At 36.6% G+C, this 104,121-nt stretch overlaps 6 protein-coding genes across 20 annotated transcripts; 5 read left to right on the top strand and 1 right to left on the bottom strand.

Moving 5' to 3' along the window:
- The first annotated feature begins 1,143 nt into the window (after nucleotides 1-1,143).
- Nucleotides 1,144-43,946, top strand: LOC113054631 (seizure 6-like protein). 2 transcript variants are annotated; one of them, XM_026220296.1, is made up of 17 exons: nucleotides 1,148-1,467; nucleotides 24,242-24,658; nucleotides 29,679-29,818; nucleotides 31,747-31,942; nucleotides 32,423-32,608; nucleotides 34,940-35,111; nucleotides 35,190-35,359; nucleotides 36,217-36,411; nucleotides 38,045-38,183; nucleotides 38,414-38,610; nucleotides 40,945-41,139; nucleotides 41,258-41,449; nucleotides 41,550-41,744; nucleotides 42,373-42,408; nucleotides 42,610-42,724; nucleotides 43,009-43,114; nucleotides 43,266-43,946. In XM_026220296.1, the coding sequence occupies exons 1-17, from the start codon at nucleotides 1,386-1,388 to the stop codon at nucleotides 43,293-43,295; spliced, it is 2,763 nt and encodes a 920-aa protein (XP_026076081.1). In that variant the 5' UTR covers nucleotides 1,148-1,385; the 3' UTR covers nucleotides 43,296-43,946. The 2 variants fall into 2 exon arrangements, with proteins under 2 accessions (XP_026076082.1, XP_026076081.1); XM_026220297.1 differs by lacking the exon at nucleotides 42,373-42,408 and having other exon boundaries at nucleotides 1,144-1,467.
- A 564-nt stretch (nucleotides 43,947-44,510) lies between these two features.
- On the top strand, nucleotides 44,511-48,813 carry LOC113054632 (protein-tyrosine sulfotransferase 2). Of its 2 annotated transcripts, XM_026220300.1 has the most exons (6): nucleotides 44,514-44,812; nucleotides 45,230-45,658; nucleotides 46,244-46,561; nucleotides 46,968-47,166; nucleotides 47,278-47,328; nucleotides 48,274-48,813. In XM_026220300.1, the coding sequence occupies exons 2-6, from the start codon at nucleotides 45,342-45,344 to the stop codon at nucleotides 48,310-48,312; spliced, it is 924 nt and encodes a 307-aa protein (XP_026076085.1). In that variant the 5' UTR covers nucleotides 44,514-44,812; nucleotides 45,230-45,341; the 3' UTR covers nucleotides 48,313-48,813. The 2 variants fall into 2 exon arrangements, with proteins under 2 accessions (XP_026076083.1, XP_026076085.1); XM_026220298.1 differs by having other exon boundaries at nucleotides 44,511-45,658.
- Nucleotides 48,814-49,153: 340 nt separating this feature from the next.
- On the top strand, nucleotides 49,154-51,224 carry LOC113054642 (polyubiquitin-B-like). Its single transcript, XM_026220331.1, has 2 exons — nucleotides 49,154-49,285; nucleotides 49,971-51,224. The coding sequence occupies exon 2, from the start codon at nucleotides 49,978-49,980 to the stop codon at nucleotides 51,121-51,123; it is 1,146 nt and encodes a 381-aa protein (XP_026076116.1). The 5' UTR covers nucleotides 49,154-49,285; nucleotides 49,971-49,977; the 3' UTR covers nucleotides 51,124-51,224.
- A 2,076-nt stretch (nucleotides 51,225-53,300) lies between these two features.
- On the top strand, nucleotides 53,301-83,970 carry LOC113054637 (scavenger receptor class B member 1-like). 7 transcript variants are annotated; one of them, XM_026220313.1, is made up of 14 exons: nucleotides 53,303-53,971; nucleotides 54,890-55,050; nucleotides 56,486-56,627; nucleotides 56,714-56,917; nucleotides 57,026-57,121; nucleotides 57,988-58,103; nucleotides 58,216-58,382; nucleotides 58,617-58,735; nucleotides 63,960-64,033; nucleotides 64,164-64,215; nucleotides 65,092-65,238; nucleotides 65,978-66,016; nucleotides 67,128-67,198; nucleotides 68,155-68,281. In XM_026220313.1, exons 1-14 carry the CDS (start codon nucleotides 53,852-53,854, stop codon nucleotides 68,156-68,158), a joined length of 1,512 nt encoding a protein of 503 aa, XP_026076098.1. In that variant the 5' UTR covers nucleotides 53,303-53,851; the 3' UTR covers nucleotides 68,159-68,281. The 7 variants fall into 7 exon arrangements, 6 of the variants coding, with proteins under 6 accessions (XP_026076102.1, XP_026076101.1, XP_026076098.1 ...); XR_003277410.1 differs by lacking the exons at nucleotides 65,978-66,016; nucleotides 67,128-67,198 and adding exons at nucleotides 74,032-74,083; nucleotides 83,845-83,970 and having other exon boundaries at nucleotides 53,304-53,971; nucleotides 68,152-69,632; XM_026220312.1 differs by having other exon boundaries at nucleotides 53,304-53,971; nucleotides 68,152-68,266.
- Nucleotides 72,550-82,491, bottom strand: LOC113054641 (substance-P receptor). Of its 7 annotated transcripts, none has more exons than XR_003277413.1 (7): nucleotides 81,916-82,491; nucleotides 80,891-81,085; nucleotides 79,029-79,179; nucleotides 78,577-78,773; nucleotides 77,034-78,497; nucleotides 76,537-76,590; nucleotides 72,551-74,115 (listed from the first exon to the last, which is right to left on the bottom strand). XR_003277413.1 is itself a non-coding variant. In XM_026220329.1 (6 exons), the coding sequence occupies exons 1-6, from the start codon at nucleotides 82,320-82,322 to the stop codon at nucleotides 77,418-77,420; spliced, it is 1,239 nt and encodes a 412-aa protein (XP_026076114.1). In that variant the 5' UTR covers nucleotides 82,323-82,491; the 3' UTR covers nucleotides 74,604-77,417. The 7 variants fall into 7 exon arrangements, 2 of the variants coding, with proteins under 2 accessions (XP_026076114.1, XP_026076113.1); XR_003277415.1 differs by having other exon boundaries at nucleotides 76,537-76,599; XR_003277411.1 differs by having other exon boundaries at nucleotides 72,550-74,115; nucleotides 76,537-78,497.
- Nucleotides 83,971-92,267: 8,297 nt separating the features above from the next.
- On the top strand, nucleotides 92,268-93,906 carry LOC113054672 (electrogenic sodium bicarbonate cotransporter 4-like). Its single transcript, XM_026220368.1, has 5 exons — nucleotides 92,268-92,596; nucleotides 92,698-92,797; nucleotides 92,886-93,040; nucleotides 93,142-93,266; nucleotides 93,342-93,906. Exons 1-4 carry the CDS (start codon nucleotides 92,592-92,594, stop codon nucleotides 93,239-93,241), a joined length of 360 nt encoding a protein of 119 aa, XP_026076153.1. The 5' UTR covers nucleotides 92,268-92,591; the 3' UTR covers nucleotides 93,242-93,266; nucleotides 93,342-93,906.
- The last annotated feature ends 10,215 nt before the right edge of the window (nucleotides 93,907-104,121 follow it).

The raw sequence follows: 104,121 nt of genomic DNA on the forward strand, positions 1-104,121 counted from the left end.
AGCAGCTGAGTTTTAACTACAGCAAACACTGGTTTCAGTGCTGGGCAATGAGCCATACATGTGTCGTGCCTCATTAGTCTGTAAAGGTGAATGGCCTAGCCAACCCTGAGCTGAAGATTGATAAATGAAGATATACAGGTTTAGACATCCAAAATGCTCATTCCTTTTCATATCCAAACAACACTGGATCCCATTGACTTTCATTGTACTGAAAGAAAAGAAAATTTCAAAATATCTTATTGAAGACCATTCTTTTGTTCCACAGAAGATAGTCCATAATTCATTATAAAGCTTTCTCAAAATCCATGTCTACAGAAATCGTTTCATTTGTAAACGGCACTTGATCTGTGCATACTTCTCTCCTGATTCATATGAGGTGTTTCACTGGAAAAAAACTATATTAAGGATAGAGAATGGTTTGAAGTAAAAAGTCTCTTAATTTTTGGGTGAACAATCCCTTTGAGCAAATTTCTCCTGATGAATGTTTTAATTTCTTTTGTCACCCAGCTAACAAGAATTTGAAAATAATGCTTTCAGAAGGATTACTTTCTTCTCATGGCACTGGATAAAAAAAAAAATGTAATAAAAAATGCATCAAAGCATCAGATATCTCAAAGCGGGCTGGAGTTCTTTATGTGGTTTCTGTCCAGCTCTTCTCACATAGCCGGGCATATCTGTTTGAAACAGAGTCTGCTCTGGTCACGGCACTTCACACTCGAGGTCGATCTCATTTCTTAGTGCAGGCCAGCGGCCTTTTAGCCAGAAATTAGAGATGTGGGATAAACGATAACACTGTTACTGGATTATGAATTCCCTTGACCGGTGAAGTCATGCATGATATCATAAGGGCTGCACTGTGGATTGATATGGGAAAAACATTTGGTAATGTAAGTTAGAGACCAGCCTCTCCGCTGGGAGTTTTAAATTGCCTTTATGGTAAAATGAAGACTGGGGTTAGTTGTCACACCATTCTCAGAAATGAGTTCTTTGTGTATGTCATAACATTTATGATTGGTTAAAAAAAGTAACAGTAACAAATAAGAATTCATTATATCCCTGAATTCAGATTTTAAACTGTAGAAGCATATTCTGCACACAGCATCAGCAACTTTTATACACACAAACCAGAGAGAGAGAGAGAAGAAAGAAAGAGGAGGGGTGAGTGAAGGAGAAGACATACTGCAGAGTACAGCAGAGGAGAGATGAAGAGAGCTGGAGACGGAGACTAAACCGACACCACAGAGCTGTGAACACACTGGAGCTCATGCACACACGCCGCCTGTGAGTTCAGCTCCACGTCTCTGACACTAAGCAGCTCTGCTGTGGACTTCAACGCTGCATCTGTGATTATTCTGGGCTGGACCCACTTTGGACTGTGTCTTAACATGCTGGGAGTTCAAAGTGATGCTCTGCTGGTTGGCTTGATGGTTTGGATGGGGATCTTATGGGGAGAGATCACAACTCAAGGTAATGTTGATTACTGCACTGATTCATTCAGATGCCCTTGAGTCTTTGATGCACCGACACTGCTGTTTATCAGAAAGAGCCCTGGAAACTTTACCACATACACCTCACTTTTATCACGATTACGCACAGCCTATTTGGTAAAGACTCGTTGCAACACAAGTATTTGAGTTCAGTCACCATGTTGTGACGTGAGGTTTGCGGACAAGATTGCGTGAGAAATACATGCCTGTTTTGATCAGTTTGGCTCGTGCATGCGCCGCCAGAATTGTTTTCAAAACAAAAGTGGGGCAGAAATAACGAAGAAGCATGCTTATGTGTGAATCTGCTGCGTAAAAACGCGTGTCGACAAAGAGTATCGCTGCGGGATTCCAACTGACTGTGATTTTATAATGGATCACATGTATATATGTAATACATAGACATCGTGCTTAACGTTGTAAATCACAATCAGGACTCTTTGGACTTGTGCTTTAACTGAAATGAAAGTGCATGGAATTAAATGAAAATGCATTGGTCTGTTGTCAGCTTTTGTATGTATGTGTGTTTGTGTTTGTCCATTCATAAACAGGCGTCCTTTGAGAGTTTCTGTGCGCAAGATTGATAAAAAATAATAATAATAACAACAGCAATTTAAATCTTTTATATATAACTCATGTACTCGCATCAGAAACAAGCGCAGTTTGATTTCAGTAAGTGTCACCTCCCCGAAGCAGGAGCACTCACCCTCCCTGACCTGGTGTAATAAAGGCAATGCTGTTGCATTATTCATGCAGATGCGTGAACGAGAAGTCAAATGACGGTGTTGGTTCATCCTCTGTTTTTCCTCCCCGAGCAGTTCTTTAATCACTTGCGGTTTAAATTTAGCTCAGTTCCACGCGCGTGGGCAACTCCTCTTTAATCGGGACATGCGCGAGTGCATGTGGCTCCTTAACACGATTCTGTCCTCTAGTAAAAACAAAAATTGTTTATTTTTTCCGACAGTGGCTTGTGATGATCTGAAATGAAAAGGAAAAGGCACCTCTCAGCGTTTGGATTATTTTGACCCAGTGTAAATTCCAGCTCCATTTGACGTTTCCAGATTCTAGGTTAAAGGAACAGAATTGTCCTACACAAGCAACTAAACAATATAGCCTGTATGTTTTTTGCTTTTATAAAATAAACTACGTATTAAAATCAAGTCACGTATGCGTGTTAAACATTGCTTCAAAAATAATTAGCCTACTAAAATAATAGGTTCGCGCATAAATTAGAATGTCTTTAATGCTACAAGCTGTTCTTTGTGTTTTATTATTAGTCGCAATTATTATATCATCAAACCAGATTATCATTGGTCAAACGTCTGTTGATGGTCGCAGACACTGAAATGCTACTACAACTTTATTTATTTATTTATTTATTTATTATTTAGCGTAATTTTAAGTTAATTTTTTACTTAAGGTTTTGATATCTGAGTCTATTTTGTAATTATTCTCTCTATATTCACCGATTTGACGCATTAAGGTTGTTCGTGCACCTGTTAACGTCGTAGGCGGGCTTTATTCCATTGACCGCGTGATCAGCCAATCACAGCCAAGCTGAGAAACCAGGTACATTTCGCGTTTTACCGCTTGTATTAACGCCTTGTTTAACGATGTAATTAACGAACGAAAATTAACTCATGAAATTAGAAACTATAAATATAGTCGTGAGAAGTGTTATTTAAGAAAAGCGAGTGTCATATCTTGTGTTAAATTACTTATTTTATTTTTGACTAGTACAGGAAGGCCTAGCAAGCTTAAATTACTGTCTGCGTGAGTGTATCTTTAACGACATAATGTGAGTGTGGTTTGCTACAAACAATACTATTTTACATGTAGTTTACATTCCTCTTGGTATCATGGGAAAGTTTCCACTTCCTGCTTTACATGACCATTACAAGAGATAATTGCACATGCACGAATTAGTAATCGACTACTCTCATGTTAATTCATTTAATATTTTAATAATATTCATGTAATATATAATATTCATGTAATAGCCTGTATTATGTCTCGGGGATATTAACCCATATAATAATAAGTCTTGTGGGTATATATAGTGTTTTTCCTTCTTTTGTAGACTTAAACATTTTAATGTTGTTCTCCATTCCGTTTAGATTGACATCTCGAACCATGCATTATTCTGGTGTCTGCTCAGAATAGGATGTATAATATAAACACAATGGCAATTTATGGCAAAAAAGCATTTGTTTTGCAACTGTACAGCTATTGAAATTCTAGATTTCCACATTAGCTCCCGAGTCGAAGTGGCATTTGTTTAATTTACAGTAGTTGAAGATATGAGTTGGACTGAATGGAGCATAAGAGCATTACTGTAAATACAATTCCAGTACATTGTTTGTGTTTATAGATGATAAGTTGAAACTTTCTAGAAACATCTAAAGTGATTAAATGCTTAATATAGAACTGAATTTGTACTGAACCCAGCACTTTCAATAACTAGAAGGGTTAGATTACAAAAGTTATAATATACCTCATGTTAATTTTGGATCACGTCCCATAATAATTGGGTTCTCATTGTTTTGGCGCACACTGTGCTGTTAAAGGGATGTCACTTTGCACTATTTAGTGTTCTTTCATTATAGAAGAACTGTGCTGGTGGCTCTCTTCCATGCCATTAGAATGAATGGGACCTAGAGCTTTCATGCTTTCAAGCACCATAAGAGCAGTCATAGGACTCATGCTCCTCTTCCGCAGAAGAAAGAGAGTCATACGAGTTTAGAATGAGTAAATGAATGCGATTTCTCATTTGAAACCAGAGAACTATGGCCTGCAAAGTTTTAAGCAAATTCACAGTAGCTCTCCAAAAAATCGAATAGACAATTGTGGCGGTGCTGTCAGTGTTATTTTCACAGGGCCAGAGCTCTCTAGGTGACAGACTGTCTGTTCTGCACCTTCTGAAACTCATTCATCTAGTATTTGTCCTTCTCTTCCCATCACATCTCTTCCCGTCTTTCACCACAGTTCTACATAGTTTCTGACACACAAAGCCAAATCAGAATAGAAAGGGCAAGAATGTCCCGCAGGAAATGTCTGGAAACAAGTGTGTGAGATGTGCTCTCAGAAGACTACAGGCTCAAATGTGTGGATTTATGGAGACCTGTGGATTGGGTAATTACAAAACCAGTGTCTTTTGACCCATTAACATGTAAATAACTCTTAAAAATAAAGGTTCCAGAAAGGGGATTTCACAGTGATGTCATAGTAGAACCATTTAGGTTCCCCAAAGAACCTTTCTTATGAGAACCCTTTTCCAGATGGAAAACTTTTGTGCAATGGAACCAGAATAACATATGCCAAAAAAAGAAACTTTAATTTGAATGAATGGTTAATTATATCTTGTTATGTTTTTGTTTATCAAGCCTCATTACCATGATTTTTTCTTGCATTGTACACAAGTGATGAATTAAAAGTGAATATTTGTGTAAATATCAGCCAGTGGCATAAAATACCAGCAGTGCAGATGGTAAAAATTAAATCAGTATTTTAAATGAATATTTTAATGTGACTCAAGATGGCACAATACGATTTATTAATACTTCATTTGTCTGATACATTGTTTAAAATGTAATTTAATATTATGAAATAATTAAATTAATATATTCCAAATAGATATTACTTTATACATTCTTTTGAAATTGGGGTCTTACCTTTGTCATTTATTATAAAATATTTGTAATTTTTGTAAATTTTTGTATATTTGTAAATATTTTTTTTAATTCAAACTTAATTTTTCTAAATAAATTGATTTGAAAAGATGAAAAAATGAAAAAGGCATCCGCTTCATAGAATGACTCATTTGACTGTACCTGTGTGGGTTTGTTGATTCAGGATACGACGGGCTTCTGTCTGGTTCTGAATCCATCACCAGGTGTTTGTTTTGCTAATATCATATTTCCCTTATCGGGAATGAAAACAAACGCTGATGTAGATCCATTGAACGCTGGCATGTTTCGTAAAATATAAGCATTAGGTAATATCTCTAGCATAATTTGTTGGCTGGCATTAGGGTATTATTTCAATTAAGCATGTGGTGTGTTAAAAATGCATCAGAACATGGTGTTGTGTGCAATATCACTGCCATTTTAAAAGCTCTGACAGTAGGGCAGTTTGTGTAACATCTGCTATCCTATAGCTATATACCGTGGGCTGGTGGCCTGTGTGTGTACAGTGGATCTTGGAAAGTGCTTTCTGTTGTAGTTTCCTCCGAATGAGAGGTTTTCATCTAATGCCCTGGAGGTTTGCTGATGGGAGGGCGACTGACAGCTTCTCTTCAGACTCAGCAGCTCAGCACCTCTTCATATATTCACATAGTCACTGGGAAGTGGTGAGACTTTCTCGAGTTTTCTTTGAGCAGTGGTGTCCTACAGCATCAGAAAGACAAGAATCGCAGCTGAGAGGAAAGGATTGATGGGAAAGCTTAAAGTAGATGAGATGTGGACAACCTAAAGTTTGTAGTAATCATTTTAGGAGACGCTTTATGAAATGCCAGCTAATTAAATCAACTGAAGTGCTGGTAAAGACATTTTATTTAATTACAAAAGTTTACCATTTTAAATTAATGCTGTTCTTTTAAACTTTCTATTTAATAAATAATCTGAAAAAAAGAGATTATGCAGCACAATGTTTTCAACATTAATAATAATAATATGAAATGCAAAAATAATAAATAAAATGCAATTTAAATGTTAAAATATATTCCAAGAGAAATTAGATCAGATAAATGCAGTCTTGGTGAGCATCAGAGAATTAACATTTATTATTCTAATGCAACACATTATTTTAACACAAACTATTTGAATACTTATATTAATTAATGTATTATTTTCACATTTATATGGAACTCATTCTTTTAGCTGTCTTGGAACAGTGTGTTATTACAAGTTTAAGGATTTAATATTTATCTCCCTCAACTTCAGCTGAGATATTATGTGGTAGCTTCCAAAACAATGTTACATTTGTCATTTATCTTAGTCTTTGACAAATAACTTACAGATGAAAAAAAAATTGAATTTTGTACAGACAAACGCTGCTCTATTCTAGTTTCAGGTTCAACCCCCCTGGAGCAATCTGTGTTTTGCTGAAGGCAAAAATGTGGACGCATTTCTACTTGCTGGGCTCTACCCATCAACCTATCGGTCAGCAGTTCTGAGCCTTTGGCATTTACACTCACTTATCAGGTTGGCAGTATTTACAAAAAGGTGGCAGAACCTGTCAAACGAACAGACAAATTAAGTGCCTTTTTAAGATTTCCTGATGGAAACAGTTTAGTGTAAACATCCTGACACACGAGTTTCACAGCTGAGCATCTGTTGCCTTGGGGTGTTAATGAAATGATCAGGCAGTGTTAATCAGCCCTGACTGATTGCATTGGTTGAGTGAATCCGACAAAACTGATGAATGGCCTAAAGGATCGGCTCATCTTGACCATGCCCTGAAAAGAGAATATATTAGTGCATGTTTTGTGTTTAGTGCATTAAATGCACTAAAAAAATTAACTCTAGCATGCAGAACACTCATAAAAGAATATGAGAAGGAAAGTATATGTGCATGATTTTGATTAGGTAAAGTTAACATGAAATTGATTTTGTAATAAATAAAAGGATTCAATGCAAATGCAGTGCAGAACATCATTCACATTGGGTTGCAACCATTTCACATGTTTTTATTGTAATTTTTTAATCAGAACAGATTTGTGATTACATCATTTGCTCACCAATGGATGCTCTGCAGTGAATGGGTGCCGTCAGAATGAGAGTCCAAACAGCTGTTAAAAACAACACAATAATCCACAGCACTCCAGTCCACCAGTTAATGTCTTGTGAAGTGAAAGGCTGCATGTTTGTAAGAAACAAAACTATCCTTAAGTCATTTTAAATTGTGGCAAAATTCAAGTCCACAATAACACTTCCTTAAATCTCTAATGATGGCGCTTTTGGTTTCACAAGATGTTAACTGATGGACTGGAGTGGTGTGTATTTTTTGTGGACTATTGTGATGTTTTTTATCAGCTGTTTCGACACTAATTCTGACGGCACCCATTCACTGCAGAGGCTCCATTGCTGAGAGAGTGATGTAATGCTACATTTCTCCAATTGTTGTGTCTTAATTTTGGTTTCCCTGATTTCATGTTCTCTGCTGTTAAAAGAAAAGGCAATAAACTTACATTTACTGTAATTGAATTGTGCAATAACTTTAAAACTGGAGAATAAGGCTCATCGAGTATCTAATTATTTACTGTTGCCAACAGAAGTCTTTTAAAGAAATTAAAAAGCAGGATATAGTTGAGGAATAGAACACAACCCCACATAATCAACGTGGCTACAGCTGTAATGAAGCACGTGAATGAGCGATTCAGAACGTCAGCGCTGAACTTTGAAGATGCTTCATGATGAATCTGTGGCTCTGAATATGACGGTGTCACTTCAGCCAGATGGAACAGTTGGTACAAAGTATGCACCATCTGTCAGGCGCATGACACCTCAATTTCCGCGGAGCATTTTACATGCTTAATATTTCAGCTTCCCTTTTCTTCAAAGCGGTGGCTGACAGGTAGCATGTTTTGAAACGTCCCAACCTGTTTTTCTGATTTGAGAGCTGCTTGCAAGCGACTGCCTTCACCTGAGCCCGGGCGCATTTAGCACATCGAGACGAGGCGAGAAATGCAGTCAAAGCATTGCCATCAGCTCCCCCGTCACCACAGTGACATTTGAGAGCGAGTGTTTGCCTTAACGTTTTAGCTCGATGTTTTACACACCGGCTTCAGCTGTCGGGTTTGTTCATCCTGTGCTCGTCAGCCTCTAATGCAGACGGACAGTCCCAGCAGGTGGAGAGAGTCGATTCAGTGCTGAAACTTCATTTTTGTACTATTATGGAAATGACTTTTTGGGGGCATGAAGACAGCTTTAGAAAGAGCCTCTGAAATAATGTAATTTCAGATGTTTAGAACCGATTCATTTCTGAATATGATAAGGTCTCATGCCTGCTGCTTTTTAGATGGAATTAGATGGAGCTTTAATTCCCCTAAAACATACTGTGGTGGTACCATGGTGCTTTTCATACATACCAGTGTACTTGCTAATTATTAATATGGCATGGTATTTATATTCATAAAACCATGTTATTGCCATTTTCCCTTAAAGTATAAGGAACTATGGTATAGTGATGGTATCAGGTGAAAATATCATGGTATTTACATTGTACTGCAAGGTATTTCATGGTGCTTTCATGTCTAAAAAGAGTATTACCCAAAAACATACCATGGTATTTTAGAAGTGTAAGATGTTACTGCCATGTTACTTTGGAAATGTTTAATGGTATACTTGGAAGTTATGGTAAATGTTTTAAAGTACCGTAGTATTAGCATCTGATATAGTCTCTGTGCCATGGCACCACAAGTTCTTAACAGCATTTTTTCTAAGGCCATAACCATAAAATTGTCAAAATTGGTGTATACAAAGATAATGGTACTGCAATGGATCCATATCAAAAGCATGGCATGGTAAATATTCATAAACCATTGTATTTTTACTTTAAAAGTGGTATAATGATGGTAACAGGTGAAAATACAATGAATGTGCCACAATATATAGACTATGGTATTTAAAGTATTTACAAGGTACTCCTAAGAATAACATGGAAAATGTATTATCTGGTATAATATTGTGATTCTTGATACTCATCATTTCATGATCCAAAATACTTAAAAGAATACAGCGATATTTCCATGATAAACATTTTTATTTTTTTTTAAGTATGGCAATTACATGGTGCTTTATTGTTGGTGTGTGATGTAAAGCTTCCCGAGGGCTGTGTTAAAATGGGTGGCCGGGTGTTTCCTGCCTGTTTTAGTCTCGGCTGCGGTCGGATCCAGGCCTTTTGAGCGTGTGAATGAGCGATCGGTTGGAGGGTTCTTGGCAGGGCTGCACACTTAGTGCCTCTCTGTGGGCAACAGTCATTGAAACACCACTCACACTCCAGACTGCATCCCGTTCATGCATGGAGAACAAGATGGAGGAGTCAAGGCACGGAGAAGAGGGAAAAAAAGAAAAAAAAACTCCCTTTTTTCCCCATCTTGCATCCATCAAGCTTATGAAACCTCCTCACTGTCACAAGATCTGTGTGTTGATGGCAAGCACTTTGATTTTTAGACGTACGGCAGGTTTCCTCTGGGTAGCATAAAGCATAAATAAATCAACAAATAAATGTTTTAAAGGACAGCTGCATTAATTGTAAATGGAGAGGGCTTTTAAGATAGGTTGTCATGGTGATAGGAATATCAACACAGGAAATCTTTAGGGAAAACAAGAGTGGAATTCAGATCAATTCAATTCTGTTTTATTAGTAGAGCACTTTTTCTATTCAATTTGGTCCAAAGTAGCTTTACAAAGAAAAGTACGCAGTGTGAATTAGCCAAATGTGACAATGCCATGGAAAAAAACTCTTAGAGATATTCAGATTAGATGGGAAAGAAATCTCAAAGGCCGGGTTGGCTTTGGCTTGGCATACTAATTACCATTTATGAGAGTAAGTAGTATGCATACCATTACTGTTTTTAATGTGTATATGTTAAAATGCAATTTATTCCTTTGATGCAAAGCTGTATTTTCAGCATAATTATTCCAGTCTTCTGTGTCACATGATCCTTCAGAAATCATTTTAATGTGCTTGATTTACTGTCCAAAAAAAAAAAAAGAAAAGAAAAAGAAACCCATTTCTTATAATCATCAGTGTTGAAAACATTTGTGCTGCTTCATATTTTTCGTGGAAGCCTTAATATCAGGATTGTTTGATGAATAGAAAGTTTAAAAGAGCAGCATTTTTTTTAGATATATAAATATTTGTAACATTTTAAATGCATTTACTCTTTTGATCAACTTAATAAGTCCTTGCATTAATTTCTTAAAATCTTACTTACCCCAAAATGTTTGAGCAGTAGGTCTAGTTTACTGCAAAGAAGTGGTAGTATGATAGTCCGCTGAACATAGTCTTTTGTGAGGAATCTGTGTGTTTTTGTAGACTAATACTCAGAGAGAGATTGTTCTATCGCTCTTCTTGATCTTTTTGATCCCTGTCTACACTTTGTAAGTTAAATGAAGGCAGGACAGGTAGAATGGAGAGGATTCGTCCCTTTGATGTATTGTCACCCTTTGTTCTCCAGAGAAGTGGTTAATCACACTCGTTGTATTATAAAAAATGATATTCGTTTCACCTTACCTTTGAGGAACACAGTGTCCCAAAATAACATAAATAAAACCAAAGCAAATGTCAGAATGTTGAGGGAGGAGTGCTGAGATTAAAGGCAGAGGACAGAGAGAAGGATGGAGGGATACATGTGTGAGAGAAGGATGGAGGGAGATACATGTGTGAGAGGAGAGAGAGGAGTAGGACAGCTGCCTGTGCAGACGACGCACACCTGTGCAGCTGCTCAGAGACGCTTGAATGACGAGCTTGCAGAAGATGCCATCTGCCTCGCCATCCTGGAGGGAATCCAATAGATTCAGGGCCCTAGAACATCCAAGAATGGATGGGATCCCTGTAAAGGCACCATGGAGACGATGAGATGGTTTTCTGTTCTGATGAAGGGGTGGAATTTTTCAATGTTAAAATAATTTCACCTGTCCTAGTTTAATATGCTGAAACAATTTGTAAGAAAAATCCTTAGAAATAATGAAGAATGTCCTGTTAGAAAAATATTATGTTTATGGACATTTCCCAGTGCAGTGTGTAAAACAAAATATGGGTAAATCACCAGTTGAAAATGTGCTAATATAAGCACAGTACTTTGGCCTGTATTTTTACACACTTTTCTTAGAGTGTAAATTGTGGTAAATCACAAAACCTACCTAAATGTAGCCCCCCACATTTGACCTCTAGTATGAAACAGGGTTTTTGAACCGTCGCTTGAATTTAGAATGCTTTTTGAGTTCCAATTTCTGAAATTAAAGTGTATTTGAATTGAGGTTGCAAACAGAATGCAGAATTGCAATTTGAATTAATTATAATTCAAATAATTTTAAGATTTTCTAAGAAATTCATATAGCTGTAATTTAAATGTAAAAAAAAAAAATGTCATCACTAATGTTGGCTTGACAAGCCTTTTTCAAACATTTTCAAAAAAGAAAAATCCCTGAAGAAAGATAGATTGATAGATAGATAGCTTCAAATCTGAATTTTACATTACAATGTAAAATAAATAAAAAATAGCTATACTTATTATTATTGAAGATTATTGCAATATGTTTTAAAAGAAAATACCATTTCAGATTTTCTTCTTCAGAATAACGTGTTAATTTAATTAAACTTTCAGGGTTTTTTTGTGATTGTTCATGAAATTTGTAAAGAAAAAAAAAAGTAGTATAAATTGAAACATACTGTTTTCCTGCTTCAGATTTATAAAATTTAACATTTTATTTTTTTTGATATGCCATTTAACTCAGAATGTTATATCTGAATAGGAAAGATGTTTACACAATGTTTAAAACTACACACTTTACCTCTAAGTCATTTAAAATAAGCTTATTAAATGTCTAGATTTGACCATGTTGACACTAAGTCTTTCAGCCATCTTATTACAGACGCAAGTTGATTTATGCAGAAAAGCTTTAAATGCTGGATGAACTTGCCATCTGTACTGGTTTAGGATTGACAGCTCTTATTTTCCACGTCGATGGACGACTGAGTCAATAGAGCTGTGCAGTCACCAGGCGTTAGTCCAAGACTCTTGATGTAATTTGTGCATGTTTACAGACTCGCAGCAGATGATAAGGATGTTGGTGGTTTATTATTGTGTCCGTGGTGCATTGGACAGCATTTTAGAGAGAGATGATATGTCATGTGGCTTGTCCCAATGCAATTGATGGCTGCTCCAGTTTAGCGTTGGATCTGGAGGGCTCGACTGACCCAATGGGGGCATGTTGCAACTGTCCCGAGACATCGACCCAGTGTCTGCACTGCTCTCATTGGCTTCCACTTGAAAAATAATCATTATTTCTGGTTCTTGCTCTTCTTTGTCTCTTTTCCTGTGATGTGACTTTCCAGTAATAGCTGCTGTAACTGGCATCGAGCTCAGGACCGAGCGCCACAGCTAATGAGGCAGGTGTTCAAATTAGTGAGCCGGGCCAGCAATCCCGTGGGAAAATGGCTGCCGTCATGAAGATGTGGGGAATGAGAATTTAGATTAATTAATGCTGGAATGTGAGCTAGAGTCAATAGTTCAGATATAATTAATATGCAGCCCTGCTAAGGTATTATTTGGAAAAACATTATGTTGTAGTGGTTGCCAAGGCATGACTATAAGGTGTGCTTATTGGTTCTAGCAAGGTGCTGTATGGTGGGTGATTGGTAGGGTGTCAATACCTGGACAATTTTCAATCTGGTTTCCGACCGCATCACAGCACGGAGACAGCACTCATTAAGATAATAACTCTCAAATGGTTCAGGTCATACTTAGAAGGGAGAGGTTATTATGTGAGTATAGGAGAGCATAAGTCTAAGTGGACGTCCATGACATGCGGAGTCCCACAAGGCTCAATCCTTGCACCGCTCTTGTTTAGCCTGTATATGCTCCCACTTAGTCAAATAATGAGAAAGAACCAAATTGCCTTTCACAGCTATGCTGATGATACCCAGATTTATCTAGCCTTATCTCCAAATGACTACAGCCTCATTGACTCCCTCTGCCAATGTATTGATGAAATTAACAGTTGGATGTCCCACAACTTTCTTCAGTTAAACAAGGAGACAACTGAAGTCACTGCATTTGGAAACAAATATGAAGTTTTCAAGAGGAATGCATACCTTGACTCTAGGGGTCAAACAACTACAAATCAAGTCAGGAATCTTCAATGGTTCTGGAGACAGGCCTTAGTTTCAGTAGTCATGTCAAAGCAGTAACTAAATCAGCATACTATCATTTAAAAAACATTGCAAGAATTAGATGTTTTGTTTCCAGCCAAGACTTGGAGAAACTAGTTCATGCCTTTATCACCAGCAGGGTGGACTATTGTAATGGGCTCCTCACCGGCCTTCCCAAAAAGACCATTAGACATCTGCAGCTCATCCAAGAACACTGCTGCCAGGATTCTGACTAGAACCAGAATATCTGAGCATATCACACCAGTCCTCGGGTCCTTACACTGGCTTCCAGTTATATTCAGGATTGATTTTAAAGTACTTTTACTTGTCTATAAATCACTCAATGACCTAGGACCGAAATACATTGCAGATATGTTCACTGAATATTAACCTAACAGACCACTCAGATCATTAGGATAGAGTCAGTTAGAAATACCAAGCGTTCACACAAAACAAGGGGAGTTTACTTTTGTAATTATGCCGCCCTCCCAGCTGGAATCAGCTTCCAGAAGAGATCAGATGTGCTAAAACATTAGCCACTTTTAAATCTAGACTAAAAACTCATCTGTTTAGCAGTGCAATTATTGAATGAACTCTGTGCAATGTCCGAACTGATTGCACTGTATTTTACGTATTCACTGTATTTTATGTAACTGTTTTAAATTGATTTTAAATAAGTAACTTTTTGGGGGGTTTTTTTAGGTTTTTTTATGATTATTTTACTTTCTTTGATGTAAAGCACTTTGAATTACCATTGTGTACGAAATGTGCTATATAAATAAACTTGCCTTGCCTTGCCTTGTATGTCCTCTAAATGTTACATTTCAGGAGCTAAATGCTCCCTTGTTATTTTTTTTTTTTTGCCTTGAGCACAATTATAATTTCTGAAATCAATATATTGTGCAACCTTAGTAACATTTCTTTAGCAAGCGCTGACAGTCTTTAAAATAGGTCTGCAGCGTCAGATATTGATGGTGAGTGGTAGTAGAGCAGGAATCTTTACTGTACTGCAGACCTCCCACAATGCTCAGCATGGCTCAGAGAGCAACCGTTTCAGCTAGAAGTTTGATGATTGTGATCACTGTGTGGTTCCGTTTATGTTAAACACTAATGTTTCTTTGCCCTGGGGTTTATAATTCTCACAGACAACAATTTAGCTAATTTCTCCAAATACGTGTGATGTTTTGTAGTCATTATAAACGATGTAGCCTTCACACGCAGTGCTTTTCCACAGCGACTGGATATGATTGGATGGGAATGCGTCCCCAGAAATGTACTGTTACAGTAATTGTCTGTTTGTCAGCTGTAAAGCGTCTCGGGAATGTCACCGGCAGTGGAAAGAGGAAGGGCATAAAAGCAGACAAATGTGGAGATTGAAAAGTCAAGGTTAGTTATATGTTTCTCTATTCAGCCATGCGTTCAATCCTTTACAAGCGTGCAATTCTTCCCCGCATCCATACAGCCAATGGCGGTGGCCTTTATCTGCTCTGCCCAGAAACACACAGTCTTGTTTAGTCTCTCTCTGTCTCTCTTTCTCTCTCACCCATCCTCACCCCCCGTCCTCTTTATTTCATGCAATCCCTCCTTTCACAACCACTCTGTTACTCTTTTTCTCTATGGTGGGATCATTGACACCTTTAATGAGTCAGCACACAGTCATAGCACTAAACGGTGATAATGGGATGCTGTGTCAACGGGGGAGATGTGGAGGTGTGTGGGAAGCTTTGCGAGAGCATGTTTATCAGTTCGGTCAAACTAACTTGTTTGGAGCTAATTTTAAAGCCCTTTCTTATACTATGACCGCCCACTTTCTTGGGTTCCGGACATTTTTTTTCTCTTTATTTTCTCCATAGGGATTTTAAATAAAGACCTCAAAGCAAACCAGCCTGTTCCCCGACGAAGCACAATGTTACAAACTTTGACTTGCATAAACAATGTTAATTGTGGCAGGCACTTTGCAGGCATTATTCACATCATATTCATTGCTTTGAATAGAAAGATTTCTTTTAAATATGCTTAGGTTTAACTGCTAGTGGTTATTTATTTACAGTGTCACATGATCCTTCAGAAATCATTCTAATGTGCTGATTAGCTTCTGAAGAAACATATATATATATAAGGTACATTCATGCATTTAGCAGACACTTTTATCCAAAGCAACTTACAGTGCATTCATGCTGAGATTTTTCTACCTAACTTGTGTTCCTGGGAAACGAACACACAAGCTTTTTGCGCTCCTAACGCAATGCGATTTATTATAAAAAGTAATAAATTATATTTAACATTATAACATAATGAGTAGAAAGTTCAAAAGAACAGCATTAATCTGAAATCGAAAGCTTTTGTAACATTATGAATGTCATGTTTGATCTATTAAATGCTTTTTTGCTTAATAAAATGTTAGCTAATTAAAAAAAAAAAAAATTATATAAAAAATACTGACCCCAAACCTTTGAATGTTAACATGTTTCATCATTTTGAAATATGTTTTTATATATACATATATAAAATAAAATGGAATATATATATATATATATATAATTTTTTTTTTTTTTTTTTTTTTGCAAAATACTATAATATAGAAGTAGCTTTGTAGATATGAACTCTATTGCTGAAGTTTCCATGGTAACAGCGACTTCTTTGGTGGATCATTGTAAATTCTTTAATCAAGCATGATTTTAAAAAGTTTAAAAAAAAAATTAAATTTAGGCTTCCATAAGAGTTTAACCTCAGAACTATAGGCCTGTCTTTAACGATTATACTAAAAAGCTCAGTTTTTATATAAAGAAAATTAGTAGGATTTTTACTTCTGGAGCTCTGCTGGCTTTGAGCAGCATCCTGATAAAGACCTAACTGTCTGGTGGAGGGAAATAAACTCTGCTTTATCAACAGCACAGAACGCTTGGTAACTCTCTCCCGGTTGTTGCAGCAACAGTGTCTAACTGAAAATCCTCCAACTGCTCTCAAGGCTGCAATTATGACAACTGAATGCCTCTATTTTGATTTTGGCATAATCACTCCGAACTGCTTTTGGATTTGATCCAGACACACAAAGGGAGGCAGGATAGGAACCATCAAGCATTTGTACACAGTTGACAGGATCTCGGGGTTCTTTCTGATCCAGATTGGTCGGGATCTTCCTCTTGTCAAGCGCTGCTGGTGAATAGTCCATTGTGCCGCATGATTGGCCCTTTTTACCTCTGTTTGAATGTCAAAGGAAGCTGCTGAGGGGAATTATATTCCTGGATTTCGACAGACGAAAGGTCTGGAATAGGGCTCGTTACAGACACGGGGAGCTTCAGCTTGAGGGGCATTGGATGTTTTTAACCATGCTGTCATATTTCACAAAAACCTTTTCGATTATTAATATTGATGCACATGTGTTGCACAAGTTACTGTGCATTTGCTTTCTTATGATAGGAACCCTTTAAAAAGAACAGTGGAGGTACCATGTTATTTATATATTTATTATGGTACTGTGTGAAAAGACTATGTACCATGTCCATAGCATAGAGAAATCCCTTGGTATTTTGATAAATACTGTTATTTTATATTTATGTTTGATGTACTATATATAGTACAATAGTTTGTTTTAGTAACTCTGTGCTTTAGCAACTTAAATTTTTAGTCATTTTACTTTAAACTCATTTGTTTAAACTAATTTAGTTGCCAAAACGTGTGTGTGTGTGTAAAAATGTCTAATTTTTATTCGATTTTCTGTTTTATTTATGTTTTATTTATATAATTCAAATTTAAAAGTAGTGTATAATGTCTAATTACAAAAATATAATGTAAATGGTAAACAGTATTTTGATTATATTTATTTGATTATTATAGACATTTACCTTGATATTTTGATGGTACTTCAAAGAATACTACAGTTTTACCATCTAAGGTAAACTAAGGTATTACCGTGATTGTATGAAAGTAATGCTATGGTACCTTTTGTAAGGGATACAGCAATTAAAAACAATTTTTAGACATCCAGGATAGTTTAAAGTACAGTATAGTATGTTATTTTTCTTTACATGAATGAACTGCCGTTTGTTTTTATATATATATACTCTTTGAATACAGGATTCACTTGTGGTATGTAGCTATAATTCTGAAACCAATTTCAAGAAACCAGAAAACAGCAGCTAGAACCGCCCTTCAGAAGTTCAGACTGGTTTGAGACATTAATATTTCTCTCATGGTTGAGCTGCCACCGTTTTTTGGCATTTTTCTCAGCGCTGGCCATTTATTGGATTGCATTTCTTCTGTTAGCGCCGTCACTGTCAGGAAAACTGTCTGAGTCATAATCCGACAGAAGAAGCAGTGTGCGGGGTGACGGAAAGAAGCCCAGTCAAGAAAACAAGATAAAGAAAAGACAAGCAGCAGGAGAGAGACCAAGAGAGAGAGAGAGAGAGAAACGGAGGTTTAAGTTGAAGACAGCTAGAGGAGGATTCATTTCTCAATCAGCAGCAGTGTTGGACTCTATGCTCTTAGTAATTGCTGTGCTGTTTTGGGCTGCTGAGTTGGAAAGCACTATATTGTAGACAGATTGGAAATTAATCCTAATAAACGTTCCGCTAAAATTAACACCATTACATTAAAATACATTTAAAACAGTGTAGTATTTAAAGGGGGGGTGAAATTTTTTACACTGTTAAAGAGTTGGATTCCCATGCTAAACATGGACAAAGTTTCAAAAATTAAGTTGTACGTTTGAAGGAGTATTTCTGTTCCAAAAATACTCCTTCCTGTTTGTCACAAGTTTCGGAAAGTTTTTTTCAAGTATGGCTCAGTGTGACGTTAGATGGAGCGGAATTTCCTTATATGGGTCCTGAGGCACTTCTGCCGGAAGAGCGCGCGCTCCCGTATAGCAGAGCACTGAGAGCACAACAGACTTCACTGATCAGAGCGAGAGCATCGTGAAAAGTCACAAAAGAAGTGTGTTTTTGGTTGCCAGGGCAAGACAACCCTGCACAGATTACCAAAGAAAAAACAACATTAAGGGACCAGTGGATGGAGTTTATTTTTACAGAGCATCAACGGAGTTGTGCTAGTGTTTGTGTTTGTTCCCTGCATTTCTAAAATGCTTGTTTTACAAACAAAGCCCAGTTTCACGACGGATTTGCACATCGTTTACTTCTTAAGGATGATGCAGTCCCAACGAAAAAGGGTCACGATTGTGTGTTGGAACCGCAGGCGGTGAGTAAAACTGCTTAAAATATCTCTGCCTCCTTGGTAGTGCGTCCCCCTCCCGGAGACCAGGGTTCGAGCCCCGCTCGGAGCGAGTCGTTGCTGCTGCTGCTCTCGTTCAGTTTCAGCCTTCACAGCTGTCACAGCTTTCAAACGCTCTCAACACAAAAGCCTACTCGCACTCGTGATTCTTTAGCTCCGCCCACACGTCACGCCTCCAGGCGCTCGTGTTTTTCCGGGAAAAATTGTTAAAGACTATATTTCTCTTATGAATATAATAAAACTAAATACTTTTTGGAGTTATGAAGGATGCAGTACTACTCTATAGTTACTCAAGATTAACAGGATATTGAGTGAAAACGAGCATTTCACCCCCCCCTTTAAGCAGCGTGCAGATCCTCATTTATGTCAGACTTTGGCGACAGCAGCGCCTAAAATAACAGGAAAACATATCGATTTTATGACATAATTTGTCGTTATAACGAGAAAAGATGACGTTTTAACAAGAAAAGATGACGTTTTAGCGAGAACATATGTCGTTATTACAAGAAAAGATGTCGTTTTAACGAGAAAAGAGGACGTTAAACCGACATAACATCTCGTTATTACACTCTTAGAAGAAAAGGTTTTTTCAATCAAAAGAACCCTTTAGGGTTCTTTGTAACCAGGAAAAAGGTTCTATATGGAACCTTTTAGGGGTTCATTCATGATTATTTCTTTTGTCCTTTCCGGATTAAATATATCATATAATTGACAAACATCAAGACCCTAAAATGTAAAATTGAAATTCACAAAAAAATCATTCAGTCATTTATTTATATTAACAAAAATAATTACTATTACTGAAAGAATGCTACTGTAATTTCAAATATTCAAGGCTTTAAATGTACAAATCAACATCAAAACACCAACCATTTAAAAAATCTCATAAATAATGAAAATAGTTTCACCTACTGTACATCTACATATTACAAAATAAGTCCATTATAAAATTACATTAATCTCTCCATAATAAAAATTGCAATTATACAGATTCACCTAAATTCCCATCAGGGTTAGAACAACATCAAGTACCTCAAAACTACAAATCCATAATAATATAACTCACAATGGAAATATACAGATATAGAAGTACTTCAAATCTACAAATTCATATTAATATCACTCATAAAGAATGTGAATACATACTGTAGATTAAAATTCAGATCAACATTTCAGAACATCAAGTACTTCAAATCTACAAATTTACATTTAATATCACTCATAAAGAATTGTAATTACAGATTAAAATTCAGATCAGTATTTCAGAATAACATCAATCGCCTCATATTTACAAATTTACATTAGCACTATTCACGAAATATCTAAGTATTATGATAATTGATTATACATTTTGAGCACTGGGACAGACAGTTTTTTTTTTTGGCTTCTGGAGAGTCATTTGTATTAAATTTTGTTATCACATTCACAGAGCTACATGCAATCAAGTGATCGTGGCTGTCAATTCTTTAAAACTATGGCATCTCAAATATCTGCTCATCACAATGAACGTCATACAGTTTGGAACTCAAGTTCAGATAATTTTCTGAACCTACATTACATTACATTACATTACATTACATTACATTAAACTTTAATTGTAATTTAACTGACTGGAAGTACCTGTGAATCAAAGTATTTTAATGCACACCTTTCAGCCAATCAGAATCAAATATTCAGACAAACCATGGTATAAATAGATTTATTACAGTAACCATTCAATAAACCAAGCAACTAATGGTGGTGTTAAGGAAAAAAAGAACATACTTTTTCTGTTTGTGTCAATTTGGGAGTTCGGAGCGGCTTCACAAATCATTGGAGTCAGTTTGAAAGTTCAAAGCGGGTTCGCGAATCATTTGAGTCAGTTTGGGGATTACGAATAATTTGAATCAGTTCGGGAGAACGTAGCGGGATCGCGAATCATTTGAGTCAGTTTGGGGATCGCGAATCATTTGGGTCAGTTCGGGAGTTCGTAGTGGATTCGCGAATCATTTGAGTCAGTTCGGGAGTTCAAAGCGGGTTCGCGAATCATTTGAGTCAGTTTGGGAATCACGAATCATTTGAATCAGTTCGGGAGTACGTAGCGGGATCGCGAATCATTTGAGTCAGTTTGGGGATCGCGAATCATTTGAGTCAGTTCGGGACTTCGTAGTGGATTCGCGAATCATTTGAGTCAGTTCGGGAGTTCAAAGCGGGTTCGCGAATCATTTGAGTCAGTTTGGGAATCACGGATCATTTGAAGCTGTTCGGGAGTTCGTAGCGGGTTCGCGAATCATTTGAGTCAGTTCGGGAGTTCAAAGCGGGTTCGCGAATCATTTGAGTCAGTTTGGGGATCGCGAATCATTTGAATCAGTTCGGGAGTTCGTAGCGGGTTCGCGAATCATTTGAATCAGTTTGGGAGTTCGTATCAGGTTCGCGAATCATTGGAGTCATTTGGGAGTTCGTAGCGGGTTCGTGAATCATTTGAGTTAGTTCGGGGGTTACAAATCGGGTTCGCGAATCATTTGAGTCAGTTTGGGGATCGCGAATCATTTGAATCAGTTCTGGAGTTCGTAGCGGGATAGCGAATCATTTGCGGGATCGCAATCAGACAGAAGAAAGGCAGGTTCAGTGTTGACAAGCTCTTTATGTGTCCGCTTGGTGAAAAAGTTTAACATTTGACATAGCAGTTTAAAAAAAGTTTGATTAAAATATTCTCTCTGTGTTTCTGTGAAGAATGGTTTCCTCTCCTAACCAACTCCAGCCTCTATTAAGTGTTTAGTGGCACTGGAGTTTCAGAGTCAGATGGTGCTGGCTTCATCTGACCCACTTGCTATAAATAAAAGTTAAACAGCATAGAACAACAATTCAACACGGCGAAAAAGATCCAGTGAACAACAGCGCAAAATTCCTATAGCTACTCTTTGTCCCTGCCTATACATTAAATGATTGACAGAGATAACACAGCGCTCCCGCTTTCTGTTGTACCTAGTCATTGTATACGAATACAAATCTCTGTAATACTTCAGTCGTTTCTTCTAGACACTGATTAGATAAGAAGATCAACTGGAAGCTTTGCTGAACTTGAGATTGTTCTTCTAAGTAAAAGATCCTGGTAATCTCCTCGAGAGTTTCACGAGAGATCTCAAACTGCTCTCAAATATGAAAGACTGCCATCAAAAGTAAAATATGACACTCTTCTCATTAGGTATTCCTAAAATCAAATGATCTGATTCTAGCTCTGTACTCTTACTGTATGTCAATAACGCTCTCATTTGTGTCTTTCTACTTAGGAATTTTAGAAAAAACATCTGAGATGTTTGTTTCCTAAATTAAACATATCAGAGAATTCCTGAGCAGTGAAATGTGAATTTTCTGTTGAAGCTCTGTTTTAAATATAAGTGTTATATATCTAGTAGTCAACAATCATCTTGTTTGAATCTCTAATGCTGAGTAATAAATTCAGGATTGCTTATACTGAACAGAAGTGCATGTATACCATACAGGGATCAAATTAACTTTCACTAGAGGACAAAGTGGGTGCTTTCCCCTTGTTTTCACATTCATTACATGTTTTATTGCTCAGACAACGTCCCTGGACAACACTCTATCACTCGCAGAGGGTAATAGCTTTTACCGCCGGTGTAATTTAATTGATCAGGCACTTCCTCTTTTTTCACCTCGAGTAATGGCTGCTGTGGTGAAAAAGCCAACAGAGATCAAAAGTTGTATGCATGTAAATTAGTTTGCTATGAAAAGATATTTAGCATTGGGTATTATATAAAACTGTAAATTTCAATTTTTTTTATAATAACTATCATAATAGTTAAAATACCAATAGTATTAAATATTTCTTAATTTTATGTGGGTTTATTTATTTATTCAAAAATGTATAATTTTCTGTAAAAAATAAAAAGGTGTGTGTCTTTACAGTGTGGTTTCACACTTCAGGACACTTACTTTTGGATCCTTTGGACTTACATTTACACAAAGCATAAGCATGACAGTTTGATGACACTTTAACTGTCTAAATGGCTCATTGACATTTTTTGTCAGAAAATGAGAGGTTGCAGTGTTTCAGAGGGTTTGAGCATGAGTTCAGGTGGTGGGTTAGTGAGGAGGCGGTAGCTCCATGTATTAGCTCACGTATAGGAGACGGTGTGTCGGTGCATTTCTTACCAAGACGTTTCTCCTACATGCTTCATTTGCGATCCAGTCAATCCTCACGGTTAAGGACTGTCTGCAAACCTGAATCAGTGGCAGAGAGTTATTATAACTGGCAGTCCTGGCAGTGGTCCACTCACCTTCACAGACCCACAATAGTGCTGTGCAAACTAGATTCCCCCCGAGCTGGAACTCCCACCCTTTTAACATCGACCCTTCGTCAGTGATGCAGCTGACATCTGCTCTGAATGAATACAGCAGTGAAAGCTTGTTTGACCGCGCTTTACCACAGCCTTATCACTAATCATGCATATTATCACTTATGTGTTTGGCAACATGCCTTTCCAAACGGAAATGTTATAGCGGAGAGATTGATTTTCACAGCTTATGAGAATTTAACTCATTTTCATTCAATGCTTCAGTGCTTCAAAAAAAAAAAAAAAATCTGAAGGGTTAACTATATGTAATTATGAAATTATAGTGTAGTTTTATAATTTCCAACTGCTTTTATTATTATATTGTTTTTATTATTTTGTAGCAATTAAATGGAGTATAATACATTAAATTAAAGTATATTAAATATATTTTTCTTAATAAAAAAAAAATGAAATGCACACAAAATATTGTATTTTTTGTGTGGTGAAGTCAGTGAAAGTTATGAAAATGACAAGTGTGACACCATGTCTTAAATGTACACTGAACCAGTGTTATTTTTCTAGTTTTTATATATTATTATTGCTTTATTAATATTTTAAAGTGATGTGTATTTTTATATTTTCAGTATTTTTTGTAATTTTGTATTGTGCTTTTTTTATTTGCTTTGTTGTTGTTTTTTATAATATTATTATTTAGGTTTAATTTATATTTATTTCAGTTTTTTATGTTTTTTTTTCAGCTTCAGATTTACTTTATTTCCTGTTAGTAATTTCAGTGTTTACACTTTAAACAAAAATGAGAAAGGTTGCGTGGTGAATAACTAATAGTTTCAACTTGGCATATAGTATGAACATATTATTTTAGCTTTATTTCAGTTAACATTTATTTTTATAATTGTTTACTATTTTTAGATTTTGTCATTAAATTTGTTGTTTGCAATGAATCATTGAGCCAGTACATAGGAAATTGGCATTGAAAACCATCCATACTGAGCAGACAATATCATTTTTAATTCAGAGCTGTCATGTTTGATTTCGGCTCGAAATTTCATATTTCAACAACAGGGGATAAAGAGGTTCAAATTATGTACTGTATGTACTGTACACAGTAAGAAAGCTATAAAAATTGTGTGGATAGCAACTCAGATTATCTGATCTTGGATAAATTTTATGAGAAATGTTTAACTTTATACTGAGATCTTTAACTTCTGTTTGCAGTCTTTTTCTCAAATCTCAGAAACAGAAATGCAAAGTTTCTATTTTCTCTGCATTGCTTTCTAGGACAAACTAGATATTGGTTAACTTATCAGAACTTGTTTATGCCCGCTTAATTGTTCTCAAACTCTCTATTTCCTCCAGATGAGTCTGGTTTGACCCCTCCACCAAGCCTTGCACCAGTGATGCAGGTACCAGTCCCTAAAGAAGCCCCCGGAGGAGTTGCATCCATGGGGCAGGACTTCTTAGAGTCAGATCTGTCTCCTAAGGATCCTCTTCTGGCCCAGAAGGGTGTGATTCTTCCCAGTGGTTTGCCCATTTTGGGGAAGGAGCTTGGGACCGAAGCAGAGGACCGGTCCCCTGACCAGCCCTTCTTGAAGAAGATGCTCCCTGCACACAGTGCCACTGGCCACCCCACTTTACCTCCAGCCTACGACCTCCCCACCGAACCCCCGGAGGCCGTCGCAACACCGAGCTGGGATACCGATGCTCCGACCCCAAACCCCAAACCTTTGGGCACCACTGTGAATGCTGAAACTGAGTCTGGTGTTTTCACCTCAGGTAAGAAAACTAGTGGATGTCCCTCATGCTGCTGTGCATTTACACAGAGTTGACTCTGTTTAACTTTGTTGTTTTGTTTGTTGTTTTGTTGTTGTCTCGCAAGCTCTCATGGAAATTGAACGAGTGCTTTGTCAATGAAAATCATTGGCTAGACTGGTTTCCATTCACTTTTAATGAATTTTTTCTGATATTGTGTAATGCCAATTGGAAACCCAAAGATGTGAATAAAATATCCATAATGCGCATAAAAAAGCTTGCATGGCCACTTTGGATGGATAATTTTCAGTATGAAGATATGCACATTAAAAAAACACTAGTTGAAAAAAATAAAGATAAAATAGAAACATTAAAACACAAAACCAAATAAAAATGAAAAAGGCATATAACCACATATTACTCAAATTCAAAATGAAAACTAAAAATAGAAAAACTAATATTTTTTATATGAAATATTAAAAAGTTATATTAAAAGGTTCATTGAAAATGTTAATAAATATTATAATAGTATACAAAGAATACTAAATTATTAATAATACAAAAAAACATTGCTTTGATAATTGGCTACTATCCAATATCTCTTGTGATGACTGACAAACATAACGTTCATCAGAGCATTTTGTCTTGAATGCAGTGGCTATTTTATTTTCACTAACTCTGCCCACCATTGCTCAGATATTTGCTTTTTATTACTAATAATAGCATACAATATGACACTTCATGTTAGTAGCATCTGTCACGGTTAACATAAGTGTAAACCAGGGGCGGTGTTAGGGGTGGGCTAAGGGGGCTGGAGCCCCGAATGTTTTTATTACCACCATGCCATCAATGAGTTTTCATGGCCAATAAAGTAATTTATATTATAATTTAAATAAATAAATAAATATCTCTCGACTCAAGTCCACAGTGTCTGTAAATTTACCCAAGTAAGTACACGTTGTCATTCACATCCGACGAAAACCGCCCACTGAGTCTAGTGCTTCTGACTGACATGTAAACTGGCCAACCATCGAAGAGCGTCTGTACGATCCAGCCAATGAAGTGAGATCTTTTGGAGGCAGGCGGTTTGTTGGCATGTAGTATTTTACTAGATCAATTTATTTGAAAATTAAAATGGATATTTCAAAATTAATCTTCTTCTTCTTCAAAAAAGAAGAACACTTGAACGCCAAGATACAACAGCTTCAGGTATCTCTAACTTTTAATCATAGTATTAGATTTCTTTTTCGGTTTTAAATTGTGTCTGATTTAACGTTACATTTTGAACATCTAAAAGTTAACGGTTGCGCAGCACAGTCTTTAGAGGACACACACACACACACACACACACACACACTTTTTCTGAATGAATCATCAGTTTCAAGCGAATCCATTGATTAAATGGCTGACAGACTCACTCATTACGGCAGTGGCATGCCGCCACCTAGTGGCAAAGTACCAATCTAATTTTTTTCATAATTTCATATTTCTGTATTCCAAATTTTATATTTGATACATTAGCCTCATAAGAGTATTTATGCAATTTGTAAGTGATGTGTAAGGGCTCCTTTAAAAATATAAGTGTAAAGAGCCCTGCGTTTATAATTATACTTGGCTTTAAGTGTACATAAACACAGAGATAAATTCCTTTGACCAGATATCTTTGTAGAGTAAGAGTGTGTCAGTGCACTGCTTAATGTTTGCTTCTTATCCCTGTTCTACCAGGACGAGTGTAGCCAGTCAGGCTTGATTGGAAAATAAAATAAAACAGAGACAGAGACAAAAAAAAGTAGAGACACAACATCAGCATATGTGTCGGGATACAAGGGATAAACTTTAAATAAAATGTTTTACATTTGTTTTTTTGTTTTTATTGTTTTTGTATATTTTAAACAAGGTAAATCTTTCTGATTTATTAAAATAAAAAGTCACATACATGGATTTTTCTGGGCTAAGCCCCGGATCTCCACTCACCCTAGATTCAACCCTGCTTATGACAACAAACTGTTAAAAGAAAGGGATCATTGGGGTTCTATATAGAACCACAGGGTTCTTTACTCAACTCCAAAGAACCTTTTATGCTAAAAAGGTTCTATAAGGACAAGAAAGAACCCTTTTGGCACAAAGGGTTCATATCTTGAATTTTGTGATCATTCACATGCATTCATAAATGCATTTGAATACACCGAATAATGCAGTGAAAGAACGCGCTCAAAATGCACACGTGCACTAGTATGACTTCATCATGTACCTTTACATTAGCCTAGATGCGTGCACTTTTTAGGCAAGATTTGTTTTCGAATATAATTGATACTGTTAAAAGGCACATCATTAAAACAAAAAATACGAGTTCACATTTCACACCTAAACAAGCGTGAAAATCGTAATTATAACTAGCTACTAAATTATTTAAAAATGCCTATCCATATACAGCTATGATTCGCCAACCCCAAACTGACTCAAATGGTTCGCGATCCCGCTCCTGACCTACTCCCAAACTGGATTCAGATGATTTAAATGATTCGCGATCCGCTACGAACTCCCGAACTAATTCAAATGATTCGCGATCCCCAAATTGACTCAAATGATTCGCGATCCCGCTCCGAACTCCCGAAATGACTCAAATGATTCGCGATCCCGCTACGAACTCCCGAACTGACTCAAATGATTCGCTATCCCCAAATTGACTCAAATGATTCGCGATCCCGCTACGAACTCCCGAACTAATTCAAATGATTCGCGATCCCCAAATTGACTCAAATGATTCTCGATCCCGCTCCGAACTCCCGAAATGACTCAAATGATTCGCGATCCCGCTACGAACTCCCGAACTGACTCAAATGATTCGCGAACCCGCTACGAACTCCCGAACTGACTCAAATGATTCGAGATCCCGCTACGAACTCCCGAATTGACCCCACGTCAAAACCAGAGATGTATAACGTACTAGAGAACCATACTTGAGTAAAAGTACAAGTGCTCTATCAAAAAAGTGACTTGAGTAGAAGTAGAAGTGCTCTTTAAGCACCACACTTAAGTAGAAGTACTAAAGTATTCAAAAAATTTTGTACTTAAGTATTGCAAGTAGTCTATTTTAAAATTTACTACTCAAGTACTGAAAGTAAAAGTAGAAGTATTGTGTTATGTAGCTATTAAAGAAAGTAGTCAAAAGTTTGAACATATTGTTTTTACTAGCCTATTTCAAATGATTAACCTAAAGGACAATAACAATTCCTTTGACTGTAACTTCTTGTAAACAAAAAACGGTTACTAGGGTTAGTTAGCCCAATTTGCAAAATGATGTCATTAATAACTTACCCTCATGTTGTTTCAAACCCATAAGACATCAGAAGGTCATTTAGAATTTTTTGAAGCATCGAAAATACATTTTGGTCCAAAAATAGCAAAAACTACGACTTTATTCAGCATTGTCTTCTCTTCCGTGTCTGTTGTAAGACAGTTAAAAACAAAGCAGTTTGTGATATCTGGTTCGCGAACGAATCATTCGATGTAACCGGATCTTTTTGAAACAGTCCACCAAATCGAACTGAATCGTTTTAAACAGTTCGCGTCTCCAATACGCATTAATCCACAGATGAATTAAGCTGTTAACTTGTTTAATGTGTCTGACACTCCCTCTGAGTTAAAACAAACCAATATCCCGGAGTAATTCATTGACTCAAACAGTACACTGACTGAACTGCTGTGAAGAGAGAACTGAAGATGAACACCGAGCCGAGCCAGATAATGACTCGTTCACGAGTCAAGAACCGTTTCTGTCAGACGCGTCCGATTCGTGAACCGAGGAGCTGATGATACTGCGCATGTGTGATTTAGCGTGAAGCAAACCGACACACAGAGCGTCTGAACAGAACTGATTCTTTTGGTGATTGATTCTGAACTGATTCTGTGTTAATGTTATGAGCCCAAGTGCAGTCAACGCCAATGACGCCATTGCATCGAGCGCAAAAGAATCGGTGAACTGTTTTCTTCAACTGGTTTATTGAATCGAACTGTCAGAAAGAACTAACGTTACTGGTCATCCGATAACCGATGCAACCGGTTATTGACTCGTGAACGAGTCATTATCTGGCTCGGCTCGGTGTTCATCTCTCTCTTCACAGCAGTTCAGTCAGCACGCGCAGTCTCGCTTGATTCGCTCAATCATGTGCCAGCTTCATCAAATCTGCCATCTACAGTTCTGGCAGTGGTTTGTAATGGAATGATTCGTAACATTTTTATAATTGTAACGAGTAACGATGCAGCACATAAAAAAATATGTGAGTAAAAGTATTAAACTCAGCGAAAATATGTACCGAAGTAAAAGTGGAAGTAGGAGAAAAAAATAATACTCTAGTAAAGTACAGATACCGCCTTTTAGTACTTAAGTACAGTAGTGAAGTAGTTCTACTAAGTTACTATACATCTCTGGTCAAAACAGTGCCACAAAGAGAGACGTGCAGAAAAGTGAAAAATGGTATGGCAAGCTCAAACTAGACTGACACGCAAAATAAAAGCGTTGCAAATAAAGTAATTGATATGACCATGGAAATAATATGTAGCTATTGCAAAATCATTGCTTTTGCGCTGTTTCATTTGTTTTGCAATTCTTAATTTAGGTTTGCAAAAAGCAAATGTATTTTCCTCAATACTAATAAATTGTTTTAAATTTGTTTTTGTTTTTATTGTTTTTGTATATTTTAAACAAGGTAAATCTTTCTGATTTATTAAAATAAAAAGTCACAATATACATACATGGATTTTTCTGGGCTAAGCCCCGGATCTCCACTCACCCTAGAACCACCCCTGGTGTAAACTAAATATTTATTGTGCATTATTCATGCAAAACTGGAACTAACCAGTATAAACTATCCTGAACCAGTGTGAAAACTGGAGCTACTCTGAGCTAGCATTCTTGCACAGCTACAACAACATGATATAGATGTTTCTCCTCGCTGTTGTTTTCCATCTCGAATCCCCTCTGGAGACATTCTCAATCAAACGGTTGGGTTTTTAATGTCATCTGTCTGGAATTTTCCTCCAGCTGTAACAAACTGCAGGGTCAATTTCACCGACCCAGAGGGCTACATCGATTCTTCAGACGACCCTCCCCTCCCTGAAGGAGTGTTCCTGCAGTGCACTTACACAGTGACCGTCTACATGGGCTACGGTGTGGAGCTACAGGTACCTTTAAATATAAGCTGTAAATATTGCTTCCATTAATCATATATTTCCTGCAGCACCAAATGATATGACAAACTACGCTGGATATTCTTGACTGAATGGGCACCTGTTAATGCATGGATCTCTTTAAATGACATGTTAATAGACTGTGTAATCCAACAAATAAGCAGCTGCAGAACACCGACCACAGCATGTGGCCCCGAGGGAGTTATCTGGAAATGCAATCTGCTGCCTAACAAGCTTTTTTTCCTCCAGTGCCTAGCACATTTTCTCGACACCCTCGGATACAGGTGACTGAGCTTAACAACCCTGCGTCCGGTCAAACATGCCCTCTAGTGGAACGTGGTGTATTTGCTCGGATCTAATTACTGGAGTTGAGCACTTAAGGCCTGTGCGGCGGCAGTGTGTTCCCAGAGAGCCCGCATACAGCCGACTGTAATCCCATGACCACGTCCCCTGTCCCTCTGTGGATGATTCACGCCTGTGACATAATCTCTAATTACCGCTTTAATCCAAACCAGAGTCCTGCTGTATCTATGTATGTGTGTTGAATATTCTGTCTCAAGGGATTAAAACACTTCTTATTAATTTGCTGTGTTTACACACACTGTCCTCATGGGATCGGATGAGATACAGATAATCCATGCTGGCTGTGATATGCTTTAAACATGAATCCTTTTTACTTTCTTACTGCACATTCCGGATGTTATTCCATACAATTTATTGCTGCACGTTATTTCAAAGAAAATGAAAAATGTTCTTGTTATCCTCCATCAAAATCAAGATTTGAATATGAATATTTAAGTAATGTAATGCCAAAGTCACATTTAAATAAACCATATGAAATATATATGTGTAAATTAGTTTGAAAAATCACTATGCAAGCCTCTAATCAAGTGTCTAAATTGATATTAATGACCATTTGGACACTATTATTTATACACCTCTTTTTATTTTAAAGTGTATAAATAGTGTATAAATAAATGTATAAAAGAACATTTACACCAATGAACATTTCATTTTTATTTATTATTAGGTATTCAGTATTTCATGTAATATCACATAAATATATGTGTGTGTGTGTGTGTGTGTATATATATATATATATATATATATATATATATATATATATATATATATATATATATATATATATATATATATATTAAATGAAATATTGCATATATAAGTATAATAAATATAATAGTCAAATGTGTTTATATTAATTATTAATATATAATTGAATGTATGATAGTTATACACATGTACATATTAAATATGAACACTAATTAGGTTTTTATTATATTAATGTGTTATATATTATGATGTATACAGTATTTCAATTAATATCAGTATATATACAATTTATTATTATATGAAATATTGGGTATAATAATTAAATATATACTAATTAATAAAAAATGTATAATGCACACACACACGCATATATATATATATATATATATATATATATATATATATATATATATATATTACACACTTGTTAAACCTTGCAACAATGCTTAGCAATGAAAAACACAATTATTAGAGACTAAAGAGGTATAGAAGTAACATAAAATAACTGTAAATGTCTTAGACATGACTTGTCAGATGAAGGGGACAATTTTTATATATATAATATTTTTTACAAATTGTTAAGTTATATTGTTATACATATATTGTTTTAATGAGTGAAGTCGAGGCGCATGTAACTGTCTCTGTATTTTGAGTTACACATGCATGAAGGTACCATAAGATAACTATCAGAGACCATCATGGCACCATGTACTTTTTTGTAAAGTTGTGTTCTCAAATGATAAGAATGTTGCTGTGAATGCTGTACTGTCCTTGCCAGACATACTTCATGCTGTGCTGTGTGTTTCTTACCAGTGGTTCCTGCTAACGTGATTGGCATCCCTTCGTTGTAGGTCAAAAGTGTCAACCTGTCAGAAGGCGAGCAGCTGTCAATCAGAGGGGTAGATGAAGCCGGGGCCCTGCTGGTTCTGGCCAATCAGACGCTTCTGGTGGAAGGTCAGGTGATCCGCAGCCCGACCAACACGCTGTCTGTGTTCTACCGCTCGTCTCCAGAGGGAGGATTCGGCACGTTTCAGCTGCATTACCAAAGTGAGTCTTTTTCAAGACGAGCCACTTATGCATTCAACAGCATCTTTGGTACGTGCCTCTTTCTGTGGTTTTATACAGATAATTACTCTTTTACATAAAACTCTGATGTTTATGTAAAATTATATTAATGAGTCCCACAGGTGCTTGTGTAAATCCTAAAAACGCTTCTCATCCGGAAGTCTCATTTCTTGTAGTGCTCTTGTTGAACTTCTTAGTCGCCGGCCAGACTTTGTCTCCAAACTTTTAATTGAAAGAGTCTCCATTTGGCCGTGTCCATTAACCTGCTAATGTATTTCACGAGGCTTTATTGTGCCGTCTTGTGTGCAATTTGTCTCATTCTGCATCCTCGAGTGGCATTAGCATACATTTTCTTCATAAATGATTAAAGGAATAGTTCACCCCCAGAAATCGATCATTATTTACCCCGATGTCATAAAAGGAGAGTTTTTGAAGGATAATCATGCACTCTTTATTGTCCAGTTTTTCGCCTGAGTTGTGCCCTGCCTCGACGGCCTCATTTTGGGGAGGTGTCGGTAAAAGATCTGCATCCTGGAGGCACGGCCCATTTCCAGTGTCACATGGGATACCACCTGCAGGGGGACGCCACGCTCACGTGTCTCAATGCCTCGCTGCCCGTGTGGAGCCAACATGAGCCAAGCTGCAGAGGTGAGACACTGAGATTAGTAGAGGAACAAGTGCGTAAATGTTCATATAAATAGAGGACATTTGGAAAAACTCCTAACCCTCAGATTAAACATTTATTTTATACGTATATATGTGACACTGAAGACATGATGCTAAAAGTTCAGCTTTGCATCACAGAAATAAATTACATTTCAAAATACAGTGGGTATAAAAAAAGAATCAGACCTTTATTTTTATTTTTATTTTTTTACCCTATTTTGAAATGAAGATTGTTGTATTTACTCAGTGTAACTTCCAAGACAAAGATAAAACCAATTTTTCTGACATGCTGGTGTTATATCTTTCACTTGGATGTTATAAGATGCACTAATGTGTATATATATGGTACTAATAGAAATAGGTTATTTAAAAGTGTTCCTGTAGCTCAACTGGTAGAGCACTGCGTTAGCAAGCAAGCAAGCGCAAGGTTGGGGGTTCGATTCCCCGGGAACACGATATGTAAAAATTGATAGCCTGAATGCACTGTAAGTCACTTTGGATAAAAGCGTCTGCTAAATGCATTAATTTAATTTTTAAATTTAAATTTAAAAAGAATGTTACTATAACACACGCATATACATATACATACAGTCAGGTCCATAAATATTGGGACATCGACACAATTCTAATCTTTTTGGCTCTATACACCACCACAAAGGATTTGAAATGAAACGAACAAGATGTGCTTTAACTGCAGACTTTCAGCTTTAATTTGAGGGTATTTATATCCAAATCAGGTGAACGGTGTAGGAATTACAACAGTTTGTATATGTACATCCCACTTTTTAAGGGACCAAAAGTAATTTGACAGATTAACAATCATAAATCAAACTTTCATTTTTTAATACTTGGTTGCAAATCCTTTGCAGTCAATTACAGCCTGAAGTCTGGAGATCAATTAGACATCAGCGTACGCTGGGTTTCATCCCCGGTGATGCTCTGCCAGGCCTCTACTGCAACTGTCTTCAGTTCCTGCTTGTTCTTGGGGCATTTTCCCTTCAGTTTTGTCTTCAGCAAGTGAAATGCATGCTCAAACGGATTTAGGTCAGGTGATTGACTTGGCCATTGCATAACATTCCACTTCTTTCCCTTAAAAATCTCTTTGGTTGCTTTCCAAACACCAAACTACCCAAAAGACCATGGAAAACAACTGTGGTGGATGATCGAAGAATTCTTTCCCTGGTGAAGAAAACCCCCTTCACAACAGTTGGCCAGATCAAGAACACTCTCCAAGAGGTAGGTGTATGTGTGTGTCAAAGTCATCAATCAAGAGAAGACTTCACCATGTGAATACAGAGGGTTCACCACAAGATGTAAACCATTGGTGAGTCTCTAAAACAGGAAGGCCAGATTAGAGTTTGCCAAATAACATCTAAATAAGCCTTCACAGTTCTGGAACAACATCCTATGGACAGATGAGACAAAGATCAACTTGTACCAGAGTGATGGAAAGAGAAGAGCATGGAGAAGGAAAGGAACTGCTCATGATCACCTCATCAGTGAAGCATGGTGGTGGTAGTGTCATGGCGTGGGCATGTATGGCTGCCAATGGAACTGGTTATCTTGTATTTATTGATGATGTGGCTGCTGACAAAAGCATTAGGATGAATTCTTAAGTGTTTCGGGCAATATTATCTGCTCATATTCAGCCAAATGCTTCAGAAATCATTGGTCAGCGCTTCACAGTGCAGATGGACAATGACCCGAAGCATACTGCGAAAGCAACCAAAGAGATTTTTAAGGGAAAGAAGTGGAATGTTATGCAATGGCCAAGTCAATCACCTGACCTAAATCCGTTTGAGCATGCATTTCACTTGCTGAAGACAAAACTGAAGGGAAAATGCCCCAAGAACAAGCAGGAACTGAAGACAGTTGCAGTAGAGGCCTGGCAGAGCATCACCGGGGATGAAACCCAGCGTACGCTGATGTCTAATTGATCTCCAGACTTCAGGCTGTAATTGACTGCAAAGGATTTGCAACCAAGTATTAAAAAATGAAAGTTTGATTTATGATTGTTAATCTGTCCCATTACTTTTGGTCCCTTAAAAAGTGGGATGTGCATATACAAACTGTTGTAATTCCTACACCGTTCACCTGATTTGGATATAAATACCCTCAAATTAAAGCTGAAAGTCTGCAGTTAAAGCACATCTTGTTCGTTTCATTTCAAATCCTTTGTGGTGGTGTATAGAGCCAAAAAGATTAGAATTGTGTCGATGTCCCAATATTTATGGACCTGACTGTATTTCCTTTTATTACTTTATTTATTTTAAAAAGAGTCATAAACACATTTTCCATTATTCCATCATCAAGCTTTGTGTGGAGGGGTTGTAAAAAATGCCGCAGTGGGCCGTGTACTGTCCCCCTCACCCCATCCGGGCCCTAACAGCACGCTGGACCGCAGCTGCTCTTGGTCCCTGGAGGCTCCTAACGGTCTGAGGCTGCACCTGCATTTGGAGAGAATGGTGTTGGGTCCGACAGACAGGTAATAGTGTGTGTCATCTAAATCAATGCATGATTTTTGTATGTATATAAGAGACTCAAGCTCTGTCCTATGAATCAGGCTGGTCTTATGGAGCGGCCTCGATGCAGGGTCAGTGGTCCTGTTTGATTCCGGGCGTGGCGGCCCTATCCCGTTTGAGGGAGTGATCAGCGAAGGTCCGGCTGTTCGGGTCCAGTTTATAACAGACCAGCCTAATAGTCACAACACTGGATTCAACATACGTTATGAGGGTAGGTCACATGCATCTCTGTACCACCAAACATTGTTGAGCAAATACATCCAGCTGAGTGTAAATGAATCTAGACATTAAACCATCTGATGCATGAATTATTAAATCAGGAAGGTAAGGGAAATAAAATACAGATTATTCATTGTTTAGATTTATAAATCAATAGAAAAATATTTCAAAATATAATAACTTAATATAAACATTAAGCTTCTCTCTCCACAGAATTATGTATTTTGATGTGATAGTAAAAATACCTCGGTTTATAAAATATTTAAATACGTATAAAATTAATTTTTTTCTCCTATATTTCCAACAAAAGAAATAGCATGTGTATATTGTGTATGTGTATAGTATGCTATAATAAACAATGTTTCCGTATTTTATGTGTCGCCACTTTCATTAGCCGTTTTGATATTATGTTGTCATAAATAGAGTAAATAAATAAATACAAAAAAAGAAGACAGTGATACTGAATGATGTGTGTGTTGTGTTTATTTTTATTTATTTATTTATTTATTTATTTATTTCAAATTATTGGGAATCAACTTAAAAAGTGTGCTAACGTGTCTGACTGGTATGGAAATTGTCCAGTTGTTGTATTGTGTTAATAAATAAATGTGTCTTAAAATAAATGTGTTTTTTTAATTATTATTATTATTATTATTATTATTATTATTATTATTATTATGCAAAACATGTTTCTTTAAGTACATTTTGTTTGATATTTTATCTGTATATATTATTTCTAATATTTTTATTTGGCCATGCAATAGCATTTGTACATTTTTAAGTGTAACTAATCTAGCTGGAGTGTTTGTTATTCTAGCTAACAGAGCTTGTTCTGTTGTTCACGTTTAGCATTTGAGAAGGGCCACTGCTATGAGCCGTACATCCAGAATGGAAACTTCAGCACGACAGACACGACTTACGGCGTGGGGACGGTGGTGCAGTTCACCTGTGACCCCGGGCACTCGCTGGAGCAGGGGCCGCCCGTCATTGAGTGCATCAACACGCGAGACCCCTACTGGAACGACACAGAGCCCCTCTGCAAAGGTAGAGTCATGACAGATGATCACAACTTTACTCTACATGCTGCATAATACACATCACTGCCAGACAACATCTGTCCTTTGCTAAATGTCATGGGATGGCAGATTTGTTGCTAATTAGAACATTTTCTCTAATTATGCTATGTTAATTGCATAGAATGTTAATGGTATGTTAATATTCAAAAACGGCCTTTGATCTAAGTGCATTTTAGAATTTCATCTTTTTTGCTTTGAGGCTGATGAATATTCTCATATGTCGGCCTGATCATCAGTAGTCGTGACTTTTAGTTGTTGCCCTATATTTAACCGTGTTGTAATTCATCTTTAGCTGGGATGAACAAGGTTTTCTGTGACTGACATCAGGTCGTAACACTAACAGCAGAACGTAACACTGGTCAACCCCTCTTGGTGTGTTACACATGCTTGTTATCGCTTGGGTGTCACATGCAATTAATTAACGCAGCATATTGGAGACAACCAAATGCACAGAGGACAAATCAGAGATGATAGAGGACATGTCTTATTGTAATTCTAAAAAATAAAAATAAATTAAAAATTTATTATATATTAAATTTTCTCTAATATTCTCTAATTTTGCTCTCCACTGTCTAATATATATATATATATATATATATATATATATATATATATATATATATATATATATATATATATATATATATATATATATATATACAGTACAGACCAAAAGTTTGGAAACATTACTATTTTTAATGTTTTTGAAAGAAGTTTCTTCTGCTCATCAAGCCTGCATTTATTTGATCAAAAATACAGAAAAAAATGTAATATTGTGATATATTATTATTACAAATGGTGCGTTAATACGATTATTACAAATAGTAATGTTTCCAAACTTTTGGTCTGTACTGTGTGTGTGTGTGTGTGTGTGTGTGTGTGTGTGTGTGTGTGTGTGTATATATATATATATATATATATATATATATATATATATATATATATATATATATATATATATATATATATATATATATATATATATATATATATATATATATTTATATATATATATATACACACATACATACATAGCGGAGGGCAATATTAGAGAACAACCTACAATTTCCTACATTTCAAGGTCAATGCTTGTTTTATATATATATATATATTTATATATATATATATACACACATACATACATAGCGGAGGGCAATATTAGAGAACAACCTACAATTTCCTACATTTCAAGGTCACTGCTTGTTTTATATATATATATATATATTTATATATATATATATACACACATACATACATAGCGGAGGGCAATATTAGAGAACAACCTACAATTTCCTACATTTCAAGGTCACTGCTTGTTTTATATATATATATATATTTATATATATATATATACACACATACATACATAGCGGAGGGCAATATTAGAGAACAACCTACAATTTCCTACATTTCAAGGTCACTGCTTGTTTTATATATATATATATATATATATATATATATATATATATATATATATATATATATATATATATATATATAAATACAGACTTCTGACATTTTATTCACTGAATCATGAGGCAGACAGCAATGTGACAGAGAAATCAATGCGACCCATGTCTGTCTGTGTGTCCTCTCTGCAGCTCTCTGTGGCGGTGACCTGTCCGGCCCCAGCGGCGTTATCCTGTCCCCAAACTGGCCCGAATGGTACGGGGAGGGTGAGGACTGCAGCTGGAGGATTCACGTCGGCGAGGACAAACGCGTCTTGCTGGACGTGCAGCTGTAAGTCCTTCTGGAACATTCTGTTCTGAAAACAACAGCAAAGTCTGCTGGTTTGGCTGATTTGCTGGCTGACGTGTCAAACTGCTGCTGCTTGAATCGAACCAAGCCCACAGACCTGCTGGATGCGATGACTCACCAAACCGCCTGAATGACTCGCACATTTTCTCATTTCCTCCCACACAAACCCCTCATCTCTCGCCCACTGTCTCTCTCTCTCTCTCTCTCATTAGCTTGAATCTGAGCGACAGTGATATGCTAACCATTTTGGATGGAGATGAGGTCACAACACGTATACTGGGGCAGTTTGTTGGGGGAACCAACCCTTTTAAGATGTCCTCCTCGACCCCTGACCTCACCATCACCTTCCACTCAGACCCAGCCGGTCTGGTCTTTGGGAAAGGAGAGGGTTTCATCATCAACTACATGGGTAAGGACACTCAAGCTAATTGCAACATAGTTAAAATGCATAAATTAGACTTAGTCTCATGCTAATTGCTCTCAAACATGGCAAGAGTGTTTTCAAAACCTGATTGTCTGGAACTGAAGAGTTTTTTTTGCATAATAAGCAAGATATCTTTGTGAATACTTAATTACTTCATTTTAACCTGTCCATAAACGTCATGTATAACAACAAACATTGATTGGTCACTTTGATATATTTTCTTCTGGGTAGTACTTGAGGAAATTGCACTGTGGATCAGGCCAGTGTTATTTATACACTATTATAGTAGAATCTATTCAGTTTGAATAAGCTTTTATTTTCATTTTTAATTTTAGTTTATGTTTTAGTAATTTTGATATGTGCTTTTGTAATTTTTATTCATTGTATTATATATTTCTATGTCTTTTCTTTTTTTTTTTTTTATTTTAACTTAGAAAACTGGAAATTTTTAAATGGCAAATAATTGAAATAAAACCTTTGAATATTGAATTTTGCATCTTCTATTAATATTTTATTTCCGATAATTTTACTACTTTAACATAAAAGAAGTTTAGAAATGTTGCCATGGCAAAGAACGGACCTAAAATACATTTAAGTTGAAGTACTAAAATTACTAAAACTGAATGTAAAAATAAATATTATAAAAATTTTTATATTTTTAAATTTTTCATTTAATATTTGTATTTTAATATTTATTTCAGATTTCATTTGAGTTATTTAGTACTCCAGCTTAAATTTAGCTAAAGAAACATTTCTAATATTCGTTAAGTTTAATTTTTTCTATTTAATTTTTTTCATTTAATATTTAAATCTTATTTTATTTCCGATTTATTTGAGTTAATAAAAACGTACAAAATTTTGGTTAACAATAAAAAAAAAAGGCAGTCACAGTGTATAGACAAATTTAATTTCCATACTAAAGAAAAGCTTTATGCACAAACATTCAGTCTTGTATGAGTATCACGTACACACACAGATAATCTCAATGCAACTCTTTCTTCTCAAATTACTTTAACCGATCCATTTGAACCGATGTTCTCAAATGGACAGCATGTATTTCAGTCAAGTGTTGTTGTTTTTTTGCACAGATGCAACTATTTTCAGCTCTTGAAATCTCCCACCATCCTCTTCTCCTCCTCCTCTCCTGGCTGCCCTCATTCATTCACATTTAGTTTTGTCTCTATCCTCTCCCATAGGATATACACACAGCACATTAGCTTGCAATCTCCAGTAATGGCTTGAACTCACAAGACAGAGATACTCTTTTTATGTAATATAATGGTAGAGGATAAAGTTCCCAGCTGAATAAAGGTCACAGATACACTGTGAATTCACAATGGCAGTTGATTTGCACATGAACTGAGCGCATGTGGAATCTAAAGAAACCCACATTAGTGCTGCGCTTACATCGTACATGAACATCCAGCTTTGTTAGGAATAGCTAATAAATTGGAAAACAGTTCTGAATGCCTTATAAATAAAAAATTCATCTACTCAGGCCTTTTAAATTTATTTACACATTTTTGACAACTACAAGATCTGAAATCTTATGAATAAAGAACTAAAACTAAAAGAGCTGTGACCTAGCAGTTAGCGTGCATACTCCTCCACACTGAGCCGACACATTTGTGCAGGCAAAGCAAGATCAATTTGATGTTTTGATTCCTGAAAGGCCAAAAGTAATATAAAACTAGGTTTTACATTTCCTAAAAATGAGTGAGTGGTGCTTGCTCATGCATAAGTCGCCTCCATAATGCTAGGGTTTTGTGGATGGTTACTAGGTAGTTGCTTACTGGCCTAGGTCAATAAAATCCACCCTAGTGTGAGATTCTGGTCTCTATGAGTCACATCTCTCCTTTATTGTGAGTAAATAGGATTTTCATTATCTGCTAGGCAAAAATTGTCCATTCACTGTAATAACACCTTTTAAATCAGATGTCACGTGTATATGGTACATGCATTTATGTACTGATTTATTTTTATATTGTTTTTACATTTTATTTTTATTTTTTTATTTATTTTTTGGCATAATTTCTTTGAAATATTTATTTTTAGGGAGATCAATTTATTTGCATTTATTGTATTATTTTATCATAGTTATTTATTATTTTATTTTGGGTGGATGAGGGGATGGAAGGGGATTGGTGACCATGTTTTTGGCTATCCTGTCAATATATATATGAATGGGGAAGGAGTGGTGACATAATTTTTTGCAATACTACTGTATTTTTATCCTGTTAATTTCATTCAAAAAAATGTCCAGACAGACTTTCTGTGTGATGAGTAGAAGAGTTTAAATAATTTCACTTCTTTTTTCAGAGGTGTCACACAATGACTCATGTCCAGACCTACCTGAGATCCAGAACGGCTGGAAGACCACTTCTCATGCGGCGCTTGTGCGTGGAGCCCGTATCACATATCAGTGTGACCCAGGGTACGACCTGGTGGGCAGTGAAACCCTGACCTGTCAGGTGGACCTGAGCTGGAACACGCAGCCTCCGTTCTGCGAGAAGAGTGAGTCAAGCACAGTTGGGTGTCTTTGCTAATTGGAATCTAAAAGAACTTTCACTTTCAGCGGATTCAAATGTCATCCTTTTCTGCTGTGTCTCCTTTTCTTGCTTCCCTTCATTAGTTATGTACTGCACAGACCCTGGACACGTGGAGCACTCCACACGCACACTGTCTGATCCCAAACTCTTGGTCGGCACCACTATCCAGTATAGCTGCATTCCCAGATACATCCTGCAGGGCGGCGCCACACTCACTTGCTATGGTCGAGAACCCGGCACCCCTGTTTGGACGTCTCGCTTGCCTCATTGCGTTTGTGAGTTCCCATAAAATGTTTTGTCCAAAATGTTTTGTATTTTATGTTTTAGTCCTATTTAATCCCTCAATCATTCCTGGTTTATTTCCCTGTATATTAGCGGAGGAGTCAGTGTCCTGTGAGAATCCTGGCCTTCCTGACAATGGCTACCAGATATTGTCTAAAAGGCTTTACCTACCGGGAGAGTCTCTAACCTTCATGTGCTACCAAGGCTATGAGCTTATTGGTGAGATGGCTATCAAGTGCATTCTGGGAAATCCCTCTTTTTGGAGCGGTCCATTACCTCTTTGCAGAGGTAAGAATCATATATGGTATTTACAAAAAATGCAGTATCCATATATAATATGTATGTATATAAATGTATAGGGTTAACCCTTTATACCAAGATTTATTTATTTATTTTCTAATAATAATAATAATAATAATCTATATTATTATTATTACTTTGTTACTGTTATTTTACTTCCCAAAAATTACAAACTTAGCTACATAACAGATATTTTCTTTTCAAATGCATTTTCAAACGTATTTATTGAATATTCAAACAATATCTTCATATATTTAAAATACAAATATTGTCTTAGAATAGTCATTATATTTTTTTTATGCAGCTGAATAACAGATGTTTAATTTTCAAAGGTATTTAATTAATATTCAAAAAATATATATTTAAAAAAATTAATATATTCTAAGAATACTTAGAATATTCATTAAATGTATGTTATGCAGCTTCATTAGGGTAGTAATGAATTGAAACAAAGTGCAGATGTTGGGATTACATTTTGTGATCACCATTACTTATATTATTATATATATACACACACAAGTAATATATGTCTAATGTTATTATTTAATTAGATTTTAATATTATTTATTAAATGCTGATGTATTAAATATATTTATTTTGACCCAATATATTTCAGCCAATCATGAATGCTCTAGCAGTCATGCACTAGAGGGTAAGTTTTATTTTTTAAATGTACTAGTTTAAGCAAAGGTTAAGTTTGTTTAGTTCTACTGTAAGTGTCTACCTTTAATATCAGAAGCAGAAAAGGATCATTGTTATATGAGAGATTATATATTTATAATGTTTGATAGATGTAGTGTGTAAAGCAAGGGGAAATTAATTATTAGCATATATCATCTTGTATCTTGTCTAGTTGCTGAAGCCACGGCAGATTCTTCTTTTGATGGGGGAAGTATGGCTCTAGCGCTATTTATACTGGTGCTGCTAGTGTCTGTTTTACTGGGAGGAGCCTACATCTATGTCACAAGGTGAGCAATACAGAAAGTGAAAAGTATAAATCTAATGTGTGCACAGCTCTGGGCACTTACACATGTTTTGTTTCTGATTTAATAGATTGCTCAAAGCTACTTATATTAATAAAATGGTGCTCAGTGCCACCACTTGTTGTGAAATGAGATTGGTTTCTTTATAAAGCATGTAATGGCTTGAAGCGCAATGATATGTGTAGGTGGGAAAACACCATGACTGATGGCTGATGCGAGAGAACGTGCTGCATTTGAAGCCCTGTGAAACACCCTTCTCTGTTCCTCAGGTGCCGTTATCATTCAAACTTGAGACTTCCTCTGATGTATCCGCATCCCTACAGCCAGATAACCGTGGAAACAGAGTTTGACAACCCTCTCTACGAGACTGGAGGGGTGAGAATCTCCCAGAACACCTCAATGCCACATAACAAGGCCCTTGAAATCACACTTTAGTGACACTGTAGCAGCTACACGTGTTTATTTGATGATCACACACTGGAAGATCCTCCGTAATGCCTGTATTTCTCATGTTTATGTTGTACAGGACACAAGAGAATATGAGGTGTCCATATGAAGAGTCCCACAGACACGTCCCGTACTGCTCCAGTGCTTACAGGAAGTGATGTAAATAGATCCTGTCAACTCCACTCTCCCCACCTCCCCAACCTACAGAGGACAGAGAGGGGCGTGAAGGGAACGGGGCTGTGAAACAGGAAGTACCAGTGCAGAGATCGTTTGGCCAGTAGACGTTACTGTGGTTTTACGACATTTGTGCTCACAGCCAGAGGTTCTCATTCTGCCATTCACAAACACGCATGTGTGTGTGATATTACAAGCGCGTGAAAAACAACACGTAAAGAGTTTGCACAGTGTTCTTTCGCCTCAATACCGTGACTTGCAGGACAGGTTAACCCTGGCGTTCGTAACCCCTTTGCTCCGATACAAAGGGGTGGTGGTGGCGCTGTCCCGTGTCTGTCTGTGCCCCGTCCTGCCTGCTGTCATTTTTAAGTCTTTGTACTTAGAGCAGTTTGTAGTGCAGGTTTTAAAGTAGTATTTTTTCCTGCAAGTGATGTCCTACTGCAGCAGAGAGCAGATGATGTATTTATTTTGAAGTATATGTGAAATGTTCTCTGCTGCATTATGAATACTTCATTTTGGAGATCGAGGAAAAAAAATGTAACTGATTTCTCTAAAGAAATGTGAAAAATAAAAATCTTTTCTAACACTGATGTGTCCTGATTTATTTGAAAAGAGATCTGACAGATGTGGAGCCCCGAAGGAAAATAAATAAAGCAACATATAACTTTTACAATTCATACAATTATTTTTTTATTAAATTCAGTCCTGAATTTACTTTTGTATTACTTTCCCCCCTTAATTTATTCTGTTTTGTTCCCTTTTTTAAAATATTTTTTAGTAATACACTTTTTTTTTCTCACAATTGTGAGTCTGTATGACAATTTAGACTTTTTCCCCCCATAATCCTGGGTTTATTTCTCACAATTCTGACTTTTTCTCAATTCAGAATTAAATTAAACTCCCAGTTGTGAGTTTATAGTAGTAGCTCATAATTAGTGTATTAACCTTAGACATAAATTCACAATTTTGAGACGTCTGAATTGTGAGATATTTATTTTGTGCTGCAAACCAAAAAAAAAAAAAAAAAAAAAAATCAAAATTGCTAGTTTATGTGAGTTTATATCTCATAATTCTGACTTCTATGGAGGTGGAAACACCAGAGTCACAGCGAAAGTTTCGCATGTTATCTCGTTTCTCAGTCCACCCATTTCCTTTGACTGTTTTATCTTCTTTTGAAAACAATACGGTGTTAAATGGGTGCATTACTATCCAATTTGCACTTTCTTATACACGTTACCAAAGAATCGTTCAGCAAAACCTGATCACATTCAAGATTCAGAGACTCAGGAAAAACAAAAGCCACTGGTTGTGGCTGTCCGGAAAGATCTGATCTGATAGTCTGAATGTTTTTAAACTACCTTCACTTCCTCTTTGTGCTTTCCGTACCATTTGACTTCACCGCGGAGCACTGAGTCTGGAGATAACGCAACGTTCAGTGTTTGCCGCGTGAAGGTCAGTTAATCGGCTCCTTAATGAGTTGTGTTCAATGCAACACTTTTCAAATCACATTATCAGTGCAATATATATTTTTCTGCTTCTACCTGTAGCCTGTATTTCCTGTCCATGTCATGCATGTGGCATAAACCACTTTCACTTTTTTAATATGCAAAAGAACGCTATTTTTAAAGAATGTTATGTAATTCAAAGATAATATCTGATGAATCAAAAAGCTTTGTAAGACACTCATGGCTTCTGCAACCAGTTTTCTTGTAGTTATCAACGAAACATTTGAGGAAGGAGTCAACAGAGGAAGTGCAGTCATTTCTGTGTTTAAAAGTAACCATTTTTCTGTCTTGGCGTGATGCGGCTGTCAGTTAAACGGTCAGTTGTACTCCTGCTAACCGTCTTCGGAACTTATACGCTTACTAGGACTCTATATGAGGTGCTAACATGCCCTGGAGTGGTTCCCAGAACTCATGTGGTGTCTATAGGGGTTCGAAACTTGAACCAGACACTGTACCGGTATAACAAGAACACACCGATGGTGTTTGTGGGAGGGGTTCCACGATCAGGGACCACCTTGATGCGTGCCATGCTAGATGCCCACCCTGACATCCGCTGCGGGGAGGAGACGCGGGTGATCCCCAGGATGCTGTCTCTGCGGCAGGGCTGGGGGAGGCAGACGGGGGAGCGCTGGGCTCTGGAGGAAGAGGGAGTCAGTCAAGAGATGCTGGATGCTGCGACCAGAGCGTTCCTGCTGGAGATCATCGCACGGCACGGGGATCCTGCACCACTGCTGTGCAATAAAGACCCCTTTACACTGAAGAGTGCCCTTTATCTATCATACATTTTCCCCAAGTAAGATATCTCCTTTTTAGAGGTGCATTCAGGGATTTCATTAATTATTATTTTTTTTTGTTTTGTTCGTAAAAGGTTTTACACAAAGACATTTGTAGTCCTAATAAATATATTTACACCTATTGAAAATGGGTTCCATCGTGAGGGCCAACATGTCTTAATAGAAAAATGTAAAAATCTAGCTGCTGATACAGTCTAGAAGTGTTGTTTTTATTTGATTCAATCTTATTTGAATGTTTTACACAAAGACATTTGTAAATCTTCAGTATAATATGTATAGGCTACGGATATTTATTTCACATGGAGTTTCTTGAGCAGCAAACCAGCATATTAAAAATTATTTCTGAAGGTTCATGTGACATTGAAGACGGGAGTAATGATGCTGAAATTTCAGCTGTGCATCAATGGAATAATTTTCACATAGATTTAATAGTGCATTGCTCTTTAACTGGAAAAACGTCTAAAACAAAGGCAATATTTTGTACTGTATAAAGCAATGCCAGCAAAATCTTTCTTATTTCTAGCCTTTTTCATGACATTGCAGTCTTTCTGTCTCACTCCTCATGCCATCATCTGTCCTTACAGCTCTAAATTCCTGCTAATGCTCAGAGACGGCCGGGCGTCTGTGCACTCTATGATCTCCAGACGAGTGACTATTGGTGGCTTCAACCTGTCTAGTTACAGGGACTGTCTAACTAAATGGAGCAATGCAGTCGAAGTCATGTTCTCCCAGTGTATGGCAGTAGGCCGGAGTCGCTGTATGACCGTCCGCTATGAGGATCTGGTGCTGCAGCCACGAGCCACTATGCAGCGTGTCCTGAACTTTCTGAAATCACCGTGGCATGAAGGTGTGCTTCACCATGAGGAGGCCATCGGGCAGCCTGGAGGAGTATCACTGTCTCGGTAGGGTGAAATTACATTTAAAGGGGTAGTTCAGCCAAAAATGAAATTTCTGTCATCATTTACACACCCTCTACTTGTTCAAAAGCTTTATGGGTTTCTTTCTTCTGTTGAACATATTTTGATATTTTGAAGAATCTTGGTAGCCAGACTGCTGATGGTACCCATTGACTTCCATAGTATTTCCTTCAATACTATGGAAGTCAATGGTTACCATTAACTGTTTGGTTCTTCAAAATATCTTCTTTTGGGACCAAAGCTGAAATAAATGTATATTGTTTTGGGACAACTTGAGAGTGAATAAATGATGAGAGTATTTTAATTTCTGGGTGAACTATACCTTTAATGATTTAGGTGCCGGCCTTCCACTGTTCCTCTGATGATCCTCGCTTTCCACTTTGTTTTAAAGAAGTGAACGCTCCACGGATCAGGTGATCAAACCAGTTAACCTGGAAGCCCTCACACGCTGGGTAGGCCACATCCCAGCAGACGTCCAGCAGGACATGGAGAACATCGCACCAATGCTGAGCAGGCTGGGCTACAACCCCAAAGCCAATCCGCCAGACTATGGTCCACCAGATCCGGAAGTGATCAACAATACAGAAAGGGTATATTTGAACACAGAATATGACATACATTTAATTTTATTCAGTGAAACTCAAGAGATCAGAGTTGCTAGTTATTCAGTAATAATTTCTAGGTTTCCATGTCTTTCCTAGGTACTGAGAGGAGATTTTAAAACTCCCACGAGACTGAAAAGATTGGTACAAGTGAGTGCATGCTTTTACGTTTTTAAAGCCTAGTGTATGCTATTTGATACAGATATTTCTAAGGTCCCTAAGTTATCAACACAATCAAACTTCAGGTTGTGGTACCCAAGTGTCTTAGCTGTGAAATAGTAAACATAAGTATAATTTTCTATTGTTAGTAATATTTCAAGAGAGTGACAATGCAGTGGTCAGCTATATTGTTACACTCTAAGACATCAAAGATATGTCTCAATACACCATGTTAAAATGAAAATGTGTCAAATGGTGTTTCAACTTTATTTTGAATTACAGTATCTATTGCATTTGTAGTGTTTGAGGCTTGAAGGAAATGTACAAGTTGAACAGAAAATGTACTGTTAGTTTTCTTTTTGGCCTTGTAAGTATTAGCAACTGCAACAAATTAAATACTGTAACAAGTACGATACTCAACAAAAAGCGAATATGCACATTTATAAAAAAATATTTTGTCTACATTTCCAATAAACTGTTCATTTAAAACAAACAAATGATTTCACTATTTTAACTATTATTTCATATGACAGGCTTTACAGGGTTAAACATACTTTTTGACAAAAATGTGAAAGTCTGTTTGAAAGAAAGACAGTACAAGCACAAGCACATATTTCAAGTTAAACAATAGATGAATCAGTGATTCAACAAAAGATTTAATATTATTTTGTCAGATTTGGTAGTCAGATATTAGTAGACCATGTTAACATGAACTAGGGAAATCAAATGTCATTGCAATAATGTCAAACGTTGGTTTTAGAAATTTATTTATTTGCAGATTCCACTTTATTTGGTGTCTAGTCATCTAATGAAATGACACTATATGTCCCAATACATTTGTAAGAATATATAGGCACACTATGATTATAGGTTGCATTATGTCACTTTGTTTTTAATAAACTATATTATTTTTTAAATAATTTCTTGTTTTGACAGGGATCTCCAAAGATGGTTTCTAAAGAAGGTAGAAACTGAACAGAGTCATTGGTTGCAGTATGTGCTCGAGTTCAGCTTTGGATAACTTCACCACCATTTTGTGACATACAGATACAGAGAAACCTGAGAAGGAAATGAGGAGCATCGTTATGCTATAGCTGTGGTTACTGGGGTCTGATTTCGATGTTGCCAGAATCCATTAGAATAATAATGTGATTAAAACTTATTGTGTACCCAAATGTTGTTATGCAATAGACTGATGTCAAAGAAACACGTCTCAGGAAGGACATTAAACCCTGGACAGAGATCAACATTTTTACTTCCTGATGCTCTCAGAAGAGTATTGTTTGCTTTGTTTATCGAACAAAGCTTGCCATAATTCAGTTACACTGGACTTCCTGAACAATGCAGTTTTTTTGTCTTGTTTTGGGAAATGAGAAGTGTGATGTAGCGCTTGGTTTCGAACTGAATGTTGTTGCTATGTGCCTGCAATGCATTTCCTTGACCTAACTATTAAATTGAGCCATTCTTCTTTTCCTAGTGCCAAAATCCATTATTTTCCCTCAGTGCTTCCAAAAAAAGCATTATTTCAATAAAATATTCTTTAAAAAATCGAGCGATGTTTTATTTTGAATCCTATTTGTGACATTATTTTGATCTCGAAACATTCAGAGCCAACACTGTGCACTGCATCATATCACTACGCCTGTCCCCAACCCCCACGAGCACACCAAATAAACATATATATCTGTTTTACGTCCAAAAAAACTAATTTATAAAATGCGTTTTTGTATAACTTAAACATAACGGATATGTTGATGCTTCCCACAAAATCAAGTTTTCAAATCGAATGTCAGCAATTGTTTAAATAGTGCGTCGGGTGTAGCGGCGGAAGGATACAGCGCGTTCTGTATAAATAGTCGGACCTTTTGTTTTGAGCCGTTAGGTTGCTTCCGTGACAAGACGACAAAGACGCACGCATTTCGCACTCTTCCAGAAAGAACATTTGTTTGTAAGTATGAAGTTAAATGTACACAGACGACGCCAGATATGTCGCTACTTAAAAACAACAGTATTTTATTTGATTTGAAGCGCTGGTGGAGTCATATAAACGTGTATTGTTGAGTGGGCTAATGCGTTAGCTTTTTATGCTATCCGGCCTGGTTGTTTCAGATGACTGTTTTTGCTTTTTTTTTGTGATTTTATGTGGATTAATATGAAAATATTATACTTTATATAATTATACATCGAATTGTTTTATGTACGTTTTGTAGTCATCGCGAATTTGGCGTCGAATTATACCGCGAAACAGTGCGGTGAGGGCGGGCAATCTCAATTCATCTGCGTATTTTCTTTGAACAACATCTGTTAGCAGTCGACACGTTCTTGAACATTTACCTGATCGAAATATGACTCATTAATAGTTAATTATCAATGTTTTTGTTACATTGTTGTTTTCTGGCCATTTTCTATGGCAAAATTCGCCATTTTGTTTTCAATCGTCCGCTGTAGTTACGCCCTGCTCTTAGCTTTGTCAGCAGAAGTGATGGCGTTTGCTCACAAACCTTTTGTTTCGCTTTCTTTTGAGGTAGTTTCTAGAGAATTCTTAGGCTTGTCTATTAATGAAACCGTACTCTTCATTATTTCGCAAAGCAGCACATACATTGATGTTAATTAGACTGAATATCTCTTTCTAGCGTAAAGATGCAGATTTTTGTGAAGACGCTGACTGGCAAGACCATCACCCTCGAGGTTGAGCCCAGCGACACCATTGAGAATGTGAAAGCTAAAATCCAAGATAAGGAAGGCATTCCTCCTGACCAGCAGCGTCTGATCTTTGCTGGCAAGCAGCTGGAAGATGGACGCACGCTGTCCGACTACAACATTCAGAAGGAATCCACCCTCCATCTTGTCCTGCGTCTGAGAGGTGGTATGCAGATTTTCGTCAAGACACTTACTGGCAAGACCATCACCCTCGAGGTGGAACCAAGCGACACCATTGAGAACGTGAAGGCCAAGATCCAGGACAAGGAAGGCATTCCTCCTGACCAGCAGCGTCTGATCTTCGCTGGCAAGCAGTTGGAAGATGGACGCACACTGTCCGACTACAACATCCAGAAGGAGTCCACCCTCCACCTGGTGCTCCGTCTGAGAGGTGGTATGCAGATCTTTGTGAAGACCTTGACTGGTAAAACCATCACCCTCGAGGTTGAGCCCAGTGACACCATTGAGAACGTGAAGGCCAAGATCCAGGACAAGGAAGGCATTCCTCCTGACCAGCAGCGTCTGATCTTCGCTGGCAAGCAGCTGGAAGATGGACGCACGCTGTCCGACTACAACATCCAGAAGGAGTCCACCCTCCACCTGGTGCTCCGTCTGAGAGGTGGTATGCAAATCTTTGTGAAGACGCTGACTGGCAAGACCATCACCCTCGAGGTTGAGCCCAGTGACACCATTGAGAATGTCAAAGCTAAAATCCAAGACAAGGAAGGCATTCCTCCTGACCAGCAGCGTCTGATTTTTGCCGGCAAACAGCTGGAAGATGGGCGCACACTGTCCGACTACAACATCCAGAAGGAGTCCACCCTCCACCTGGTGCTCCGTCTGAGAGGTGGTATGCAGATCTTTGTGAAGACCTTGACTGGTAAAACCATCACCCTCGAGGTTGAGCCCAGTGACACCATTGAGAACGTGAAGGCCAAGATCCAGGACAAGGAAGGCATTCCTCCTGACCAGCAGCGTCTGATCTTCGCTGGAAAGCAGCTGGAAGATGGACGCACGCTGTCCGACTACAACATCCAGAAGGAGTCCACCCTCCATCTCGTCCTGCGTCTTCGTGGGGGCAATTAATATGCTCATGATGTTTACTATATAGGTCTTGAAAGTTATCAGACCAATTCCAGTATCATTTGTTTCATCTTAATCCTTCAATAAAGTTCTGGCATTCCTGATTCTCTTGTTTTGTCATCTCTGAAATCATTCACACACTTGTCACTTTTAAATTTACAATATGGAGTTCAAATCTGTTTTGTATGTAAAAAAAAAAAAAAAAAAAAAAAAAACCTCACTGGTTTGAAAGTCAAATGATCTAAACATTGATCCAAGTGGATTGATTTCATGCTCTTTCTAGTACGGTAGTCTACATTGGAAGTGGGTCAAAACCTTTCCAAGTTTTGGTAAAACAAAATACCCGTTTTTGTCTTGGATTTTTTTTTTTTTTTTTTTTTTCAGTTCAAATGTGGACTTCTATTTAATTATCTAATTTGCTAGAAGGTGCATTTCATGCTGGTAATATTGCACTGGGATAAAGAATCGTGTAGAATGGGTAAGTAACACCTTTTAAACGTGAAATTAAAGTTTAAAAACTTCAATCTTTAAAACTTGAACTAGTGTTTCTGTGTTGGATTGCAGTTAAGCCTCTAGATGTCGCTAAAGGTTTGTGAAAAGCCATGAGACCTTGATGCTCTTATTTTTGGAGTGGCTCTCATGTATGTTCTGGCCGTCAACATCCTTTATCTGACCCTCAAGTCATTCTGCTCTAATGGGTAATGATTAAATAACTGGTAAATGCCTCTACCTTGACAATTGAAATTTTCTGTTGCAGATGGCCTAGAAGTAATATGCTGCTAGAGAGCAACTCTTAAATCGTTGAACTGTTGTTTGTTCACCTGTTCGAGAAACTGAGAATTGTGAGAATCAGTCGAGCCAGGTCTAATGAAAATACTTACCTGGTCTTCTGAAAAAGATTGCTGTATTAGAAGATAAACAATCCAAGAGCTAAAAGACAACAACAACAAAAAAACATTAAGCTGTTGATATTGGTCTGTTCAATGAGAAATATGTTGAAGATAATGAATAGGAACTGTAAATGTTTCAAATGTGAGATCCATCTGATTTTGTGCTGGGATTAATGGAACTTTTAATTTAAATTTATATATCATAGTGTGACTGGGATTAAATTGTTTCTAAATTTAAAATGGCCAGCAGTTAATTACATTTAGACACTAGTTTCCTGCTGCGTTACAGAGTCATGTGTTTTCAGAATGAAATAATGGCTTTAATGCAGATACATTTCTATACACCGGTAAATATCATTCATAATTAATGGCTTATGTTTGTCATGAAGTTAAAGGCCCAAAAAGTTGACAAGCAAATTAGCTTGTTTCTTTCATTAGGTTTATAGTCTGGATTTTGAATAAAATTAATATCCATTAGTATCCTCTTTAAAAAGCTCTTTTGATATCGTTTTGCATCCACCCTGACTGGCATTTCATATTTAAAGGTTTTGCCTTCTTGTACACACTGGAGGAAGGATTCATTGATGTAAGATTTGCTCAGGCACTCCAAGAGTTTCCTCATATAAGCAACTCAAACATGAGACTCTTATTGTTCCTATTGCTTTGGTAAAAAAAAATTAATTAAACAGTCCGATACTTTATACTTTTTTCCTTGTTAATTTATTTTTCCTTAATTAATCCTTTACTTTTTTTTTAAAGTAATCCCTGGCAGATTATCTCTCGGAACTGTTTGTCTCTTTACATTTCACAAAGAAAAATAGCTGTCACTGCAGGCTCTAGATAAGCCATTGTGCTACATTCATATGAGTTATCAGTGGCAAATACTTGTCCAATAAAGATACAATAACTCTTATCATGTTCTTCCAGGAGCTCTGTTTCATCATTTGCCATGGCGCTTTAAACATAATATACCATGTTTTTAATAACCGTTTAACAGTACAGTACATAAACAGTGAAAAAACAGTAAATGTATAAAAATGTTTTCGCAAGCTTTTGCTTCAGAACTATTTTATTTTGGACATCAAGCTTCTTTATATAAAAGAAAATATTACTGAAATATAATTAGGCTGCATTTACTGCATAAACCCAACACTATGCAAATGTAACATGGATAGGACAATATTCTAAATGCATATAAATAACAAAATAATAAATTACAGGTTTACAAAAATTTAATACATTATTTGATTCGATGCGCGGCATTTGACATTAAAAACATGCGAATGTGATGCCTTTCCTTTTCTCTTTTAGTTAAAAAAGCTCTTCATTGTATTATTCTAATAGTGCACAAATATATGCCTAGTTGTATTTAGTTTTAATTAATTTAGACCTTTCTCAAATCTGTCTATTAGAAGTCCGTTTTGGGGACAATGTATGTACATACTTTGCTTTTAAACTGTGCCAAAAAAAAATAAAGTAGATTCGATTTCCTAAATAGTTTCTTATCTTCACTGTGGATGTGGAAGGCGTGTGTAACTACATTACCCAGAAGTCTCTGGTTTAAAGGTGGCGCTTTGAGCATCGTAAACGTGATAATCAATCAGCAAGAGCGCTGTAAAACCTGCAGGATTAGAGAGGCGGACTTTAACATCACTCACCAGCTCTAATGTACATGATCATAAAGTCAGCAGAGCATTAATAACTCTAGGCCAGAGTTTTATGGCTTTATCTTGTATAAGTGATAGTTTGTTCGTTTGCTCGCTTTGTGCTGTCCAGAGGAAATCACTTCAGTTTCTCAAAGCCCCGCGTTTGTTTGTGAAGAGAAAAGTGTGGAAATAAGGATGGCGGTGTCTAAATCTACATTATCAATCGTTTTTATAGTTCTGGGGGGGTTGGCGGTTTTATTCGGGACTGTTTTGGTGTTTGTCGGACCAATTATAATAGACGATCAAATAGTCAAGGTAAGTCATACATCTGACAGGTGCACAAAACACTATGATTAACTATTTTTACATTTTAAAATAACATAGTCACAAAAACGTGCGCTCTAGTGTGTTAAACTGAGCTCGATATGACTTTTGTCTTGTGCATAAAAAAAAACACAAATAGGAACGACCATTAAGTTATCTAACTTAATTACTAAATTAGCCTGTATTAATAATAGACAGCAATAGATAATAATAATGGTTAGTGGTTTAATGGTTAATAATGGTCAAATGTGTGCGTAATCACACTGAGAATGACAGCTTTGTTTCATTCTTTCTCTGTCAGGTTTGTTTTATTTTTAGTTTATGTATTGTTTAAAATTTTAGAATTATTGTTTTGTAAATTCTGTTTCAGGGATGTAGTATTGTATTTGACCTTTGTCACTTTCAACTCATACCGTTTTTATTATAGCCTATATTTATGTATCCCAGTTTCAAATATTAAGAACTGTTTTCACTTTATAGCTAGGTAATAATCAGAAATGTTTCTTGAGCCACAAATCAGCACATTATAACGATTTCTGAAGGCTCATATGACACTGACGTCTGTAGTAATCACAGGAATAAATTGCATTTTAAAATATATTAACCTAGAAAATTGTTCTTTTTTATTTTTTTCTAATTATATTTCACAATATTACTGCTTTTACTGTTACTTGATTAAATGCAGTCTTGATAAGCATTTCTAAAAACGGTTTCTAAAACTTCTAAATTCAAGAATAGCTTTGAATAACTTTTATTTTTTTAATTTATTTTTTGTAATACTCCATGTTGTCCCTCAAAAAGCCATACATCTGCATTCAGTAATTAAATATAAAGGTTTTAAGCTAAGCTATTTTAAATGCAGCGTTTCACACTCGGGCCACTAACCATCTTCACATCACATCTTCTCAGAATATAGAGATTAACCCGAACAGCGGACTCTCCTACACTATGTGGAAGGACATCCCAGTCCCCTTCTTTATGTCTGTATATTTCTTTCATATTGTCAATCCTAATGAAACCCTAAATGGAGAAAAGCCCATGGTGGAACAGAGGGGACCATATGTTTACAGGTAAGAATTGTTCCCTTTTTTTGTAAAACTGCTTTAGACAGAATGTATTTTTTAAGTTCAATACGAATAACTTGATCAGACTTCTCTGGACATCTAATGTTTGTGGCTGTTGAAGCCCTATGAAACTGAATGTGCATGTGGTCAGTTGTTCAGGCTGGATTACCATTAAGTCTTCCCTGAAAGGCTGAAAAAATATGTAAAAAATTTATTTTTCTTTATTCTCTAATCAGAATCTTTCCAATGTTTATTATTATTTGCGTATCTTTTAAATTATAAGAATTCAGAATTATGTCAATATAATGGCGTATAAATATATGCAAAAAAATAAAGTTTTACAAAAGAAAATAAAGTTTTGCAAACTAAAATTAAAGTATTAAGGAAAATAAATGTGCTTTTTGCAAACAAAAATAAATGACAATGACAGTCATTTATTAATTTATGCCAGGAGTAATGTAAAAGAAAAACAAAGTCGAGATCGATATGAAACTTTAGTCATTGATCTTTTTAATGATGCAAGTTATAGTTTATGAAGTAAACCGCATTAATTTACATTAAAACTATCGCAAGCTCAAACTAGATTGACATGCAAAATAAAAGCAGCGTTGCAAATAAATGAATATATATGACCATGGAATACTTAAAAAAAAAAAAATACATTATATTTTTTTGCAAAACAATTTTTTTCTCCCAATACTTTTTCTTCTGCAAGTCTTTATTTTTGTTTGCAAAAAGCAAATTTATTTTCCTCAATACTTTACATTTAATTAACAAAACTTTATTTTATTTTTTTGCGGTTTTTTTTACGCCATTATATTGACTCCATAAGATTCCGCATAAGACCATTTTGAAAGGCCAAATTTATTAGCACAACATTTTTAAATAATGTTGCATATTATATTCAATACATATTTATATATTTAAATTTTAAAGTATCAGTAGTGCATTTTTTACTTCTAACTAAGAATTTATTTTTAAAATAATATTTTCTTACAAGATCCCACATTAATTGGCACATTTTTATTTTATTTTTAAAAAACGTAAAATATCACAATATTTTATCATATCCATATCAGTCGTGCCTTTTAATCTCAATGTTCATAGTTGTATTTCTTCTGTTGACAAGTTGTTTTAGGCCAGATCAGTTTGTGATTGTATCACTAGTTGTTAAATGTGCTTTCATTTCCTCCGTCATAATTGTGTGGGTTCCTTTTTTAGGTGAGACATGACAATTGTTTGTGGTAGTGACTTACCTTTAAACAAATCATGTGCTTGCATTTTGCAGTCTGAGCGGGAGGCTGCGAGTATTTTTGTGTGACTTTCTAACGTGCTGACCAAGACTTTCTCAGTTCCTCCACAAAAACAAACATTTTGCAGTGCTGCAAATCAGCTACCCAAAGTCACATATTTCTGTTGTTGTGTCTCTTATCTGTTACAGTGAAAACCGCTGGAAGGACAACATCACATTCCATGACAATCACACCGTCTCGTATATGGAATATCGGCAGTATTTCTTTGAGGAGAGCATGTCTGTGGGAAATGAATCCGATGTGGTCACCATCCCTAACATGCTAGTGCTGGTGAGAATCCAGGACTTTATATTTCTAGCCAATTAAGGAAAGTGATTGAAAGAACGAACACCTGTGTTTTTCATTCACGGTTTCAGGGCGCTTCAGTAATGATGGAGAACATGCCCTTACCTTTACGCAAGCTGGTCAGCAGCACATTCAAGAGCTTCAACGAGGGACCCTTCTTGACCAAGCCAGTTGGAGAACTCATGTGGGGCTACGACAGCAAGTTGGTGGACTTCCTGAACAATTTGCTCCCTGGAATGCTCCCGACCAGCGGGAAGTTTGGCCTGTTTGCTGAGGTGGGTGTTATGTGTCTTGTTACAGGATCTTCGTCAGTGGTGATGATTATTAGTTTTATGGTTTTTAGCCTCGTTGATTTTTCTTGTTTTGTTTTGCTCCATACATAGTTTAACAACTCAAACACTGGACAGTTCACTGTCTTCACTGGTCGAGACGACATCCGGAAAGTTCATATGGTGGATTCTTGGAATGGCCTGAAAAGTGTAAGATGTTTTTTGAGACCATCGTAAAAAAAAAAAAAAAAAAAAAAAACATTAGCTCTTTTTCAAAACATTAGTTAGCTGCTTATATATGCCACATACTATGGCCAGGCAGAAGCTTACACAGTGCATGAACTTAATTCCACATCTTGCATTCTCAAAATGTGTCCGAATGCTGGTTATATCGCATTGAAGCTATACGCTGAATATGTTGCATTGCAAGAATGTTTATAGTGGGCAGAAGTGTTGCCAATCCCAAATTGTTTTGCAAATAAACATATTTAATAAAATACACAATATTTTATAATTTACACAATAAAAAAAAAGGCTGGATTTACTTGATCAAAATTCCTTTTCTAATTTTCCTTTCTATTCTTTTTTTTTCACTTCTTTTACCATATCTCTTTTTTCTTCAGTTTTTTCCATTTGTCTTTCACCTTTTTTCTATTCCTTTTCATCCCTTTACTTTAAATTAATAAAATAATATTGTGAAATATTAATACATTTAAGATTTTTTTTCTATTTTAATAGATTTTAAGTTGTAATTTATTTCTGTTATGGAAAAGCTGAATTTTCAGCATCATTACTCTAATCCTCAGTTTATTTTTATTTATTATTTATTACGTTATTTATTTTTGTTTACGTATCATGCTGTTAGCATAGTGGCAAGTGAGAATAAAAAAGTGCCTGTTGATTCTCTCATGCGGAGTGATATCTGTGAGTGACTATTTATTAAAATTGTTCCATTTTAAATGACTAAAAGTCGTCTTGGATTTAATGCAGCCAGTGTAGGAGAACAGACCTTGTGGTGTTGCGTGAAGGTAGTGATATCATACTATATGTAAAGGATCTATGTTTAATCTGTGCAGGTGGATTACTGGAGTTCTGAACAGTGTAACATGATCAATGGCACAGCGGGACAAATGTGGCCTCCGTTCATGACTAAAGAGTCGACGATGCCCTTCTACAGCCCTGATGCGTGCAGGTAAACACCTACACATATACCCTCTATACCTGGGTTGCCCAAACTCGGTCCTGGATCGGTATAAGAAGGTAAGTTTTTAATGGCTTGTTCTGTGGCAAATCTCCAAACTCAGGTCCATGGAGCTGGTGTATCAAAGGACAGGTGTGTCCCGCGGGATTCCCGTGTACCGCTTCGTGGCCCCAAAAACCCTTTTTTCCAACGGTTCAGATTATTCTCCCAATGAGGGCTTCTGTCCGTGTCGACAGTCCGGCCTTCTCAACGTCAGCACCTGCAGATACAGTGGGTCTCTAATATTTTTCTTTGTTTTTTTTTTTTTTTTTTCTAGTTTCTCTTTTTTTTTCTTTGATCTTTTGTTGACCTTTTTCTCTTTTCTCCCCCCACCCCAGTTCTTTAACCCCATCTCTTTTATTTTGCTTTTCTGCGTTTCTCTTTTCTTACAGCCTTTTCATCTTTTAAGTTCTAATTTCTTTCATTTATTTTCTATTTCATCCACCTTTTTCCTTTCATTCACAGATTCCCCTGTGTTCATGTCCCATCCGCACTTTTTTGAGGCTGATCCCGTCCTTTTGGACACTGTCGATGGATTGAGCCCGAATGAAGATGAACATGGGCTCTTCATCGATATCCACCCGGTAAGAAAACCAGGCACACAGAAACACATACTGTAACCTGCAGCATTGTTATTGGGAACTACTCAGTATAATTAGGTGGATGTTTCTAGTATTTCTAGAGTCTTTGTAGAAATAAAATTATATTAAAATGTATTTTATACACATTATAAATTTATTATATAATATAACTTTTTGTTTAAAAAACAATATTGCATAATATTTACTTCAAGAAGGCAAATGAACAACAACTGATGGCCTGTTTCTTTCTCGTCTGGTGACTGAGCAAGTTTGAAACTTATCTCTCAAGGTTATTGATTATTGGTTGTCAGGTCTTTATCTGAAATTGGCCATGAATGCGAAATTGATCCTTATCTTTTATCTAAATTTGTTGCATAAACATCTGCTTTTATTTCATTTAAAAGATGCACCAGCAGGTTTTGTCCATTGCTGTGTTCTGTGTTTGGTGTCCACGTTTCCTCTAATTGTGACTAAGCGTACAGGCTTGTGGTTATGAAAATCAGTGATTCAACTTTGTCACTGGTTTGATAATGAGATTTACGTTTTCATTACTGCCATTAAACCATTACAAAATCTGATAAGCTAATTGGAAATGAGGGGCACTTTGACCTTTATGATGTTTGTATAACTTTCAGCATCTTGATGACCCATTATAAACAAGGTATGGTATTCAGTGACTGACTAAAGGTTTACTGATGACATATTTTAGATTTAAACCTTTGCGTTTAATTCAGTAGTAGAGGGTTAAACAAAGCTGGAAATCTGGCATTTGCCATTTAGATTTTATTTGGTTAGCTGATTTGATAGTAGTGAGCATTGATCACATTGCTGGGGTTAGATGTGAAACTCCTGATGTCTGCATCTGTGGGCCTTTTGCCACACATGTAGTTTGATAAGACAAACTCCACTTTATGACTTGTGATTAGCTGGAGATACTGACGCAGCTTTACATCACTAAACTGAACAGAATTGCACAATCCTGACACAGTTCCTGGCCAGCTATTCGTCCGATTGCAAAACTCAATGGTTATCTACAGTGGTGGACAGTAACGGAGTAGATTTACTTCGTTACTGTACTAAAGTACATTTTTCAAGAATCTGTACTTTACTGGAGTGGTTTTATTTTGAGTAACTTTTACTTTTGCTTCACTACATTCCTAAGCATAAGATCGTACTTTTAACTTCACTACATTTCATAAAACATATCGTTACTCCCTATAATATATCACGTGCTCCGACATGCAGAAGTGGTGTCTGATTCATCATGAATGAACTGAGTCTTTTCAAAATAAACTTTAATCGGATCGCGAATCGCACCAAACGATTCGTTTACGAATTAGAATGATCCGATAGCAGCTGTTCTGGAGTCGACCACTCACTGATTCAAATGAACCGTTTAGTGCGAAACGAGTCTCCAGAAGTAAGAACCGGCAGATCTTGTGAGCGTGCATGCGTCTGATGTTGCTAAAAGTAAGTTATTAATGTCGAAATTTAGGATTAATTATTGTAACTGAAAATCATATTTAGGTCAAAATTGTCAGTTGTTTGGGAACTAAATCCGCTGTAAAGAGTGATCTGTTTAAGCCCACTGAAATGCTCCAGTGCAAACGATGCAGACACATCAATCAGCGTCTCTGTGTTTTAGGTTAAAAAATAAAATAAAATAACCTTAAACTAACACAGATTAAATAAAATAACTCATGCATGTCCAAATTCCCCGCTACCGTAATATTAACAGTTTTATTAAAATGCTACCATGACGTCTGTTTTTATATTGTGTATCAACAGTAACGTTATATATATGTATATTTTTTGGACAGTGGTGGACGAAGTACAAAAATCAAGTACTTGAGTAAAAGTACAGATACGTATAATAAAATATTACTCCAGTAAAAGTAGCATACTCCTTTTTCAATTTTACTCAAGTGAAAGTACAAAAGTACTCAATTTTTTATGTACTTAAGTAAAAAAGTAGCCTACTGAAAGATAGATGTTTGTAATTTTATATAGGCTAATTTAATTTTATATTAGCACTTTTTTTTTTTTTTTTTTTATAATCCGACTGCTCAAAATACCTGGGATTTTTTCCAAAATAACCACTATATGGAGTCAAGATATATTTTTGTTGTTGATATTGACTACGCTGACGAGAGTAATGTTCACTGTGAAGCTTACACTGTACTTGAGAGAAAACAGAGATGACCATCTGATTTTCACCAGTAAGAACAAAGTATTTTAAAGTTTGTTGTTTTACAGAACATCACAGTTATATATGACATGATAAGGCCTGAAGATTTTAAGGAAAATATAATTATATTTTCATAATGATTTTTTCCTTCTCAAACCTTGTCTGGGGTGTAAAAACACCCCTGGCCAAACGGGGTGCATCTCTTCCTCTCTTTGATAATTACTGTAGTAACCATGTTCTGGACATCACATCCTTTCTTTTCTCCCCAGATGTAATATATATATATATATATATATATATATATATATATATAGGGGGTTGAATAAAAATATTTGGACATTATTTATAAAAATTACCTCAAGTTAGCACCAGCAAGCTTGTTAGCTAGACATTTAGCATCAGCTAACAATATTTACTTATTTTCAGTATGGTTATGAATAACGTCCTTAATAACAATGGATGAAAAGTTTAGAGCTCTACTGATGATTAAGTCTAAAGTGTGTCCACCTTTGTGTGTGGGTCCATGTACATTCTGAATCGACATGTAAAAAAAAAAAGCTTCAAGTCCAAATATTAATTTATTACCAATTAACTGTTTGACAAACACTTCCCGCTTCGATGTCCAGATCTGAATTGAAAAAAATCTCAAACATTCTCCAAAGTCCCGATCTGAATCAACCGAGTCGCGAACAGGCTCCGAAGTGCCGATCTGAATCAACCGAGTCGCGAACAGGCTCCGAAGTGCCGATCTGAATCAACCGAGTCACGAACAGTCCCCGAAGTGCTGATCTGAATCAACCGAGTCGCGAACAGGCTCCAAAGTCCCGATCTGAGTCAACCGAGTCGCGAACAGGCTCCGAAGTGCCGATCTGAATCAACCGAGTCGCGAACAGGCTTCGAAGTTCCGATCTGAATCAACCGAGTCGCGAACAGGCTCCGAAGTCCCGATATGAGTCAACCGAGTCGCGAACAGGCTCCGAAGTGCCGATCTGAATCAACCGAGTCGCGAATAGGCTCCGAAGTGCCGATCTGAATCAACCGAGTCGCGAACAGGCTCCGAAGTGCCGATCTGAATAAACCGAGTCGCGAACAGGCTCCGAAGTGCCGATCTGAATCAACCGAGTCGCGAACAGGCTCCGAAGTCCCGATCTGAAAACGTCGACCAAAGAATGTAAAAAATAACTCCATTTCTCTAATAACTCTATACTCTAATAACTCTACAAATCTATGAAAGACTCAGATCACGTATCTAAAAATAAATCGCTATAGTAAAAGAGAAATAATAAGAGGAGTGAAGTTTTCTACCGTTCTGCTGTGTTTGGTCCTCACGAGCGTCTCCGCCCCTCAGACGCACGTTTAAAGCGCTAAATTAATCATCTTTGCTAATTATTATACATTTACTTCATTGTCAGCTTCAGGTACTTCATTTATTATTGTTCAATGAACTGTTTGAAACAAAAAAAAGGTTGTATTTCAGGAATAATTCTAAATTATCAAAATAAAATATATAAAATAATGGTTTCTATTTTAATATCCTTTAAAATTTAATCTATTTGCTGTATTTTCAGCATCATTCCTCCAGTCTTCAGTGTCACATGATCTTTAGAAATCATGAAAATATGATGATTTATTATTAGAACTATTAATAGTTGTGCTACCAAATATTATTTTGGAAACTGTGATACTTTTTTCAGGATTCTTTGATGAATAAAAAGTTAAAATTAAATAAATAAACTTGAGTAAAAGTACAGATACGTATAATAAAATATTACTCCAGTAAAAGTACTCCTTTTTTCGATTTTACTCAAGTGAAAGTACAAAAGTACTCAATTTGTTATGTACTTAAGTAAAAAAGTACTGAAAGATAGATGTTTGCAATTTTATATAGGCTAATTTAATTTTATATTAGCACTTTTTTTTTCATAATCCTACTGCTCAAAATACCTGGGATTTTTTCCAAAATAACCACTATATGGAGTCAAGATATATTTTTGTTGCTGATATGGACTTGTGTTTTAAGGCTACTTTTTTACTTAAGTACATAAAAAATTTAGTACTTTTGTACTTTCACTTGAGTAAAATTGAAAAAGGAGTAGGCTACTTTTGCTTTTACTGGAGTAATATTTTATTATACGTATCTGTACTTTTACTCAAGTACTTGATTTGTGTACTTCGTCCACCACTGGTAATCTAATTGTATCGCTGTCATCTGTTTTCATGTTGCGTTTGTCGTGAATTAAATGTTTTTGAATTAAGTGCAAGGGGACATGCAAACAGCCTCGGCTTGGTTTGAACGTCTGGGATGAATTGACTGTATGAAACCTGATTAGCTTCAGAGTGTTTGGATGCTCTGATCCATTACTAAGTTGTCACGAAAGCTCTTTGGATTCAGTGTTTTCTATGGAAGCAAATGCATGTCAATTCAGCACATTTTGAAATGGTTTGAGATTTTTCTTGAGCTCAAATCAGCGTATTAGAATGATTTCTTGAAGTGTCATGTGAATCTTAAGACTGGAGTAATGATGCTGAAAATTTGGCTTTGATCAAAGGAATATATTGCATTTTACAATATATATTCAAATAGAAAATAGTTTAAAAAAAAGTAATATTTCACAGTATTTATTAAAAAAATAAAATTATATATATATAATTTTTTTTTTTTTTTTTAAATAAAATTCAGTCATGAAAAAAACCTTGGAATCATGGGATAATGTTTAAATTATACTTTTAAATTTGATCTTCATCCAGACTTTTGTTTCAGGGATTCTAAGAGACATTTATGGATATTTTAGTTAATTTACACATTCATCAGGAGCATATATTCTTTTTTTTTAATCCTATTATGTGTAAGTTGTTTTTTAAAAGATACCAAAACTGCACATTGATCTATATAGAATCAAGTTTATAAAAGGAATGAACTGAAAAAGGATGTTGGCTAAATCACTACTCAAGTAAAACTACAAGTTTAAAGAGATTTTAATCTGACTTGTATCAAACAGACTCTGTTGGAATGTGTTTATTGAAAACTTTGTATTCCAGGAGACTGGAGTGCCAATGAATGTTTCGATTCGGCTGCAGCTCAATCTGCTCATCAAGAGTGTGCCTGGCATCACGTGAGTACAGCACAGATACAGTAGGTCAACAGTCCCAAATATCTGTCTGTTCTGAGGTCCGCTGTTGAGTCTCTGTTCTGTACAGAGACTCATCTCTGTGTTCAATGTTCTGTTTGTTTGCTCGTTTCAGAGAAACAGGAGATATAGCTGAAGTGGTGATACCACTGATCTGGTTTGAAGAGGTAAGAGTAAGTTACAAAAAGAAACAACGGCACAAAATATCTCAAAGTTTCCAAACTAATGTTAAAATGGCTTAAATTTGCATACTCCATTTGGAGTTATTTCTCAAGTTACTTAAATTTAGTGTTTAAAGACCCTTAATATTCAGCCATTTTATCAGTTTTACAACACTGACACTATTGAATGAGTACAAAGTTATATGTTTTGTAGAGCTGATTTATAGCGGAATCAAATTTGTTTCATGAATAACGCAACATTCACACTAGCCACGTTTACATGGACACTCTTTCAATCAGAATGAAATCATTCCGATGAAGCCAAACATAGTGTTTACATGAATGCTAAATAAAGTGATCAGGTTGATGTGCGCAGTTGTCTGTCACAAGCTTCAAATCAGATTTCGACATGCACACACTGCACAAATATATAGTTTTTGAATGCTAATCATCCTCCTTTTCTTTGTTTTAAAAGCAGACTTCAATATTGTCATAGAATTATTTAAATTTTGGGTGCTCATTAGGAGATGACAAGCACATGAAGGTTTGCACAATGATGCTTCTATTAGTCAAGCAGTAAAAACTGCAGTTCCTTAACCAAAAACGGTACAAAACCGTATTGCTGCTCGCCCTGCTCATTCATGACCGGCTGCATGGTTGGGCTGGGAGTTGTTGTTTTGTTTTGTTTTGCCCAGAACAGAACAATACCGCCAAATCCAAACTGTTTGCTAAGTGTCAATCATTTTAACAATAGTGGTCCTGGCAGAAATACAGTAATACTGTTGTTTATTACTGTGATTCTGTATTGTATAAAGCGATAAATGAATTCAGTTTGAAAGAAAGATCATGTTGAAATCTCTTCATTTTCTTCATCTTTCTCAGAGCGGCTACATTGATGGTCCCGTTCTCAACACGTTCCGCACCAATCTGGTGGTGCTGCCCATGGTCTTGGAGTACATGCAGTACATCTTCATCGGTCTCGGACTTGCAGGCATTTTGGGGGCCGTGGTGTTATATGTCAGTGACAAGGTGCGTGGCCTACTGCGCTTATTTAGCATGTTTTAGTGTTTTACTAATAATATCTTTTGCTTTAGAGCAGGGGTGGGGAACGTTGATCCTGGAGGGCCTGTGTCCCTGCAGAGTTTAGCTCCAACCCTGAAAAAGAAAAACCTTAGGTTTTTCTTTTTCAGGGTTGGAGCTAAACTCTGCAGGGACACAGGCCCTCCAGGATCAACGTTCCCCAACCCTGCTTTAGAGTATGTATATTTTGTGTGAGTGCATGTGTGACACGTGAGAGATAATGAGAGGAAGTGGGTTTATGTGATGCTGAGCAAATGTTGTTTGGTGTTTAATTGTGTCGGAGTAGGTAAAAGTTAAGCAAAAGATCCCAGAAGCACTTTTAATATTCTTTTATCAACCACTTTAACACTCTGTAAAGGTTTAGATGGTTTATAGCGGCAGTGGCTCAGTGGTTCATGTAGGTTGTCTACAAACCGAAAGGTTGGTGGTTCGATCCCCGGCTCCACCTGACCAAGTGTCGAGGTGTCCTTGAGCAAGACACCTAACCCCAGCTGCTCCCGACGAGCTGGATGGCGCCTTGCATGGCTGACACCGCCGTCAGTGTATGAATGAGTGTGTGAATGGGTGAATGTGAGGCAACTTGTAAAGCGCTTTGGATGGCCATGTGGTCTGTTGAAAGCGCTATATAAATGCAGTCCATTTACCATTTACCATTTATAGTGCAACTTCTGCATGGTTTGTTTTACAGAAAGCCATGAAAAAGACATCAGGTTCTCTCTCACAAGGGGTCAGCATCAACTATTTATACATTCATATTCAAAAACCGAGATTACCGTGATCATAACAATCTAAATTGTGTATATGCATGTCATTTTCAAATCTCTAGACTTTAAAAGACACAGTAAACAATCAAAATATGTTTAAAAGGAAAAGTTCACCCAGAAATGAAAATGAGAAAAAGTACTCACTAGATGTAGTTCTAAATGTAACATTACATCACTTGCTCACCAGTGGATACTCTGCAGTGAATGGGTGCCGTCAGAATAATTCCAAACAGCTGAGAAAAACATCACAATAATCCACAAGTAATCCACTCCAGTTCATCTTGTGAAGTGATAAGATTCATGTTTGTAAGAAACCAATCCATCGAGTTGTTTAATCCTTAAACAATCACTTCTGTCCAAATGTCGAGTCCATAATCCATAATAAAGCTTCCTTCATTGAAAAGTCCATTCCCTGTAGTATTCTCACATCAAAATCTACTCACATATACGTTTAGATCTGTTTTTGCTTGTAAAACGTACTTGATCTGTGCAGATTTCTCTCTAGATTCAAACATGGCAACTTTTTCACTATTATATTTAGTCGGAAGCAATGGTTTGAGGTTTCAAAATGTCTGGATGCATTTGTTTCTTACAAACATGCTGCTTTTCGCTTCACAAGACATTAATTGATGGACTGGAGTCATGTGGATTATTGTGATGTTTTTATCACCTGTTTGGACTCTCATTCTGATGGCACCCATTCAAGGTGAATAAGGTGATTAAAGAGTTCCTTTAAATAAGCAAGGCCTGATCATACTTGCATGCTGCTTTGAAAAAATAAACAGCCAGAGAGAAATTGTCCCAGACCAATGGGTTTTATTATTAAAGGGAAAATCAGATTTCAAAACATGTGATTTAACCACTGCACGCTCATGTTCATCTTGCATGCTCCCGCATCATTCAGTCACTTACACACATCATGCATGCATCGCCGCACACAAGCACTCTTTGCCATTCAAATTCCTTTCAGTTTTTGTCCGCTGTGATCTCAGTAGTGTCACTCCAATAATCAACTGCCTCCAAATCAGTGTCCCTGGCCACCTGATGTTCAATGAGGTCTGGTTATTCTTTTAGGAAAGCGTAAAAGATACAAAACACAACCCGACCAGTGAGAGACAGGATGAAAAATATTGCATAAACGACAGGTGGGTTTTTGGTTCATACATGCTGCTTCTCAAACACTTCTTCTGCAGGTGGGACCTTTTTTGAGTAACACGAGCATATTGAAATGTCTTCATTTGACCTTTTATAGTCACTGTAAATTAATTTAATCTGGTTCACTGATCAATCCATCATAACTCATCAGAAAATTCTGGCCAATTTCTAATTTGTTTCTCTATTGTTTCTCTAAACCTTTCTCTATTTAGTGGAAAATTTGGCCACCTGAGCAAAAACATCTCTTATAGCAGACCTTTACAGCATACACAAGTGGTTACGACCTGCGCTTGCACCAGTTTGGCCTTTGATGTAACTTAAAGATAATAAATCTTTCTGAAAACAAGAAGTTTTCCAATAAAAAAAATTAAGCCAATTATTAGGTTACATGCGGAACTTCTTTTATTTTTTATTTATTTTTTTATAGTGCAGAGTTAATTTTACCATTCCTTACCAAGACATTTTATGAGAAGCTTATTTAAAAAGGTCATGATTATTTTTTCATTATTTAAAATGTTTTATTAGACTTACAAAATTGTATAATATTGTAGCACTGCAGTTATCTCTTATTGACTAGAAAACAATCAAATGGCTTTCTCCACGTATTTTCTATCTGCACAACATTACATTTTGTTCTGTGTGGGGTGAAAAAGTTAGAAAAATTTACATTTAAAGGGAAACTGTGTTTGTGGGTTTGTCTGTGTCACGGAGAACAAAAAAAAAGTTAGAAAAATTTACATTTAAAGGGAAACTGTGTTTGTGGGTTTGTCTGTGTCACGGAGAGCATTTAAAAAAATATATAAATAATAATAATAATAAAAAAAATTCAATAAAAGCACTTGGCAGTTTCTGAATGGTCGGCCTTGTGTGTGGGGGGTACACGTTCATAATCGGTTGTTGTTGTTGTTTTGCTGTTGTACTAACTTGGTCATATTTTCACCAGCAGGTAAAAAGTAGGATGGTTGGTCAGCGCTGCACAGATGTGTATCCGTCCAGCTCAGTCAGTGAAAAGACCCCATTACTTCAGAGCCCAACGAGATAAGGCCATTATCCACATCACAGCCTACTTTCATAATAACCTTACAATCCACTGGACAACAAATAACACTGTCTTTTAACATTGGGGTTGAATGAATGAACTGGTACAGTACAGTAAAGACTATTCTGTGTGATGAAGGGAATTTGATGTGGATTATGAAGTATGGGTAAGGCCGTTTTATTTGTGTGCTTTTGTTTGGGTCTAAAGTGTTGTGCGGGGTCAGTACAAAATATTTAAAGGTTAGTTTTTTTGACACTTTCAATTGTAATCATTGACAAAATATACTAGGCATTGAATTTCAAATGGTGCGTTTATAAAACAAAAAAGGTACATGACTAACGTTCCAATAACTCCAAAACGGGGGAAAAAACACAGTTTGAAGTTATTCAACCTTTATCCTTTAAGGGTGTGCCATAAACACCTTGTGACGGAAACGTGCCATTGACAGAAACGTCTCCTAAAAAGCAGAGGGGGGGGGTTAAAAATGCTGTGCTAACATGCATTTCTCAATGCACGTTTCCTGTATTCTGTCTGTAAAAGCATCTGTATGTAATGGATGTAAAATGTGTTGTTTGCATTCTCTTGATTGCTGTTCATTATGAAGTTAAATGGCCTAATTTTAAATGTTTTCTTTTTTTTTTTTTTTTTACTTTATCAGCAATAGCTTTCAATTTCATGTTGTTAAACCTGGCCTGGACAAATGTCTTTATAACTCTGGCTGCAAAGTGCAAACAATACATGGTCACGAGTCCATGATGCATTTTATTACTCATTAAATAATACTGTTAAGGTCTATAAAAAGCTGTACATATATGAGATAACTTGTCTTATCAAATAGTATTGTGTTGTCCTTTGAATGAAAACATGGAGGTGTTATCTCACACCAAAGTCATGGGATACAAGTATATGCATGCTAAAATTTAAATGAAACCCTTTCCGCTAATAAGTTTTATTAAGCTAACTTGTCTCACTGATTTAGGCCTGTACTTTATAATTTTTAATGGCAAAAATGATCATCAGAATCAATTTTCTTTATTTTGTATAATATGGAATCATGTTGTCCAGGCACCTTTGTTTTATTGAAAATCAACATGAAGGCAGCACAGCAAATAGTATTATTTTTCAGTTTTTGTATTTTACAATTAAAACTCATTATTCCTATTGCATAAACGCGAGTGAGGTTCTTCTTCCCGCCGCGAGATGGCAGCGCGCGACAAACAGTACACTTTATGTTGAGCTGAATCTTTGCACTTGTTGCTTATCATTTGACTTTGTTGGTTCTTTTTGAACACCATTTAAAGCTCGCAGAACAGAAGAAATACAAAAGTCCTGGCAAATGTGTGGCTGCATTTATGTTGAAGAATCAAAGAGAGGCCGGTGTTGACGTGAGTTTTTACATTGTGTTAAACAATATTACATAATTACAACGCAAAATGGTTTGATCAGATTAAAAGTCTTTGTTTGGGGTCCCAGAGAACGCTAAGATATACTTTGTAATTTCACAATGATTTTTTTTTCATCAATTCCTTTAATATTAGCTATGTTTTTCTAACCTATACGTGTAAGAATAACTTAAATTGATAATATATTTTTTTAAACATTTACTGGACTGAATCAACTTACTGTAGGTTTACGTAAAACGTTTTTTTTTTTATATATATATAAATAATGTTAAAATGTGAGTATCAAATAAGATCATCTCTTAATGTTCATTGTGTTGCTCTGTATTATATATTTTGGCCTCACTATAAAAACTACAGAGCTTTATCATTAAACTAAGCTTTTAAATATTGTCTTAAGTCATTATTGAGAACTTTAGATTTGCAACTCATATTTTATATGCCTTTTGTGTAAGAAGTCTGCTATATTGTCATAAATGTTTTTACTGAAGCCATAATGTGACAATTTCATGTCACTTTTTGAGCATATAAATATCAGTAACTGCACCAAATTCCATGCTTTGTTTTGCTAAGTTGACAAAATAGTAATTTAGCAGATATCTTTTTTTATTATTAATCTATTTGGCCATCTATGTGTCAATTTTTAAACAAACAAGTGAGAGAGTCCCTCCCCTAATTCCACCTGCCATCTCACAACACAAACAACACAAAATAATGTTATTATTTGCACGGATGACTTTTAAAGCAAGTTCAAATTTGGTTTAGAATCAGTTCTTATAAGATCAGCAAAAGTAGTTAAGTGTCAACGTGATGTGTCCGCTTTATGTATGTGTTTTGAGGTATCTAAAGGTCCTTGGGGTCTCCCAGATCCCAAACAGAACATGAGGGTTAACACTTCATCAATGCAGATCATCAGGACTCCTTCAACATTTGAAACGAAACGTACAGAAAGAGAAAAGGCAGTCTGTCTGGCGGTGATTCAAACGTGTAGATGTGACCTTTTCAGCACTTCAATCACATGTCCTGAGGGGACTCACATTTCAGAGTTTCCTTGACCCTTGCTGCTGATTACGGTAGCCTATGGCCTCAAAGCTGTCTTGCATTTGAAATATAGAGCTTTATTTACACACTTTTTTACAAATTTACACAAAGGAATAGTTCACCCAACAATAAATATTTGCCAGAAATCCAAGATGCAGATGATTTTGTTTCTTCATTAGAACAATTTTAGGAGAAATGTAGCACTGCATCACTTGCGCATCAATGGATCCTCTGGAGTGAATGGGTGCCGTCAGAATGAGAGTCCAGAATAATCCTCGAGTATTCTACATGAATCCAGTCCATCAATTAATGTCTTGTGAAGTGAAAAACAGCATGTTTGTAGGAAACAAATCCATAAATACGTTTTTACCTTCAAACAATTGCTTCTGGCTAAAATACAAGTTCATAATCCATAATAAAGCTTCCTCCAGTAAAAAAAAAAAAAAGATAATAATTATAATTTAAAAAAAAATCTGAATCAGGAGAGAAATCTGCACAGATCAAGCACCATGACAGTCCGAAACAGTTCTAAACAAATATGTAAATATTTAATACCTTAATGGTGGATTTGTTTCTTACAAACACATAGCTTTTCAATATTTAAGGTATTCATTGTTGGACTGGAGTAGTGTGGTGTGGATAACTTGTTGATTATTGTAATGTTTTTATCAGCTGTTTGGACTCTCATTCTGGCGGCACCCATTCACTTCAGAGGATCCATTGATGAGCAAGTGATGCAGTGCTACATTTCTCCAAATCAGATCAAGAAACTAACTCATCTACATCTTGGATGACCTGAGGGTGAGTACATTTTCAGCAAATTTTCATTTATGTTTGAACTATTCCTTTATATAACCATCTGTTGTGGTGGTTTTGCCACTTTGTGGGTAGTGTAGAGATTTATATTTCTTGGATTTAACCTCAGTCTTCTCAGTTTGACAAGGCAATTAAGAAACAGCCAGAGCAACACTGAACCAGATTTGGCGACTCAGACAGCAGTTCTTCAAGAGCTGAATGCAAAGAGAAAACAAGCTTTAAATATGTAATGAGCTCTGTTAGGTTCTGGTCAGTCCATGGATTTTTCTATCTGTGGACAGCAGTTGTTTGTGTCCATCAAACGTACTGGGAAGGAAATGTTAGGTTTGTCTCCATTTAATTTGTTTTCTATGCCTTTCATGTCTCTTGGAGTAAATGTGGTTCACTTAAACAATTCGCTGTTTGTATTCCTTGGGTTTGACGTCCAGAGGGTGGGTGGGTGGCTGGGTGCAGGTCATCTCTTCAAGAAACATCAAACCTAGATGTAATTGTGGCTACCTTTCCCACATCTTTGATGTCTGAACCCAGGCATGACCAAAGTCTGCTGTGAAATGAGAGCAGGGTGTAGACACAGAATATTAATACTGATGCAGAATATGATGATGGGTGAAGCTCAAGGAAACATGTCCAGGTCACATGACATCCTGAAATATCCTAATATAAGGAAAATATGTACTTTGTAAGGTTTAGGATGTGTGATTTATTTTTTATTTTTAAGAAAGTAATACTTTTATATAGCAAGCATGCATTAACTTTCTGTTTATCGAAGAATCCTATAAAAAGGTATAATTGTTAAAATATTAAGCAATATTATTCAACATTCATCATAATAATAATAATTGTTTCTTGAGCAGCAAATCAGCATATTAGTATGATTTCTAGAGGATCATGAGACACTGAAGACTGGAGAAATGATGCTGAAAATTCAGCTTTGATCAGAGGAATAAATTACATTTTAAAATATATTCCAATAAAAAACAGTTTTTTAAGTTATAATAATATTCCTTAGTATTACTGTTTTACTGTATTTTTGTTCAAACAAATGCAGCCTAGGTAAGCATAAGATACTTTTTTTCCAAAAACCTTACAGTGTTGTATAAATACATGATAATTTATAAAATAAATAAGATACATTTTTAAAATTGTAACAATAAAAATAAGCTTACTGTGTTTATTCATGACAGCACATTTACCCATGTGACCTAGACTGGTTTTGTAACAGGTGCTATTCTTGCTTTCTTTTACTGTAATTGTTCGTGATGCCACTCTCCATGTATTTTATTTTTCATTTATGGGACCATATGCACCATCTTGCTTTATAAGCCTTGTGGAAAACATATGAGAAAAATATTGATTCTGGTCTTTTGATTGAGATTAGCTTTTTCATTCACCCATATTGATTATTGACAGCAGCATTGTTTCAAATAGTGTCATTAAACAAGTAGATGAGACCCAATCCTCACCACTGCAATTTCTCATCAAAATTCATAATTATTATTTTTTTTACTTAGTGTTTAAAGCCAAAAAATATATATAGGATGCTCTGAAATAGATCACTACATTACAAACTTTGATTTGAAGCGAAAAAGTACTTGACTATAACTACTCCCCACATGAAGCAACTTTAAGGCATCAATAACATGTATAAAACCAATATATTTTAAATAGACTGCAAAACATTCACATATAAGTACAGTAAATATGTAAGGTGTTTGGGTACCTCATTTGTCATGCTTCATACGAGCCAGTGGTATAGTTGAGCTCTTTTGCCACAATTTCAAAGAGTGACATTTCTGATTGGTGGATTTCACTTTTTTAATTTGAAATCACATTGACTTATGCTTGGGGCTTTTGCAGAAGCATATTTCATCTCTTAACAACCTGAGTCTGCCCTGGAAGCTTCGTAGTTTATTACTAAAAAATCAATTCCACAATGGGGAAAATGAAAGGGATTTTTACTTTTGTGTCTGCTGGATTGTCACTGAGGCAATTTAGATACTCAAGGCCATACATATATATCATCCTGTGCACTAAGAGGATTACAGCTCACTGAAATTCAGCATAACACATCAATAGTGCATTGAGCGTAACTGCTCTTTTGTCCATTTCTGTGTTTAGGCCATTTGTTTTGCTCCAAGTATGGAGCGAGGATGATGAAGAGGAAGATTAAGCATTTTAATGCACTTCTCTTGTACCTCCCTGAGCGTTGTGATTCACTATTAATTGAGTATTGCAAATGTAGATAGCTACTAGGCCTCATCAATCAGAGAATATCTAGGCTAGTGTGTATAATTATAATTATTCTACGCCAATGGCTTGGGATGCTGTGATTAATCATTTGTTAAAGAGGCATTCTTTGATATATCTGCTTGGACTCCATAAAGCATATCATCAAAACCCATTTAGCCATTCAAAAGATTGAATGACAGGTTATCAAAGACGAGCTGAGCCCTGCCTCACACTTCAGCTGAAGATGTCATCTGATTATATCAAGACTTAAATTAACACAACTCTCTCTGTGCATCAGGTCCCAGGGAGCAGCTCTCGTCAAATGAGTGAAGCTCAAAGATCCTTTCAAGGTAAATCATATTCTGTCCTTTGATACAGGGATCTGAAAATGAGAACATGAAGACTTTAGTGTTCTCTATCATGTGTTTGGAATTCAAAGGGTGAACAATGGGCCAAAATTTATACTATACACTCTAAAAATGTGCAAAAAGTGAATTTTTAGGTGTACAACAGCAGCTTTTCACTCGGCAAGTATTTCAAAGGGACATCCTTGTATCTTATTTACCCCTAAAAGTTTCATAGTAGTACCGTAAGGCTACATAATACTACTAATATGCACATTTCAGTGTTAAATAAGGTACAAAGTTGTCCTTTTAAGGTTTTTAAGTATTTAAGTAAATATAAGTAAATTTGCACATCAAATAGCAGTTAATTAATTATCGGTAAACAAATGAAACAAATAAAATTATTTTGTTTTGTTTAAAAAATAAAAATATATTAATTATTTGTAAATGCAAACACATTAACATTTTAACATTTTTTTAAATATAGTTTTTTTGGTGCACATAAGATATTTGTCAACAAATTATTACATTTTTTGTTAGGGTTTTTTTGTTTGTTTTTTGCCTCACAGTCTGTCAATCACAAGTCTCTCAGTTATTCTAGCCAATGCTTAATACGTAAATGTAGTGACAGTGTAACACTGATCTGAAGTGCTTGGTGTTGCTCCCAAGTCTAGAGTAGGCAGATGATACACTGGGCAACTTTTTGAGCAATTTTGCAAGGCACATTTTTTTGAGCAATGTTGCTTGGGCATGGAGAATGGATAACAAATGTCTATCTGGAGACTTTAGATCGGTTGTGGGCCCTGTGTCTCATCTGGTTGCACATTGGCAGAACCCTGCCCCATGCATCATCATCATAATTAGTCTAGTCAAGCATTAAGTCTTTTCTTGCTAATGAAGAAGTTTATTAAATTAAATTAATATTTGATACAATCCACTACCGTAATATTTGCTGTATAAAAAAAGACATAACAGTTGATGGAGGCCGATGCCAGACATCTTGTCAGAGCATGCAGCACATCTTGATAATATTGGACCCAACAGATTTCATTTTGTCCCCAGTGAACAGGACCATAGAGAACACGGCTCAAGCTTGGCAAGGTGTTCTTATAGTTGTCAGAACAGCCTGATGTACTATTAGAAGTAATGGTTTTAAAAATAGAGCCAGTCTGAAGTACAGCACAGTTCCAGTTTTTCTCTGGACAGGGAGCTTTTAAGGATGAAAAACAATCAGGAGCTTTGATTTGACACAGTCAAAGCATCTATCTCATTGCACTGCTGTGGCTTGTTAATTGTGTTCTTTCATACACATTTAACTCACCTTCTTTCTCTAACATGAGTGATGATAGGTTCTTAGTTTAAGTGGGGAGTTAAACCATTTCATATAAAAAGAGTTAATTCATTAAAGAGTTAAACCAATTCATATTAAAAAAAAACTTTTCAGAGGCTGCAAAAGTTATTTTGTTAAGTTTGGAATTAATAATTATTTTAAAAATGTATTGCATCTGAATATGGTAATGATATCTGGTCACTTTATTGAGCAAAGCAGAGAGGCAAACGAGCCATTTCAAATGTACATTTGCAGACATAATCAAGCAATGCCAGTCTCAAAGTACACAGTAATGTTTCCTCCATTTCAGTCTAATATTAATAGTGAAAGGCTATATATCTAAAGCTCTTACACTCTCAGGTATTTTATACAGACAACTAAAAGCTGAATTTTATGCACAAGTATTTTACATGAACAGATTATGTACATATTTTGCTTGCAATTGCCAAAGTCGGTGAGTGTTGGTTGATATTAGAGAGGACTCATTTCTCATTTAAGAGAGTGTTTGTTTGGACAAAAAAAAAAAAAACTAATTTTATGGCCGTTGACAACGTGAGTGAATATTTTGTGTCTGTATTCTAGAGAAAGTAAGACTGGAAGTTTAAAATGTGTATCTGCTAAAAATTAAATCAGCTTAACTTTGAGCATACTACCATCTAGATCTCAAATCTCACAGACATGGGCTACTTCAGTCTTATTTATGTCCTCACTTGATGCATAACCTTCACATCATGGTCCCAAAAAATGGTAAAATGGTTTGTTTATGGTAAAATATTGGCCTTCAAAAAACCGCACTATATCAAAGCAAGTCAATCCAGTACTGTGTTTCTATCTGTTTTAACGTGTCCATTAAGACGGCTGAGATATCACGTTAGCGGAGATGCTAGTGCATGCAGCTGCAGAGCAGTTCAAAAGGTGCAACATCGCTGCTCTTTTGTTCCTCTGCAGGCATCAAAGCAGCTCTCACACCTGCCATACAAAGCAAGAGCCTGCACAATTTAGAGCTAAAAAAGGCATGTAAAGCGAGCACACGCCAAACAACATCATGATATTGTACACAGATGTACAACAGCCACTGTACGAGAAAATGGACCTCACATTAAAAGCAACATGTAGAACGAGCACTTACTGGAATCTAGATTTTGACAACGCTGAAAATGGTCAGTAGTTGTTGCAGGAACTTCTGTAAAGGCTGTATATAGTTAGACATATATCAAAATAGACATTATGCCATTATACTTACTATGCACAACATCTATGAATATCTATGTCTGTTAGAATATCGGTGGCCACAAATCAAAAGCTAGGTTTTCATTTAAATAATTTGCACTGTTATTGACATATACAAGAACAAATGGTAGACTTAAAATAATAATAATAATAATAAATACCATGGTCTTTTTTTTAAAGGCAGTATTGCTGTAACTGATACTCAAGAACATGTTAATAATAACTCTGGATTTAACAGAGAATTAAGGCGATATAAATGGATGTAGCTATGTTAGTACAAAGTCCATTTTTCTCTCTCTCGCTGCGCTATATTTATCATGACCCTCTCTGCCTTCCATACAAATCCTTTATATTGTCACCTTCGTAGTCCAGTAATATGCAACAACAGGTGCAAACCTTCCACGTCGTCACGCTGGCTATCGTATCATCGACAAGCAGCAGTAACGACAGACAGATCATTGCCAAGGGGATCAGCTGGTCAGGTTTTCCTAAACAAACCCACTGGGTCCAGGTGCAAATGCCGATTGGGTAAATTGTTGGGTCAACTCTTCCAGGGATGATTTCTAGCCAGCTGCCTCGAGTAGTAAACTTTAGCTAAACACAAAGACAGTATTAATGCTCCAATATACTATGCATATCACGTTTTCACACATTAGCTTAAAAACCTGGTCTGGTTTGTATCTCACACTACGACATTGCCTGGAACGTGTATCATTTGCCCCTTCTTCTCACAAGATTGGTACTTTAACACTCAAAGCATTTCCTACATTCAAATTCATCCTAAGCTAAATAGTTGCTAGAATAGAAGCTGGATGACTCTGATACAGTCTTTGAAGCGCTTTGTGAAGAACCATTAGACGTGAGATCTATTTTCATTTAAATAATTTGCACTGTTATTGACATATACAAGAACAAATGGTAGACTTAAAATAATAATAATAATAATAAATACCATGGTCTTTTTTTTAAAGGCAGTATTGCTGTAACTGATACTCAAGAACATGTTAATAATAACTCTGGATTTAACAGAGAATTAAGGCGATATAAATGGATGTAGCTATGTTAGTACAAAGTCCATTTTTCTCTCTCTCGCTGCGCTATATTTATCATGACCCTCTCTGCCTTCCATACAAATCCTTTATATTGTCACCTTCGTAGTCCAGTAATATGCAACAACAGGTGCAAACCTTCCACGTCGTCACGCTGGCTATCGTATCATCGACAAGCAGCAGTAACGACAGACAGATCATTGCCAAGGGGATCAGCTGGTCAGGTTTTCCTAAACAAACCCACTGGGTCCAGGTGCAAATGCCGATTGGGTAAATTGTTGGGTCAACTCTTCCAGGGATGATTTCTAGCCAGCTGCCTCGAGTAGTAAACTTTAGCTAAACACAAAGACAGTATTAATGCTCCAATATACTATGCATATCACGTTTTCACACATTAGCTTAAAAACCTGGTCTGGTTTGTATCTCACACTACGACATTGCCTGGAACGTGTATCATTTGCCCCTTCTTCTCACAAGATTGGTACTTTAACACTCAAAGCATTTCCTACATTCAAATTCATCCTAAGCTAAATAGTTGCTAGAATAGAAGCTGGATGACTCTGATACAGTCTTTGAAGCGCTTTGTGAAGAACCATTAGACGTGAGATCTATGGAGCGTCGATTTGTGTTCTCCTGAAGGTCCCCCTCAACAACCGGCATCACTGTGGATACCGTGGTCTCCATTCGGCTGGCACGGTAAAAGCTGGCCTGCGTCTGAAGATAGCGAGTGGACTTGAGCTCCAGACCTTCGTATGAGCCTTGAGGGACACAAGGACACCAGGAGAATGCCTGCTGGAATCCAGCTCGAAACCTGCACAGAGGATTGCATGATACCCATGATAAATGTTTGTGCCTAACCTGAAGTGTTTGCCTCTAAGCCAACTCCTTACCTGTCATTGAGAAGACAGTAGATGATGGGATTGTACATGGTGGAGCTCATGGCAAGCCACATAATTCCTAAGTACACTTGCTGGATGTACCGTTGCTCAAACAAGTGGGGAAGGAACTGGTGCAACAGGAAGTAGACATGGTAGGGTAGCCAGCAGATGGCGAAGGTGCACACAACGACAATCATCATCTTCACCACCTGCAGAAGTTAAAATAGAAAGAGCTGAAGTAAGGCAAAACCTGGATTAGTTGTTTACCTAGTGACCTAAAGCAAACACTCGTCAGGTCCTACATGGTCTTCTTGAAAAGACCAGCAAAGTTGATCACTTAAAGAACTTCAGTGTTGGTCAACTTCATTAGATAATGTTGCTAGGTTACTATCTATCCAAGCTGGTCTTTTCAGCAAAGCAACTGATATTTAAGCTTTTATGTGAGGCACTCTACAGATGATGACCTTCCGTTTGGCGGTTAGCTGCTCTCGGTAGCGGTCTGAAGAGTCTCCGGGAATCTCACTCGCCCAGAGAGTGCATCCCACCACCAGGTAAGCACAACCCATGACGAGCAAAGGCAGAAAGTAGATAAGCACGACCACACAGACGTAATACCTGTGAGAGAGGAAGAGACAGAAAACAGCCAGATGGAGAATTGGAGGCAGCCAACGAACAAGAACAAGACAAGAAACCCAAGATGAAAATAGACCCAAAGTTGTTGAGACATATTTTGAGTGCACATTTTTTACACAAAAGAATGCCACACACCAGCACCTCCGTGTCCCGTGTGTTTTCTCGCATTCGCTGGCACTTAAAAATAACCGCTGGAAATTTTGTGAATCGTGAACTGTGAATGCTCGCAGGATTCGGGCGCTGTGACAGTGCCTCTCTTTTCTTTTGGAGCGCCGTGCAATTCAACATGCTAATTAGCTCGAGGCTTATCTAGAAAAAACACTCGCCTCACCGTAGAGGTACAGAGGGAAAATATGCGCAGGCCTTTCATGCATTACCACAAATGTTCTGAATCCTGTCCCATAAGACGGTTCAAAAACATCAATGGAAATGCCGGCTTCTCTTTTGTTGTTTTGATTGAACATTCTACAGACATGCTATTTAGGATGAGCCAAATGAGTTGTGGGTCTTTACTGCTTTTCAAGCATCCATCACTATTCAAGTGTGTGAGAGGTAATTGAATAATTATCCAGTTGATTAATTAAAAAAATGCTTCTTGCCTTTTGTGGTGTGAAATAAGAAGACAATATTGCTAGCATAACAAGTGATTGCCTGAAAACAAAAGCCTGCAGTGCACTTGCAAAAATCGTGCATATTTTGGTGGCTAAAATGCAAAAATATGTGGGTGTGAAAGAACCCGTTCTGCCGTTCTCGCTATCTTCCCTTTCTGTCCATCTCTGGCTATCCATCATCACACTCAAAGATCTATCTGCAGTTAAAGAGGGTCCACTGATCAGAGCTCCTTATCTCGGATGCCAGTGTCACCAAGATTTGGTCTCTCAGTGACTTTAAAGAAAGTTCTGGCTGACAAAAGCTCAAGAACATCCTCGAGAAATTATTCTTGTCAAATATGTGTCACATTTGTGAGATGTGACCGGTTATGTCACTTGAAGAAGCTATACATGCTCACTGCATTTCAGTGACGGGGAAAGCCTGCAGGAAGATTGACTGTATGCGTGGGTGAACAACTAAGCTGTAATGGAAATAACCATATGCTGTCGGCACCTGTCACCTATGTGGACATTGCATTAGACTGGCAGCATATTGGAGAATTGGATTGGAGTTGGCAGCAATTAGAGTACGGACCATGTGTGAAGTTCTATCAAAACTCATTCAGTAGCTGATAAAGATGTGATTAAGATGCAGGACAGGATCTATTTCTACTTAGCCATACTTAGCCACAGTTTAAATATTCATTTAAAAAATCAGACCATGCAACATACTTGGTACTGGTCCTACGGAATAGCATTGATAGTGCACCCTATGGTTTCTCTAATGTTGTTTTCAATTGCGTTGTCAGATTTTTCATTGTTATGTTGTTGCTGAAATAGAAGTTAAACCACACTCTGCACAAACTTTGAATTGCGACTCAGGCTTTGAGTTTGACTGTATGTCCAGTTCCCAGTGTATTTTGACGTTTTCAAATGCCATTCTCCTGGTAGGCTATCCAACGAACATGCACTTGAGTTTGTTCAAAACAGTTTATCTCTGAGTATTTGCCATGGGTGACACATTTGATTTTACAGATCTCACTGACTTTTATCATCACTGACTTTGACAGCGCAGACTTGACAGCAAGTCTGACTTGACTTACGTCTTTTGGAAATCCCACACACTGTACTCAGGCCAGTTGATGTAGCACACGGTTCGTCCTGGTAGCTGAGCGGTGCTGGAAAAATAGTACTGGGGGAAAGCCAGGAGCAGCGCCAGGGCCCAGATCACCCCCACCACCAGCTTGGTCTCAGCGGACGACAGGCGCTGCTGGAGTGGGTGGATGATAGCCATGTACCTGCAGGGGGAGTTTAACAAAGGCAATGACCTGTTATTTATGCAAACTCAAAGGAGTATCATCCACTTGAATTGCCCTGAAATTATTTGCCCAGTCCAGCTGATTTGGGGAGTGAGATGACTATTGGAGTTTTTTTTTGGAGGTTTTTCTACACGGGTTCGAATTGCATCAACTCCATCCTCCCAAAAATGATGGTACTATGGAACAATGATGGTATCAGATGCTGTGGAGCAGAGATAAAGGATTTTTATACCCAACTAGGATTATAAAATATAACTGTGGTACAGTTTTGAGTAATTTACTCTAAAAAAAAGTAATTAATTAGCTACTAATTACATCTTCACCAGTCTAATTAGATTACTGCAATAATTACGCTCTCTAATAAAGTACTGCATTACTTATTAATTACTTTCTAAATTCTACCTATACCAGTTTGAACAATACACTGATAGACATGAAACTGCTCTTTAATTCTTTCAAATAAATAATATAAAATTCCAGAAATCATTCTTGAACGGATCAAAGTATTTAAAGTGTCAATGTTACATTAAAAAACATCTGACATTAGATGTACATCTTTAATGTTAAATTCCCTACTGTTTTACATAGAATTGCTATAGTCTACACTCTATACATCAGAAGTGACTCACAGCTAATTATTTGGTAATGCATTACACCCAACACTGCTGTGGTAGGACCATGCTTATAAAGTGATGGCAATACAATTCGATGCATACTGTGGATATTTATGTACAATGACATTTACAATGACCTACAAGGTTCTTCTAAGAATACCATAGTACATGCATCATAAAAGATCAATAGCTCACCTGTCCAGGGCTATTGCTGTCATGGAATAAATACTAGCGAAGACAGCTGCTATTGGAAAGAAGTTGTGAAATCTGCAGTAAACAAGTCCGAAGTACCACTCGTTATGCACTGCATACACAAAGTTAATAACGGTATTGAAAGCCGACATAGAAGCTTCTGCGAACGCAAGGTTCACAAGAAAATAGTTGGTCACAGTCCTCATGCGCTTATGCGCTAAAATGATCCAAATAACAGTGATATTTCCAACAACTGACACCAGAACTATACAGCAGTACGCCATGGCCCACAGAACTATCTGCCACACCGGCTGAACGAACTGGTTCGACAACACGTCCGTGTCATTGACCAAAGAACCGTTAGTCCCGTGGCCGCTCGAGTTTTGCGAAGTGTTGTATAGAGGATCCATGATCAATAAATCATCAGAGAAAAAGCATTCCAGCGAACAAGCAAAATGTATTTGCTTTGTTGCTCTAAAGTTGAGTTTGAAAAAAAAAAAGAGGTCCAAATGAGCAAGCGAAATGCCAGGGTTCTTGTCTCAGGGTCTTCAGAATGCACGGCAGGGTGAATAGCGAGCGCGTACTTGGCGCGCTTCACCAAAATCGCGTGTGCGCGCACTTACGAACAAGGGTTGACACAGTGCGCTGCATCTTTCCAGTCACGCGCCTTTGAACACGCGCATCCTTCTTACTGGCACTTGTCATTGTTTGACTTTCAAACGTGTTTGAGAAGAAAAGGAGTTACTTGCATGTAAATATGCATAATTAATTGTTATAATAATAGTAAGTACATGGATCTTAAAATGAAGTCTTACCCAAAACTAAGGCATTCTTCAATTACATTGGATAAAATAATTCACATTTTGAAGATGGAGGGGAGTGAAATGTAATCTATGTGGATTGTAATTATTTAAAAATATATATTAAGAAATATTTCAAGTGTTTCTTCGTGGTTTCTTTCTCGTATTTGCATAATAAGCAAGACACTAAACTAAACTCGAGCTGATTTTTTGTTTGTTTTTTTGACAGCAATTTCTCACTTTCTCTTTTTTTTTTTTTTTTTTTTTGTTGTTGTGGAAAGGTCATTAATCATCATCTGAAAAATGTTGACAAAAAAATTAGGACATAAATGAACGTTTTCTTCCAGACAAAAATGTACGAGCACTACAAATGAATTAGTTTCAATTCATCACCATGCATAGCTGCTTTGCAAAGACAAAGTTCAATTAGTAAATGGCCTATTATCAAGTGACCTCTGCACATGCCAATAAATATGCTTTTCACTGACCTATGCAAATTTAGAGGTCATTTAATTCTCCAAGAGGGTGAAGCATTCTTTTCTTTTGACTTTATTCATTGTTTTCCTACACTTAAACGTATCTTCGGCTTCAGCACATTGCAAATGAAATATGCAGTCAAACACACAGGGTTTTCCTGAGGTTAAGATTTACTTGGCAGCAGAGGGAACATAGGGCTATTATATTACTAAGTGCAGAATAAAAGCAATTGGCCATAATTCCATGCTCTACTGTCAAACTATCTTTTTTGGTCTGAAACATATCGTTCCTTCATTCTGCTACCATAACTGCATTTCACTAAAGTAATGTTCTTTATAACAATTTTTGAGAGTCTAAATGGTTTTATTATTAAGAAAGTGGCCCAAAAGTATAACAGCAGAAGTGAAACCAATGTTGTCTATGACACAAATAGTTATATTACACTGGGACTGTTGTTGGTGGCACCCAGGATGATGCTTTACAGTTCTGTTATCGGATCAAAACAAGAACATATGCCGTGCTGTCAGAAGCGTTCAGGGATCTTTTGAAATGGTCAGATGGTGTTATGACTGGGTGAATGATCTTGACCAGATCAACAGCGAGGTTTTAGCCATTGATTTGTTTTGTTTCGGTCCCACTCTGTGCACCTGTCCAGTCCCTCCCTGGTGGCGGCAAGTGTCCAGCCGAATGTGAGCGATCGGAATTGACAGCAGGGAAATGGAAATTCAATTTCACACGTCACCTGCTGCTCGCTAGAATGTAATCCACTAGAATGATGGAAGAGGATGAGAAGTATCTTAATCACCAAACGTGAGACACTTCTTCTTGCAGTATACAGTGTTTTTTGATAATGCTGTAGTCTTAGAATTAAAACCTGAATCTACAAGAATACATAAATATTTTGGCCTGGAAACTGCTTGGCCCTGAAGTAAATGAAGGGTAATTGAGTTTCAGAGAGGCTGCTTTGGAGAAAACTCATTCACATGGTAGAATTTCCTCGAAGGCACGCAACGAATAGAAAAGCGATGCATGTTGAGGAATTGTTGTCCTTCAGAGAGAGAATGATAATCAATAAAGTCCATACCATCCTGTATCATTAAACTGTAGAATGCATTCATTTTCCTCTTAAAATTCAGTCATAAGTCTTGTTCCATGTGTAAAAACTTATTGCATGAAATTGAATTAAATGCTATTAATTAATCATATTTTATAATAAAAATCTGTCTTGTATTTTCTCTACAGATCTACTTCACGGAACTTACCACAGAAATATCAAGTCAAGTCACCTTTAATTTTATGGTGCTTTACTGTTTCAAAGCTGCTTCACTGTATTAAACAAGAAAATAACAGAATCAATGATATTCACAAATGATACAAATCTATATTCTTCTTTAAGGAAGATCTAAAAAGACCATGCTATCATTATTTAACTCTGAGTCAGTTCAGTGTCGATTCATTTGCAGTTGATGTTGCCAAATTGATCAATTATGAACAAAGTGAATTCACGCTATAAAGCAGAAGACAATATTGACATGTTCAAGAATTTGTTTTTATCTGATGGTGTCACTGCTTTCAAATCAAAACGACTAAATATTAATTATCTTTTAAACCCCAACCAAGCAAGCCAAGGGCAAAAGTGACAAGGAACCATCAGGTGACAGTAATGGAGAGAGAGAAAAAGAGATGCTTGATCAAAGACGGTGAGTTTCATAAAAACAATACCTAATATACATGCATACAAATCTTGTTTGGGTCGAGAAAGAAAGGATCCGAACATCATAAATTTCAATCACATGAATGGCCATGTCAAGAGCTCAGCTGCTGGATTTATTTAGCAAAATGATTTATTCATTCATTTTTAGGATGATCTCTGATGAGCCCATGACAAGCGAGGGCGACGTGTGACACAGCAGGACCAGGTGAGCGTTTAAAAGGATGCCATGCACACGTGATCTTCAGAAATGAAATGTCAATTCCAATTTCATTCAGAAATTGGATGTACATGCTCCATATGAGGGTTCACACAAATTCAATTGGATTTGAAGCGTGATCTCTTGGAGAGTGGAGCAATGCAATCATCTCTGTTTTTGGTGAGTGAACAAACCAAAACAATTACCAGCATTCTTCCCATAAACAGTGCACACACAATAAATAATATAAAAAAGAGATCAGTGATAGGCTGTTCTCTGGGGTTTCTTTACCTTAGTTTCAGAAACATATAGTGTGTTTTATTTATTTATTGTGCCATGGTCTAAGCAAAAGTATTTTAATAGCGTCTTCATAATTGCCCGCTAAACAGCTGACAATCAGAGATTTGCCAGGAAATCATTAACAGCAACAAGTTGTCATTTGATTCCTAATTAAACGTTAATGAGTAAGTGCAGTGTACAAGCAGCTCTCAACACTTGCTAGGAGGAGAAGCAGGGAACTTTTATGATGAACGAGATGTAAATTAGACTCTGGTAATTATGGTGTTCAGTCAGCCATGGTTTTGTTGACTTATTCATTTCAGCAATCATTTCTAGAAATGTGGAAAGAGGAGCAAAACGGAACTAAAATGACTTTTTGATAGGCTTCAAAAGTATGATTATCATTTATGAAATGTTTAATTCTTTTAATTTTACACAAAAGCAAATATATTGCACTGTTTCTTGACACTTTTAGGGGATCTGAATCATTTCTATGAATGTTCCCTTGTTCTTTTAATGAAGCCACATTGAAAATCTGGAACTCAACAATCTGGTTTTAGGATTTTGAAAAGTTTAAAGCAAATAAATTGTGTGATGTCAAAGAAAGAAGAGATACACTAGCATTTAAAATATTGGCTAGTATGAATTGAATACTTTTGTTCAGCAAGGACTTGTGAAATGAAATGAAAATGTTTATAATTTACAAATGATTTTTTTTTTTCCAAAAACAATACTGTTCTTTTGAACTTTCTATTAATCATAGAATCTTGAGAAAATGAATCACAGTTTCCACCAAAATATTAAAGCTGAAGTAGGTAACATTTGTAAAAATGTATTTGTTAAACCTGTCATTATGTCCTGACAGTAGAATATGAGACAGATAATCTGTGAAAAAATCAAGCTCCTCTGGCTCCTCCCAGTGTCCTATTGCCATTTGCAGAAATACATCCGCTCCAGGTAAGAAACAACCAGTCAGAGCTGCGATCCGTAACTTTGTTTGTGTTCAAGATTTACAAAATGTATATAATAAGCGAGTACACCATGAATCCATTTTCCAAACCGCGTTTTTAGCTTGTCCTGAATCACTAGGGTGCACCTATAATAAGTGTTTATATTCGGACTATTTTAGATTGCTTCGGGGATACCGCGGCGGAGTAACCCAGTACCCTTGTGATTCTTCATAGACATAAATGTTTCTTGAGTGGCAAATCTGCGTATTAGAATGATTTCTGAAGATCATGTGACTCTGAAGACTGGAGGAATGATGCTGAAAACTCAGCTGCGCAGCACAGAAATAAATTACATTTTAAAATATATTTAAATAGAAAATAATTATTTGAAATTATAATAATATTCAGACTACTTTTCAATTGCACTGTAGTATTTGAAGGTCAAAAGTAAATTAGTGACATTAATCATGTTGCTTTTTGTATACGTGCTCTTTGGAACATTCTCAAATATAATTTCTAATGAAAACATAATTGTATTAAATTTCAATGCAAATATGTAAAAAAGATGCATTTTGATTAGTGCTCTCAAACTTTTGGACCCCATAGATGTTGCACTTCCATCGAGGGTTCATTACAGAACCTCCTAAACAGATCCTGCTTTCTTTCAGTTCACTGATCGTGGATCAAATTAGAGGTCCAGAGACATAGAGATGGCTGATTTAATGTGCCAACAAGATTTCACAACAACTTTTCAACCTACCCTTGGCTTGCTGGTGAAAATGATAAGTATGCCATCCATCTCCTCAGTTTGACCTGCAGACAGCAGAGTTGTGAGCATGCATGTGTGTTGACAGAATAAAAATCCCCCCGAAGTATCTCTAGTGTGTTCACAGACGCCATTGAAAGAGCCAAACGCTCATTATCCCGTACTCATCATGCGGTGCATCTGACTCTGGCTTAAGTTCACCTCTAAATCCCTGATTATTATGTCTCAAGTGAGAGGATTTTATGGAGACTTCCTTCTCTGAAGAAGCGTAGAACTAGCCCACATCCATTTGGATGAGAAGTCTTATCCTCTGCTTATCCGCAAGGACATCTCAGGCTTACAAGTTTTTAATTTATTATGATCCGTCAGAGTGAAAAGTTTGTGTACAGCACAGCAAGAACACAAGCCTTCCATCTTCACCGAGCATGTCTGCTTCAATCTCCATCTTAATTATGCGAAGAACCATTGAAGATTATCATACATCACTATTACTATCCCTCATACTTGAACAACAGTGATTTATTTTGCTAAAGTGACAACAGAGAAAACATTCAGAAATAACACATTTAAAACTTAATGGTGATGTTAGCAAAACATTCGTGGAGCATATTTTGTTAGCTGAGGAAGCATCACACTTTAGATCATTTTAAATCTAGTTATTTATATGTAAATATCTCCAGCATTAGGATGTCGATCATATGTCAAGTTTATATTATAGGGAACATATGCTCTAGAGTTTGCTTGTGGTTCATTAGTAATATTCATTCATTAAACTCCTTTCATCATATGAAATATTCATTAGTATATGGATTTTTTGCTGTTGTTGTAATGAAATGAAGCATTATGTTGATCATTATATTTGCATTTTAGGCCCTTTTAACCGATGTTTTTATTCAAAGTCATTTACACATGAGAAATGCAACATATTTTTAAATGAAATATTTTTTTTAGCCTACATTTCAGAGCTGAAGTGTGATGTTTTCTACACAGCCTCACATCAGTTTACTACAAAAACAACAGAGAACACGACCAGAAAACAATATCACGATACATGATCATCTGTCTGTGATATTATGATCTGAAGAAAAACTGGAATTGCAGTCAGGTGTGTTTGTGGTGCCATCTCGTGGATAATTTACACTCTCAGCTGTGCTCCTTGTTTAAAAATTTACTTGAAACATTAAACAAACAGCAAATTGCTACATAAAAAGTAATTTTATGACAGACCTTTTTTATATATTTTTTAACCTATTTTAAATCTATTTCAAAATCTATTTATTGTCAAATCATTTGCAGTGGCCCCAAAAGATTTTTGGGTACTTTTAAATATACAATTTTTTTTTTTATTTATCTTGTTTTTGTTGTTGTTGTTGTTGTTTTAATAATAACTCATGTATTTATTAAATATCTGTTTATTTCATTAATTTAGTTTTTTTGATCAAAGATCTCACTTGCGCAATCATCCTTTTCTAGCAAAACATTTTACAAAGAGAAGTTTTAAATGAATTTTAAGTGATAAAACATTAGGTAATGTTCAGTATTAACGAGACTTGGTGATGCCACTTGGTTTGACTATTACCATTTTGAATTAAGTCGAATTTGCTTTCATTTTCGTATTTTTTCTAATTTTTGTTTAGTTAAATTGTTTCTTTTATCTAATAGTCATATTTTATTTAACTTCAGCCTTATTTCAGTTATCAAAAGTGTTTTTAATAGTTTTAGTTTGAGTGGTTGTGAGCACTGTGCCAGACTGCTGCTTCTGAATGTAGGAATCGATCGATTCTGTGACATAAGAGAGCTGTGTGTGTGTGTGTGTGTGTGTGTGTGTGTGTGTAATTGGGTTTTCCTTTCACACCAGTGACAGAGACATTGATCTAATGAAGCTGAAGGTCCAGGTGCCACACCGCGCGGGGTTCTTTCAGGTCCTCTTACGGTCACTGATGCTGAGACGCTGAGACGTATCCCAAGAGAATGCTGGAGGAATTAAAAACACTGCCAGCCATAACTATCAAAAACAAATAACTCATGAGCACTAATTAGATGTGTCGATGTGATATAATCTGTAAAGTGCTTTTCTTGCTTTAATTAAGCTAAAATAAAAATATGCAAAGCCTTCAAAATGTTGATAGATATCCCCATGCATCCCCAGCTGAATAATCACGGTGTATTAATACATTTCTTCTGTATTACAAGTTTTCTGAAATGATAAATTTAAATATGAAAATTATGCATTATGTAATTAAATATGCATGAATTTACCTATTATCTAGAACAGAAATCTGAACCTTGGGTAAAGTTTGGTTCAAGTTTTTTTGTTGAGATTTTTTGCTTTAAGGAATTTTTGGATTCCTTTTTTATCACTCCATAAATCATAACATATCATGTTTTTAGAAAAGGAACATCTTATATAAATTAGATTAATTTAGGTATGCCACAATTCTCAATATGGTGTCGAATGATTTGGTATGGCATCCACGGTTCACTACATGCTGCAGCACTGAGAAAGATCTGAAAAGCACAGATGAATAACTGATTAACAGTTTAATCAGTTTTGTTATTGTTAACTAAAACTAACACAAGTAAATCAATAGAAATAGAGGCATAAAAACAACAAAATATAAAGTAGATGATAAAAACAAATGCTTAAAACTAAAATAGCTTAAAATAACTTAAATCTGAAGTACTAAAATTAATAAAACTAAGATGGAAATGAAAAATAGAAATACTTCAAAGATACTAAAAAGCACATTAGCCAATTAGTATGACTTAAAACTAAAATGAAAATAAAAATGGAAACTATAAAAAATAAAATATAATTCAAAATTAAAATAGTTTATGGATGTAATTTCTGGTTGATGCGATTTCACTGTCAAAGGCAAAGCTAAATATAACAACAAATTAATCACAAATCACTGTCATATTCATTATCATATTCAGATGATAATTTTATGATTATAAAATGAATGTGGCACATTTTACTCCTAAATGTCACGTGTGCTTGAGAAGTTTTGGAAAAGTCCATATTTTGCTAAGAAAGGGATTTTTATGCAATCATGTTTTTTTTAAAGTTACTGCACAAAAAAAATAAAAAATTAGATAAATCTATGGAAGGGGGAAGACACAGAAGGCCAGACTCACGCAGTTTGCTGAGGTCACCGCTCTCACAAGCTCACAGGTCCTCAGTGGAGCGATGGAAACTAGACCCAGAGCGAGGATTTGGGCTTGGAGTGCGGTCTGATGCAGACCCGAGATCAGACACAGAGAACATGTGACATGATCAAGATGGCAGGACAGGCAAAAGAGCAAAGTAGAAACTTAAGAAAAAGAAGTTCATAAAACTTCTCCAGGCCCCAAAAAATACCATTAGACTCCAGAGGGTTAAATAATGTCACAAGAGCGTCAGTGTGTGTGTGTGTGTGTGTGTTTGTGTGTGTCTCAGCTGACTGAATCTTTCTACTCCATCTCTCCACCCTCGTGCTGCGATGTGTCCATCTCAGTGAAGAGGGTGGGTGTGGGCTCATCTTCCTCTCTGAGGATGTGGAGTAGTCTCTCTGCAGCAGGAGACACTGTCACACCCACACACACACACACACACACACTTAAGTAGCATAAGTAGCATATATATATAATATGTGAGCAATGCAACTAAACAAAACAAGCATCAGAAGTAAGTTCACAGTTAGGGAAGTTTGAGTCTTGCTTGCAATTGTTCCTGATTCGACCTCTCCTTCATTTTCCACATCATCTCATGTATTCTCTTTACTATACTATGAATAAAAAAATAGATTTTTCAATTTAGAAACTTGATGTCAGAAGGTTAGGTTGATGTGGATGTTTCTTAACCTCTTGCTATTCAGTTGCTAGGCTGTTCTGTGTGGTCGCTAGGGCATTTCTACATACATGCTTACTCAAAAGAGACCTTGTTATCTATGTAAACTACCATTCTACAGTTTTGGGTTGGTAAGATATTTTGGTGTTTTTGAATGAAGTCTGTTATGCTCATCAAGGCTGCAGTGCTATTTTAGTTTAATTAAGATATTATTATAGTTTTATACATATTTAGAATTTCATATTTACTGTACAAATTAAAGGTTTTTCACCTGTTGTATAAACTGCAATGGCAAAACCATATAACTTTGAAAATAAACTGCAGATGCTTTCATCCAACAAGAAACATTGCAAGCAATTAAGCATGGAAAAGTAAGCAAATAAAAACTGTTCATACAAAAGAGGTCAATAATAGTAGCCTGTAGCTGAACACCTCCTAACTGAGCAAACGGATTTGATTCTCTGGATTTTAAACAGAAGCCTATTAGACTGTATGACGTACAGTATAAGTCTGGGTGTTATGTTTTGCCTGAGGCTCAGGCTAAACTGACCCTGTGCTGACCGGCTTGAAATTAAACCTGAATATGACATTAAGATGTACGGATCCCGACGCCTTCAACTATCCTATCATCATTCATGTATCTCATCAAAACGAGAATCTGATCTCAAAAGCCAGAGCTTTCAGATCTGAGAATGCTCTGAATTCAGCTTGATTCATGCATCAGCCGATAACGTGACATATGAAGTCAGATTCAAATCAACATTATTGTTTAAAGATAAGTAGGCTATCTTAACAATCTTCCTTCGAAGACAAATATCTTAGCTGAAATATGCATAAATCTCTTCGTAAAGCAGGCTGATATCCCAAAACATTTCAGAATAATTTGTTTGGTAGATTAATTTAGAATAACCATGTGACAGTGGCTTATTCTAATCTGATGCACGATGCCAGAATCAACATCTAACATCAGCAGACCTGTAGGGCTTTAATCAAATTCATTGACACTATAGTCTAAAGTCAATTTACAGAAGCTCCAGTGTAAAACCTGTTCACAATCTATTATTAAGGCAAGACACTACAGGAAAAAACACAAGCATATATAACACTTGTTCGATTAATTCATTCACAGCAAATTTTGATTGCACAAGAAGTTATATTCTACATGAAAAAAAATAATAATAATGGTTACCCTTTATTTCGATAGTCCACTTTAGACATTGTACTGACTCTAAGTAGCCATTTTTTATTAATATCTTTGATTAATTTTACAGAAAAAGAAAGAATACATTTTAAATGTGCATTTGCATTTAAGTTTTAATCAAAGACTATGTGGGTCTTCCAGGTTTCTCTTTGTGCTGCTCAGTCCTGATGGCAAAACCAAATCCTACAATGAGATCGGTCGCGCCATGGCTACACTCATGGTTGACGATGTCAGAGAAAATCTTACCAGTTCTGAATCTTGAAATTAAGTATCATCACAGATTTTACAAATCTCTCTGTATCTGTCACCATATTTAGCTGTTCAGTGACGTGGCCTATAAAGCCAGAGATCGTGAGGACTTGATTGCTGGGATTGATGAGTTTTTGGATGAGGTGATCGTTCTTCCTCCTGGAGAATGGGACCCCAAGATCCGCATCGAACCCCCGAAGAAACTGCCTTCCGCAGAGATGAGGTATTGGTATTGATTCAGTCATATTGAATATTGCCTTTCAAATGATGTAGCACATAGCACAAATTATTTCTGTTTTTTATTTAGTTTTTTTTCTCGTGCAGGAAGTCTGTTTTCTCTCTGAATGAGCTGCTCAGTCCTGATGGCAAAACCAAATCCTACAATGAGATCGGTCGCGCCATGGCTACACTCATGGTTGACGATGTCAGAGAAAATCTTACCAGTTCTGAATCTTGAAATTAAGTATCATCACAGATTTTACAAATCTCTCTGTATCTGTCACCATATTTAGCTGTTCAGTGACGTGGCCTATAAAGCCAGAGATCGTGAGGACTTGATTGCTGGGATTGATGAGTTTTTGGATGAGGTGATCGTTCTTCCTCCTGGAGAATGGGACCCCAAGATCCGCATCGAACCCCCGAAGAAACTGCCTTCCGCAGAGATGAGGTATTGGTATTGATTCAGTCATATTGAATATTGCCTTTCAAATGATGTAGCACATAGCACAAATTATTTCTGTTTTTTATTTAGTTTTTTTTCTCGTGCAGGAAGTCTGTTTTCTCTCTGAATGAGCTGGAGCAGCCGAATGGGAATTTGGAGGTGCAGCGTCTGCAGAAGAAGAGGACCTTCCAGCTCCTCATGAACTAGGAGAGGAGCTGAAATTCACTGGCCGGTAGCATCCACCAGACCTGCTCAACTTCTAGTTACAGAGTTGACACAATGTCTAATACTCTTTCTATTTGTGTAGATTTTGTGGAGGACTGTGTCTGAACATTAAGCGTAAAGTGCCCTGGTTTCTCAGTGACTTCTATGAGGGCTTCCACATCCAGTCCATCTCTGCGGTACTCTTCGTTTACCTGGGCTGCATCACCAATGCAATCACCTTTGGAGGACTGCTGGGGGATGCAAATGACAACTACCAAGTAATTAACCTTGCAGCCACAGATGTTTTCCATGGGCGATGCTTACATCTACAGAGCTGATATAAGACCAATATTCTGTTATATTCAACATGATGCTCAAAACAGCCAAATATGAAGGAGTTAAATGGACTGGCCAAAACACTGTTCCATTATTATTTTATATAATTTCAGAGTAAAAATTTAAGGTTATCATAACAAGTAATTTTATAAGATATAAAATTAAAAGGAATTATTTAGAAATAAAGTTGAAGTTGTGTGATATAAAAATCATGTTGTGATACATAAAAGGTTTTTTGTTTTTCTCTCTGTCTGAGATGGAAACATATGGACAGTGTTGGGCAGTAACGCGTTATTAGTTACGCTTTACTGTAACGCAGTTCCATTTGACAGTAACTAATACTGTAACGCATTACTTTTTAAATAAATTAACTCCGTTACCTTGCCATGTGGTGCATTGTCCGTTACTTTTTTTTTATTAATTAATTTTGACTGAAGTGCAGCCTAACCTGTTTGCAGCAGCGACGCATTGTATGATTGGTGGATGTCAACCACTGTAAACACGAAGACGCATGGTGGGCATATTTCCATTTATTCAAGTATGTGTGTCAGTCAATGCGAGAGCAACTGGAGTTTTTCAAAGTGGAAATATGCTCATTATTTCACTTAGTTGAGCATACACTCTTAAAAAAAAGGGTTCCTCAAGGTTCTATATAGAACCCTGGGGTTCCGTACTTGGCCAATAGAACCTTTTACCAAAAAAATGGTTCTATGTAGAACCCTTGCATGCAAAGAACCTTTTTTTTATTAAAATGGTTCTATAATTCATGTTTTATGACTGAAGTTTAAACTAAAGATTACACTATAATTATAGGCCTTACTCAACACATTCACAAAGCTTTTTGAGTCAAGACCCATGAGAATGACTGCTGTAGCTATTCAAAAATATTAATATCTAGTCAGTGTATGATTTGAGCTGTACATTAGCATGAAACTTATATTACTTTACATTATAGTTTACCTTTTTTAAGAAATAAATTTGTGAAGAAAAACATAAACTAACCAGGAGTTGTCTTTATTTTGTATACCATATTGTGATATGTACGAAGGGAACATTAAAAACAAATAATCATAAAAAGACCCCCTCCCCCTCCCCGGTATGCGTTGCGTCATCCTTGAATTCCTATTGGTGGATTGGCGAAGATGAATCTCGAGAGGAGTCGAGACAAGTGACAGTTAATTTTTCAAACTGAGGAGTCCGCCATTTCTGCTCGTTCATACACTAAGGTAAGTTAAGTTTTTACATTTTTGAAATGATTTTACCGAAATATTTTGTATTACAGTTAATATTTATATTTGTTAGAGTAGCCCTTGTGTTGAACACTGATACTAGAAGCAAAATTTACCTCAAAAACACTGGTGTGAAGCACTGACGGGCTTCGTCAGCCGTCGGTTCAAGCCCTGTTAAATTAATTTTGCTCCGGTTTTTAAATTAATTAAGATATAGTCTCCCTTTATTTCCTTGTTAATGTTAACGGAATTGTTAACTACAATAAGATAGCTGTGTTATAAGTAGACGAGCTTCCAGTCAGAAGTGTGAATTTTAACGTTCATTTCAATTAAGCGCGCGCTCGTTGTTCAAATAAACGGCGCCGATTCAAATAAAAGTGAACCGGGTGGAAGACGGAGGTGAATGATTATGTGAAAGTGTGTCGCAGTTTCACACATAGGCCTACTCATTTTGCGGTGAGTATTTTTCCCAGGCCTATGTTAACAGGTGTAATGTTAGAAGTTCTTCACTTTGGCCCCGCAAGATACTTTCGTGCAGTTTTTAACTCCAACCCAGACCAGACGAGGATCTTGATTAGCTTGTTCAGGTGTGTTTATCAGGGTTGGAGCTAAACTCAGCAGGAAAGTGGACACTGCTACAGTTCAAAACTTCCGGCCGGTCTGTAGCTATTATAGGCTAGTGACAAATGGTCAAAAAGTGCTTTAGTTTTCGAGATACCCCTACCGGACGTAGAACTAAACCCAACAATGTTTTTCCTCATCTCTAAGGTCTCCCATATATGAAATGGATTCTTGGCTAAAAATATTTTACTGCTAAGATTGTTAAATTAACAGATATTGTTATACACCACAAAACCAATAAAGGACTAAAATATAGCCTGTCCGTATGGGAGTTAAGGCATATAAACTAATGCAGATCAATCACACAAGCTCTGAGAGCTTTGAAACTTGACATGTTTGTAGTCAGGAAGTTGATTTAACTACTAGAAAAGACTGGATGTGAATATCTTGATGTATGGAATAAATAGACACATGTAAACACATATCTAAAATAAGCGGACATGCACAAATTTAATATCTATGCAGAATGTTTTCATTTACTTTGTGCTTGCTTTGCCTGGCATTATCATAGAAACACATATGATGGCTTGTTGGAAAGGTGGGGTTGTGCTGAATCCAGCAATACCAAATATGTAAATATATGATAAAGAGAAGTGTTCTGTCACTCAATGTATGATGTGTCCAAAATGAATGAAAATGGAACACTGACATAATTGAGTCCAAACTCATTCATTATCAGTGGTGAGAAGAATGTTGAGAAATTCAAATATAAGAGACATCAAAAAATATTTAATATGGCACCTTGTACTATATGGAAATCGAAAGATAACACCTTACCATAGCACAAACAGGAGACCAGGAGTTTGAACTTTTTAATAAAACTATAACTTAACTTCACACAACACAACTTAAATTATTAATATGTAAATATATAATAAAAGAGAAGTGTTCTGTCACTCAATGTATGAGGTGGCCAAAATGAAAGAACACTGGACAAAATAGCCTCAAGTCCAAATCACATTATCAGTGGTGAGAAGAATGTTGACAAATTCATGGTTACTGCAAAGTAACTTACATTAGGTAAGTGCTGATCTATATTTATGATACATTTACTAATAATACATTTCATAAGGCACAGTATACTATACAATTCATATGAACCACAGATCCAATTGAATCAGGTTAACATTGGAATGGAACACCTTTATTAAAATATCGTCACTGACAGGCAGAATCCTCGCATGTCCAAATTTTGTCTATTTCATATTTTTTCACAATTCAATGCTATTGGTCAAACCCCACATGGTAAACAATCTAAAGTGTTGAAAATAGATTGAGAGCAAATCTCTTAACTCCATTGGACACTTCAGCTGTCTGAGAATCCTCGTAACGCCACCTCTTCTTCACTCCACGGCAGGAGGTTCCACGGCATTTTGTGTCCTCAGGATTTAAAGTCGCAACGATTGAGAAATCCTCATCGAGCAACACATAAAGCAAGCCTTAACTCAGATTTTATCTATTTTAAACTATGATATCAGTTATTGATGTATTTTAAATGTCTACTTATTACTAGGCAAGGCAAGGCAAGTTTATTTATATAGCACATTTCATACACAATGGTAATTCAAAGTGCTTTACATAAAATAAAGTAAAATAATCATGAAGAAAAATAATAAAAATAAAGACAAGCAATTTTAAAACTTTAAAATTATGAAAAAAACTACTTAACTAAAATGAATTTAAAAACAGTTAGAAAATGATTTTACATAAAAAAAGTGAAAATATAGTGCAATCAGTTCGGACATTGCACAGTGCTCATTTAATAAATGCACAGCTAAACAGATGAGTTTTGAGTCTAGATTTAAATGTGACTAGTGTTTTAGCACATCTGATCTCTTCTGGAAGCTGATTCCAACTGCAGGCAGCATAGTAACTAAAGGAGGACTCCCCTTGTTTTGTGTGAACCCTTGGTATTTCTAACTGACTTGATCCTAGTGGTCTGAGTGCTCTGTTAGGTTTATATTCAGTGAACATATCTGCAATATATTTCAGTCCTAGGCCATTTAGTGACTTATATACGAGTAAAAGTACTTTAAAATCAATCCTATATTTAACTGGAAGCCAGTGTAAGGACCTGAGGACTGGTGTGATGTGCTCAGATTTTCTGGTTCTAGTCAGAATCCTGGCAGAAGCGTTCTCGATGAGCTGCAGCTGTCTAATGGTCTTTTTGGGAAGGCCAGTGAGGAGCCCATTACAATAGTCCACCCTGCTGGTGATAAAGGCATGAACAAGTTTCTCCATGTCTTGGCTGGAAACAAAACCTCTAATTCTTGCAATGTTTTTGAGATGATAGTATGCTGATTTAGCTACTGCTTTGACATGACTACTGAAACTCAGACCGGTCTCCAGAATCACACCAAGATTCCTGACATGATTTTTAGTTGTTTGACCCCTAGAGTCAAGGTATGCATTCACCTTGAACACTTCATGTTTGTTTCCAAATGCAATGACTTCAGTTTTTTCCTTGTTTAGCTGAAGAAAGCTCTGGCACATCCAACTATTAATTTTATCAATGCATTGGCAGAGGGAGTCAATAGGCGGATCTTTTTGTGAAGTCATTGTTTATGTTCGTCACGTTGCATCATGGGAATCGTGTGGCAGGAAACACCGCTAGATACCTGTAATTTGATTGTTTTGCACGTTTGGAGGAGGATTTAGAGAAGAGGATGGTTCACTCTTGCTGTGTGGTCGATTGTACGGTTAGTTGGGGGCCTGATAAAAAGTTTTTTCGAATTCCCTCCGAAAAGGATAGCGAAAAATGAAAGAAATGGTTGCGTGCAATTAGGCGATTGAACCTGGACGTTCCGAAGAAAGCCTGCAGCTTCTGAACGAGTTTGTGAGGCACATTTTGTTCATGGTAAGTCTTAGTGACTATGTATTTATAGAAGATTGAATAAAAATAAATAATACTGAGTCAAATCAACCGAGTCATATGTTTTCGCTTTCTGATTCAGGTGTCCCAAACCGCAATCCACAGCACCCAGACTATGTTCCTCACATCATTCTGTAGCTGTGCTTTGCTGCAAGCCTCACTAGTACATGCAGCATTTGTAAGTCCTATCCTGACAGCTGCTTCTACTTTAAACATTAAAGCTGCTACACGACTGCATGTTTCTCCAAGACTGGATCTGAAAGAAGGAGAAATGTGTAAGCTGTGATATACAATTTTTCACCATTAGTACAGACGCCATTGAAAGTCTCACACTGAAAACAATTGAATTGGTACAACAGTCACTACATTTTCAGTAAATAAGAACACTGATCAATGAAGACTTACCCGGATTTGCAGTCGCAGTGAGCAGTGATTATTTCGCCGTTCTCTTTGTCGAACACCCACGGTAGATGCAAATCATGCTGTGACTCTGCTTGGCCAGGTCTAACCTCTGCTTTTAGCACGATCACTGCTTTCTGCTTGGCAGAAAAGACTGGCCCAACTTTTCAAGAAACAAAATAATCATAGGCCTTCAGACTTTTGAAAGCCTTTAATCTTTCATGAGTAAAGGGTCCAGGGGTTTCTATTAAATAAGAATAAATGTCTCCCCAGCAGATTCGTGGCCAAGACACGGGCGAGTCGGACCAACGTTTTTTGTCATCCCAGATCTCATATGGGCTTTGAATAGCTTCGATTTTGTCACCAATACAAATTTTGAGCTTCTCTCCAAACCTCCTCCGGTCTTCAGATGTTAAAGTGCTTATATATTGAGGATTTTGCCCGCTAAAGGCCCGTTCACACCAAGCACGATAACTATAAAGATAACGATAAAGATATAGTTCTAAAAATCGTTCTCAATATTAAAGAATAGCAGAGTCCACACCATAACTATAACGATAAAGAAACGATATCGTTTGGAATCACTTTCAGAACGATTTTTCCACCTGATGAACGATAAAACATTGCCAACCAATCAGAATCAATCCTGCTGTAATGAGCTCGAGAATTTAAAGCAGCAGACGTGCCGCGTCCGCTTCAAATACACAGACAATATCGTTCGCTGGTGTGGACGCTAATATCGTTATCTTTATAGTTATCGTGCTTGGTGTGAACGGGCCTTAACTCACTTGAAAGTGCTCGTTGCGTCTTTACAGCCTGCCATACTGTTTGTTTTGTTGCCACACAACCACTCGCGTATGCGTTCAAAGATGTCATCAAAGATCCTCCTATTGGGCTGTAGTAATTTGGAGATATGGCTAGGTAAATCTGGGTATCATCAGCATATCTGTGATAGGCAATTTGGTTCTTTCTCATTATTTGACTTAGTGGAAGCATACACAGGCTAAACAAGAGCGGTGCAAGAATTGACCCTTGTGGCACTCCACATGTCATGGACGTCCACTTAGACTTATGCTCTAATAGACTCACATAATAGCCTCTCCCTTCTAAGTATGACCTGAACCATTTGAGTACCATCCCAGAAAGCCCAACCCAGTTTCCAGTCTCTGTAGAAGTATGTTATGATCGATAGTACTAGGGTTATTATTACTAGGCTTATTATACATGTGCATTGAAGTTTTAAAATGTATCTAATTTCTAATTCTACTTGTATTGAATTAAATGTTTTGGATACCAGCATTAAATTATTGTTTTTATTATTATTTTACTGACTCAAAGTTGGCACTGTGCATGTAAAATGCCCCAAGTAGGCTAACAGGTTTTATTTATGGGAGAAAAAAGGTCTGTCTACTGGCGCCAAGTAAGACTATCTTTGCATAACTCTTTTCATTTCTTACAATAACGAATGAAAATCGTTAGGTTAGATACATTTGAGTAGGCTTGTTTTTGTTAAAAATCCATAGCTGTAATGCTTCGGTAATGCTCCACACAGCTGTAATGCTCCACACAGCTCACGCTGAAAAGCGACGCAGTGCCTTACTCGGAGACTGGCCCATTCTCTCTTGCACGGCTGCTTCGCTAGCATCATCGGATGCCTATCAGAATCCGGGAGTTAAGACCGCAGTTTGAGCCAGTGGCTTGAATTGATATGGCTCAGGCCCTGGCCCTGTGTCCTCAGACACCTCGACATCCTCCACTTCAGGTGAAGGTGGGGGAGAAAAGTCCTCTACTTCAAATGAACGCTCTGTAGCAAAACTACTTGCGTCACTAGAGTCACTCTCCATTTTAGCGACTCTAACAGCAGCTGTCAATTAATCTTTCACTGAGGGTCTCAGGTTCATGCCCCACCGGCTCAGCCCTGCCCTTGGTTTGTCCCCTCTATCTCCGCTGTGCTCTGCCCACTTTTCAGCATTTTTCAAATATTGCCAGTGGGTGGAGTCAGGCTCTGACCAGGGGTTTAGTTACCCCTTAAAGCCTTATCTCTTGTCAAAAGGCCCGACACGACCGCAGACTTTGATGAACACTGCTGGCAGCAGCGACGTCTGTGTCTGTATCATTCTTATCAATGAGTGCATAACCTCGTATCTCCCCGCTCCCAAGTCATAAAAATCTCGTATCTCAGATTAAACATGATTTTGTCCCACCCTCTTTGTTTTTTGATGATGGAAGCATAAAGAAGACAACAGCAGCTGCCAAGTGTAAAGAACCATCAGCATGTATCATTGATGGCATGGATCTTCTTCAAATGCTCAATGATTCAGCCTTTCAAACGTTCAATGACCTGGGTGAGTGTGTCCTGGAAAAAAGATCGCAATTTTAATGGGAAAGGAAGGTCACAGCTGTGTCGTTATAGTTTTTGATAGATATTACACCAACACTCAATCAAAGATCTTGAAAGACAAAGAAGAGGCACCAAGATGGGCATCCTAGCACCAACCTGGATGAGCCGAGGTGTCAGCAGCAAATCTACCCCCAACAGAAGATGGCTTCCAGCCAACATGTGCTGAGAGCCGTGTACCAAACAGTAGTGTGGCGTCACAGCCACCTGGCCAAACCTCTTCTCTGGAACCCAGTTGGTAGAGGATGGAGGCTCAGAGAAGGTGGCTGCATTTAATCTGTGATGTTCCAGAAGGCACCAGCACCTAAAGGAGTTAGAGACCTCACCCACCTCTACTGTAAAGATGGAAACTGCACCGATGCCACCAAATGCCAGTGTCTTTCTGTGGGCTTGACCTGCACAGGGTTTTGCTCTTGCCCTGACTGTCCAAATATGACCCCACTTTGTCACTGGTGACAATGTGGAATGAGTGGTGTGTTGCAGTTGTAACATCATGGGGGGTTGACCCCAAAATGTTTCAAGAGGGTCTGGCTGCAGGCTTTCACTTGTACTCTCAGACTTGCACACTCAGACATTTGCACTTCCGCTAGTGACATCACTTGCAGTCTTTATTTTTTATTTTGTTAATTTTTTTTTTACTTTTCGTTTGAATTTCCCAACATTTTATAAAGCCAGGTTGTGAAGACAAGAAAAAAGAAACTAAATTACAATGTCACTTGCAATTGCTACTTGAACTCTCCGCTACCTGTGACATCACTTGCAATCAACACAAATCGTGCATGTTGCTAATGGAGACAAGACGCTGTGGTGGTGATTAAATTATTAAAACTAATTTAGTACTATAACGTACAGGGTCCTGCAAGAAAAGACAAGATCGGCAAATCCATGGCCAGAACACCAGAATATGAACATTTGCATAAAGTCTCTAGCTAAGCATAGAAAAAAAAACACTTAACATGGCTTAATATATTAAGATGCTATTAAAATATCAAATTAAATGTACAGTTCATTAATATAAGGAATATGTATATAGTATTTTCCTCACATACCGCAAAATGTGGCATAATGGACATAGATGAGAAAGGCCAAACTCATGCTTCTCTACTTTATTAAAATACATAACTAATATGTACAGGCAAGCATGTGAGCCCAGAATAAACGAAACACGCAAAGTTTCACATTAAGCATTTTTCCATATAGAATAAACTGTCTACAACTTGTTTATATCACTGTCTTTGTCCATTAACCTACATTATGTGTTTTATTTATAATGATTTTCTATAGGAGGAAAACGTTTAATGTACAATTTAACGCACTGCGTTCTGTACTCGTCTGCTTGCCTGTACGGAGTTGATCCTTTAAAATCACTTAATGCATAATGCCCATTCATATTGCTGGTCTGTATATACTTAGAGTCAACAACAAGACATATAGGCTAGCCTAGGCCTACTAAATTGTCTTTATCATCTTAGTCTGTTATTAGGCCACATTAAGCGTTATTGTATGGGAGGACAAAGTTTGCACATTGTGTTCATAGCCATCTGCTTGACTTGCAGTACATTGAATAATAACTATATATCGAATTTGATCTTTTAATTGAACTTAATGTGTCTGAATACATTATGCCAATATTAAGTGTTAGTTTTTTTCTACAGGAGGAAAACGCTTAACGAAAGACTTTGTGCATTGCGTTCATATTCTGCTGTTCTGTGGCCAAGGTCTGTGCTTGTCTTTTTCTTGCAGGACCCTGTACGTTATAGTACTAAATTAGTTTTAATCGTTTAATCACAACCACAGCGTCTCGTCTCCATTGGCACATGCACGATTTGTGTTGATTGCAAGTGAAGTCACAGGTAGCGGAGAGTGCAAGTAGCGATTGCAATTGACATTGTAATTTAGTTTATTTTTTCTTGTCTTTGCCACATGGCAAACTGTTATAAAATGTTGGGAAATTCAAACAAAAAGTTATCAATAAATAGAACAAAATAAAAAAATAAAGACTTCAAGTGGCCTTGCTAGCAGAAGCAGTGTCCTGGAGAGTGCAAGTGCAAGTCTGCAGCCCAGACCCTTCTCAACGGTTCCCAAAAGCAGTTGATGTTCCAAATGGTTGCCTGCTAGAAAATAAACTAAACAGCCTGAGAAGACAGGGCTCATTTCCCGAAGAAGTGTTTGTTTCTTTAGTTAGATTGCCATTTGTTTTATTTAAGACAGTAATTTAAGTTGTATTGTGTGAAGTTAAGTTATAGTTTATTAAAAAGTTAATTAAGTTAAAAACTCCCTGGTCTCCTGTTTGTGCTATGGTAAGTGTTATTCTTCGATTTCAATCTTTGTTCCATATAGTACAAGGTGCCATATTAAATATTTTTTGATGTCTCTTATATTTGAATTTCTCAACATTCTTCTCACCCCTGATAATGAATGGGTTTGGACTCAATTATGTCAGTGTTCCATTTTCATTCATTTTGGACACATCATACATTGAGTGACAGAACACTTCTCTTTTATCATATATTTACATATTTGGTATTGCTGGATTCAGCACAACCCCACCTTTCCAACAAGCCATCATATGTGTTTCTATGATAATGCCAGGCAAAGCAAGCACAAAGTAAATGAAAACATTCTGCATAGATATTAAATTTGTGCATGTCCGCTTATTTTTAGATATGTGTTTACATGTGTCTATTTATTCCATACATCAAGATATTCACATCCAGTCTTTTCTAGTAGTTAAATCAACTTCCTGACTACAAACATGTCAAGTTTCAAAGCTCTCAGAGCTTGTGTGATTGATCTGCATTAGTTTATATGCCTTAACTCCCATACGGACAGGCTATATTTTAGTCCTTTATTGGTTTTGTGGTGTATAACAATATCTGTTAATTTAACAATCTTAGCAGTAAATATTTTTAGCCAAGAATCCATTTCATATATGGGGAGACCTTAGAGATGAGGAAAAACATTGTTGGGTTAGTTCTACCTCCGGTAGGGGTATCTCGAAAATTCAGGGGCATTGTCACTAGCCTAA

Source organism: Carassius auratus, chromosome 35 (genome assembly GCF_003368295.1).
Source record: "Carassius auratus strain Wakin chromosome 35, ASM336829v1, whole genome shotgun sequence".
Taxonomy (NCBI): domain Eukaryota; kingdom Metazoa; phylum Chordata; class Actinopteri; order Cypriniformes; family Cyprinidae; genus Carassius; species Carassius auratus.

Coding starts and splice junctions, on each gene's coding strand:
- LOC113054642 (XM_026220331.1), top strand. CDS start 49,978: ATGCAGATTTTTGTGAAGACGCTGACTGGCAAGACCATCACCCTCGAG.
- LOC113054631 (XM_026220296.1), top strand. CDS start 1,386: ATGCTGGGAGTTCAAAGTGATGCTCTGCTGGTTGGCTTGATGGTTTGG. Junction 35,360..36,216: donor ATTCAACATACGTTATGAGG/GTAGGTCACATG, acceptor GTTCACGTTTAG/CATTTGAGAAGGGCCACTGC. Junction 42,409..42,609: donor TAGCAGTCATGCACTAGAGG/GTAAGTTTTATT, acceptor TATCTTGTCTAG/TTGCTGAAGCCACGGCAGAT.
- LOC113054632 (XM_026220298.1), top strand. CDS start 45,162: ATGCGGCTGTCAGTTAAACGGTCAGTTGTACTCCTGCTAACCGTCTTC. Junction 45,659..46,243: donor CTATCATACATTTTCCCCAA/GTAAGATATCTC, acceptor CTGTCCTTACAG/CTCTAAATTCCTGCTAATGC. Junction 47,329..48,273: donor GACTGAAAAGATTGGTACAA/GTGAGTGCATGC, acceptor TTGTTTTGACAG/GGATCTCCAAAGATGGTTTC.
- LOC113054637 (XM_026220312.1), top strand. CDS start 53,852: ATGGCGGTGTCTAAATCTACATTATCAATCGTTTTTATAGTTCTGGGG. Junction 65,239..65,977: donor TGTTATATGTCAGTGACAAG/GTGCGTGGCCTA, acceptor TTTGTTTTACAG/AAAGCCATGAAAAAGACATC. Junction 66,017..67,127: donor CAGGTTCTCTCTCACAAGGG/GTCAGCATCAAC, acceptor TTATTCTTTTAG/GAAAGCGTAAAAGATACAAA.
- LOC113054641 (XM_026220329.1), bottom strand. CDS start 82,322: ATGGATCCTCTATACAACACTTCGCAAAACTCGAGCGGCCACGGGACT. Junction 81,086..81,915: donor ACAGCAATAGCCCTGGACAG/GTGAGCTATTGA, acceptor CTCCCCCTGCAG/GTACATGGCTATCATCCACC. Junction 79,180..80,890: donor GTGTGGGATTTCCAAAAGAC/GTAAGTCAAGTC, acceptor CCTCTCTCACAG/GTATTACGTCTGTGTGGTCG.
- LOC113054672 (XM_026220368.1), top strand. Junction 92,798..92,885: donor CTACACTCATGGTTGACGAT/GTCAGAGAAAAT, acceptor CACCATATTTAG/CTGTTCAGTGACGTGGCCTA. Junction 93,041..93,141: donor CTGCCTTCCGCAGAGATGAG/GTATTGGTATTG, acceptor TTTCTCGTGCAG/GAAGTCTGTTTTCTCTCTGA.